Source organism: Pongo pygmaeus, chromosome 16 (assembly GCF_028885625.2).
Source record: "Pongo pygmaeus isolate AG05252 chromosome 16, NHGRI_mPonPyg2-v2.0_pri, whole genome shotgun sequence".
Lineage (NCBI taxonomy): Eukaryota > Metazoa > Chordata > Mammalia > Primates > Hominidae > Pongo > Pongo pygmaeus.
In genome coordinates this window covers 25,944,559-26,060,998 of record NC_072389.2, presented here as the reverse complement: position 1 = coordinate 26,060,998, position 116,440 = coordinate 25,944,559, and the positions used below count along the sequence as shown (strand labels likewise).

General features: G+C 40.6%; 3 protein-coding genes, 4 non-coding genes and 3 pseudogenes across 18 annotated transcripts; 8 read left to right on the top strand and 2 right to left on the bottom strand.

Moving 5' to 3' along the window:
* Window positions 1-16,023: 16,023 nt before the first annotated feature.
* Window positions 16,024-17,366, top strand: LOC129026597 (serine/threonine-protein kinase 25-like; annotated as a pseudogene).
* A 9,970-nt stretch (window positions 17,367-27,336) lies between these two features.
* On the top strand, window positions 27,337-27,417 carry LOC129014854 (small nucleolar RNA SNORD115). The gene has a single exon (XR_008494384.2). It is a non-coding gene; the product is annotated as a small nucleolar RNA SNORD115 (small nucleolar RNA).
* Window positions 27,418-29,428: 2,011 nt separating this feature from the next.
* On the top strand, window positions 29,429-29,496 carry LOC129014860 (small nucleolar RNA SNORD115; annotated as a pseudogene).
* Window positions 29,497-31,261: 1,765 nt separating this feature from the next.
* LOC129014862 (small nucleolar RNA SNORD115) lies at window positions 31,262-31,339 on the top strand. The gene has a single exon (XR_008494388.1). It is a non-coding gene; the product is annotated as a small nucleolar RNA SNORD115 (small nucleolar RNA).
* Window positions 31,340-32,575: 1,236 nt separating this feature from the next.
* LOC134738405 (small nucleolar RNA SNORD115) lies at window positions 32,576-32,651 on the top strand (annotated as a pseudogene).
* Window positions 32,652-33,553: 902 nt separating this feature from the next.
* LOC129014528 (uncharacterized protein CSNK1G2-AS1-like) lies at window positions 33,554-35,390 on the bottom strand. The gene is made up of 4 exons (XM_063652333.1): window positions 35,153-35,390; window positions 34,760-34,954; window positions 34,304-34,424; window positions 33,554-33,924 (listed from the first exon to the last, which is right to left on the bottom strand). Exons 1-4 carry the CDS (start codon window positions 35,388-35,390, stop codon window positions 33,792-33,794), a joined length of 687 nt encoding a protein of 228 aa, XP_063508403.1. The 3' UTR covers window positions 33,554-33,791.
* Window positions 35,391-35,501: 111 nt separating this feature from the next.
* Window positions 35,502-100,906, top strand: LOC129014712 (zinc finger protein 705A). 12 transcript variants are annotated; one of them, XM_063653234.1, is made up of 10 exons: window positions 35,537-35,632; window positions 44,381-44,497; window positions 50,082-50,124; window positions 51,569-51,603; window positions 89,383-89,427; window positions 93,414-93,496; window positions 95,191-95,317; window positions 96,094-96,189; window positions 96,721-96,803; window positions 97,862-100,904. In XM_063653234.1, exons 6-10 carry the CDS (start codon window positions 93,485-93,487, stop codon window positions 98,444-98,446), a joined length of 903 nt encoding a protein of 300 aa, XP_063509304.1. In that variant the 5' UTR covers window positions 35,537-35,632; window positions 44,381-44,497; window positions 50,082-50,124; window positions 51,569-51,603; window positions 89,383-89,427; window positions 93,414-93,484; the 3' UTR covers window positions 98,447-100,904. The 12 variants fall into 12 exon arrangements, with proteins under 12 accessions (XP_054308351.1, XP_054308348.1, XP_063509308.1 ...); XM_063653235.1 differs by lacking the exon at window positions 89,383-89,427 and adding an exon at window positions 82,891-83,158; XM_063653239.1 differs by lacking the exon at window positions 89,383-89,427 and adding an exon at window positions 57,075-57,258.
* LOC129014937 (small nucleolar RNA SNORD109A) lies at window positions 51,061-51,127 on the top strand. The gene has a single exon (XR_008494454.2). It is a non-coding gene; the product is annotated as a small nucleolar RNA SNORD109A (small nucleolar RNA).
* LOC129026637 (small nucleolar RNA SNORD109A) lies at window positions 55,556-55,618 on the top strand. The gene has a single exon (XR_010124113.1). It is a non-coding gene; the product is annotated as a small nucleolar RNA SNORD109A (small nucleolar RNA).
* Window positions 78,580-82,941, bottom strand: LOC129014557 (putative beta-defensin 108A). Its single transcript, XM_054452049.2, has 2 exons — window positions 82,884-82,941; window positions 78,580-78,743 (listed from the first exon to the last, which is right to left on the bottom strand). Exons 1-2 carry the CDS (start codon window positions 82,939-82,941, stop codon window positions 78,580-78,582), a joined length of 222 nt encoding a protein of 73 aa, XP_054308024.2.
* Window positions 100,907-116,440: the final 15,534 nt, after the last annotated feature.

The window sequence follows — 116,440 nt, the reverse complement described above, 5'->3', positions numbered from 1 at the left end:
CTTGAGGGCAAATTGACTAATTTTATCATATAATTGCTTTCTATTTTTTAATTAAAGATTTAAAATCTATCTTAAAAATACAAATCTGAAAAAACTGGTAAAAAGCTAATTTTATAATGATGAAACATTTAATATCAAAGTAGCTTATAACATATATTAGGGTGTCCATTTATTTTAGAATTAGCATAGGATAGCTTGCTATTTGTTTGAATATAAGACATTTATTATAAATACTACTTCATTGAAAGTATATTTGATAATATTTATTTATTTATTTATTTATTTTGAGATGGAGTCTTCCCTGTCATCCAGGCTGGAGTGCACTAGTGTGACCTTGGCTCACTGCAAGCTCCACCTCTTGGGTTCAAGCGATTCTTCTGCCTCAGCCTCCCGAGTAGCTGGGATTACAGGCTCATGTCACCATGCCCAGCTAATTTTTTTTTTTTATTTTGTATTTTTAGTAGGGACGGGGTTTCACCATATTGGCCAGGCTGGTCTTGAACTCCTGACCTCTTGATCCACCTGCCTCGGCCTCCCAAAGCACTGGGATTATAGGTGTGAGCCATCATGCCCAGTCGATAATTTCCATTTAGACATACAAATGATTAATAAAATGATAAAACAATACTCTTTGTGAGATAAATTCAAAATTTTTTTTTGGAAAGTAGTAATAATTTACTTAATATCTGCTTAGGACTCTAAATATGAATCAGGGGAAAACTAAACACTATTTGTTAGTGAGTCCTTAAATATAAAATATATATTAGTAGGTAAGTTTAAATTAAGACCCATTTTGAAAAATAAAATAAAGGATAGAACCAAAGAAACTTTCAAACAACAGTAATTTTCAGAAGTCATGATATTTGAATAACAATAATTTATTTATATACCAAGAAATCACATAATCAAAAGGAAAATGTAAATATACAATTTTCAATACAAAAGAAGTAATGATAGGACAGAATTGTAAAACTAATATGAGAACTGTAGGAAAAACATTAATTTTGAAATTGTTTGCAGAGGAATAAGAATTTGTTCTATGGCAAGGGACTAAGAGTTAACCAGGCAGAAGGGAGTGTGATGGGGATATTCATTTTAAATATTTATACATTGTGAGCAAAAATGCAGAGGAAGAAGTAAACATGTTCCATTGATTAAGGAAATATTTATACTATCAAAGTGTTCATTGTCTAGTGGGTTAGAATATATAACAATTATAAGTCTGAATAATTCATATATTGCATGTGTATAATAAGAAAACAAATCCAACAGAAGCAGATTCACCTATTAACTGCACATTTATTTATGCACTAGTTACTATATTAGACCCTGTGGACACATCTGTCAGCCAAAAAGGCAGGGCTGCAATCCTTGAAGAACGTATATCTATTCTTCAGCGTTTGCTTTTACCAGTTTTATGACCAAAAATTTGGAATCTCTGACACATCAAGCTGCTCTGTTGGAATCAGGCAATAGCAGTTAAGAGCAGTAATTAAGATTTGGTGAACATCAGAAAAATGCAAAGCAACATCGCAATGAGATATTACTTCACACCTGTTAGGATGGCTATTGTGAAAAACAAAACGTGTTGGCAAGGTTGGAGAAAAATTGTAACCCTTTACACTTTTGGTAGAAATAATTGTAAAATGGCACATGTAATACGGAAAACATGGAGAGTCTTCCAAAAATGGAAAATAGAACCACCATGTGATTCAGCAACCCTACTCCTGGTCATATATTAAAAAGATCTGATGTCAGGATCTCAGAGAGATATCTACACTCCCATGTTTATTGCAGCATTATTAACAATAGCCAAGATATGGAAATAACCCAAATGTCCATTGACAGATGAATGGGTAAAGAAAAGTGAAAATGTGAAATACGTGTGCAATGGAATAAAATTCAGCCTGAAAAAAAGAAATCCTAACATTTGCGACAACATACGTGAGTCTGGATGACATTTGTTAAGTGAAATGTCAGTGACAGAAAGACAATACTGAATGACTTCCCTTGTATGGGATATCTAAAATGGCCAAGGTATAGAAAGGAAAAATAGAATGGTGACTACCAGGAGGTAGGAGGAGGACGCAATGGTTATTGTTGTTCAGTGGGTATAAAGTTACAGTTATACAAAATAAGTAAGTTCTTGATATGTGGTATACAGCATAATGTCTATAATTCAAAGTAAAGTTTGTGCACTTAAAAATTTGTTAAGAGGATAGAGCTCATGTTAAGTGTTCTTACAAAAAAAAAAAAAAGGACACGGGAAAACCTTTGGAAGTGATGGATATGTTTACTGCCTTAACTGAGGTGATGGTATCATGGATGTACACTTATATCCAAACTCATCAAATTTTATACATTAAATATGTGTGGTTTTTAAGGAATATCAATTTTACATTCATAAATCTGTAAAAAAAGGTGTAATTTTTTTCTCTGCTCTTTAATTCTGAAGAATATATTACTATATGTAAAAGAATTCACAGAGAAGAATGAAAGGTTGTATTTCTCATATGATGATTCCAGCTTAAATAAATAAGAAGCCAATAGTGACTCTCCCATTCAGCAGTTCTAAAACTTTTTATAAATTATTTGGCCGCTTTGTGTTTCTTCATATGAAAACAAAAATAATACAGTTGTAAAGATTATAAAGTAAACATGTAAACTTTTACAGCTATGCTTGGCACATAGATGTGTTGGTTATTATAGTATAAATAATTTGATAATAATTTCATTGTGCCTTACTTTGCATTTTCCTGATAAACAATGAGATTGAGCCTCTCTTCATATGTTTATTAGTCATTTGTTTATCTTATTTGAAATGCCCATTTATTTCTAGTTCATTTTGTTATTACATTTATCGCTTTTATATACTGAAATTTTTAATATATTTGATGTGTGAATCCATTGATCAGTATAAGTATTTCAACTATATTCTTTATGTCTGTGGTTTGCCTTTTCAATTTTTTAGTTTTTGATTAATAGAAGTTCACAATTATACTGTTTTCCAACTTTCAAATTTTATGGTTAGTTGTTTTTGCTTTTGTTTTCTTGTATTCATTTTAGAAAATCTTCGCATGCCTTCAGTTCATGATTACATGAATTGGCTTGTCTGTCTTTGAGCCAGTACCATACTGTCTTAATTCCTGTGGGCCTAAAAGTCTTGGTATCAAGTAGGGCACTTCTCAGTTTCATTCTTCAGATGTTTTAGTTCCTGTTGGCCTCTTATTTACTTGTCCATATAAAATTAGAATTATTTTGTCAGTACACACACACATACACACACACATTCTCTCTCTCTCTCTTCTAATATTTTGTTTGGGATTTCCTTGAATGTGTAAACTAATTTGCAGAAAACTGACATTCTTACACTATTGAGTCTTCCAAACCACAAACATCAAATGCAATTTATATTTCTCTTTATTTAGGCCTGTTATGATTTTGCTCAGTTAAATTTAGTATTGTTTTATTCTTGCATAACTCTTCCTAGATTTATTCTAGATGCTTGACTGTTTATAATAATAATCTTTTAAATGATATATTCTGTTCGTTGGATGCTTTTATATGAAAATTGATATTTGACATTTGTGTGTCTGATAACCTTGCTAAAAGTTCTTATAGATTTCTATAATTTATAGTTTTTCTTGGGTTATTCATATAGACCATACTGTTGTATATGGATCAAGACGGACTTATTTCTTTCTCTCCAACGTCCTTTAATTTTTCTTTCTTACTTTATTACTAAGAGCTCCAGGCCAGTTATAAACAGAAATTATAATTCGTGGTCTCAGGGAAAGCATGCAGTAAGATCTTTTTTTTTTTTTTCTTGAGACGGAATCTCGCTCTGTCGCCCAGGCTGGAGTGCAGTGGGAGGATCTCGGCTCACTGCAAGCTCCGCCTCCTGGGTTCACGGCATTCTCCCGCCTCAGCCTCCCGAGTAGCTGGGACTACAGGCGCCCGCAACCACGCCTGGCTGTTTTTTTTTTTGTTTGTTTGTTTGTTTGTTTGTTTGTTTGTATTTTTTAGTAGAGACGGGGTTTCACCGTGTTAGCCAGGATGGTCTCGATCTCCTGACGTCGTGATCTGCCCCCCCTCGGCCTCCCAAAGTGCTGCTATTACAGGCGTGAGTAAGATCTATTGTTAATGACTACAGCACATATAGTGATGTCCCTTTTTCACCTCTGATATCGGTGTATCTTTCCGTTTAATTTTGGTGGAAATTTTTTACAATTATACATTTTCAAATAACAAACATAAGAGTTTAGAAGATTTTGTACAATTTTAAATTTGATTTCAATATTTCAGTATGTTCTCAGTCTCATTTATGCTCTTGTTTTTTATGCCTTTCTATTTTTAACACTTTGAGCTGGATAATTAGACTGTGTCAACCGTTCAGTCTTTCAATTACAAGAACTACAATTACATATTTTCCTCTACATAAGCTTTAGCTGCATAGCATAATTTACAAGATGTTGTATTTTTATCATCTTTAAGTAAGAACACTGACTAAATTTCAAACAGTTTGAGAATTTTCTAAGTTAATTATTGGTATTTAGCTGAATCTCCCTGTGACATGGTAACACCTTCTGAAGGTTTATTCTTGAGGTTTCTTGAGACTTGTTTCTCATATTTTAAAATAAATTTTATGGCATGTTTTAAGACTCTATTTAACAAGCTCATAAGCCTATAGAGCATCTTTTTGAGTCTCATATTGCCTGGCAATCGTTGATTCATTTTATATAATTTTGCTAGTCTCAAACCAGCCGTGGTTTAGTGTAGAATTTCTTTCTTTCATCTTGTACATTCTGTCTTCCAGTGTAAACTTTCTTCAACATCTGCCACTGACTGTATAATAAGAAATAACAATTTCTGGTAAGATAATTTTAAGATTAGTAGGTTACAAATAAAAGAGTTTATCTTATTCTTGACCATTTCCTTTTCACAACATATCCCTTTACTTAGAAATGCAGCATTTTAGATCTAGACAAAGTATTTGACAAACTATAATTTATCTGTTTAAATATGAAAGCATTTAAAAGTTTTAAATAAAAGTTACATAGAATCTTAGTACTTGATATGGAAAAATGTAAGTGCAGCCACTGTATGTGAAGTGAAGAGAGAGGGTCCAATATTCTGGATGCTGAACCTTCATATTGACCATCCTGAGGTGCCTTTAGAAGCACCTTCCAATAATCTCATTGGAAATCTAAGAAGCAGAGCTGAAAGCGCCCTCATACAGTTCATCTTCCTTTAGCAGAGGATGCAGCCCAGAGAAACTGTTTCCATTGTCTTCTACAGAGTTGGTTTGTGGACCACTTTCATCTAAACTTTATTCTCCTAAATAAGTTTATCAAATGTTCCACCATTGTCTAACTGTTTGCAAAGAAATAAGAACATATCATTGAAAAAGGAAAATAAGTAAATAAATATTGTAATCTGTTTTGTTAGAATGGCTTGCTGATCTGGATATAAAATTATCTCTCTTCTACCCCAAATTTCCTTTCCTGAAAAAGGTGACATTAGAGAATAACGTACCTTTTGGAATAAGAAGGTTAAGCTATCTCTAATAACACTTATGCGTTATGGCAAGGTAAACTGAAATTTTGTTAATTACACCATGTTTTTCCACTCTCTCTTTCTTTACCCAAATCTATTTCGTATTTCAAAGCAGTCAAGTGATGAGAGTGATGAGTAAAGACAAAGTCAGGCCAACTTCTAAGGCTGTACTACAATTAATCTAATATTAACTGAATACACAATGCAAATCTTACGCTTCCTGAAAATAAGTAATATAATTTCATATATAGAAAATTACAGTCAATATAGTGACGCTAAATTATTAGCCAAAGCTTAATTAATTGAGTTCATTTGTAAACTCTTGTCATTCATAATGGATTTTTCAAGTTTTGAAAGTAGTTGAAATGAAACACTGTGCATAGTTGTCACTTTGAATGTAATCTATTTATGCTTCTTCCATTTATTTACCATTATTGAATGTCAAAAAGAAAAGTGATAGCACTTTGCTCAGCCAATTTTCATGACAAATATAAGTGATTTGTCAGTGAGTTGTACTAAATTGTCTAATTATGCTTGCATTGACTCTGTTTTCCTGGGAGGGGAACAGAAGTGAAAAAAGGTTTAAAGTGTTCAATAGCCAAATCTGTTGGTATTTGGAAAATATTGAAGCTTTTTTTCATATAAAGAGGCGGAAAAGGTAAGATAAAGTAAAAGTAAAGAAAAAAAGAAAAAGAATGAAGAGGATGACAATAAAAAAGAAAGGAACAGATATTTTACTTAAAAATTAAATGATATCTAAGGGTATTTTTATTTGTAGTAAAGCACAGAAGATAAATTAAATGTATGAATTATGCTACATTTATATACTAATTTATCTGTGATTTATTGAATAATTACTATGTTCCCGGCACTCTGCAGGTTGATAAGAATGAAAATAGTGCCAACGAGGAGTGCACCGTCTTTTGAGACACTGGCAAGTCGATTGGCAAACATGATATTGTGTAGTGAGGGTTTTAATAAAGGTAAAACAGAGTACATAAGAGAGATATTCTTAGAGTTCTATAGGTTAGAAGTACTGTGTGGGTCGTAAAGGGATCTGCAGGGCTCTGTTTCTTTCTGGAAGCTCCTAGAAGAAAATCCATGTCTTTCCTCACCTGTATTATTGCCAGAATTCAATTCCTTGCAGCTATTGAACTAAGGTCTCTATGTTTCTCTGGTTGTAAATTGTGGACTATTCCCAACTTTTAGAGGCTGCCACATTCCTTGGCTCCTAGCCTACTTCCTTTCCCCCAAAACCAGCAAAGGTGGGTGCAACCCTTCTCACACCAAATCTCTCTGACTCACTTTTCCAGCTTCCTCTTTAGCTTTTAAAGGCTCACATGATGCGATTGGCCCCACACAGGTAATACAAAATAATATTCCTAAATCGATGTCCTTTGCCTTAATTATATTTTCAATTCTTTTTGCAATTTTACATTACATATTTTCAGAGCTAGAGATTGGGAAATCAGCATCTTTGAGTATGAGGGTGTTATTCTGCCTATCACAGATACTTAACAAAAAGTAGTGAGAGATGGGCACACAAGGAAGCAGTGGATAGGTATCTATACATTAAAGAATAAATTGGTCCCAAGGAAAGAAAAAAAATGAGTTTAGCAAGAACATTTTTAAAAAGTGGTTTGTAATTCAGAGAAAAGGAAATGACAACTTTGGAAAAGTGTCTTTCCAAGTGATATCGATGTCATGAAAAGCTGAAGAGATTATTATCAGCTGGAATGAAGTGTCTCCTACGCCATGGTTGGGTATTTCAGTTTTATTTTAAATGTAGCAGAAAACCAGGGAAACATTTTAAGAGATAAAATGCCATTCTATACTCATTGTCTAAAAATCACTGACAGCAGCGTGGGAAGGAATGGCAGGGGAGGGTCAAAGCTGGAGAAATAAAGAAAAGAGGATAATACTATAAATGACAGGAGAAACAGCCCATCATGGGCAGTGACAGTAATGGCCTTGCAGAGGGGAAGGATTCTAACAATATTCAGGAAATATAAGTGAGAGAACCTGGCAGAAAATTGGATGTGGAGGAGAAAGTTAACAGGGAAGAACAATAATTTCAAGAATTCTAGCTTTGAAAGCTGCAGATGAGAAATCAGAGTGTCAACTCATGTGCTTTTTAATGTGTGCCTGAAGAATTGTCATAATTAACCCTGAAAAGACTGATGTATTCTGTGATGAACTGGGATTGGTTGTTCCTCAAGGAAACTTCCATTGAAACTGTGAGTTCACATGCAGTAAAAAGATGTGGCTCAGTCCTTATAAAATCTAAACCATTGTTGTTCCCAATTAATATCATAACATCTATAAATCTAACTGACATAGACCTTCACTGTGCTGAGTCGAAAATCTGGAAGTTTAAAAGGTACAGAGGAGGTACTATCAATAAATGAGAACATCTTTGGCATCCATAACCCCTCACATTGAAAGAAAGCTATAACTAGGGTAATAATGAAAAAATTAATTGGAAATCATGACTTACACAATACATATTTTTCTAACTCTATTATTCCTAATCATAACTTTATACTATACCTGTGCTTTTTTCCATGAAAAATTCTCGTGAAGGCCCGTACAAAACAATCTAGATATTATTTTGTTTGTATTACTAATGTCTACTAAAAGTAACTAGGGCTACTTGAAGCACATTTGATTATGTGTCATGGGACAGGAAAAATAAAGGCTTGGGTCTGGAAACTCTTAAAACAGTTCAAATTTTAGGATAGTTTTGAGGTTTTCATAGGTATTAAAGCCATCTTAAAGGGACTATTACTGGGCAAGTGGTAATAATTAACTAGATAATGCAGTATTAAAATTATCAATATTTGGCCAAATATTAATGGCCATTTGAATCAGCTTACAATGATAAAAATCTACCTGTGCAAGAGCATAAAGTGCAAGACAATCTATGTACTTATAAAAGGAGAAAAAAAGATGACAATGTTAGAATAATTATATTTTTGAATTTCTTCATACAAAGTGACATTCTATACATATGCACTTGATTATGGAACATGTAATATATGTATATATATGTGTATACATATGCACACATATACAAAGGAAAAACATATAAGTACAACATATAAAGTAAAAACATATAAGTACAAACACTAAAATTGACAGAAAAAACATCATCAAAAGCTGAAGAAATCCTGCAAGAAAAAGGTTTACAGTGAGTGCAACTGTTGACTTTTACTGGTGGTCACACCAAAAGATCAGTTAATAAAATGGTCAAAAAGTCACTATTCCAAAAACATAAATGTCAAATGTGTCAAAGAATAGACTTGTGACTTGTGTCACACATCCCCTTACTCTAGAATTGAGAAAACTTCAAAATCACTTTATAAGTTTTTTTAAAAAACTGATGTTCCATAATAAATTTCCAATAATACTGAGAAACCATGTTAATATATCATTAAAACATGGCCTTATGCTAGCTCCTGGCCACGGAAAATGTAATTAATACATCATTTTAAGAAAAGATACCAAATTTCAAAATCTACCATTTATATCAAAGACAGAGACATAAAACCCATGATATAAAAACTAAAGCTTCATTGCATTAAGGAAAAAAGCTCAGGCTCTATTGAATGCTGTAACTTGCAACAATCTCATTGGACTAAACATCTGTATCTTGGCTTCTATTTAAGGATCTTCCCTCTAGAAATCAAAATTTTATTATTTTGATATGGTATTATTTTATTGTGTCTTGAAAGACAACTAACGATAAATGTAAACATAACATACAGTAGAATAACTGAAACCCTAGGAATATGTAGAAATGGCAAATAAAAGAAGCTGTAAATATACGATACAATCAGGTTTATGTCGTAAGCACTTCATAACTTTGAGCTCCATCTCTGCCTCCTCAGTTCAGTAAGGCCATGATCTGCTCAGAATCCGCTTCTCTGCACTGCCATTTGGAAAGGGCCTTCAGGCACTGCCTGCATTTCAACATCCAAACTGTAGCGGTTGGCTAAGTCTAGTCTTAGTTATTTTATCACGTCCAATAGCAGGTGTTTTCTCCAAAACAATTTTGCCAAATTATCTAACAGTTCTAGTGCATAAGCTATACTCTTTAAAAGTGGGCCTTTTACTTGTCTGTCTGGATGACACTCTATTCTAGTTTTGTTACAAAGTTTGTAGCAAATAGGTCTTAAGGAGAATTTCATCCATGTGTGAGGCAAGGGCACAGATAATATTATTCATTAAAAAAATACATTGGAAAGCTCCTTTTTTGTTTATCTACACTTTGAGGGTGCAGGTTTTCTTTTTCTCTGCATTTACATACTGGGAGAGAATTCTCCATGTGTACCCTCCCTTTCTTTTTTTTTTTCTTTTTCTTTTCTTTTCTTTTTTTTTTTTTTTGAGATGGAGTATCACTGTGTCACCTAGGCGGGAGTGCAGTGGTGCAATCTCGGCTCACTGCAAGCTACGCCTCCCGGGTTCATGCCATTCTCCTACCTCAGCCTCCCCAGTAGCTGGAACTACGGGCGCCCACCACCACGCCTGGCTAATATTTTTGTATTTTTAGTAGAGACGGGGTTTCACTGTGTTAGCCAGGATGGTCTCAATCTCCTGACCTCGTGATCTGCCCACCTTGGCCTCCTAAAGTGCTGGGATGTGTACCCTCCCTTTCTACACATCTGCTAACCGGAGACACTGATTGCTTTTGTTTCAGACTACTTTGCTGTCTGCATAGCAAACAATCTTGGAAGATAGAGATAGTGTTTCCCTCCAGAGCAAGCAACAGGCATGATTCCCTGATTCCCATCCTGTAGAAGATGTGCATTTCCTAAGAAGAGAGTTTCTCCTTTGTAATTCAACCCATTGTGTGTAATTCTCTCTCTGCATCACACTGTAGAAATTTGAGCTTATGGAACAGAAGGCAAGAAGAACCTGCTCTTCTGACTACTGCTATCAGAGTGACCAACTAATTTACTTGCTTTCATCCAAGAGGGTCATGTCTTCTGACAGCATTCATGAAATTGTGAGGCTAATATTTCAGTTTGAAAATAGGGTAACATCTCAAACCATTCACATTTCTTGACAGTTTTGTCTATGAGATGGGGACACTGGCAGAAATATAGCTTTTGAGGAAAGGAAGAATGAGACCTTGTAGGCCAATTAAGAGAGTCTGAGAAAAGTCCCTGTGAATCTGTATTGTGAAGATAGAATAAATCTTGTGGTTATCCACATAATAAATGGTCCTTCACTTTCATGCCTGTTAATGAGGGGGAATTAAAAAGAGTAACGACGGGCTGAGTACTGGAAAGCAGATTCAAAGGCAGCTCCTTGAATGGTACCCTGGTTGTTGCTAACCTTCCTCTAAGTAACAGGGCTTTGTCGCAAATGTAGCAGTCAGCCCTATGGCTGCCTGGGTGGGCAGAAGTTTCTGATCCATTTTAGATAACAATTACAGAGAATACATCTACACTAACAATCAAAAGAGGAAATTTGCAACCATTATGTGTAAACCCAAGTCACTCAACAACTCCAAGGTCCAATAGGCATGGAGAAAGGAATGATACTTACAGATATTGAAATAGAGAGATACATAGATATCATATTTATGCTATTAAAATATATTTTCAGGTCTTCCCTTAAAGTCTTTCTCACAAAGAAAAAAACTATAGTGTGGCTCCTCAAACTGTTGCAAGCTCCCAAGTTTTAACTGACCACTCTTTTATTAACTGCCATTCTCTTTTATATGGATTTAGCCATAATTAAATCACCATTTTCCTTAATGTGAAACCGAAGTCTACCAGAAATCTCAGCAAATGTTCCCAGGTTCTGCTCCTCTCAGACAAATCAACTGTCTACACCTCAATATGTATGTCTATTTCTCTTTCATTTTCCATGGCTCATGGCTCCTGAATGGCATAGATCTTACTTGGGGTGCCCCATCAATTGTGAAGAAAATGTTTTATTCAGGGAGGTCATATTGGCTATACTCTTCTTGTATCCCTGACTGATGTAGGTTTCCTTTGAGACCCTGACAGTTGTAATATTTCAGTTGGAAAATCCAAAAATGTAGGAGTCATCAATGTCTCCTCTTTTACCTCACCAAAATAATCCAAGTTCTAGTAATTTAACCTTATTTACGACCTTAGCCCCTCATTTTATCAAAGCTGATGTAGTGTAGCGTCCACCATAGAATTGCCCTTCATGCTTCCAGACTTGTTGCCTAAAGTCTATCCTCCATCATATTAGTCTTTTCTCACAATGTTATAAAGAACCGCCCGAGAACGGGCAATCTATAAAGAAAGGAGGTCGAATTGACTTATAGTTCCACGTGGCTGGGGAGGCCTCAGGAAACTTACAATCACAGTGGAAGGGCAAGCAGCCACGTCTTAGATTGGGGCAGGCCAGAGAGAGAGTTTGTAAAGGAGAAACTGTGAAACGCTTATAATACTATCGGATTTCATGAGAACTCACTCACTATCACAAGAATAGCATGAGAGAAACTTCCCCCATGTTCCAATCACCTCCCACCAGGTCCCTCTTTTGACACGTGGGGTTATTGGGATTATAATTTGGGATGAGATTTGAATGGGGACAGAGAGCCAAACCATATCATCCATTCTCTACAAACAAAGCAAAATAAAACAAAAAATCCAAAATATAATGAAGCAAAAAACAGATTTTCCTAACATAAAAATTATTTCTCAGCCTGATGTTTATTAAGAGCCCCAAACATCATAGGGTATAAAGATCAAAATCTCTAGTGTGGTCAACAGCATCTCCCATGACCTGGTATTGATCTTCTTATCCAAGATTCCACTTGTTACTCCCAACACCTTCTTTATAAATTCAAGCGCAGGCATATCATGCACTTTGCACTCACTCTTGTGGTTCCCTTGCTTTCTGTCTAGTTGTTCTTTCTGCCTAAAATTTTGTTTATTGAATAATCCATAATCTATCTTGCTTTATGGTGTTTATATTCTCTGTGTCTCATTTGGGGTATGATTTCTGCTTGAACTCCTTCCTAGGAATTTGGTTGGTTGCTCACTGATGTGTTTCCATGATACACTATAAGTGCTTTTAACATGGTTGCTATCACTCTATATGGCATTATTCTATTTATTTGTTATACCTCTTAATGTGTGACAAGATCCATGCAGTCTGAATTTACCTTTGGAAAGCACCAACCAACAAATTTCAAACTCAGTGTAAATACTCAAAAAATGCTTAATGACTTAATTAACAAACTATTGTATCTCACATTACTATTTCAATTATGTAGAATTATATGTTTATATGGTCAATTAAAAATAAATATAGTAAATAAATTGTCAGTTTTTGGTGAAGATCATTGAGTTTTGTATTTTATTTTATACTGCTCTTGCTTCAACATTACTTATGCAAAAATTACCTGTAAAAGCTTGACACTAACCTTTTATGAGCATACGAATAATGAATACTTCTTTTACACACAGTTAGCAATTACATTTTTAGATTAGTTGGCTGCCAGGTTGAAAAGAGCACAGATCTCAGATGATGGGATGCTAAGCAGATAAGAAGAAAGGTTGGGCAGATCTTCACAAAACATTACAGATCCAGTGGGTTGTACTGGAAACCTAACAGGAAGCAAAGAGTGAAAGAGAAAGGAAAAAAATAGGAGATTAAAAAATGGGTGACGGGAAACATTGTTTACTCTTCTATATCATCTAATTTTGCTCTGTGCTGTGGTGCTTTGGAGAAGACAATTGAAAAGTAATGGGGTGTGGAAGAGCTGCAGTACCCACTAACTGAAGGAGAAAGTCATAGCCTAAGGAAGTAGATGGGTTGGCAAAGAGCTTGTTAGAAGAGGGTGAAAATGGAACAATTTTAAAAGCATTTTTAATTAGAAACTAAAGTTACGACATGTATGGATAAAGAGAAAATTCTGAAAATAAATTTAAAAATGTAACTCCATGCAACATTTGCTTTTAATGACTTAATTTTAAGTAATGAATTCACATGCCATTAAAATAGAACAGAGTAGTAATTTTAATGGATGATCCTAGGAAAAAAATAAAAGTGAGTATATCTCTCTGCAAGCAAATGTTAAAATTTCCCCTGAAAATGACAAAGAGAATAGAAAATATTCCCATTTGACCATTTTACATGTTTCTGATTCATTCCTTTGTTATGCTCTATTTTTACATTTACCCAATATGTTTTCTTTCTTTTACACTCTAACAATAAGATTAATGTTAAGGCTTTAGTTTATGCTGCAGTAGATTTTATACAAGTAACAATGAACACAACATATTTGAAGGATTTTCCAAACATTGTTTTCCATAATAATTTTCATCTAAGAACTATAATGTTAAAATTATGCTAAGAAATGTAATCACTTTTAAAAACATTGTAAACTCACTCTTATTCTTTATTCACTGCTTTAGGCTGTTACTATGAATGTCTATAAATTATAAAATTTACCTTTTTAATTTGAAATTATAAGATTATTACATTAATAATCTCCCTTTTTCACATGTATCCTGATCATTATCTACTAGAACTGCAAGAGAAATTTTGTCTATTTTTACTGTACTGCTTTTATTTTTAGTCATTGTATAATGTCAAACATTCTGAAATAGCTAATCTCCCTTCTAAATTTAAATATATTTTTTCTCTTTTATTTACTGATGACAGAATATGCATCTATGTCCTTCTCTCAATATTATCTAGATTTTTCAGTCTATCTCCCTCCAAATCTTCCACTTGGGCATTTTGTTATGAGCAACAGATTTAACTCGAGGACATTGACTAATACATGAGAGATGTGGATTTATTTAGTTGATATCCACTGACACCCCACACCCAAACTAAAACAACAACAAAAACAAAAATCAATAGACTGGGAGCACACAACAATGTGAGTTTATTGTATGATATAGATAAATTAATAATTGTCATTTATTGATGTCATTTATTGATTCATTCAACAAATATTTATCCAAAGTTTAGAATGGCTTTAAGGAGAATGGCATTACATAGAATAAATAAAATGGCATTATTCAGTTTATTAGTTATACCTCCAAATACACGATAAGTTCCATGCAGTCTGAAGTTACCTTTGCAAAGCATCAGCCAATACATTTCAAACTCAATGTAAATACTCAGAAAAATGCTTAATGAATTAACTAACAAATTGTTGGATCTCACATTACTATTCAAATTATATATATTTGTATCTTTATATGGTCAATTATAAATAAATTAAAAATAGAAATAGTAAAAAAAAAAGTTGATTGTACTTTTGTGTGGCATCCTTATGGGGCCAGCACTGTTGCTAGGTGCAGAGCTAGCAACTGTGTTGTGCCTATGAGGATGTCAGTCAAAAGTAAAATGAACATTAGGATAGAGGAGGTGGGTAATACAAGGACCGTCCATAGAAGGGCCAGTATGCCTAGTTGTTGGATCGGAAAAAATTGAAAAGTCCTAGATTATGAGCAGTTGATGGATAGGTCAAATAGGGCGAGAAGAAAGAGAAATATTTTAACCAGAAAGAACACGATTGAAAGTGTAAAAATCAGAAAAAAGAAGTCACCCGACCATATTTGTATGGTTGGCTTAGAAACAGTATAAGAGTAGTGAGTCTAGGTAGGCTAGTATTACATAATAACAATTTATAGGACTCATTAAACATTAAAGCTTCATCCTAAATTTCACAAGAGGCCAGTGAAGGAGGGCTGACAATTTATGTTTTGAAAAAATTCACCCAGGGTGCTCTCAGGTAAATGATTGCAGACTGTCACTCATGGAAATGAGACATAACAGTTGGCTGCACTATACCTGTGGGAACAAGGATGGTAGGAAGTGGAGGATCTGAGAATCTTTAAATGGTGGAGTGAAACTGACTCTAGTGATATTCTATTGTTTCAGAATGAGAGATGAATAGCTATGCCTTGATTTTGACATTAGCAGTTAGATTTACGGTGTTGCCAATTACTGTGAAAGGAAACTTAAGTGAGGAGTGAAATTTGCTAAGTAAGGCACTGCATTGAATTTATACAAGAAAGTAGTTTATTGGTATTTAAACTTTTCAAATTGCATTAACATTTTTGCTAATAAATGCCTGTCTAAAACATGCGATGTAACTTTCTCTGATGTCTTCATGACACTTCAGCATTAGAAGACAAAAGCTCTAAAACCCACCATGTAAGTGTAAGAGCGTCTGGTTGGGGGGCGGGGACGGGAGGGGCGGCGAGACCCCTGGCGCCTGGGCTTTAGGCCCGGGCATGGCGGGGCCCCGGCGGCCTGGGGGTCTCCTGGGGCCCCCCCTCCATGGAGCCCGCCACCCCGGAGCTCCGTCCCAGATGACTGAACTGGGCACCAAGCGCTCCTGCTGTCCCTGGCAGTGGACTGACGCGGCAGGGGCGAGCCAGCCGGCTCCGCGCCTCTCCGCGGGATCCAGACGCCTCCAGGGGCTGCCGGCGGAGGGTCTGACGCGGCGTGGGCATGGCTCACCTCCGGGGACTTGCCAACGAGCACTCTCGCGTGGACCCTGAAGAGCTCTTCACCAAGCTCGACCGCACGGGCAAGGGCTCGTTTGGGGAAGTCTACAAGGGCATCGATAACCACACGAAGGAGTTGGTGGCCCTCAAGATCATCGACCTGGAGGAGGCCGAGGAGGAGACCCAGGACATCCAGCAGGAGATCACCGTCCTCAGCCAGTGCGACAGCCCCTACGTCACCCGCTACTTTGGCTCCTACCTAAAGAGCACCAAGCTATGGATCATCATGGAGCACCTGGGCGGCGGCTCAGCACTGGACTTGCTTAAACCAGGTCCCCTGGAGGAGACGTACATTGCCACGATCCTGCGGGAGATTCTGAAGGGCCTGGATTATCTGCACTCCCAACGCAAGATCCACCGATACATCAAAGCTGCCAACGTGCCACTCTCGGAGCAGGGGGACGTGAAGCTGGCGGACTTTGGGGTAGCAGGGCAGCTCACAGACACGCAGATTAAGAGGAATACATTCGTGGGCACCCCCTTCTGGATGGCGCCTGAGGTCATCAAGCAGTCGGCCTACGACTTTAAGGCTGACATCTGGTCCCTGGGGATCACGGCCATCCAGCTGGCCAAGGGGGAGCCTCCATCTCTGACCTCCACCCCATGTGCGTCCTGTTCCTGATTCCCAAGAACAGCCCACCCACGCTGGAGGGCCAGCACAGCAAGCCCTTCAAGGAGTTCATGGGGGCCTCCCTCAACAAGGACGCCCGATTCCGGCCCACCGCCAAGGAGCTCCTGAAGCAAATTCATCACACGCTACATCACGAAGACCTCCTTCCTCACCGAGCTCATTGACCGCTATAAGCGCTGGAAGTCAGAGGGGCATGGTGAGGAGTCCAGCTCTGAGGACTCTGACATTGATGGCGAGGGGGAGGACCGGGAGCAGGGCCCCATCTGGACGTTCCCCCCCACCATCCGGCAGAGTCCACACAGCAAGCTTCACAAGTGGACAGCCCTGCATGGCTCACAGAAGCCTGTGGAGCCCGTCAAGAGGCAGCCAAGGTCCCAGTGCCTGTCCACGCTGGTCCGGCCCGTCTTCGGAGAGCTCAAAGAGAAGCACAAGCAGAGCGGCGGGAGCGTGGGTGCGCTGGAGGAGCTGGAGAACGCCTTCAGACAGGCGGAGGAGTCCTGCCCCGGCATCTCAGACAAGCTCATGGTGCACCTGGTGGAGCGAGTGCAGAGGTTTTCACACAACAGAAACCACCTGACATCCACCCGCTGAAGCGCGCTGCTGTTCAGATAGGAGACAGAAGGTCCTTTGTTTTTGCTCTGAGCTCCATAAGAACTGTGCTGACTTGGAAGGTGCCCTGAGCTGTGTCGTGACTGCAGGGACACGTCAGATCCTGTGGGCCTCACATGCCAGGTCACCGTCTCCTTCCACCCCTGCAGTGTGCTGTTCTGCAGGTCAGGGACATTCCCTATGCCCACTGCCCTCCTCCCTCTCCTGGCCCAGCAGTAGAGATCACGGAGGCTCCAGGAGCCGGCGTGGCCCTCATGAGCTACGCCTGGGTCTTCTGCAGACTCACGCAGCCCAATGGCCGCTCAGACCAAGGCGCAGAGCAACTACCAGGGCAGCTCTGTCTCATCCTCCGTGAGGTGGGGAGAGGCAACAGGGCAGCCCCCAGAGGAGTGCCCTGGCCGCTCTCCTCCCGAGGCCCATGACGGCCATAGATTTGCCTTGTGGTGTTGGATCAAGTACTGTGTCTGCTCATAAGTACTTGTGTATTCCAGAATGTTTTGTTTTTTAAGAAAATTGAATTTACTTGTTTCCTTAAATATTCTGAGGTTAATATGTTAGTTTTCATAGGACATTGAGAGGCCCCTGCCACTTTCAATAAAGACCTGACTTGGAAAAAAATAAAAAAAAGAGTGTCTGGTTAATAAGACTTAAGGGGGATAGATTGGCCTACTTGGCAAATGACACAAAAATAATTTTATTCATCACATGGTGTGGCCTATAAAAAAAGTCAAACAATAAGTCCAAAATCTCCAAGAGTAAATATTTAAGTCAGATATAATTTCCAGAATCAAGAACTAAAAGGCCTATCTCTGTTAACCCTAAATACATATATAGTAGTACATGGACACAACTTTAATCTTTAGATCTTTGGACAAAATATAGAGAAAATTAAAATCAGTAAATGAATTGCCTTTGCCCCATCCCAAAAATGGAATAACATTCTTGATGCAGGATTTTTCTCAGCCACTTTGCCAGCCAGGGACCTCCCCAGCTGTTGACAACCCTGCCCAGGCCTTGCTTGGCCCTGGGTTCACCACAGGAAGTGCACCTCCCACTCAGCCCACCAGGCCGTGCTTGGCTTGTGCTCTGCATGGGTACCATGACCACTGTGATGGTGCACTCAGCCCCTGGTGGAGGGTGTGTCTGGATGAGTGAGTGCCAGGTCCGGCTGACCACTCCAAGTGCTGGCACAGGTGAACACTCCATGCAGGGCTTGTGACTGAACCAGATGTGCCACAAGTGACTCCTCCAGGGGACTGTGACATCCATACGAGGGTAAGATGATGGCACCCAAATGGGGAAGCTTGTGACCTCGAAGCCCCAGAGGAGGTGTTACAGCATACTAACAGCTCTTTTAGTGCCACCACAGCCTGCAGAATGGGGACGTGTTAACAGCCCTTTCAGTCCTGTTGCCACACTGTGCCCCACAGCTCCAGAGCTGGCCCAACCTCATCACTGCTTCCTATTGCATGGGGTGGCCACCAGGTGCCAACATGGGTCAGAGGGCTAAATAAAGTGTTACTGCCTTTTTTGTACCTGCATTTGGCAGCATCCCAAGTTCTTGTCCCACATCCAAGAAGAATGAGCTTATGCTGACAATTGAAGGTTGAAAGGCACAGAAGAGTTTTATTAAGCAATGGAACAGCTCTCAGGAGAGAGATGTGAGGGTGGTCTCTCTCTCAGCATGGCTGGGTCTGGGAGTTTTATGGCCTCAGAATGGGGGAGTGCATGCTGATTACTTTGTGAGTATGCAAAAAAAAAAAAAGGCTAAATCAAAGTCACCACTCAAAGGTGTGCGTGGCAGTTTAAAAAAAAAACAACAATTAGGGAAGGGTAGGTATATATAAAATAGGTGAAGTGTGGGGACCAATCAGAGGAAAGCATGTCAAACAGGAAGAGAGGTTCTCAATCCTGTTTATAGATTTTTTTGAGACTTGTAGCTTGGGTTTTAAACTGTCTTTGACTTGAAAGTGGGGTTTTACTGGGGACCCTCCCCTATTTGCCTAGGAATGTTTTTGCCTCCTGCGGCTATCATTCTAACAGTGTTATACATTCTGTTGAAAGAATGTTAACAGGTTATATAATAGAATTGTTTTCATTGGGAACAATACACTCATATTATTAATGTTTGTTCTGTATATACTAAACATGCTTCTGAACCACAAACATGTTTGATTACTCAGTAAGATTTTAAGAAGAAGTAACTACAGTGTCCTTTATTATCAGCAGAAAGCATTGGAAAATCTATATACTTCAATATAGACAAATGCCATTATCTCAAGAGTACAAAATTAGAAATTAACTTGTGACAAGTATAAACATATTTCCAAAGAGTTCCAGTGCAAAATACATTGGCACTATTTAAGTTTACCTTGGAGCTACTTCAAGGAGATTAAATATTTTATATTTAGATTCTAACTATTTAGTGAAAAGCTCCTAAATATTGTATATAAATCAGCATATACACAAATGTTAGTGTTTACTGAAGCATACCTGTTGCTTAATCTTCATAACAGTTAAAAATATCTTATGAATTTATGCCAAGACTTCCTTTAAAATACCTATTGCTTATTAAACTCTGGGGTCATTTATTTCAAGAACCAAAGTATGACACACATTTTAAATTTAGACAGACAAACTTCTAACAGACTGTATTTCATAAGAACAACTTCTGTCTCTCTCTGGATCTCTAGTCTACCCATCAGTGGTAAACTGAATAAAGAAAATGTGGTACATATATACCTGGAATACTATGCAGCTATGTAAAAAAATGAGATCATGTCCTTTGCAGGGTTATGGATGGAGCTGGAGGCCATTATTCTCAGCAAATTTTGTTTATAAGTGAGAACAAAATGCAGTATTTTGGGAGCTAAATGATGAGAACGCATGGTCACAGCAAGGGGAACAGCACACACTGGGGCCTATTGGAGGATGAAGGGTTGGGGGAGAGAGAGCATCAGAGAAAAGAGTTAATGAGTACTAGGCTTAATACCTGGGTGATGAAATAATCCGTACAACAAACTGCCATGACATACATTTACCTAGGTAACAAACCTGCACATGTACCCCTAAACCTAAAATAAAAGAATTAAAAAACTATTAAAAAAGTCTTAATGTTTTTCTACAGATGGATTAAAAAATAAATGCTGTTATAGATAGTGAGTCCTGTTTTTGGCTCTTTGATTAGAATACTTAACTAAAAATTTTCAAAAAACCTACATTTATTACAGTAGTATTTCCATGTAAATTTAAGTGTCAAGGAAACTTTCTCAGTTTCGAAAAGATACATTTTTTAAAAAGTAAGTCTTATTTAAAAAGACAAATAAGTCAGAAATGAAAGTGGAAACATAAAAGAGATACCTCAAAATAAAAAAGGATTATAGGGAATAATAATGAGCAAATATCTGCCAATAAATTAGATAACTTAGAAAAAATAAATTCCTAGAAAACCTTAAACCCACTAAGATTGAATCAGGAGGAAAGATGAAGCCTGAAAAGACCAATAACAAATAAAGAGATTGAAGTAGTAATTAAAAGCCTCTAAGCAAAGAAAACATCTGATAACTTCATTGCTGAAGTCTACCAAATGTTCAAGGAAGAATTAACATCAATCCTTCTTTTTTTTTCTTTTTTTTTTTTCTGAGGCCGAGTTTTGCTCTTGTCACCCAGGCTGCAGTGCAATGGAGTGAACTCACCTCACTGCAACCTCCGCCTCCTGGGTTTAAGCTATTCTCCTGCCTCAGCCTCCCAAGTAGCCTGGATTACAGGTGCCCATCACCATGCCCAGCTAATTTTTGTAGTTTTAGTAGAGATGAGGTTTCACCATGTTGGCTGGGCTGGTCTTGAACTCCTGACCTCAGATGATCCACCCACCTCAGCCTCTCAAAGTAGCAGGACAACACACGTAAGCCACTGAGCCAGGCCAACACCAATCCTTCTTAAGCTCTTTCAAAAATAGAGGTAGAGGGAATACTTCCAAACCCATTTTATGAGGCCAATGTCACCCTGATAGCAAAGCCAGACAAAGACACCACAAGAAAGGAAAATTACAGGCTGATATCTCTGATGAACATAGATGCAGAAATGTTTAATAAATTATTAACAATACAAATTGAACAGCACATAAATAAGATTACATATCATGACCCAGTGGGATTTATCCCTGACATGCAAGGCTGAACTAACATACAAAAATAAATCAAAGCAATCCATCCTATTAACAGAATGAAGAATAAACCACAAATGATTTATGGCAGCTGATGCAGAAAAGCCATTTGACAAAATTTAACATTCTTTCATGATAATACTCAACAAATTAGATAAAGAAGGACATTTTCTCAGTGTAATAAAGGTCATTTATGAAAATCCCACAGCTAACACCATAATCAATGGAGAAGAACTAAAAACATTTCCTCTAAATTCCAATACTAGGCAAGGATATTCACCCTGCCTACATTTAGTCAGTATAGTATTGGAAGTACTAGCAACAGCAATCAGACAAGAAAAAGAAATAAAAGGCACACAAAAGGAAAAAGAACAAGTAAAATTATCCTTCTTTGCAGACAATTACACAATCCTATATGTAGAAAAAACTAAAGAATAGACAAAATAATCTGTTAGTATTAATAAATGAATTCAACAAAGTTGCAGATATAAAATCAATATACAAAAATTAATTTTATTTCTGTACAACAATAACTGTCTATATGACACAGCAGTCCCTTTTCTGAGTATATACCTAAAGGAAATGAAATTACCACATTGTAGAGATATCTGCACTTTCCTTTTCTTTTCTTTTTTTTTAATTATACTTTAAGTTCTAGGGTACATGTGCACTTTTTATGGCTGTATAATATCCATTATTTTTTCATCCATTCATCCACTGATAGTCATTTAGGTTGTTTCCATATCTTGGCTATTGTGAATAACTTATTTGTGGTATCTATAAAGTTTACACTCTAGAAGCAGAGAGTGGAAAGGTGGTTGCCAGGGGCTGGAAAGGGATAAGGAAAATGGAAAGACTGGTCAAAGGATACACATTTTCTGTTATAAAATTAATAAGTTCTGGAGATCTAATATAAATTGTGAATACAGTTAATAATACTGTATTGTGTACTTGAAGTTTGCTCTTTGATGATTTTATATACATACGTAATGTAATGTTACCAAAATCAAATTAATAGACCCTTCACTACACAGTTACTCTGTGTGTGTGTGTGTGTGTGTGTGTGTGTGTGTGTGGTGAGGACATTTAAGAGTTGCCCATTGTACTCCTTATATATGTACACTTTTGTATAAAAGACAGGGTCTCACTCTGTTGCCCAGGTTGGAGTGCAGTGACATGAGCATAGCTCACTTCAGCCTTGAACTCCTGGGCTCAAGTGATCCCTGCACCTCAGGGTCCAGAGTAGCTGGGATTACAGAAATGAGCTACTATGCTCAGCTAATTTTAAAAAAATAGAGATGGGGATCTCACTATGCTCCTGGCCTCATGTGATCCTCTCGCTTCAACCTCTCAAGTGGTTATGATTACAGGTGTGAACTACCAATTACAACTCTATACAATTTTTATTTGTCAATTATACTTCAATAAAGCTGGGAAAAAATAAAGGTAAAAATAGTAAATGGGAATGTATAATATGTACATAATATGTAAACCACAGCTAGAGAAACAGACCACAAAATGCAGTAGTAGAAATGGCAACTATTCTTTCTTTGGCACACTAAAAGTTTCCACACTCAGTCTTGGCAGTTTCAGAGATGGGGTAGCAAATGAGAGATACCAAGTTGATTATTTAAAGGAATTTTTATAGCTTTTGAAATTAGTGCCCTACTTTTATGTGACAAGTAAAATTTTAGCCCAATGAAAGCAAAGATGAAATTCAAGTGTCCCCAAGAGGGGCATGAGAAACTATTTAAAAGAAAACCAGGTTGACATCAGACTGCTCATTACTACCACTTGATTTTAGGACAAAAAAAATTGATAAAAACTTCCAACTGTTGTGGGAAAATATCATTAATCTAGAATTATTATTTCCAATAAAACTCTGTTAGGAGTGAGAGGAAGACTACAGATTTTTTTTTAATTCAGATTCCAAAATTCTTTGAATTCTTTGATTGAATATATTATCCTCCACTCCCTATAAAAACAGAAAATGTGTATATGTATATACATACACACACATACACATGGGTCTATTAATTTGATTTTGGTAACGTTACATTACATATGTATACACATACATGTGTGTATGTATATATATGGTTTAGGAAAAAAATGAAGTTACAATGCACTGAGAGAAACATATTTAATAAGGTAATTAATTCCCTAAAATAAACTGTGTGATTATGAAATTGGTTTATTAATGCAAATGATAATATTTATTATATTTTATTTTTTCCTGGCCTAAACAGTATTATTCACTAAAATAAATTTTAGAACATGGTAATTCTAATGACAGGGCCCAGTAACAGCTGTCTTATGGCCTTTATTTGCTATCAAATATAATACCCAAACAATGTTTAAACACCATCTTCACTGTCTTAGATTTTCTGCTTGAGTCTAGACCCATTAGTAATGTGAATTGTTTGAGTCCTGATGAACATGATCTGTTCTTGACAGCTAAGCCAGGCTCTGCTGACTCAACCAAATATTACCTATTCACAAAGAAAGATACATCTTGACTCTTAAAATTTGTTTAAGGAGTCTGAAAATGTGTCAAATGGGATATCCACTTAAACAACTTGTCCACCTATAATTCAAAGGGATCTGTTTATCTTCCATTCATTCATGGAGACCTAGACGTGGAGACATATAAAGAACACAAGATTCCCAAAAAATGCAAGTGTCATTTCAAATTAAGAGATGTTTGCCAATTTCCCTCGGTTTATTTATTTTTTTACGTTTAAAATAATTTTTGATACCTTATATTTGCACATATTTATGGGGTAAGTGTGAAATTTTGTTACATGCATAGAATGTGCAATGATCCAGTCAGGATATTTAGGATTTCCATCATCTGAGTATGTATCACTTGTATGTGTTGGGTACATTTCAAGTCCTTTTTTCTGACTATTTTAAAAAATCCATATGTTTATTGCAGCACTATTCACAATAGCAAAGACTTGGAACCAACCCAAATGTCCATCAATGATAGACTGGATTAAGAAAATGTGGCACATATACACCATGGAATACTATGCAGCCATAAAAAAGGAAAAGTTCATGTCCTTTGTAGGGACATGGATCAAGCTGGAAACCATCACTCTAAGCAAACTATCGCAAGGACAAAAAACCAAACACTGCATGTTCTCACTCATAGGTGGGAATTGAACAATGAGAACACTTGGACACAGGGTGGGGAACATCACACACCAGGGGCTGCCGTGGGGTAGGGGGAGGGCGGAGGGATAGCATTAGGAGATATACCTAATGTAAATGACAAGTTAATGGGTGCAGCACACCAACATGGCACATGTATACATATGTAACAAACCTGCACGTTGTGCACATGTACCCTAGAACTTAAAGTATTAAATATGTGTGCATATATATATATATACATATATATGTGTATATATATATATACATATATATGTATATATATATATACACATATATATGTATATATATATACATATATATATGTATATATATGTATATATATATAAAATAAGTCATGAGGGAGAGAAAATACTCTTAAGTTACTTGGACTAACCCATGAAGTAGGATAGTATAATTTGAAAAAGGACTTGGATTAGTTGTAAATGTATAATGTAATATCCAGCACAGCCACTAAAAATGATTTTGAAAAAAGCAGTATAATCAATATGCTAACAGAAGAAAAAGCAGAATCAGGCCAGACATGGTGACTCATGTCTGTAATCCCAGCACTTTGGGAGGCTGAGACAGGAAGATCACTTGAGCCCTGGAGTTCAAGTCTAGCCTGGCAACGAATAAGAGCCCATCTCTACCCCCAAAAAAAAGAAAAAGAAAAAGAAAGAAGAAAAAGCAGAATCTTTTTTTTTTTAGACGGAGTTTTCATCTTGTTGCCTGGGCTGGAGTGCAATGGCACGATTTCAGCTCACCACAACCTCCACCTCCCAGGTTCAAGCAATTCTCCTGCCTCAGCCTCCCGAGTAGCTGGGATTACAGGTGTGCGCCACCACGCCCGGCTAATTTTTTGTATGAAAAAGCAGAATCTTATACAATGCTCAATTAAAATCAGGGAGAGGAGAAAAAGAGTAGAAGACCAAAAAACTAACAAATTACAAGGTTGACAATTACTGAATATATTAATCTAAGTATATTAATAATCACTTTAGACATCGCTTAAAAGACAGAGATTGTCAATGGATTAAGAACAAGACCCAAATATACGTTGTCTATGAGAAATGTACTTTAAATAGCTGGGCATGGTGGTGTGCACCTGTAGTCCTTAGGAGGCCAAGGCGGAGTGTCACCTGAGCAGAGGATTTTGGGACTACAGTGAGCTATGATCATGCCACTGCACTCTAGCCTGGTTGACAGAATGAGACCTCATCTCTATAGAAAAAAGTAAGTAAATCTACTTTATAAAGGCACAAATATATTCACAGTAAAGGAATGGAGAAAGATATCACATGCTAACATTAATCAAAATAAAGTGAAATAGCCGTATTAATTTCAGACACAACCGACTTTAGAACAAGAAATATTATCAGAGATCAAAAGGGGCATTCCTTAATGATAAAGGGATCAGTTTTCTAAGAAGACATAACAATCCTTAATGTGTACGCACTGAACAACAGAGCATCAAAGTACATGAAGCTAAATCTGGTAGAAGTGCAAAGAGAAATAGATAAATTCACTCCTACAGTCGGAGGCATTGGCATCCCTCTATCAGAAATGCACAGGTTCAACAAGCAGAAAATCAGTAAGGGCATAACATGATCAATCATGATCAAAAACTTGATTCAACCAACTATATGTAACTGACATCTATGGACCACTTTACCCAACAACAGCAGATGACACATTTTCTCACACACACATGAAACATTCAGCAGAATAGACCACATTCTGGGCTAGAAAATGCACCTCAACAAATTTAAAAGAATAGAAATCATACGAAGTATGTTCTCAGACTACAATGGAATGAAAGTAAAAAAAATCACTAAAAAAAAAGATAGCTGAAAAACATGAAAATACTTGGAGGTTAAACAACAGACTCCGAAGTAACTGAAGGTGACAGAAATCTCAAGATAAATTTTTAAAATATTTCAAACTAAATGGAATTGAAAGCACAACTTATCAAAAATTTAGGAACACAACAAAGGCAGTGCCTACTGGGAAATTTATACCACTGAATGTACATTAAAAAGAACAAAGATCTAAATAAATAATTCTTCCCATTCGGAAGCTGGGGGAAAATTCAAATTAAATTCAAAGTAAGCAAGTAAAAGAAATAATAAAATACGAATACAATTCTGAGTGGCCTGATATCTGATTTCCGGAAGCTGAGTTTTATGCGGCTTTAGAAGTTTCATGTTATGAGTGTGAATTGGCAAGTGACCATGGCGATTGTTTCTGATATGGCCACCTCAATTACATAGAGAACGGATGATCAGTGGCATCATCCCAGTTCTGCATGACACCACGCCAGTGATTCTCTAAAGTCAAGAGACCTGTATATGTTGTCCTTCTTGTGTTTGGTGAATCTGTGGTCTATAGACTACATAATGGGCTATTTCTGGGGTACTGACCATTTTGCTCCATTATGCATGAGCCATATAACTATGGGAAATAATGTTTTCCTTTTTGACACCTGGCCTAGTCCTCTCTTCTTAGATAAGAGCAAAGGAAGAGCACCATTTGGCCTGCTGCACCCAGGGCAATTTATACCATCCAGGTATCCAGCACTGAATATGTAGCAACTGCGATCCACCATAGAACATTCGTCTATCTCTGATAAGCATGCTAATATCTACGATACTGCCTTTGTGGGGAGATGACTCCACAGATTAACCCCCTGGCTTGGGTCAATATTGAGATGTTATATTGTCTTCAACAGGGAAGATGACATAAAAATTATGTCGAATAGGATTATGTGGAGACTTAACATAAGTGACTAACCTGAGACAAGAAGTTAGAAATCCTTGTTTCTTTTAGATGAATAATTTTGGAGCTTGAGGAAACGACACCGTTGTGGCGAACTTGCTTTGCCAAACCCTGTGTATGCATTTCTGGGTAAACAACACATTTTCATCCTTTAAGCATTGTTTCCATTATTTATAATTCCTAATAGTATGAGACGTTTGGGACTCATTCCTTGGTTCTTCTTCTCTCATTGTATCTTTCATTGTATCTTTTGGTGCTGCAATTTCAGAATTGCAAATTCATCAATGAATTAATGAACAGAGTGACTGCCTTCGTCACACATACATTCGAAATAGACCACTGGGCTAGTGATGATTCACTCTTAAGGCTATTATGTTTACTCATTTAAAAAATCTGAATCTCAGTATGAATTTTCTTCTCAGTGAGTGACTGACCTATCTGATATGATGCTATGACAAAATCTTTACTTTTTACCTGAATTTGATGGGATTGAAAGTTGAGAACATTTTAATTTATTTTCTGTTTCACTTGATTAATAGTGCCCAATCTAACATGCAATGTTCACTTGGGTACATATATACGACTACATCAAATTTTTTCTTATATTACCTTAAAAATTTTAAGATATTGTAATGGTATGGCCAGTTTACTCACTGGTAAACTTTTCATAACAGAAATATCATGCCAGTGGATACAAATACGTAACATCAGTAATTTGCTTTGCCCATGAAACAGAGAACTGAATAAGTTGATGGGTAAACTAGTATCTGAATTATAAACTCCAAATATCAAGTGACTTCATCATTTTCAGTATAATGAAAATACAGGCTGTGAATGCTTCCAATTGGTCCTGAAGGGCCTTTGAGGTGAGTAGGTTCACCAAAGCGGCGACATATGTGTCCCAGTGTGCATTCTACTCCTCAGTAAGTGACTTGACATTCTTTATGGCTTCCTCATGATTAAAACAAGTCTTTTTATTGAAATTTTACTGAAATAATGATGAGACAATGTAATATTCTTTTCATTTACATATAAGAGTAGACACAGATTCACCTCCACATTTTTTTTTTTTTTTGAGACGTAGTCTCGCTCGGTTGCCCAGGCTGGAGTGCAGTGGCACGATCTCAGCTCGTTGCAGCCTCTGCCTCCCAGGTTCAAGAGATTCTCCTGCCTCAGCCTCCTGAGTAGCTGGGATTACAGGCACGTGCTACCATGCCTGGCTAATTTTTTGTATTTTTAGTAGAGACGTGGTTTCACCATGTTGGTCAGGCTGTTCTTGAACTCCTGACCTTGTGATCTGCCCACCTCCGCCTCCCAAAGTGCTGGGATTACAGGCTTGAGCCCTCGCGCCTGGCCTTCACCTCTACCTATTATAATATTTTCATGTTATTCCATTTTGTGATGTTTGTGGGTTATTTGTTGAGGGTTCACAATATGAAAACTGGGCATTTTGGCCAAGATGCGTGTAAATGAATACAACTCCATGTGCCCTGATAACTGATTTCTAGATCCTGAGATTCAAGTGGCTTCCAGCGTGTCTGTATTTTATGGAAGCTCATATACAGTAAACCATGCCAATTGTTACTGATACAGCTTCCTTGAATACATAAAGCGATGATCAATGGGATGCTTTGTTTCTGCATAAAACCACTGAAGTGCTTCTCCAAAGCCAAGTGACCTGTATGATTTGTCCTTATTATATTTTGTGAACCAGTGGACTAAAACCTTTATAATGGGTCTTTTTTCAGTATTGTCAATATTGCTCAATTAACAAAAACCGTGCATGACTCATATACACAGGTGAGGTGTAGTTCTCCCTTTGACATTTGCTCTACATCTGCCCCTTAGATGATGATATGGAAGAAGAGCACTCTTTGGCCTGCTGCGACTGGGACAGTTGACAGCACCCAGGTGTCCTGTAATGAAAATGCTCTTGACACCAATGCATCCTAGCGTCAGAGCTTCAGGAAGCCTTCTCAAGTGTGCATAGGGAGTACCATGTCTTTCATCAATAATGAAACCTTCTAATGTCTTGGTGAGAAATAATGCCTTAAAATTACACTCAATAGGATTATGCTAGGCTCAGCCTGCCTAGATGAAAATGCTGGAACAGATAACAGTGACTTCTTATTTGCCTTCAAGGGGAATTTTATTTTGAACTTGAAATAACAAAATCTTTATGGGTAACTTGTTTGCCCAACTGTATCAGTGCGCCTATAAATGAACAGAAAATTCTCAGCCTATAAGCTTGCAATTTCTAATAGTATCGTATATTCAGGTCTCATTCTTTGGCTTTTTCTCTTATTGTGTGTTTCAGTAAGACGTGCTGCCAAGAGATGTGCCATTCTATTATAAAAGATTAGTAGCTTCCTTTACCGACGTGTATATTCTATCTAGAATATTGAGCTACAGAAGACTCCCACCTAAGGGAATTAGCTTTACACCTTCAGGTAATCTGAATTTCAATATGAGTTTTCCTTTATGATATAATCCTCATGACAAAATCTTTACTTTTTATCTGAACTTCATACAATTCAATATTGAAGATTTTTTAAATTCACTGTTACCTAGTCCAATATTTAATATACATTTGGCTGTAGATACATGTTGACTAGACAAAATTTTTTTATATTATTATTGTGGGGCTCTAACAGTGTTTCACTGTAACTGTGAGACCATGGTAATGGAAGAGACCCTGGTAACGGAGAGGAGAATGTGAGAATCAGTATGTACTTTGCCTATGAAACTTAAATATTTAGTAATTTGATCACCAAATTGATACCCAAATTTCAGTTCCTATCATGTGTAAATCAAAAAGTATCTGAGATTTAGAAGTTTATTTAGAAGTTGATTTTGCCAAGGTTAAGGACATGCTCAGAAGAAATAAACCCAAAATCACAGAAACTGTCTGGGATCTATGTCTTTCTCCAAAGACGATTTTGAGGGCTTCATTGTTGAAAGGGGAAAAGTGGGCTGGAGGGGAAAAAGGGAGGGTATGATAATCCATATGTTCCAAGACAAAAGGAGCAGGTAGGGGAATGGTCAATAATGCATTCGTCTCACGCTCAGTAAATCAGCACTTTACATAAGATAAGGTGAACACAGAGTAGCTACCTGTGGAGATCTTTAACCTTTAATCTGTAGCTATCTGCTTAAGAACAAAAGGAAATTCTTGCATGACTCAGCTTTCAGCTTATTTTTTTTTCTTTTGGCATAGTAAATTGGGGTCCCCAGTTTTTATTTTCCTTTCACACATGTGACCCCACTATTTTCAGAATAATGAAAGCACATGTTAGAAATGGTGACACTTATTCCTAATATGGACTTTGAAATGACTGGGTTCACAAATTTAGAATCATGGCTCTCACTGTGGGTTTTTATTTTCAATGAGTGACTGGCTTACTTGATGGAATTCTTTCAAAAAATGTTCACTTTTTACTGAAATTGTATTAAAATAATGTTGGAATATGTTCAGTCATGTTTACCATCTCTATAGTATGATATATGATAATATGGCAGATTACTCAGTGTCAAAAGCCTGGCATACCTTGTCCTTATGATGTTGATGAGTCAGTGGTCTAGAGCCTTAGTAATATGTCTTTTTGTGGTAGTATGGACCAAATCTCTCCACCAAGAAATAGCCTGTGTAAGCCATATACACAGGAACAATTTATGTCTGATTTTGAACTATGGTCCCGTTCCTATGCCTGTAGATAAAGACTGCTGAGAAGAGCACCCTCTGGTGTTGCCACAGAGGCAAGTGCTACCACACAGGCATGGTGCAGTGAATTTAACTGATCCGTTGTTTAAGGATGCTATTCTGGTAAGGGTTTATAAGACAACGTAACTATATGTATAAAGAGTATCTTCAGGAGATGTAATAATGTAAAAATCATGTTCAATAGGATTAAGCTGAGGCTCAAAATAGTGCCAATCCTTGCAAGAAGGTGTGAGAAGTCATTAGATTTGGGGGATATGGGGTATTCCATTTTCAGCTTGGTAGGAAGAAACCCTTTGGGGAATCCCGCATCATTTGCCTCTATCTACTTCTAAAGGAACTTTTAAAATTCTTTTATCTTGTCTTTATTCTTAATACTCATACATTATTAGAGAGAATATCTTGATTTATTTTTTCCTCATGGTGTGCTTCAGAATGTTCATCCAGCAAGAGGTGTGTCATTACATGGATTATATATATGAGTTCTGTCTTTTGTAATTAAAAAATTCCAAGTGGACCATTTGAATATTAAACATTGGCCTTCAAAATGATTACATTTACCTGTTCATACAAAATTAGTGAGCAATGGTCCATTCTTTCCAATGAGTGACTGGTCTAATGGGGTCCTCATTAAAACTCCTTTTTTTTTTTTTTTTTTTTTTTTTTACCTGAGCGTACTTTGATTTAAAGATGAGACATTTGGTAATTCATTGCAATCAACTCTTTAGTGATTGCACAAACAGACAATCCATTTCTATTATTTTATTTTTTGAGTTGCTGTATATGGTGTTATGATGTTTGTGGATCATTGAGGCACTACTCACAACTAAAAGACTTTGGCAATTTTAGGGAATGGCTTGAGATTCAGCTATAGGTTAACCTTGATTGAAATTGAATACAATACAGGTAGTCTGAAATCTCATTTCCTTATCCTGAGTCTCACTCAGGTGTCATTAGATTTGTTATAAAGAAATGCATACACTATGTACGATGCCAGTTGTTACTGATATGAAGAGGATAAGAAGCTTTTATTTCTGCAGGGAAATCATCCCTTACCAGGTCGTCAAAAGACATGATACCTATGTGCTCGGCCCTTACTATACACGGGGAATCAGTGGTCTACCACAGCTTAAGTAATGGGTCGTATTTGGAGTATCACACATCTCAGTCTTGTAGAAATTAGGAACAGCAATTAGGAGTCATGCACATATAAGAGATGTAATCCTACCCTTTGACTATAGCCTACTCTTGTCTTTTACAGAGAAGACTGTGGAGGAAGAAAACCTTTTACCCTATTGTTCAGGGAGAAACTGACACCACTCAACTGCCTGGCACTGAAAATGTGGCATCCAGTCCACTTTACCACCAGTGTTTAAGGAAACCATCTCTCGTAAGCATATTTGATCTAAGTGTGCATAGGCATATGAGTGCCACGGGCTGGGTCAATGATGAGATGTTACCTTGAAGAGAAGTGATGACATAAAAATTAAGCTCAGTTGGATTACGCTGAGGCCCAGCCTAGGTAACAATTGTGAGACAAGAAGTTTGGATTTCTTAGTTTCCTTCCATTGGGGATTTTATTTTGGGATTCTGGCAATGGAATCTTTCTGTGAAACTTGTTTTGCACACTTCTATCTGTGTGCTTCTAAGTAAACTATAAATTCTGATTCTTTAAGTGCTATTTAAGTTTCCTACAATTCCTAATTTTCTTGAATATTTGGCACTAAGACCCTTGCTCTTTTTCTCTCACTGGATGATTTAGTAAGTCCTACTGGCACTATTCTATTGAGTGGAGGTGAGAGGCTGCCTTTGCTGACTGAAAAATTCCAAATAGATAATTGAACTAGTGAAGACTGAGCTCTATAATAATTAGATTATTCATTCAGACAACATGAATATCATGATAGGGTTTTCTTCTCAATGATTGACTGACACATGTGATGCAATCCTCATGAGAAAATCCTTACTTTTTTCCTATGATTGATTGTTTTCAGGGTTGAGAAATATGATACATTGGAATTTTGCTCAATGCGCTACAGTTATCATGGTCTAAATATACAGACAAAATTTCCTGTAATGTTAGTATAATATTTTAACAGTGCTAGGATATGTTTTGATCATTGATGAATCTTTATGACTGAAGGGTCCTTGCAATTGGGGTAAAAATGTGAGTTTCAATAATATGTGTTTGCCCATGAAACTTGAAATTAGATAAACTGATGAGCAATCTGGTGCCTGACTTTTCTTTCCCAAGTACATTTGGCTTCGTTTTCATTATGATGAAAGTGTGTGCTGTGAATAATGCCAATGGTAAATAAGAACTTTATGGACACTTATGTGAATGACAGTCAGGGCCATTCCTTCAGGCAACATGATTATTATTATGCATTTTTCTTCTCAATGAGTGACTAGCATACTTGACAGGATCTACAATAGGGAAACTTTATTTTTTACTAAAATTGCATTGATATAATGTTGACAAGTTTTGTGATTATTGGTATCATCTGTAAGATGTGATACTCATTTGGTCTAAATATAGAAGTTAACATATTAACCTGGGCAGCTCCCCAGGACCAAACCCTCTCGCCTGGGGCTCCCCAGGGAATTAGGCCAAACCCCGCTGTGCCCTTCACTCTGCACCCCTCGTGGGGATCATCACAGAGGCAGGAGCTGGCAACCGAGGTGACTGCCTTCGGGTGGAGGGAAACCGGGGCGGGACGTCGCCCGGCGGCTCCCACACGATGAGCGGAAAAGGCACTCCAGTCTGGGTGGCAGAGCGAGACTCCGTCTGAAAAAAAAAACCAAAAAAAGGCAATGTAGAAACGCAGCCCACCCAGGTTTTCCACGGCTGTTCATGGTTATGCTTCTGGAAGGACCCGTGTCCTCTCAGACGTAGCAGGATTCCGATGGGAGCCACCCCGGGTCCCACTCGCCCCCAGGACCTGCCGTGGGAGCTTTCTTTCCTGGTGGGGTGCCTGACTCTGCCTGCATGCTCCCCCCGCTGTCTGTGGCACCACTTGAGGCCGGGGACCCCTGCCCCCCTGGCAAGACCAGGTCACCTCTGCCCCCGGGCCAGGGTGCAGGAACCAGAGCTGAGGCTGCTGAGGTGGAGCAGGGTTGCTGTGGGGGCCTGTGCGCCGTGGGGGCCTGGGTGGGGGTGTTCTCACTTCCCCCAGAGTCTCGAAGGCCGTCTTTGTGATGGATTTGATGCACATGTGTCCACTTTGCTTTTGTTGATGGCATCTGAGGCTCTGGAGTCCATGGCAGCCTTGCTTCCGTTTGCATAATCTGAATTTTGGGAAAATTGCCCTTATGTGAACTAGTTGCAGGGACAGTGCCCTCCGCCAAGGCTGCCGGTGGCGTTTGCCATGTGTGTCCGGTGCTGGGTGAGTGCCAGCTTTTCCCTGGTCAGTTCTGCCCGTGGCCCTCACCTGTGGTCTGTGCCATCACCAGGGCGAGGCTGACCTGTAGGACGGGGTCCCTGAGCAGCCTCGCCATCCCCCCATCCCCCCAACAGGGTCTGGTCCCAGCTACCATTGTGCAGCCTTGCCGCCTTCCCCCCAGTCAGGGTCCGGTCCTGGCCGCTGTGCTGCGTTCACTCGTGGCCCTCCTGTGTTCTTTACCTGGATCCTTGCCTTTGCTGATGGCGACCTGTGACGGCTCAGCTGCGTTCTCGGAGGCCGGCTCTCCTTGTGGGCGTCTCTGGTGCAGTCGGCGTGGTGAGGTTGGCTTCTGCCGTGGACGGGGCCTTCTCGTGGTGATGACAGTCGCCCTTGGTCTGATGTCTGCAGTGCTCTGAGGACCGGCCCCGCCCGTCCCTGGCGTTCACTCCTCAGCTTCCTCCCATGGGGTGGGCGGCTTCCCTCCTCTCCCTGATTTGTGGGGTGTTTCTCTTTTGCACCTGATGCGTTAAACCCATTACCGGCCTATGTCAGCCTGAGGTTGGTTTGTCCTGGCCGCGGCAGCTCCTGCGCCCCTCCATTGTGGAGGGCGCCCTTCCGTCTGCCCTGCGTCACTGGGCTGGGCCTGGCCCCGCTCTGCTGTGGCCCTGGGACTGGAAGTATGTGCTGCCCTGGTGTCCGGGGGCTCGTGGGTCCTGGGGCACTGCAACCCCTCATTCTCTTTCCTTGGGGTGCAGATGAATTGCGGTGGCAGGGAACCGAGCCCACAGTGGCCAGCCCCTGCAGCCCCAGGTCGGAGGGCAGGGCCGGCCTGGACAGAGCTGCCCAGAAGGGTCTGCGGCTGGGTCCACATGAGTCTAGGTGCCTCTGAGGGCACTGGGACGGGAGTGGCCTGCACCTGCCCAGCCTAGTGAGGTCCCTGGCCTCCCTTCAGCTTTGCCCTGGGCTCTGGGCTGAAGGCTGTGTGGTGATGTCAGCCCAGGGACTGTGACATCACTCAGTGGAGACAGTCAGAGAAGGGGGCTCGCGGGGCCCTCCCCAGGGAACTGGCCCTGGGCCCAGACCAGATGGAGCACCCCGAGAAGAACAGGGCAGGTAGCGACCTGAGGCCAGGGCTGGGGAAGGGGATGGGAGCTGACGGGGAGAGAGCAGCCCCTTGTGGGGATGGCTGCAATCCCCTCGTTGGCTCCCGGGAGCCTCCTTGGCATGTGACCCGGAGCCGGCACTCGCCCCTTGGGACGGAATCGTGGCTGCGTGGGTTGGGTGGAGGCTGGGTGGGGATCAGCATCCCTTCGTCCCTCCCTGGGATCGTTGCTTTTCGCTGTGGCCCTCAGGCGTGGTAGGGCAGGCCCCCAACCCCCAGGCCTGTGGGGGCATGGTGGGTGCCCAGCCTTCACGTCCCCTCTTCCTTCCAGGCCCCGGCCTTGTCTGGCTTCCGTTGGGCACCCCCTGGGGTTCGGAGAGCCCCAGAAGAGGCCGGGCTCTTCCTCCTTGGTGATGGATGGGTGCTGGGCCCTGACTGAGTGGTGACCGCCTCCAGGGAGTGGTCTGCGCCCTCAGAAGCTGCTGAGTCTTGGGGTGGCGGCCCTTGTTTGTGGGGGCAGGGGGAGCTGGGCACCCGCCCTGTGCCCACGGAACACAGCCCAGGGTGGTGGCCCTGCCTGTCCTCTGACTGCACTCCTGCTGCTGCTGCTGCTGTGAGGGCCTCAGGCGCAGGCGGTGACCGTCGGGGCCACTCCTGAGGTGGGGGACGTAGGCTGGCGGCCACCGTGGGCAGCAGGTGTGCAAGCAGCGCTCCCGTTTTCCACTGGGCTGCCCTCCACCGGCTGCGGGTCAGCGTCCCCCACTGAGGCTCAGGCTGAGGCGAGGCTCCGCAGGGCGGGGGCAGCGCCCAGGGCAGGGGCTTCTCCGTCCATGTCAGGCTTAGGGTGGGTGTGGCTGGGCCCTCCCTCTGCTGTCCGCCCACGACCCCCTCAGAGGGGCTGTCGTGAGATGCTTGGAGGCGCGATCCAGCCCTGAGTGTGCAGGGAGTGCTCAGTGGACCCCCGTGCCACTGCTGTCACCAGAGGAGGCTGCTGCCCAGTCCCGGGCTCCATCTGCAAAGCCGGGTGTGCATCTGTGTGGCTCAGCTCTGCAGGGCACAGTGGGGTTTGCTCCCGGCCCTGAGGCCGGGCACAGGGAGGCCAGTGCTCATCCAGGGGGCCAGAGAGAAAGTAGCAGCCCCAGCCTGCCTGGGCCACAACACCCAAGACCACTGTATCAGAACAGACGCCAGTGGGGCAGCCTGCTCGGTGGCCAGGTGGAGCGGAGTCGGCACACAGCCCGGGCCGGCCTTCACCCCAGCTCCCAACGGCGTTGGGTCCCTGAGTGCAGGGCCTACCCCGTTCTCATCCTCCTGCCTCCAGGTCATGGGGCAAGGGTGCCAAGAGCCCCTGTGGGAGCCAGGACCTGAGAGGTGATGGTCACCACCCAGACGAGGGGCTGGGGGTCGCACAGGGAGGCTTCCAGGGGGATGCCAGGAGCAGTGGGGCCCTAGACCCAGCAGTGGGTAGACCCAGCAGGGCAGCGCTCACATCACAGGTTCTAGGGGATGGGGCTTGTCATCTGTGCAGGTGCAGCCGGGATGGGGATTTGGTGCTTTTTGCTCTGCAAAAGCCGGAATGCACGTAGCTGAGCCAAGATCAGAAAGCATGGTGGCTCATGCCTGTGGTCCCAGCTACCTGGGAGGATGAGGCGGGAAAATTGCTTGAACTCGGGAGGCAGAGGTTGTAATGAGCCGAGATCGCGCCACTGCACTCCAGCCTGGGTGATGGAGCTAGATCCTGTTTCAAAAAACAGAAAGAAGACCACACGTCCTAGCCGGCGAGGCCACTCTGTACTCAGGCCCGGCAGCTGTGGCTGCGGCACAGGCGCTCACCCTGCGGCATTGGCCCCTTCAGTGGTTGGTGTTGACCCTCCACGGGGGGGCTGGGTTGGGTGTGTTCAGTCCCATCTGGGTGGACTGAGTATTGGGGATGGGAGAGTGTTTAAGGAGGTGGCTGTTACAGACTCCAGCATCGGGACACGGGGCCGTGGGTCATGCCCGCATCCGTGGGGGCTGTGAGACAGCCGTCCAGAAGCTTCTGCCTCCAGGCCAGGAGGACACCCCGGAGAGCCCCAGGAGGCTGGTTCTGGAATTTAGGGCTCAGCCTCGATGAACCTGACCAGGCGGCGGTTGATGGGTTAATTCATTTCATCAATCACACATCACTCATGGTTTCTTAGCAGAAGGAACTGACCAAGCCAATCAATGGCTCACCTGGAAGAGAGAAGGAGGGAGAAGGTGGGGATTCTGCAGAGGGAAGGCTGGTGGTGGCGCCCACCTTCGACGGTCGCGCCCTGATGCTGCATGGCTTAAACGGTGCCACCCGGAGATTGGTGGGTGGGATTGGGCCTCTGGGGGCCCCCGGCTGTGGAGAGGGCAAGGCAGGGATGCCTAGAAAGAAAAGCAACCTGGACGCAGGCCCCACCTCCCTCCAGGCAGCCCCACAGGCTAGAGGGCCACCGTGTCAGGAGGGATAGCCTAGATGGAGAGCAGGCGAGTGGCCCTGTGCCCAGGAGTGTGCCTTGCCCAGCCTGGAGGCCCGCAAGGATGAGAAGCAGTGTGTGCCCAGGATGTCACGTGGGCACCACAGACAAAAGTGGAGCCGGGGGAGAGAAGTCCCGGGATGCACCAGGCACTCGTGCAAACCAAGTGCTGAGCAGAGAGCAGCCTGGGAGAGAAGGGGGCTGCCCCGAGCGGCTTGGGTGGCCGGGCCTGTGGGAGACCTTGGGTTTGCTGTTAGGAGGAACAGTGAGCGCAGGCCTCTGTCTCCACTTCATGTTTGTCCTCACTGAGGGAGCCGAGCAGATGCCTTTGCCCCTGCAGGTCCCCCACGTCCCCTCGCCCAGGGCGCGCCCCACAGGCCAGGCCACTTTCACAGCTCACCACACAGGCAGAGACTGGAGGGTGCGCAGGACCCCGGGTGACTGCAGACGTGGGCACAGAGGGGGCTCTGAGGGTGTCTGGCCGCATCCGAGCAGCTGCCAGATCTCCCCTGGAAACACCGGGGTGTGTGCTCGGTGGGCGCTGTGTGTGTGGGGTGGGCGCTTGGCGGGCACTGTGTGTGTGGAATGTGTGCTCGGCAGGCGCCGTGTTTGTGGGGTGGGCGCTCGGCGGGCGCCGTGTGTGTGGGGTGGGCGCTTCGCGGGCGCTGTGTGTGGCACGACCACTGCTTAGGGCCCCCTGGAGCTGCGGGGCACACGGCAGAGCCAGCCTCATGTCACCACGTGCTTCCCCCATGTGCAGGGAGGGGTTGGAGGTGTGCGCTTGTCTTGTCCGGAAGCCAGGTGTTGGGACGCGTCCTGACGACGGCGCTGCCTACATCCTAATGGGACACCTGAGGGACATCGGTGGCTGAGCAAGGGGTTCCTCCCGAGCGAGTGTTGGACGGCCATGGCCACATCCTAATGGGGCACCTGAGGGACGTCGGTGGCTGAGTAAGGGGCTTCTCCCGAGCGAGTGTTGGACGGCCATGCCCACATCCTAATGGGGCACCTGAGGGACGTCGGTGGCTGAGTAAGGGGCTTCTCCCGAGCGGGTCTGGAGGCCGTGGAAGCGCAGTGCAGCCTCATAGGGCACCTGCCTACCCTGCCTGGAATTGAGGGGCAATTGGGACTCCCACTGCCCCCACCAAAGCCTGTGCCCCTGATGTCTGTTCAGAGCACGGCTTCCTCCTCGGTGGTCCGCAGAGGCCGCTGGGCCTCGCATGGTCCTTTTTGGGCACCGAGTGTGTATGTTGGGGGAACAGGAGCCCAGCAGGGCCGTCTTGCAGGGCTCAGCAGTGGGGGCCGTGGGGTTGGTGCACCAGGGCAGGAGAGCTGCCCGGCTCCTGCCAGGTGTCGAGAGGGCCTCAGCTCTCCCAGGCACTGTCCCCCATTCTCCTGTCCCCCCATCCAGGGCCGCAGCTGCTCAGCTCTCCCAGGCACCGTCCCCTGTCCCCCCGTCTCCCCCGTCCCCTCCGTCCCCCCATCTCCCCATCCCCCCATCCAGGGCCGCAGCAGCTCAGCTCTCCCAGGCACTGTCCGCCGTCCCCCCGTCCAGGGCCGCAGCAGCTCAGCTCTCCCAGGCACTGTCCCCCGTCCCCCGTCCCCCCATCCAGGGCCGCAGCAGCCCAGCTCTCCCAGGCACTGTCCTCCGTTCCCCCGTCCAGGCACTGTCCCCCCATCCCCCGTCCCCCGTCCAGGCACTGTCCCCCGTCCCCCCCGCCCCTGTCCAGGGCCACAGCAGCTGGTATTGAGTGTGAGTATGAGCTTTGGCTCTGGGTCCTGAGCGTCCCCTCCCCAAGTTCCCCACGTGGCTTCCCGGTCTGCATCTCCCAGGGTGCGAGTTGGTTTTTGTATTAATAACTGAGGTGTGACACTCGGGCTGTACCCGCTAGCTGTGTAACTCATGCAGCTCAGTGCCTTTAGCTCATCGTGAGGCCGTGTCTCTGTCCGTGCCGTCTAATAGAGGATATTTTCACCCTCACTGCGAGAGGGGATGGATTTGTTTTCCTCGTGAAGTCGGCGACATTTGCTTTTCAGGTTCTGCTTGGTGGCCTCCAGCCTCTTGTCCTCAACGAGGGTTTTGGCAGCTCCCTCTCCGTGGCCTGTGAGTGTCCCCACTCCCTTGTGTGGAAAAGGGCCGGAGCTCTGGGGCTCACAGAGAGGGTGGGCGTGATGTCTTTTTCCTGACGTGGCATCGGGGTGTCTTAACTGCCTGGACACCTGGCTGCGCGGGGTAGCACGGACCCTACAGGCTGCGGCTCAGCCCCCAGCACCCGCCCCACCTTTAATGCTCGGCCCCCAGCACCGGCCCCACCTTTAGTGCCACCCTGGGTCCCCCAGCACCCGCCCCACCTTTAGCGCCACCCTGGGTCCCCACATCCCTGGCTACACACTGTGGCTCCCACAACCCCCTGTTTGGGTTCACGGTCCTCCCGCAGGACTCTCGGAACTGGGGAGTGAGAGTTTGTTCCCTGCTGTCGTAAAGGGCATAACCTGGGGGAAGCCAGGCGGGCAGAAGCCCCCACCCATGTCCAGGGCCCCATGTAGGGTCCGGAGCTTCCCTGCCCTCCCTGGTGCCAGTCCTGACCCTACCATAGCCGAGTGTCTGCGTCGGCACAGGGGCGTGTAGGAAGAAAAGGCGTCCTACTGCTTAGGAGATAGGTACGTCCGGGACCCGGGGCCTTCTCCCCCTCAGTCCACAGGGAAGGTCCCCCGGATGGCGCCTGCCCCTTCCCCCTCCCTACCCAGCTTCTGCGTGCACTCCCCGGAGATGGTCCACACGTCCTGCCGCTTTCTGGCAGGGGAGAGCTGAGGCCTGTGTCTCCAGGACGCTGCCTCTCGGGCAGTCTCCAGCCCTCGTGGAGAAAGGCAGGCAGTGTGGCGCGAGCAGGCTGGCCTCAGGCGGGGCCTCTGGGCAGTGTCCCCTCGGGATGTTTGCCGTGCTGGATCTCACACCTGGCTCTGACACGCTGCTGTGTCCCCCGTGTGCCTGCGCCTGGGGTCTCCGTGTGTGTGTCTGTGTACACGCATGTGGTTTTGCTTTCTTGTGGGATGGAAAATCTAACAGTAGTCAGGGCGTGGTCGCTCACACCTGTAATCCCAGCACTTTGGGAGGCTAAGGTAGGTGGATCACTTGAGGTCGGGAGTTTGAGACCAGCCTGGCCAACGTGGCGAAACCTTGTCCCTACCAGAAATATCAAAAATTAGCCGGGCATGGTGGCACATGCCTCTAATCACAGCTACCTGGGAGGCTGAGGTAGGAGAATCACTTGAACCCGGGAGGCGGAGGCTGCAGTAAGCCGAGATCGCGCCACTACACTCCAGCCTGGGTGACAGAGCGAGACTGTCTCAAAACAAAACAAAACAAAATGCAGGCACGGACATTTCAGCGCCCCCTTCCTGTGGATGCTGAGAGGGTTTCCAGAAGAAGGAGAATGTCCCCGTGCTGGTGGCTCATCCAGGTGTGCGGCGGGGCGTGGGCAGAGGAGAGGCGCCGGGCTCCAGTTTTCTCTCCTGTGGATGCGTCGCCCCCCCCCACGGTGGTCCTCTGCGGAAGTCCCCCTGTCCATCCCGTTGGCAGCCGCAGTGGAAGGACAGATGGATGGACGGGCTGTGACCGGGACAGCCCAGTGTGACTCCAGCCCCGGCCGTCGCGGTTGTGGCATTCTCGCTGTCGGGAGGCTGTTCCCGTGGCTCTCGTGGCTGTGGAGGGGTGTGCATGGGGCGGTCCCTGTGGCCAGAACCTGGCGGTGGCGGGTGGAGGACTTGAGCCCCGCTCAGCGGTCAGAGCTGCTGCTTGTTCCCCCACACAGAGGCGTTGGGTGGAGCTGCCTCAGGTATCCCTCCTGGCTGGGGTGCGTGCATCACCCCGAGTCCAGCCCATGCTGAGGAGCCTCGCAGGCAGGGCCCAGCAGCCTATGCTCCAGGCCATTGCTGTCCGTTTCTCCAGAAGGCCCTGCTGGTGGGTGGTCCCAGGAGCGGGGCCTCAGTGGGGGATCCCAGGACAGTGGAGCCTGGGAGGGGCCCCAGTGTTGAGGCGTGGAGGTGCTGTCTGGAACTAGGGGGTGCCCGCGAAGCGGCACGGCGCCCAGTCCCTGTGCTGGAAGAGAGATGAGCTGCGGTGGGGGGTGGGGGACTACGTCTCACAGATCCCTCACCCAGGGCACATGAGGAGATTCCTCCCCAAAACGCCCAGGAAGGAAGTTAAATTTTAATATGGGTCTGGTTTAGAGAAACTAGGTTAGCCATGCGTGGGTGTTTCTGGATGCTTGGGCAGTAAGGAGGGTCGGTAGCTCCAGAAATCCGCTGGCCGCTAAGCAGGGGTGAGGGGCACCGACTGCCGTCCCTTCTTCAGCCACGGCCACTCGGCCACATCAGTGTCTCCGGCCACCTCCCTCGTGTCCAGCATCAACACAGCACTGCACCCCTGACCCAGTCCAGTGGAGAAAACTCGCATCCAAAAATAAACCAGGAGTCAGCCAAAAAATGCGAATTAAAAGCACACCCTGGCCAGGCGCGGTGGCTCACGCCTGTAATCCCAACACTTTGGGAGGCCGAGGCAGGCGGATCACCTGGGGTCAGGAGTTCAAGACCATCCTGGCCAAGATGGTGAAACCCCGTGTCTGCTAAAAATACAAAAATTAGCCAGATGTGGTGGCGGGTGCCTGTAGTCCCAGCTACTCAGGAGGCTGAAGCAGAGAATTGCATGAACCTGGGAGGCAGAGGTTGCAGTGAGCCAAGATCATGCCACTGCACTCCAGCCTGGGCAAAAAAGTGAGACTCTGTCAACAACAACAACAACAAAAAAAGCACACCCCCAGCATGGCTGTGCCCAGAAACACAGAAGTGGGGTCACCACAGCTCACACCTATAATCCCAGCACTTTGGGAGGCCGAGGAGGGAGGACTGTTTGAGCCCAGGAGTTTGAGACCAGCCTAGGCAACATAGCAAGATCCCATCTCTACCAAAAAAAAAAAAATTAGCCAGACATGGGGGTCTCCTGTGGTCCCAGCTACTCAGGAGGCTGAGGCAAGAGGATTGCTTGAGCCTGGGAGATAAGTTACAGTGAGCTGAGATCGTACCACTGTGCTCCAGCCTGGGCGACAGAGCCAGACTCTGTCTCAAAACAAAAACAAAAGCTCACAGAAGCGCTGGGGTGGGTGTGTAGGACTCAGATCCCTGGGAGCGGCAGGTGGAGGATGACTCGGTGCAGCCACTGTGGAGACGGCCTGGAGGCTCCTCAAAGACACACACAGAGCTCCCATCCGACCCAGCAAGACCACTCCCAGCTACGTACCCAGGTGGAGTGGAAACCCACGGCCGCGCAGAAGCCCGTGTGCAAACACAGCCGCAGACTCCAGCAGCCAGACGGTGGCTACAGCCCAGATGGCCGTCAGCAGAGGAGACGTAGCGCGGCCCTCCTTGCACTGGAACACAACCCAGCCACGAAAAGGAAGAAGCTCTGACTCAGGCCACGGCGTGGACGCACCTTGAGGACGCCAGGCTCAATGAGACACGCCAGACACAGAGGACATGCCGTGTGTGATCCCATTTCTATGAAATGTCCAGGGCATGCCCGGCCACAGAGACAGGGAGTTACATGGTGGTTTATTATATATTTTTCATGAAAATAAAATATACAATACTCAAAAAAAAAAGTTAACATATTAACTTCTAATTTATGTATGTCAGGTTGCTATGTTTTTACAATGTTTGTGGTTTATTGATGATGACTCACAACATAAAGACTATGGCATTATGGCTACATGTTCTAATTCTGATATATACATATCCCATCATTCATTAAATTAAATACAAGTATGAGTAGTATGATGTCTGTTTTCTAAAATCTGAGTTTCACCTGGCTCCAGTATGATCATTATATGATGGAGTGCAAGCAACATGTTCATGCCAATTGTTATTGATATGGCTTCCTTGAATATGTAAACAAGACTGATCAATTGAAGGTCTTATTTCTGCATTAAACTACCTGAGATATTATCCAAATTCAAGATGGCTTCCTTGAATATGTAAACAAGAGTGAGCAATTGAAGGTCTTATTTCTGCATTAAACTACCTGAGATATTATCCAAATTCAAGAGAACTGTATAGTTAGTGTTTATTCTGTTTGATGAATAAATGGCCTATAGCCTATCTAATGGATCACTTTTTCCAGTACTAATCATATCTCTTCGTTAAGAAATAGCATGCATAAGCCATATATGCAGGAAGTAATATCTGTCATCTTGATCTACGGTCTTATCCTCCTCCGCTTAGATAGGGATGATTGAGGAAGAGTACTCTTTGGCTTGTTGGCACCAGCACAGCTGACACACCCAGATATCTGTTTGGTCTCCTGTGAACTTTCAACCAAGATTTAAGGATGCCACTCTGGTAGGTGTTTTCAGACAAAGTGAATATATGATTGTGGAGTTCCATGGCTTGTTTCAACAATGAGACCTTATGTTGTCTTGAGGACATGAGACGACATGAAAACTAGACTTGCTGGCCCATATCTTTTCTGGGGTATTCTAGTTTGAGCTTAAGATAAAGAAATATATTTGGGATATAGTGTCTCTCACCTGTTTCTATTAGCTTCTAGAAGACCACTTGTCAATTCTTTCCTCATGATTTAGTGGAAAATATTTTGGCAGTTCCTCAAAAAGTTAAAGATAAAATGACCATATAACCCAACAATTCTGCCCCAAAGTACACACTCGAAGGAATTGAATACAAATGTTCAAATGAATACATGTACGTGAATGTTCATAGCAGCACTATTCACTGGCTGGAGTTCCAGACCAGCCTGGCCAACGTGGCGAGACCCTGTCTCTACTAAAAATAGAAAAATTAGCTGGGCATGGTTTCTCACACTTGTAGTCCCAGCTACTCAGGAGGCTGAGGCACAAGAATCACTTGAACCCAGGAAGCAGAGGCTGCAGTGAGCTGAGGTCACACCACTGCACTCCAGCAAGGGTGACAAAGTGAGATTCTGTCTCAAAAAAAAAAAAAAAGTAAAGGAAGGTATGATGACAATGTCACACAAAACAGTGAATACCAATAAAAAGATAGAAATTATTAAAAAGAACCAAATGAAAATTCTGGAGTTCAAAAGTACAATAACTAAAATTTTAAAATTTATTAGAAGGGCTCAATAGTAGATTTGAACTGGCAGAAGAAACAAGAAGTAAACTTGAAGATAGAACAATAGAGATTATGTTCAAAAGAACAGAAAACATAAAGAATAAAGAAAAACAAAGAGAGTCTCAGAGAATGTGGAACATCATTAAGCATATAAGCATACACATATGGGAGTACCAGACAGGCAGGGGAGATACAAACGATCAGAAAAAATATTCAAAGAAATAATGGCTGAAAACTTCCCATATTTGTGGAAAAACAATAACCTACATATCCAGGAAGCTCAATGAATTCCAATGAGTAAATGCAGAGATTGACGAATGGAAACATCACAGTAAGATTTCTGAAAGTCAAAAACAAGAAGAAAGTCTTGAAAGCAGTGTGAGAAAAATGATTTGTTATTTACAAGGGAACCCCAGGAAGACTAACAGCTGACTTCAGCAGAAGCAATGGAGGCCAGAAGCAAAAGGATAACATATTAAAAATGCTCAAAGAAAAAAGAACCTGTCATCTAAGAATTCTGTACCTGGCAAAGCTGTGTTTCAAAAATGAAGGCAAAATAAAGACTTCCTCAATTAAAAAAAAAAAAGTTGGAGAATCTACTGCTCTCAAAACCCCCTGAAAAGAGTTCTCTAAATACTTAAAGAAGTTATTCAAGCTGAAAGCAAGTGAGCCTAGGCAGTTATTCAAATCAATATAAAGAAGTAAAATGCTTGTAAAGGTAATTATATAAATATAAAAGACAGTAGAAATGTAATTTTCTCTTAAGTGATTTTAAAATAAATTCTATAAAATAATATGTATATAATGTATTTTGGGGTCTATAACATATAAAAGTATAATATATTTGCCAAAGAAGATAGGTGGATGCAAAGCAATACAGGACTAAGGAAATGACTACAGATGGTAGATTAATATTTATTATAATGTCTTTCTTGGCTTATAGCATCAATAAAGGTAATATGTATAATAATACCACAATAGATGGCAAAAAGGGAATAGAGCTATATAGGTGTAACATTTCTGTATAAGACTGAAATTAAGCTAGTGTAAATTAGAAACTTATTTGGGTGAGTTAAGATATATGCAGTAAACCCTAGAGCAACCACTGAAAAAAATTCAAAAAACATAGTGAAAAAAATTATTAAGGAAGTTTAAATGCTACATTATAAAATAATTAGTTAATGAAAAAGAAAGAAGTAAAGAGGAATAGAGGAACAAAAACACATGAGACATACAGGAGAAGAAGAAGAATGACATAATAAACTCAACTATATCAATAATAAAATTACATGTGAATAGAGTAAATATGTAAATTAAAAGGCAGAGATTCCCAGGCTGGATAAAGTCTCCAGGTTTAATATCTCTTTCCCCAAATAAAATGCAGCTTTTTTTTTTCTATGATGTATTTGATCACTGTGCTGGTTTACAAAAGATTTCTAACCTTTCTGAAGTCTTTAAAATCAGTGGCGAAGTGTTCTATCTCATTTCACCCATATCAGAGACTCAAATCCTGAAAAATACCAAGTTGACCTGCCCATTCTTGAGTTCTACTGAATGGTGTATTCCCAGATCACTATGGATATTGCTGTTTACTTAACCAATTACTTTTAGTCAACAAGATTTGAACAATGCTTTTGATTCACACAGCGTGAGACCTAGACTTCCCTCATATTGAAATAGGGGCATTAGCATCCTGGATTCCTGCACCGGCTTTCAAACCTTATGATTCCTGCACTCCGAGAAGGCATGTTATCTGGGCATTGTCCTCTCTGTGATGGGAAAGAACAGTTTTTTCAACAAATGTTGCTAGGACAACTGGATATCTAGATACAAAAGATACTGCATTTATGTTACCAGTTTTCTGTGTCAGTCCATTTTGCTCTGATGTAACAGAATACTGCAGACTGGGTATTTGTAATGGTGGAAATTTATTGGCTCACATTTCTGGAGGCTGGAAAGATCAAGGGGCTGGCATATGATGAGGGCCTTCTCACTGTGTCATCCTATGGTAGAAGGGCAAAGAGAGGATATGGATGGGACAAATATCTTCTTTTATAGGAACCCACCCCTGAAATAACAGCATTAATCCATTGATGAGGGCAGAGCTCTCACAGCCTAATCACCTTTTAAATGTTGCTTTATTAAACACTGTTGCATTGAGGGTTACGTTTCCAACATAGGCTTTTGAAATGAAATGAAAAATTTGACCATTCCCAACTATAGCTTGAAATCTCAATGCTCCTTTCTTAGTATGTGATTGAACATGGATAAGATAATCAGTAACGGTGGATGTAAGAACACTATTAACCAACTTGACTCCACTGGCATATGTAGAACGCAACACCCAACAATAGCAGAATGCACATTATGTTCAAGTGCTTATGAAGCATTATTTTGTATATATGTGTTTTCTCCTTTTTTTGATAAAGTTCGCTAGTAGAGTGCCTGTGTAGTTAATATTTTTTAAAAACCACAGGCTTCTCAATTATTAATTACATCTATGGTTTTTAAAATATTATCTTCATTGATTTCTGCTTTGATCCTTATTCCTTTCTTTCTTTCTTTCTTTCTTTCTTGTACTTAAAACACTTGTATTCCTTTCTTTCTTGTACTTAAAACACTTTTTTAGTGTTTTAAGATGAAAATTGAATTCTTTCATTCATCTACTTTTTCATTTTTAAAAATAACAAAAACATTTAGTGCAATGAATTTTCCTCTAGAACTGCCTTTAAGTGCATATTACAGATTCTCATATGTTGTATATTTTAAAATATATGTAAATATATATTTGCATACAAAAACATTTACATACAAAATATGTATTTACGTATTTAAACATATGTATTTTCTGTTTATATTTTTCCTTTTACTCAGGAGTTAATAGGATATTTTTAAAATTTCTTGGTGAAAGAGCCTTTATGTTATTGTTAGTAAAGTCTATTTTTTTGCATTGTGATCAGATAGTGCAGTTTTTAATATTTCTTGAGTTACTAATTTTTCTTTCCAACCTAATATATAATCAGTTTTTCTGACTATGCCATGGGCACTTAAGAACAATACATATCTTCCATTATCTGTCAAGTTTAATATATAGCCATAAAATCTACACTATTTTTATGTTGCCATTTTTGCCCACTTGATCTGTCTTTTTCTGATAATGGCGTATTATAGTTTTCTATTATGGGATCATCTATGTCTGGTCTCCTTACATCTCATACATCTCATGTTGTTTTTTATTCATAAAGGTGGTTATTATGTTATTTGGTATATAAGTCTCCATAAGGGTCAAATCTTCATGTGTATTATATCTTTTAGCATAAAAAACGTGGCCTTCTTTGTCTTGGTTAACACTGTGGGACTTGAATACATTGTGTAATATAAGAATCACTACTCTTGCATGTGATTGGCATAAAAAAAAGATTACTCCTATCTCTTTTTGTTTTCATATGCCTGATATACTTTCGCCCATCCCTTTATTTTCAGTCTTTTAGAATCCATTTGTTTAGATGCATCTCTCATAGAAAACATATTATGTTTAATTTTGTGAGCCTGCTGAAAATATTTTTCTTCTAGTGGGTGTGTGGAGTCCACTCACGTGTGTGTGTGTGTGTGTGTGTGTGTGTGTGTGTGTAGCCATGACTGATATTTATTTTGTTTGTATTTTCTTTATATTTGATACACCGTTTTGTCACGTTGTAGTCTTTGCTTGCCTATTTATTTATTCATACTTAGGAGAGTTTTTATTTTTGTCGGAGTGTTTACTTTTGTACCTCTCTTAATTCTGTTAGTTCTGTGTTTTCCTAGTTAATCTTTAACTTATGATTTATCGGTTTAGGCGACGTTCTTCAACACTCCCCTATTGCTCATGCAACGTGCTTTCGGTTTTCCTGTTTTTCTTTCCTCCTCCTGTGTTTAGTTGTCTTATTTCTACTTTGTCACAATATAGTGACATTTGTATGCTAGTCTTCTACCCTGGATAAGGAATATACATCTGTCAGGTGGAAGGAATATCATGTTGTATGCTGCTGTCAAATAGATCCTAACATACTTTCATAATCTTTTAAATGATATAATCCAAGTTCACAGTTAACTCCTGACTTTTTATTTCTATCATATTCAGTAGATATATCAGCATTGGCAGCCATCCCACTGAAATATCACTTCACATTTTGCTTAGACCAAAGGGTTCTGAGAAGCTTCTGGAGCTGTTGTGAAAGCCAGTTTCACTAAAGTCAAGTCAGACATCTGCCTGTGCTGCTTTCTGCTATAAAGCTGAATGCAGGAGATACACTGTTAGGAGCATCAGTGTGGTGTGAGGAATGTTTACTCATTGGTAGTAGACTTGTCTGGATCAAGGATAAGCACAAGTATCTGAGATGCTGAGGTGTGGCTGAATGAATGGCCATCTGTTCTATTGCAACGGGATAAATAACACATTCAGAGCAGGCCCAACTGGTGGACTCCTCAATTATCTCACAGTACCACTATCATGTGTCTTTCATTTTTCACATCACAGTGTATTTTCATAAAATCTTTATTGATAGACCACAACTTTAGCATTTCCCATTCAAGATACAACTACTGTGTCACTTGGATGGCTTGGTAGAGAGGAAATTGGCTATTTTCAGAGTAAAGAATTCAAGGAGGAAACAAATTTATAAATGAAATGACGAAGGTGATGAGATCAAGCAATGCTGATGTTTGTAGCAAGGAGTAGAGGGCTGAGATGTCTGTATGATAAGAAATTATAGTGGAACCAATCCTGTGCTGTATTTTTTATTAATTTAGAGCATTCTCTGATCTGATTTATTTTCTATGTGATATTTTGCTGCAGGTTAAAAGCTGAAACAACTTCAAGGAAACTTCAGGGAAAAGAGGTGAGCAGCCGCTTCGGTACTTTTGAAATTCTTTGTGTGTTCTGTGGGCAGTGATGTCAGAACATCAGGGACTGTGAGTTCATTATTTCAGAGGTTTAAAGGAGAATATTCTTTCGGTAGATAAATTTCCCCATGGGTGTCCCTACCTTGTTCAAGGATTCCTTATTATTGTTTCTTCTCTTTGTTTAAATCTCTTTTTGAAATGACCTAAACAACTGTGGAGAATCATTGACATATTTCCTTTTTTCACTGTTCATGATGGGTGAAAATAATCTTGTAGTGAAATTCAGATGTTCTAATATTTTTTTTAAATCTTTATCTGGCACATTCATAACATAGATGTTTCTATACATATTAGTACTGTAATCATACCATATATTATTCTGTTACCTCACTCCTTAAACTTTTAGTTGATTAAAGAGTTTTTATGAAGTTCCCCAATAGATTTTTTTCTTTTTTGAGACATAGTCTCACTCTGTTGCCCAGGCTGGAGTGCAGTGGTGTGATTGTGGCTCACTGCAACCTCCCCCTCCTGGGTTCAAGCAATTTTCCTGCCTCAGCCTCGGATTACAGTAGCTCGGATTACAGGTGCGTGCCACCACGCCCAGCTAATTTTTGTATTTTCAGTAGTGACGGGGTTTCACCATCTTGGCCAGGCTGGTCTTGAACTCCTGACCTCGTGATCCACCCGTTTTGGCCTCTCAAAGTGCTGGGATTACAGGCTTGAGCCACCGTGCCTGGCCAGATTTTAATCTAATTTTATTAGAGCAATTCAGTCATATGTTTTTTCATGCTGTGTATATGAGAGTTCCATTATTCAGATACTAAACAAATGTCTACTGTACATTTACCGTGCTCACTGATGATGCATTAGATAACCATGCACAAAAGAAGCCTGGCTGGGGAAATGCTTATTTGTTGGGAGGGTGCATGTTTGGATCGATGACGAGAATAATTGTCTGAGGATGCTGAGGGACTCATTCCAGATGTCAATCTGAGGTCCAGATGTGCGGCCCTCCAGTAGGACAAATAAGACTCTCAGAGCCTGGCTCTATTTGGGAATCCCTCGGTGACAACATGGTACCCCTGTGAGCATGCCTTTTCCATCTCTCCGAAGAGGGCAGTAGCATCCTGTCTTATGAGTCAGTATGCCCTTTAGTATGCTTAGTGACCCAAGACTTGCTTTAATTGTAGATAGATACTTACATATAGGATATATTTCTTAAGTAACAAATGAAACACTTTAGAAGATTGAATTAAGGGTCAAGCAACTGTGATATGTCTGAAAATCTCGTTAATGTTGTGCTGAAAGAAGGAAATATGGCATGCCTCTATTAAATAATGACAGTGGAACCAAGTTTAGTGCTTTTGTTATTTTTACTGCGGAGTATTTTCTAAGATTATGTTTGCTTTTTTTTTCTTTCATGTTTTGCTGTGATACAAGGCCTGGAATCTGATCCTCTGCTTCAGAGAATAGGGGTGAGTAGCTAAACCATTATCTTTTGAAATTCATATGTCATGTGCTGTTTGCTAGGTCTTTAGGTCATTTTGTACATCTTTTCAGAAGCTTATTGGAGGACATTTTCATGATATGTCCTTTTCCTCATTGAGACCCTCACCATGTCACCTACACTATTGAATCCTTATCATTTCTCTTTTAATTTTAACTCTCTTTTGCTTTTATGGAAAAATGTAGAATTTAAGAGATTTCATACTGGAGCAATATGAAAGGCAATTTGAGAGGCAATATGAAAGGCAATTTCATATTGGAGCAGAATGTATTGTAGTGAAATCCAGGTGTGCCAAAATATTAACAGATTTTCCTCATCTGTTTCATTATTGGGGTTTCAGAATAGAGACTCCATGGTTCATAATATCTTTGTGGTCATACTACATTATATTTCTGCTTCTCATTTAATTATTAAATATTGACTTGAATTAGTCTTTTTCTCATTGTTGCAACAAGGTAAGTTATATAGGAAATTTTCTTCTCTTGATGGCATGTCTGAGATAATCATAGATATAAGACAACTGGCTGGTTTCTAGAATGCATATAATTTTTATTTCTTGATCTGTGTGTGAGTGCTTGCTGTGTTTGCATCATGCAAATACATGAGCTTTACAATTTTAGTGTATGCATTTTTCTACATGTATATTATTCTTCAATAGAAAGTAAAAAAACTTATCAAACTAGTCAAAATATTGGTTAATACATAAAAAAAGTCTCAAGTAGATTGTGTATTACATGGTGCTTATTGATTGACGCCCTCATAATAGATCAAGTGGGTTCTCTCTTTAGCACAGGGCTTTTTAGCAATTCATGTCATGAGTAGTTACTCAAGTATTTTTATTTTCACACATTTATATTTTTTCTATGCATATTCTTAAATTCTCTTATACTTTTTTCTCTGTTATTAAAACATGCTGAACAATCTCAAGTCTTAAAGACTGTAGTATTGTCTCTACATATTCATGTATTTTGGTACTCAATTCTTTATACTTTCTTTGATAGATCACTTGAACTGGCACATGTCTCTTGTTTTGCAGAGAGGGAATTAATGTGATACCTTCATGCTTTTCTATTCTATGTGCTACATAATTGAATATACAAGCAAATATAGTTGTTAAGATTTAGTGTGATTATTTCTACACCACATGCAAAGAAGTTTCTCATAGATCTTAATAGAGGCCCACATGCATTGTACAGTTTAGAATTTGGGGAAATATTGATGAAGTTGGGTAAAGTTTAAAGCCAAAAGTCAGAACAGTGAACTCCTTGCTTAAGGATTTCCTTGGAGATTACTTAGTCAATACACAACTGATAAATTTAAGTGCTTTTCACCTTTTGAGTTCTTGACTACTAAAGCTAAAATGTGTTTCAACTTTTAATCCTGCTTCCCTAATTTTCCCTTTTTTAGTTTAAGATCAAATAGCTCCAGCCATAAATTACTGCCAAGAGTAACCACTTCATTTTAAGAAAGCTTCACAATATAGAAGAAAATAAAATTATTTATGACAGATGTATTTTTAACCTTTTCCCCATGCTTTCCAGAGGAAATATGTTTAACCATCTGCCCTATATTAGAGAAAAACTTTCTATGCTAATACAAGTATCTATCAATCCATTTATCTTTCTATATAAGATGTATTGATCATAACCAATTAATTTTATTGTAAATGAGCTTTAGATTTGACATTTTGGTAGTAATATATGTTGTACAATCTCCTGAGGTCCTATAGGTCTTGAAGTCTCTATGTCAAAAACTATAGATGTGCCAGTGTCCTCAGTGAATGTGAAGGACACCACATTTTCCTTAGCCATTTCTTGTTTTCATAATGATGGTTATCAACATTTTGCTACTGCAAGATACCATACACTTATAATCAGAATATGCCAGTTTGTATGCACTCATGCCTCTGTTTCTGTAGAGCATTCCTAGAATGAGTAATGCTGGAAAATTAGGTCCATGTAATTTCTTTAACGAGTTATAGTCAAATCATGAAATATTCAGGTTACCATTATTTCAGTAATGTATTAGAATGTCAAGGTAAAGTTATCTATATTGTATATATACACACATCGTAGATATAATTTATACAACATCTATATTTATACAACAGATATATATTTATTTATATATTTATACAACATAAAATATATTTTATTAAACGAAATATATTTTATTGTTTAATATAGATTCTTAAGTGATAAATATGTTTAACATTATTAAAATAGGTTAAAATAAGTTATAGTTAATACAATGAAAATTGGCAGTCCTTTTACAAAACATATGCCATAACTATAACATTTATCACTGACAGTCATACCAGGATAGTCTTTTATTTCCAATCACTTAAATATTCCTAATTGCAAAAAAAATTTGAAGACTAAAATTCAGAAGTTTTGAAAGAGCCATTGCCTGGGTAAATTATACAGGTTTCAGTTTTATTTATAATAATTTTGTATATATTTATAAATTAATGCATGATAAATTAATAACTTGTGATACGCAATGCAAAGATGACAGTGAAAGGACAAAATTGATTAGATTGATAAAGTCCTGTTAACATGAAGAAATTGACCAGGATACCATCCACACTATAAAGTTAGAGAAATTTATCAGGAAAATTCTCTAAAATACTCTTCTGAATTTTAACATTGTAACAGGAATTTTTAAAATTTTGGTGTTATGTGTGTTTCCTTCCAGATAATTTGAACAGATTCATATTTGCTATTTTTAAAGCCATATCTTTGTCCTTAGTGCTGGCAATGTATTCTTCAGAATGAACAAATAAGAAATATGTAAAAGCCATAAGTGAAGGTGTCAGGTTGAAGTAGTCAATCAGTTATGCAGAACACAAAGAATTTTATCTCGTATAATGTTTACATAGCTTTATAGAAGGGTGCTGAAAGGGCTATAAAACATGGACATTATTGTCTCATTGAAAGGTCCAATAGGTACTGAAATTCATGCTGTTATTTTTAACCAACCACCCTATAAATGTTGTATGGCTTATTTAGATGAGAGCCCAGGTTGTGTGTGTGTGTGTATGTGTGTGTGTGTGTGTGTGTTTGAACTTGACAGGGAAGCAAGAACATCAAGTTGCCAATACACTCTGTCTATGGTTAGAATCATGCTGAAAACATGGCTCCCCCAGTTCTGGAGTGAGCCCATAGATCAAGCATTCCCAGAAGACATAGCAGGCTCAAATCCCTGTGTACACAATATTTCATGATTATCTTATGTCAGTACTTTCAAAGTATAGAGTTTGTGTGAAGACAAATCCAATATCATTTTTCTTGGCTAGCCTATATGTGTGGTAAATCCATTATTTATTTACTTGCTTCCTGAAAATTACAATCAGATTAAGAAACTGCAGCAAAGTGGGTATGATGAGATAGAGATTGAAGTGTAAGCTTATGTTAATGTTGCCCTTGGTTTGGATAAACACATCTAAGAGAAAAACGGAAAAACACACATGGCAGGGAAGCCTTGATGGAGCCAAAATATGGGATTGTATGTAGTAACGCAATCAATAGATGGGCATTTGGCAGTAATATTATTTTTCAAATATGGATAAAAATTGCTTAGGAGAGTAAAGAGAGACAAAGTTGAAAGCAGGTTTATAGTAGGTATTGTTTTAGTATTGATCCCTTTTTGCTCCAATAATCAAAGTGATAAATATTGAAAATTGATTCATGCAGCATTACTTACTCCATTCTAATTTTTATATATGTCAACAGTGCCATCTTCCAAACTGTGCTATCTCCTTCAGGAGAAGTGACTCTGCTGAAGTTTATAAGGTTGACATATTGCCAGCTTCAATAACGTAAAGCTGAAGTGTATACTGAATTCTTAATGCAAATAACAACTCTATTGGAAAGTAACCCAGTTATAGAAGTGCTAATTTGTCAGGAGCTGCCTTACCAAGATCATGATGAGTACAGTTATCTCAGGATTCTGAAAGATTATTTTCAGATTTCAACTAGTCTAGCTGAATGTTCCTTAATAGAAAGAGAGGACTTTTAGAATTGATTCAATATGATGACCTCCTGAATTATCTCACATAGCCCATATGTACATGCCTTTCTTTTCTCTCAGAAAATGGCACTGTCATAATAGCTTTCTTACGCAGACTTCACCTTAGAGTTTTACATTAAGGGAGGGGTCTGGTGTTTCATTTATTTTGAACTATTTGTTGATTGTGTATAGTGCTTGAGTAAAAAATTGAATATAGAAACATCTAGAATAATTTTTTTTAATGATCAGGTGTTTATAAAGTGAATTATTAGTGTCAATAATGTTGGAAAGTTTTAAGAGAATATAGGAAACTTGAACATTACACAATTACATTGGGACCAAATTGTGGGGTCTCATTACATTTAATATTTATGTATTTTTTCCAGTTGATTTGTGTGCTTTTTTTCTGCATGTTTTTGGCAGATAGAATGGCTATAACAAGTAACAGCATGTCAGGAAATAAAAATAAGCAGAGCCCTATTCCTTTAAAAATCTTCATTGGTAGGAGGGCCATAAAATAAGTCTTAATATGTTTAAAGAATTAAATTCATGTAAACCATGTTATTTTAATTCCACAATGATATTGAATTAGAAATAAGAGGAATATCTCTTGAAAATCTCCTAAATGTTTGGAAATTTAAATTAGCATTTCTGACCTATTTATTGGTTTAAAAAGATACAATGAAGGTAAAATTGAAAAGTCTTTTGAACTGAATAAAAATAAAAATATAGAATCTAAAACTTTATGGGATACTGATAAAACAGGATATAGGGAGTAATTTACAGCACTGAAATGCCTATATTAGAAAAGAAAAAAGGTTTTAAATCAGTAAATTTGTATTTTACCTTAAGAAACTTAGAAAAGAACAAATTAACCCAGAGTTAAGTAAAATAAAGGCACTAATAAAGATAAGAGCAGAAATCAATGAACTATAAAACAACAAAACACAGAGAAAAATTGAGATTATCCAGTCTGAGCAACAGAGGTGGGAAAAAATGAAAACTGAGCAACAAAGAACTGTAGGACAGCGTCTCTCATACAAATGGATGCATACACTGGAGCCCTAGAAGGATGAAAACAGAAGGAAAGAAAACTTCCCAAATTTTATGAAAAACATTAATTTATATAGCCGACATGACCAATAAAATCCAAGTAAGATAATCTCAAAGAGATCAACACCTATACACATCATGGTCAACGTGTCAAAAGACACTGAGGTGATCAGCAAGGTGGAGTGGTTGAGAGAGGGTAAAAGCAGGAAGGAGAGATGGGGACTCACAGCAACCCACAGTTGAAACTGCCATAGATCCTACCAGTTGCTTCATGGACTCCATCAGAAGCCCACCTATAAGCCACTTGGGATGCATCACTCCCATCTTGCCAACAAAACCCCAAGTGCTCCAAATGCCTCACTCACTCTTTGGCAGGCTTCCCAAGTGCACTCCTGTGAAAAGCAAGTGAGAATCTCTGCAAATGGCTTGCAAGCACATATTGACAGCCGGCTCCACTCTGTAGAACTGGAAGAAAGCTCACAAACATGAGAATTTGAGGACACTACCCTAAAAAAATGAGACTTCAGCACCTGGCCTGGCTTTATGCAACCTAGAGAAGGTAATATGGTTTGGCTCTGTGTCCCCACCCAAATCTCATGTCAAATTGTAATCCCCAAGTGTTGGAGGAGGGACCTGGTGGGAGGTGATTGAATCATGGGGGTGGACTTCCCTTTTGCTGTTCTTGTGATAGAGTTCTCATGAGATCCAGTTGTTTTAAAGTGAGTAGCATGTCCCCCTTCACTCTCTTTCACTCCTGCTCCACCTTGGTAAGACGTGCTTGCTACCCCTTTGCCTTCTTTCATGATTGTAAGTTTCCTGAGGCCTCCCACCCATACTTCCTGTACAGCCTGCAGAACTGAACTGTGAGCCAATTAAACCTATTTTCTTCATAAATTATCCAGTCTTAGGTAGTTCTTTATAGCAGTGTGAGAATGGACTAATACAGAAGGCATACAACCTTAAGAATTTGCCCCCTTGAGGGAACAAGATGTGTGGAGCAGGTTCATCCATAGAAAATGTCTGAGAGAACTTCAAAATCCCTAGCCTGACTAACTGATGAAAGTGTTTCTTTCCAAGGCCAGTCAATAAAGACCACAGTGGGTGACAGTTTCTTTAAATGCAAAGGCAGCAGCACAATAATTCAAGAAACATGAAAAATCCAGAAAACATGACACCACCAGAAGAACACAATCATTTTCCAATAACCAACTCCCCAAAAATGGAGATGTACAAATTGGTTTATAACGAATTCAAAACAAGTATGTTAAGGAAGCTCAGCAAACTAAAAGGAACACCAATAGACTACTCTGTGAAATCAGGAAAACAATTCATGAACAAAACTAGAAATTCAAAAAAGAGAAAAATTATCTTAAAAGAAAACCCAGACATTATGGAGCTAAAGAATACAATGCATGAAATGAAGGAGCGTATCAACAGCAAAGTTGATCAAGCAGAAGAAAAAAAATTTGTAAACCTGAAGACTGGCTATTTGAAATTATTCATCAGAGGATTAAAAAAAAAGAATGAAAAGAAATAAAGAAACCTACAGGATGTATAAAACACCATCAAGAGAACCAATATAAGGATTATTGGAGTCATAAAGGATTATTGGAGTCATAAAAGAAAGGGCAGAAAACTTGTTTAAGAAATAATGGCTGAAAACTCTCCAAATATAAGAAAAGATATGAGCATCCAGGTATATGAAGCTCAAAGATCCCCGTACAGGATACATTCCAAAAAGACTTCACCAAAACACATTATAATCAAACTGTCAAAAGCAAAATCAAGACAATGGATAAACCAGTGCAACCACCAATCACTAAGAGGGAGACAGGATTCTTATGTTATGATTATTATTTACATATAATTTCAGTAAATGTTATTGGAAAATTTATAATGTTTTAAAAAAAGAAATTTGAAAGCACTGAAAGAAAAGAGACTCATCACATACAGGGAACCCTTTTAAGGCTATTAACAGATTTCTCAGTAGAAACCTTACAAAATGGGAGAGAGTGGGATGAACTATACAAGTGCTGCAAGGAAAAAAATGCCAACCAATGCTTTACCTGGCAAATCTGTTCCTCAGAAATGAAGGAGAGATAAGAACTTTCCTAGACAAACAAAAGCTGAGGCAGTTCATCACCACTAGACCTGCCTTACAAGACATACTAAGGGGAGTTCTTCAAGCTGAAATGATATGGCACTAGTTAGTAATATGAAATGATAAACCTCCCTGGTAAAGGAAAGTATATAGTCAAATTTAGAACACTTTGATACTATAATGATGGTGTATAAATAATTTTACTGTACTATGAAGGTTAAAAGACAAACATATTAAAAATAAACCATAGCTGCAATAGCTTGTCAATGCATACTACGGTATAAAAAGATGTAGATTAGAGCATTAAAAACATAGCATGCAAGGGTAGGGAAGTAAAAGTGTAGTTTTCATGTGTAATCAAATTTGATTTGTTATCAGCTTAAAATAAATTGTCACACCTATAAGATGTTTTATGTAAGTGTCATGGTAACTATATAGTAGATACACAAAAGAAAAAGAGAAAGAAATCAAAACATAACACTACAGAAAATCATCAAATTACAAAGGAAGACAGCAAGGGAGGAACAAAGCAAGTAAAAAGAGCAAGAAAAAATTTAACATAATGAAAGTAGTAAGTCCTTACCTGTCCATAATTACTTTAAATGTAAACTGATTAAATTATCCAAACAAAAAAACAGAGTGGACAAATGGATTTTAGAGACAACAACAACAACAACAAACACCACACACACGCGCACACAAAAACACCCAGACCCAACTATGTGCTGCCTACAAGAGATTTACTTCCACTTTAAGGATGCATACAGGCTGAAATTAAAAGAATAGAAAAAGATATTGCATGCAGATAGAAACCAAAAGAGGGCAGAGGCATCTATACCTATAGCATACAGAAAAGATTTTAAGTTAAAAACTATATCAAGAGGCTAAGAAGGTCAAAATGGTGAAGTAGTTAATTGTTCAAGAAGACATAACAATTGTAAATATTTATACACCCAACATTGAAGCACCTAAATATATAAGGCAAATATTAATACGTATAAAAGAAATATACAGCAATACAGTAATAGTAGTGAACTTCAGTACCTCCCTTTCAGAAATGAACAGATAATCCAGACATAAAATCAACAAGGAAACATTTAACTGAAACTTCACTTTAGACCAAATGGATCTAACAGACATTATACTGAACGTTTCATCCAACAGTGGCAGAATTCACATTCTTCTCAAGCACACATGGAACATTCTCCAGGATAGATTATATATTAGATCACAAAATAATATTACAAAATTTAATAAAACTGAAATAATATCAATTATTTTTCACCACAATAGTATAACACTAGAAATCAATAACAAGATGAAAACTGCAAATTTACAAATATATAGAATTAACATACTCCTAAACAACCAATGGGTCAAAGAAAAAAATCAAAATAATTTTGTGACAGCAAAGTAGAAACACAACATACCAAATCAAACAGGACACCGCAAAAGCAGTTCTATGAGGTAAGCTTATATTGATAAACACATTTTAAAAAATATTTTAAATAAACAACATTACATCTCAAGGAACTACAAGGAAGAAAAAAAAAACAAGCCCCATGTTATCAAAGGGAAGGAACTAACAAAGATCAGACAGAAATAAATGAAACATAGACTAGAAAAACAATACAGAATATTAATAAAACTTAGTTTTTTTTTAAATAAAATCAACAAAATTTTAGCTAGACTAAAAAAAGAGAAGACTCAAATAAAATAAAAAATGAAAGAGGAGACATTACAACTGATACCACAGACATACAAATTAAGAGAAAACTATATGCCAACAAATTAGTTAACTTGCAATGGGTAAATCCCTAGAAACATACAACCTACAAAAACTGAATCATGAAGAAATGGAAGATCTGAACAGATCAATAATGAGTAAGGGAATTGAATCAACATTCAAAAATCTCACAAAAAGAAAAGCTCAGGATCAGATGGCTTCACTGGTGAAGACTACCAACCATTTAAAAAAGAATTAATACCACTCTTTCTTAAACTCTTCCAAAAAATTGAAGAGGAGAAAACACTTTCAAATTCATTATAAGAGGCCAGTTTTCCCTTGATATCAAAGATTTAAAAAGAACACTTTGAGAAAGGAAAATTACAGGCCAAAAACCCTGATAAATATAGATGCAAAAATACTCAGCAAAATACTAGCAAACCTAATTCAGCAACACATTATAATGGCATACATCATAATCAAGTGAGATTCATGCCTGGGATGCAGGATGGTTCAATATAATCAAATCAACAAATGTTACACTACTTTAATAGAATGAAGAATAAAAATCATATGATCACCTCGATGGTTGAACTAGTTTACAGTCCCACCAACAGTGTAAAAGTGTTCCTATTTCTCCACATCCTCTCCAGCACCTGTTGTTTCCTGACTTTTTAATGATCACCATTGTAACTGGTGTGAGTTGGTATCTCACTGTGGTTTTGATTTGCATTTTTCTGATGGCCAGTGATGATGAGCATTTTTTCATGTGTCTGTTGGCTGCATAAATGTCTTCTTTAGAGAAGTGTCTGTTCATATGCTTTGCCCACTTTTTGATGGGGTTGTTTGTTTTTTTCTTGTAAATTTGTTTGAGTTCTTTGTAGATTCTGGATATTAGCCCTTTGTCAGATAAGTAGATTGCAAAATTTTTCTCCCACTCTATAGGTTGCCTGTTCACTCTGATGGTAGTTTCTTTTGCTATGCAAAAGCTCTTTAGTTTAATTAGATACCATTTGTCAATTTTGGCTTTGGTGCCATTGCTTTTGGTGTTTTAGAGATGAAGACAGTGTGGCAATTCCTCAAGGATCTAGAACTAGAAATACCATTTGACCCAGCCATCCCATTACTGGGTATATAATTCATGCTGCTATAAAGACACACGCACACGTATGTTCATTGTGGCACTATTCACAACAGCAAAGACTTGGAACCAACCCAAGTGTCCAACAATGATAGACTGGATTAAGAAAATATGGCACATATATACCATGGAACACTATGCAGCCATAAAAAATGATGAGTTCATGTCCTTTGTAGGGACATGGATGAAGCTGGAAACCATCATTCTCAGCAAACTATCGCAAGGACAAAAAACCAAACAGCATATGTTCTCACTCATAGGTGGGAATTGAACAATGAGAACACTTGGACACAGGAAGGGAATCATCACACACTGGGACGTGTTGTGGGGTGGGGGTAGGGGGGAGGGATAGCATTAGGAGAGATACCTAATTTAGATGACAAGTTAATGGGTGCAGCACACCAACATGGCACATGTATACTTATATAACAAACCTGCACGTTGTGCACATGTACCCTAGAACTTAAAGTATAATAAAAAAAATCATATGATCATCTCAATAGATTTAGAAAAGCATTTGACAATATTCAACATCCTTTCAGGACTAAAAACTCTCATTAAATCTGGTATAGAAAGAATGTGCCTCAACACAATAAAAGCCACATATGACAAACCTGGAGGTAATATACTCAATGGTGAAAAGTAAAAAGCTTTGACTCTAAGATCAGAACCAAAACAAGGATGCCCATTCACACCACTTATATTTAGCATAGTAGTTGAAATTCTAGCTACAGCAGTTAGGCAAGAAAAAAGGCACCCAAGTTGGAAAGAATGAAGTTAAATTGTCTCTGTAGATGACATGATCTTATATATAGAAAACACTAAAGACTCCGCCAAAATGCTGTTTTAGTTAGAGCTTAAAAATAGGATTCACTAAAGTTGCAGGAAACAAAATCAACATACAAAAATCAGTTGCATTTCTAAACACCAAAAACAAGTTATCCAAAAAATTAAGAAAACAATCCTATTTGTGATATCATCAAAAAATAAAATACTAAAGAATACCACAGAAACTGAAAATAAATGGAAATAAATGGAAAGATAGCCTATGTTCATGGATTAGATGAATTAATACTGTTAAAATGTTCATACTATCCAAAGCAACCTACAAATTAAGTGCAATTCCTACTAAAATTCCAATGATATTTTTCACAGAAATAGAAAACACAGTCCTAAAGTTTGCATGGAACTGCAAAAGACTCAAATAGATGAAGCAATTTTGAGCAAGAACAGCAAAGCTGGAGACATCACACTACCTAACTTCAAATTTTATTAATCAAAACAACATGGCATAAAAACAGAAAGACCAATGGGACAGAATAGAGAGCCTAGAAATAAACTCACATTTATAGAGTCAACTAATATTCAACAAAGGAGCCAAGAGTACACAATGGGGAAAGTACACTCTCTACAATAAATGGCACTGGGAAGACTGAATATCCAAATGCAAAAGAATGAAATTACACCCTTATCTTACACCATACACCCAAATCAAATCAAAATTGATAAACAGTTAAACATAAGACCTGAAACCATAAAATCTTTAGGTGAAAACTCATTGACATTGGTCTTGGCAATGATTTTTTTGATATGACACCAGAAGGACAGGCAACAAAAGCAAACGTACACAACTGGGACCCTAACAAACTAAAAAGCTTCTGCACAGCAAAGGAAACAATCAATCATCAGAATTAAAAGGCAATTTGTGAAATGGGAGAAAATACAAACCACATAACTGATAAAGGGTTAATATCCAAAAATATATAAGGAATGTATAAAATTCAATAGAAATAAACAAACAAATAATCCAATTTTAAAATGGGTGAAGAACCTGAATAGACATTTTTTCAAAGAAGACTTACAAATAGGCAACAAATTTGAAAAAATGCTTGACATCACTACTTATCAGGGGAATGCAAATCAAAGCTCCAATAAATACCACCTCCAACTATTAGGATGGCTGTTATCAAAAAGTCAAAAGAAAACAAGCTGGGGGAATGTAGAGAAAAGGGAAAAGAAGATCCTTATACACTGTTGGTGTGAATTTAAACTGGAATAGCCATTATGGAAAACAGCATGGAGGTTCCTCAAAAAATTAAAAATAGAACTACTATATGATCCAGCAATTTCACTATTGAGTATATATCCAAATGAATTAAAATCACTGTCTTGAAGAGGTATTTGCACACTTATATTTATTTCAGCATTATTCACAATAGCCAAGACATGGGATCAACCTAAGGGTTCATCAGTAGATGATTAGATAAAGAGAACGTGGTATATAGACACAGTGGAATCTAGTGTTCAAAAAGAAGGAGCTCCAAATTTTAAAATCCTTTAAAAAGTTAAACTCATAAAAACAGAGAGGAGAATGGTGGTTTCCAGGAACTGGAGGGTGGGGGAATGGGGAGATGTTGGTCAAAAGGTACAAACTTTCAGTTATAAAATGAGTAGGTTCTAGAGATCTAGTGTACAACGGTGGTACTATAGTTAATAATAATATTTTGTATACTTGAAATTTACTAGGAGAGTAAATATCAATATTCTTAATACACACACACAAATAGAACTATCTGAAGGGACTGATATGTTAATTATCCTGATTACAGTAATCATTTCATGATGTATAATGAATATCAAAACAATAGTGTACATCTTAAATATATACAATTTTGATTTGTTAATCATACTTCAATGAAGCTAGAAAAAAGATGTAATTTTTAAAACAATAATAATATACATTGGGGTGAAGGAATTGACCTATGTTGGAGAAAAGTTTTTGTAAACTATTTAAATTAATTGTTATCCATTCAAGCTAGATTAAATTGTTAATTTAACTGTAATACTAAGGCAACCACTAAAAGCGGCTTTAAAAAATATAGCACTTGAGGCTGGGCACGGTGGCTCATGCCTGTAATCTCAGCACTTTGGGAGGCCTAGGTGGGTGTATCACAAGGTCAGGAGTTTGAGACAAGCCTGACCAACATGCTGAAACCCTGTCTGTACTAAGAATACAAAAATTAGCCGGGTGTGGTGGCACGCACCTGTGATCCCAGCTACTCAGGAGACTGAGGCAAGAGAATCACTTGAACCCGGGAGGTGGAGGTTGTAGTGATCACACCATTGCACTCCAGCCTGGGTGACAGAGGGAGACTCCATCTCAAAAAAAAAAAAATATATATATTTATATGTGTATATATATATATGTGTATATATATATATGTATATATACACAGCACTTGAGCCCAGAAGTTCAAGACCAGACTGAGCAACATAGCTACACCTAATTTCTCCAAAAATGTGTATATATATAAAAATATATATAACATATATAAAAAAGATATAATATATATATATAGTAGATGAACAACAATGGTATTTAAATGGTACACTAGAAAATATCTGTTTAACAAAAAGAAAGCAATAGTGGAGAAATATAAGAACAAAACCACGTAAGATTTATAGAAAATGAATAGCAAATTGGTTGGCCTAAATCCTACTTTATAATAATTATATTAAACATAAATGAAGTAAATACTACAATCAAATGGCAGAGATTATCAGAATAGAGAAGAAAAATCCAAACCGTAATTCAACCTTATGTTATCTGTATTTAGAATATTTAGAGTCAAGACACAAATAGATAGAGGTCCATGTGGGTGTGAAAATATTTACCATGCAAAATGTAATTAAAATAGAGCTGGAGCAGCTATACTAATATCTGACAAAATATACTTTAACAAAAATTGTTGCTAAAGACAAAAAAGAACATTTTATAATGATAAGACACAACAATTATGAACATATACACCAAACAATAGAGCCCAAAATATACAAAGCAAAAACTGCTAGAATTGAAGAAAGATAGAAAAATCAATGATTACAGTTGGAGGTGTCAATACCAAACTTTCAGTAATACATAGAACAACAAGTCAAGAGCAAAAACGCAATAAAAAACTACACATTATCATACAACACCTTAATATGACACCCAACACTAGCAGAATACACATTATTCTGAAGTGCACATGGAATATTCTCCAGGATGACATATATTAGGCTGCAAAACATATCTTAATAATTTAAAAGAACTGAAATAATACAGCACATGTTCTCTGACTGCAAAATATTATATTAAACCAATTACAGAAGAAAATGTGGGAAATTCACAATGATATGGAGATTTAAAAATATTTCAAAGTAACCAATGAATCAAAGAACAAATCACAAGATAAATTAGAAAATATTTTAGATGAATAAAACTGAAGAAACAACATAGCAAAATTCTGTGGTTGTAGCTAAAGGGGTGCTTCAAGGGAAATGTATAACACCATATCCCTAAATTTTTAAAAAATCTCAAACCAATAACCTAATTTTTCACCTTAAGAAATGAGAGTGAAAGAGCAGACTTAACCCAAAGTAAATAGAAGGAAGAAATAATGAAGATTAGCATGGAGATAAGTAGTGAAAATAAAAACAATAGAGAAAATTAATAAACTTGAACGTTGGTTCTTCTGATATATCAGTAAAATTGACGTATTATTAGTTAGACCGAGAAAGAACAAAAGAGAGAAGATTCAAGTTACTAAACGTAAATGAAAGTATAGATATCACCTTGCAGAAATTAAAAGAATTCTAACAGTATATTGTGAAAAAGTGAATGTCAAAAAATTAAATTATATGAGATACACAAATTCCTCTAAAGGCACAAACTACCAAAGCTGGTATAAAAACATGAATACACCATTTACAGTTAAAAAGACTGAATAAGTAAAATTTGTAAGAAGAAATTGAATAAGTAATTTAATTTTCAAACTCTAATCCCAAGACCAGATGTCTTCATTGGTGAATTTTACCAAACTTTAAAAGAATTAATATCTATTTTTCACACACTCTTTCCAGAAAATAGAAAAGGAGGGAACACTTTATAACTCACTGTATGAGGTCCGTATTACCCTTATACCAAGACCAAAGACATCATAAGAAAAGAAAGTAAAGACTTACGGTTTCTGCTCTGATATGTTTGGAAGTCATCACTACTATTGTCACAAAAAAAATCTGAACAAACTAAACTCAACGATTTCTTAAAATAACCATAGAATTGAGGTAACGGGCGAAAACTGGAGATGTAGGCAAACACACAAAAAATCAGTTTATCTGGGGCAGAAACTGCTGAAACCAGCAACTCCTATGAACACGTAAGTGGTAATTGACGAATTTCTGGAGACTGAATGTGGACTAGATTGAGAGTTAAAAACTCCTAAGGGCCCAGTTTTTGAAGACCCCGCACACTTTTGTAAACTAGACATCCAAGAGCCCCAGCAAGTTTCTCACAGTGAAGACTGCAGAAAAATCCCCTGATGCTTCAGATAGGAGGAAGGGAAAAGCAACCATTATGAAATAAGCCCAGGGGACAAGTAGTTATTTTTAAACACTCTCAGAGCATTTTCTTTCACATGGCAGGGGGCTCCCTGCAAGGGAAGCTACTTTGCCTGAGCCTTGTCTGATCTAGGAGAAAAGCAATTGCATGGCTCAAGCTCCATCTAGCCTTTCTGATTCATAAAAGGGAAGCAAAAAATAGGTTAAGAAACTCTTCTGAAAGTCACGACTCAGATTTATTTTATTTTATATTTATTTATTTATATTTTTTGAGACGGAGTCTTGCTCTGTTGCCCAGGCTGGAGTGCAGTGGCGCGATCTCGGCTCACTGTAAGCTCCACCTCCCGGGTTCACGCCATTCTTCTGCCTCAGCCTCCCGAGTAGCTGGGACTACAGGCGCCCGGCTAATTTTTTTGTATTTTTAGTAGAGACGGGATTTCACCGTGTTAGCCAGGATGGTCTCGATCTCCTGACCTCGTGATCCGCCCGCCTCGGCCTCCCAGAATGCTGGGATTACAGGCGTCTAAGAAGTCAAAATGAAATGCTAGGAATAAAAACCTGCAAGAAATGAAGAATGCCTGTGATGGGTTCCTCAGTAGACTGTACAAGGTCAAAGAATCAGTGGATTTGAAAATATGTCAACAAAAACTGTCCCACTGAAATACAAAAGAAAAATAGAATTTTAAAAACATAACAGAATCTCCAAAACAGTAGGACAATTACAAAAGATGTAATGTGCATAATGCAAATGACAGCAGGAGTATAAAGGGACAAGGGAATAGAAGATCTGAAGTAATAATGGCAGAGAGTTTTCCAAAATTAATGCTAAACCACAGATACAGCAAGCCCAGAGAACACCAAGGAGGAAATTTAGTAAAGCGACTGCATCCAAGCATGTCATATTCAGACTGACAAAACCAAAGGTGAAGAGAAAATATTGGAAGAAGACAAAGAGGAAAATAAATATCAAGAAAATACATACGAAATACATCATACATACATAAGAAATACATCAGACCATACAAGCAAGAAGAGAATGGAGTGAAATGTTTAAAGTGTTAAAAAAAAACTATCAATTTGCAATTCTGTATCCAGTGAGATTATCTTTCAAAAGTGAAGAGGGAAATGGCAGAGTAGTCATCTCCAAGACCTATGGTTTCCCTTCACAGAAACACTGAAAAATATGAACAAAAGTGGTCAGAATCAACTTTCTAAGAATTCTATAAAATGGTAAATGTTTACACCGGTAAAGCACATGCTGAATTGAGAAGGCAACTTAAAAAGGTGAAGAAAACTTCGTATTATTTTTATGTGTCCTTGCCCCACGTCCTTCCCTACCTTAGTCTTGAAGATGGCGGCCCACATTTCCAGTGTGGGACTCTGGTTCCTGTTTCCTGGTTCAAGAGGGAGAATAGTAGACCTTACTTTTACTCATTATTATTTCCTTCTTTCTGAATTCCTTGGGTTTATTTTGCTCTTCTTTCTACTTAATGAAATGAGAACTAAGATTATGATTTGAGACATATTTCTAATGTAAGCATTTAGTGCTATAAATTTCCATCTCAACACTGCTTTAGTCACATCCCACTAATTTTTATGTTGTAATTTCACTTTCATTTAGTTCTATTTTTAAATTTTTTCTTTTTATACTTCCTCTGACTCACAGATTACTTAGAATTGTGTTGTTCAGTTTTCAAGGATATTGTAGATTTTCCTGTTTCTCTGTTGTCTAATAGTTCTGTTCCATTTTGTACAGATAGCCCATGCTGTATGATTTCAATTTTTAAAAAAATTGTTGTGCTTTGTTTTATGGCCCAGATATGGTCTGTGCTGTGAATATTCCATGTTATTATAAAGTATGCCTGTTATATTATATATATATTTTATATATATAATTATAAAGTATGCCTGTTTTGTATTGTTAGCAGAGTATTCTAGAAATGTCAATGAGATCTTGTTGGTTGATGGTGCTCTTCAGTTCTATATCTTTGCTAATTTTTTTTTTGCTTAGTAGCTATATGAGATTCTGAGAGAGGAAACTGAACTCTCCAACCATAATTGTGGATTTGTCTATTTCGCCTATCAATTCTATCAGTTTGTGCATCACATATTTGAGGCTCTGTTTGGTGCATACGCAAGTGGAATCATTGTGCCTTTCTGGTGGCTTGATTATTTTATGATGATATAGTGCCTGTCTTTGTGGTATTTTTATTTACTCTTAAATCTACTTTGTGTTATATTCATATACCCCTTCTTTTCTTAAAAAAATTGTTTGCGTGATACATCTTTTCCATTCTTTTAATCTCAGCCTACCTGTGCCATTGAATTTGAAGTGAGTTTCCATATAGAGAACATACTATTGAATCATCATTTTAAAAATTCCTTTTGCCAATCTTTTTTATACTGAGGTAAAATTCACATAAAATTTATCATTTTAAGGTGTACAATACAGTGACATTTAGTAATACACATCTTATGCAACGTTAACTCTACCTGGCTCCTAGATGTTTTCATCATCCCCAAAAGGAAACTTCATACTAATTAAGCAGTTAATTCTCATTCCTTCTCTGGGCCACTGGCAACCACAAACCTACTTTTCTGTCTCTATGAATTTACCTATTATGGATATTTTGTATAAATTGAATTATACGATAAGTGACCTTTATGTTTGGCTTCGTTCACTTAGCGTACTATTTTTCGATATTCAACCATGTTGTAGTATGTATCAGTTTTATTTGAATAACTCGGTTCTTTTTGTTGTATAGTTAAAAGTTGATTCCTAGGTCATAATGATAATTCTATGTTTAGTTTATTGAATAGCTGCCAAAGTTTTTCCACAGTGGCTCTGTCATTTTAAAATCCCACTAGCAATGGATGAGAGTTCCAATATCTCCACATCCTTACCAATACTTATTATTTTATGTTTTTATGATTATGGTTTTCCTAGTGGATACGCAGTGGTATCTCATTGTGTTTTTGGTTTGCCTTTCCCTAATGACTAACGATGTTGAGCATCTTATAATGTACTTGTTAGCTATTTGTGTTCTTTAGAGAAATGTCTATTCAAGTGCCTTGCCCATTTTAAAAATTGAGTTGTCTTGTTGACTTACGAGTTCTTTAATACAGTAAACTCTTATCAGATATGATTTATAAGTATTTTATCCCATTCTGTAGGTTACCTTTTCACTTATACCTTTTCACATAGACCATTATGCACAAAGGTTTTCATTTTGATAAATCCAATTTATCTGCTTTCGTTGTTGTTTTTGTTGTTTGTGCTTTTGCAAAACCCAGTGTCATGAGGTTTTTCTCATTATCTTTGGAGAATTTTATAGTTTGGGTCTATACATGTAGATTATTGATCTAATTTCCATTAATTTGTGTGTATGCTATGAGGTAGGGGTCCAAATTCAATTTTTGCATCGAATTGAAAATTCATATTTTCAATTTCAAATTTCAACTGCATATTCAGTTGTTGCAGCACAATTTGTTGAAGAGATTATTCTTTTCCACAGGGAATGATCTGGGACCCTTGTCAGAAATCAATTAATCATAGATGTATAGGATTCTTTCAGACTTTAGATCTTGTTCCATGAATATACCTATTTTTATGCCAGCACTGCAATGTTTTTATTACTGTAGCTTTATCATAAATTTTGAAATCAGGAAGTATGTATCCTCCAAGTGTGACTTTCATTTGTTAGACTGTTTTGAGTATTTGGGGTCTTCGCAATTCCATATGAATTTCAGAATTGGCTTTTCATTTAAAAAAATGGTAGTTGAGATTTTCATAGGAATTATATTGAGTCTACAGATCACTTTGGGTAGTATTGCCATTTTAACAATATTGTATTCCAATCCATGAACATGGATGTTTTGCCATTCATATCTTTTTCTTTTCTTTCAGCAACATTTAGTATATGACACTTGTAACTCCTAGGTTGAATTTATTCCTAGGCATTTTATCCTTTCTGATGCTGTTTAAATGGAATTATTTTATTAATTTCTCTTTTAGATGGCTTGTTGTAGGTGTATAGAAATAGAACTGTTTTTTGTGCTTTTATTGAATTATCTGAAACTTTGCTGCATTTATTTATTAACTCTAGTAGGTTTTTTCTTTTTCTTTAGAGTTGTCTATATATCTTGCTCTGTGAATAGACAATTTTAATTCTTGATCTCCAATATGGATACCTTTATTTATTTTTCTTACCTAATTGCTGTAGCTAGAATTTTCAGTATAATGTATGATAGAAGTTGTTCACAACTATTCTTGTCTTCTTTCTGATCCTAGGGGTATAGCTTTCAGTCTTTCACCATTAAGCACAATGTTAGCTGTGGGGTTTTCTTAGATGCCATTTAATATATTAAGGAAGTGCTCTGCTATTTCTATTGGTTGAGTATTTTTATTATAAAATGGTGTTAGATTTTGACTTTATGTTCTGCATAATTGAGATTATCATGTGGTCTTTCCTTTTCATTTGATTAATGTGATATATTATATGATTTTCATATGTTGATCCACCTTTACATTCTTGGGGCAAATCCCACTGTGTACACAGGGTTTTTTAGGGTCTAATTTTCTTCACTCTTTTCCTTTTCTCTCCCTGAGACTGAATAACGTTAACTGACCTATCTTCAAGTTTACTATTTTTTCTTCTGCTGCTCAAATCTGCTTGAACCTCCTTGTAGGTTGCTCAATTTTTGTTTTATAAATTTGATGCTATGTTATTTAAGTGCACATATTTTGATGTATATATTTTCCTGGTACCACACTGTTTTCGTGACTATGATCTTACAGTATAGTTTGAAATCAGGTAGTGTGATGCCTCCAGATTTGTTTTTTTGCTTAGTCTTGCTTTGGATATGTGGGCTCTTTTTTGGTTCCATATGAATTTTAGAATTGTTTTTTCTAACTCTGAAGAATGATGGTGGTGTTTTGATGACTGCATGGGGGTCATCCAAGTTGTAGGATATATAGCTATTTCATTCCTTCTATCAATAAATAATACTGTGTTATATAAATATACCACATTGTGTTTATATATTTATCAGCTGATGGGCATCTGGATTATTTCAGCTTTTTTACTATTATGAATAATGCTGCTATAAGAATTCATTGAGAATGTTTCAACTCTTAGGTACAAACTATTTTCTTAAGTATATACCTAAGAGTGGAATTGCTGGGTTATATGGTAACTCTATTTTTTATTCTTTAAGAACTGCCAACCTGTTTTTCAAACTGCCTCCACCATTTTGGTGGTTTAAGGCTCTATTTTTTGTGCTGATGGGCCTCCTGCTGGGAGGTGGCGCTTTCCAGAAAGCATCCGCTGTAGTAGCGTTGAGAGATGACAACATGCTAGCAGCCCTCCCTTGCTCTCAGCGCCTCCTTGGCCTCCGCGTCCACTCTGGTTGCACTCAAGGAGCCCTTCAGCCTGCTGCTGCACTGTGGGGGACCCTCTCTGGGGCCGGTCAAGGCCAGATCAAGACCATCCTGGCTAACATGGTGAAACCCCATCTCTACTAAAATTACAAAAAATTAGCCAGGTGAGGTAGCGGGCGCCTGTAGTCCCAGCTACTCCGGAGGCTCAGGTGGGAGAATGGCATGAACCCCAGGGGGCGGAGCCTGCAGTGAGCCGAGATTGCGCCACTGCATCCAACCTGGGCGACAGTGAGACTCCGTCTCAAAAAAAAAAAAAGAGCTGTACCACTCACTGCGAAGGTCTGCAACTTCACTTCTGAGGCCAGCGAGACCTTGAACCCACTGGGAGGAATGAGCAACTCTGGACACACCATCTTTAAGAACTGTTAACACTCACCAGGAGGGTCTGCGGCTTCATTCTTAAACTCAGCGAGACCAAGAACCCACCAATTCCGGACACTGTGGAGAGGGACCAGTGGTGGGCAGAGCTCTAGAACTCCAAAGATCATATGTTCTTTGTCTTCTGCTACCAGGGTGGATATGAAAGGACCATCAGATGGGGGCAGAGCTAGGCGTGCCTGAGCTCAGACTCTCCTTGGGTGGGTCTTGCTTTGGCTGCTGTGGGGGATGGAGGTGAGATTCCCAGGTCACTGGAGTTGTGTACCTAGAAGGATTATTGCTGCCTCTGCTGAGTCATGCAGGTTGTCAGGGAAGTGGGGGAAAGCTAGTTTCCACGCACACTGAAAGGCTGGTCTCACTCCCACAATGCCCCTTGCAATAGCCCGGAGTCTGTTTCCAGGCCGAAGGCGAATCTGGCTTGAAAACTTACCTGAGGCTTTCTGCCTCCCAACTGACAAAGAAATGGGCTTCAGTTCTTACCCCACCTGTGAAGTCTGCAAGCCGGATTCATGCCCTCCCCTGAGTTCTGGCCAGGAGGCTTCTCACCCCATTCAATTTTTTACAAAGTTCAGGTAGAGAAGTCCTTCTCCCTGTGAAGTTTTACCCCCTGCTCCTCTGGCCACCCTCCTGATGGATGCCTGTGGTGCCAGGCAGGAATGGGCTACTTGGGGATCCAGTGGCCTTCCAGTGCCTTTCTGCTACTTCCTCTACTCCTGTATGTCGCTCAGCTCGGCTCTCTAACTTGACTCAGCTCCAGGTAAAGTCAGGAACTTCTCCCACAAACAGACTTTCAGCTTCTCCAGTGGGGGTGTGTGTTCAGGAGACGAGGGTCTCCCTTTCCCATTTGCGTGGTTAGGGGACTTAAAGTATTTGGGATGTCTCCCAGGTCCTGTAAGAGCAGTCTGCTTCCTTCGGAGGGTCTGTGGGTCCTGTCAGGATTGCTGGTCTGTTCTTGCAGTCCATCTGGAGCTAAAATTCACAATGCAAGCCTTAGCATGCTGCTCTGTCCAGAGCTGCAATCTAGTTCTGCCTCCTGTCTGTCATAATCCCTCATGACGCTTGAGCTTTTTTTTTTTTCATATGATTGTTGGCAGCATGTATGTCTTCTTTTGAGAAGTGTCTGTTCATGTCTTTGCCTACTTTTTAAACGTTTTTTTTTTTTGTAAATTTGTTTAAGTTCCTTGTAGATGCTGTATATTGGATCTTTGTCGAATGCATAGCTTGCAAAAATTTTCTCCCATTCTGCAGGTTGTCTTTTTACTCTATTAATAGTTTCTTTTGCTGCCCAGAAGCTCTTTAGTTTAATTACATCCAATTCATCGATTTTTGCTTTTGTCACAATTGCTTTTGGTGTCATTGTTATAAAATCTTCGCCCGTGCCTATGTCCTGAATGGTATTGCCTAGGTTGTCTTCCAGGGTTTTTATAGTTTTGTGTTTCACATTTAAGTCTTTAATCCATTTAATCCTGTATATGAAGACCGATCTTTATGTTTAGAAATTCTTTCATCTTCTTAATCTAGTCAGTGTTGAGGTTCTCAAATTGTATTATTTATTTTATTTATTGAATTATTCAATTTCAGCCGTTAAATTCCTTTTCACTCATTTTATGGATTTGTTTGATTGAAATCTGTTGCTGGAGAATTATTGTTTCCTTCAGAGATGCTATGTTTCCTTGCTCTTTAATGTTTCTTATGTCCTTACAAAATTGATATTTGAATATCTGGTAAAACAGTTGCTTCTTCTAATTTTACAGATTGGCTTTGGTAGTATAAGACTGACTTCTGTAGCTGTATCTATACTGTTGAATCAGTAAGACACTTTGCCTTTAGTTCTGGGTTGGTTCAGTAGTTTAGACTTCTATGATTTCTTCAGCTATAATCAGCATCACTGATGTCTGTGAGCTCCTCAGTGTCTTAGCCTTCATTGTTAATGGAGGCTGTGGTGAGATTTTGCTGGGGAAAGACAGGCCAGGCAGTTTGGTCCTTGGGCACCAGTTGCGTTGGTCTTTGAACTTGTGGGTGATTTATGTGGGCACTAGTGGTTGAAATTTCAGGCAGGCCATCCTTGGGCTTTGAGGTGGCTTTTTTTTTTTTTTTTTTTGAGATGGAGTTTTGCTCTTGTTGCCCAGGCTGGAGTGCAATGGCGTGATCTCAGCTCACTGCAACCTCTGCCTCCCGGGTTCAAGCAATTCTCCTGCCTCAGCCTCCCGAGTAGCTGGGATCACAGGCATGTGCCTCCATGCCCGGCTAATTTTGTATTTTTTTTTTTTTTTTTTAGTAGAGATGGAGTTTCTCCATGTTGGTCAGGCTGGTCTCGAACTCCTGACCTCGGGTGATCTGCCCCCCTCAGCTTTCCAAAGTGCTAGGATTACAGGCGTGAGTCTGGTGGCTTTCTCAAGTGCCAGTAGTGACAGTGGTGAGCTAGGTAGATAGGCATGCCCTAAAGCCCCTGGGAGGCATGTGTAGCATCAGCAATTGCAGTAGTCATAGCAGGTCAACTCTTGTGACCCCCGATGGCATGTGCAGATACCAACAGTCGTGGCAACATGATGGACAGAGTAGTCCTCAGGCTTTCACCTGGTGCAAATATGTGGGCAGTGGTGGCAGCGGTGATGGCAAGCTGGCAAGTCCTATCCTTAGGCTCTCAGGAGACACACAGGTACTTGATGGTGATAGGCATGGTGGATTAATCCGCAGGCTCCCAGACAATGTGCACAGGCACCGCCAGGCTGGGTGGGCTCATACTCAGGTCACAAGAAGGCATGTACAGGTGCCAATGACAGAGAGCAGTGTGGGTTGATCCCCAGCCTCCTGGACAACGAGCTTGGGTAGTGGTAGTGACAGCAATGGGTGGGATGGCCCTGTGCTCTGGCCCTGGAATAGTGCCCAGGCAGGCGAGTCCCCGGGTCCCCTGAGGATGCCTGCAGGTGTGCAGTGACCCTGCTCCTAGGGGTCAGGATTGCTATCAGTGTCAGTGGCCCTGGGAAGGTGAGTCTCCACTTGTGAAGAGTGCCTGCTTCAGCTCCCTTTGTTCTGGGGGCAGCCTCCCTAGTGAATGGCACTGCCAGTTCCCTGGAGTGTAGGACACTGTGTAGGCTAGAGTGATGGGGACCAGGCTACACTGGTGAGTTCAGCTGGTATTGTGACTCTGCAGCCCTCTGGATGGACATGAAGGAATGTCACTGGGGGTCCAGAGATGTGGAGATGCAGGGGCTGTTGGGCCCCAGGGCAGGATGTAGTCTGTTGGGGGCTGGGCTCTCAAAATGGCACTGTGCCACAGCTGCCTGTATCTGGGGATGGGTGCAAACGATCCAGTGCCAACTCCTTCTCTGGGACAATGACCATCCCATAGACTCCAGGCAGCTCCCTATAGTAGTCTCAGGGCCTGCGAGGGCCGAGAGACTGTCCCTTGGCTAGGATTGCAGTGTCCACGGTGGGAATACGGACCACTGGGGCTCTCTTTTTTACCTTTTCACCACACTGGAGAGCCTGTCCTGGGTTTAAGCTGATTCTGGCTGGGCTGCTGCTTCATTTTCCTTTCCTTCCATACCTCAGAGATTCCTTGTCACTTTGCTGCTGAATTCTAGTGCCCTCTTTCATGCCCTCTTCAAGGTATGATTATCTACTTGCTGTTTTGGTCTTTCTTTGGGAGGACACAGTGCCTGGTGCCTCTAGTGAGCCATCTTGAAGGCCACCTCCTAGCAATGAGAGGATAATATTCTATGTGAAGGCTTTAATATACGTGTCCAAACTGCTTCTTTTCTAGGGAAGCACTTACTCCAAGAAATAAATGTTATATAGTGCAAAAATATATTAAAGGGTCAGTTGGTGATGTAATTTCAAGAGTGGCACTGAGGAAAACTTGGCACTTCCACAGGGTTGAGTTGGTTGGAATATATCTCGGTCTCTGAGATTTTGAACCCAGTGTTTTGAACTTTTTGAGATTTCAAGTAGCCCATGTGACATAACTTAACATTCTTTCTTGGCCAAATCAGGCATGGTGAAAAATAAAATCCAGCTAATATACTTTTAAATATCTTCATTCTATACTCTTTCAATGACCACGGAGAGGCTCCCCACTACTTTACACAAAAAAGAAAACTCTATGAATGAGAATCTCTTCACACAAAGCAACTAAAGTTGTGTCTAAATGGAGCAAAATGGTGACAGGTGGTAAAAGCACTCAGTGGCTGTGGTAGGCAGATTAATGTCCCCTCTGTCTCCCACCAAAGCTATCCGCATCCTAACTCCTGGGTCCTGTGAATGTGCCACCTTGTAAGGCAAAGGGGAATTGAGGTTTCATGCGAAATTAAGGCTGTTAATCAGCTGACCTTAAAATAGGAAGATTATCTTAGATTATCCAGGTGGGCCCGATGTAATCATGAGTCCTAAAAAATGGAAGAGTGGGGAGAAGATGAATTCAGAATGATAGAATGTAAGGACTCGACACTCCGTTGCTGGCCTTGAAAATGGATGAAGGAAGCTATGGTGCATGGGAGTAACCTGCCATTGCTAAGATAAAGGTGCAGGAAGAAAACTACAGAGCTTCCAGAAGAAAGCTCAGCCCTGCTGACACCTTGATGTTGGCCCACTGAGATCCAACTGGAACCTGCAGCCTATAGAACTGTCAGATAATGCATTTGTGTTGCTTTAAGCCACAAGTTTGTTGTAATTTGTGATAGCAGCCATAGGAAGCCGATGCAGTGTTTTAAAAGATGGAAGAAAATGCTGAATGATTATGCCCAGTGAAAGTTGGGAACTAAAGGAATTCCCTGGATCTTGGCCAGGCATACATGTACAGACCCAGGGAATTGCCTTTGAAAAGGGTGCTGAAGAAATTGCCTTTAATCTGAGTGCACCTCTTCTTATAATTTAGATTTCTGGTGAAGTCTGGTTGATGTGATTGTGCAATTTTCCCATGTGTTGCACCTTTATCAGGGAGAGACAGACCCCTGCAAGGCTGCATGGAATAGGATGGTGCATTTTCCCAGTAAAAAAGGGGAGTGGTCTTCCCATATGCAGGGTGAAGGGTTACAGTGCTAGACAAAAGCAACAGGTATGGTGAAAGTTCCCCCACCCTGCTGTAGGTCATTTTCAACTAAGAGCTCATCTAGATGGGATAGAAGGATACTGGAAACCAAACAGTAATCAAGTCATAACATGTAATATAGACTCCCTTCCTTCCTTCCTTCTTTCCTTTCTTTCTTTCTTTCTTTCTCTTCCTTCCTTCCTTCCTTCCTTCCTTCCTTTCTTTCTCTTTTTTGAGACAGAGTCTTGCTCTGTCACCCAGGCTGGAGTGCAGTGTTGGGATCTCGGCTCACTGCAGCCTCCACCTCATGGGTTCAAGCAATTCTCCTGCTTCAGCCTCCTGAGTAGCTGGGATTACAGGTGCCCACCACCATGCCTGGCTAAATTTTTGTATTTTTAAAAGAGACAGGGTTTCACCATGTTGGCCAGAATGGTCTTGATCTCCTGACCTCATGATCCACCCACCTTGGCCTCCCAAAGTGCTAGGATTACAGGCATGAGTCACCGCACCCAGCCAGGAATATAAACTTTTAAAAGAGGTTTTGTGCTCGTTGGTTTTGCTTTATTCTTTTTTGCTGATTCAATAAAAATCCCTGTGAGAAAAATGGAGAGAGGGAAAGGGAGACAGGGAGACAGGGAGAGGGAGAGAGAAAAAGAGAACCTAAAACCTCCAGAAAACAACAGGCTTCAGTCCTTTTTGGGTGTAGTGCTCTCAATTCTTGGTTGATGCCCCAGAGGCAGGCAGCAGGGTCGGCTATTTAAACATCTCCCAACATGGATTTCTGTTTCGAGGCAAAAGTCCCGACAGGAGCCATTTGGACGTTCACAGATCTCCTTGAATTTGCCCCTGGCTACATGCAGAAGAGGGTTATTGTAACCATTCATCAGTCTTTCTTTACTTTGTATTGAATTACATGGACATAGGGGGCAGTGCCTGAAAATAATCTTGTGTGGATTTTTGTGTGTGCAGGTGTTATTTGATTTCTTTAACACTTAAAAATCTGCTGTCACACAAAAATTTGGATTTTTTGGTGTTCTTGAAAAATATGAGAATATTGGGTGCACCTACATGACAAAAGGCTGGAGGTGAGTAGCCCGCTCCCCTTTACAAGTTCTAGAGCATGCACGTTTCAGTTTATTTCTTCCTTATTATCTTCTAACACTGATGGGAGATTTCAGCCTTTTAAAAAAATATAATGTCTTGTACTATGGATTTTCCTGGAGTGAAAGAGAAGAAAATCTCTTTTGGCTCATCTCTTTTTATTTCTACACACACACAAACACACACACACACACACACACACACACTCTATATGATAGGTTATAATAGATGTATTTTTCAAAACTAGAACTGAAATATTGACCTAAAATATAATATACTTTAATTGTTAGGATATTTTTCCTGTGGAAGGGAACAATATTCCTTCCTATGTGTTTAATACACAAATATATCTGTGCCAGTACTTGTTACACCCTGAGACTTCACTCACTACTTATATCTCTGGCACTGGTCTTTGAGGTTGCAATTTTTCTCTAGAACCCATTGCATATTTTAAGAGTGAAACGTTCAAGGTCTTCTTAAAGTCTCAAAAACTATACTTGTTGAAAACATTGCATAGTATTTCATTTATGTCCTAAGATATCACTGCTCTGGGGATAGGCCACACGGGTGTTTAGTTTGAAAAGTGTTTTAATTCTGAGCAGTCTGTATGTAACACAGAGCACCTTTTGCATGACAACGTCTTGGCAATAAGAGATGTATAAAAACCAGCACGTTTTTTTTTTCTATTCTGGAACACAAAAGCCAATTCTAGAATAGCTTTCAATCAGTACAGCGATTTTAATAGGCATTCAATAAATGCCTATTTAATTGAACTGAAATCCAAATGCATTAAATTCAATTTAACTTTTCAATGGTCACAAAGCAATTGATGTGGATTGATGTGAAGACCAAATATATGCAACATCATATTTATATCTATAATGCAAATTGGGAAATAAAGGTCATGCTTTTTTGAAGACAATGATAATTCTAAATGTTGACCACTTGGTAGAAACAAGCTGAAATCTGAGATTTTGATCCCTGAGCTTTCCGTCTCTTCCTTTTATCTGTAAGTAGTCAGCTACTATGTATAGTAGTACCCGAGCCCACTGTCCTTGGGCTAAAATTGGCCCTTTGCAGCTGGAAGAGTCATAAGAGATTAGTATAGCGTAGAGGATGAACCACTGACCTGTCCTGTGATATGTGATAAATCACTCTTGAACATCCCTCTGTGGTAGTACTTCTTGCATTCTACTTCGGGTGGTGTTTTCCCATCTGACCTCAATTCTTGATAATGAATTTCTTGAGGGCAGGAATTGTATCTTATTCTCCTCTGTATGTATATTCCAGAATCTGATTAAAGTCTTGGCTTATAATAGCTGTTCAGTAAATGATTGTGGAATAATTGATTAAAATACAGCTATTTTCTAACTTGCAATATGTTTGTGTGGAAATTTGTTATTACTCTCGGTTCACAAGTCTTTGAATCATGTGTACTATTTTACTATACCTGATTCTATTGAGCATTTTATTTTCCAACCACTTTTCAAGAAATTTAATACAGAACTACCATTTGACCCAGTAATCTCGTTACTGGGTGTGTATCCATAGGAAAATAAATCAGTCTTGTAAAAAGACCTAAATTTGTATGTTCATCACAGTGGTACTCACAGTAGCAAAGGTATGGAATCAAACTAGGTGTTCACCAACAGTGGACTGAATAAAGAAAATGTAGTACATATATGTCATGGAATACTATGCAGCCATAAGAAGAACAAAATTGTGCCCTTTTCAGCAACATGGATGCAGCTGGAGGACTTTATTCTAAGCAAATTAGCTCAGGAACAGGAAGCCAAATACCACATATTCTCAGTTATAAGTGGGAGCCGAGCAATGAGTGCACATGGACATAAAAATGGGAACAAGAGAGATTGGGTCTTACCAGGAGGGGAGGGAGAGGGAGTAAAGTCTGAAAAGCTACACTTTGGGTACACCCTACCTGCGTGACAGAGTTATTCATACCCCAAACCTCAATATCACACAATATACCCATGTAACAAATCTGCACGTGCACTCCCTGAATCTAAAATAAAGGTTGAAATTATTTTAAAAAATTGAAATTACAAAGGGCTTTTTAAAATTATGATGTACCATTGTTCATTTGCAAGAATTCAAGTAACATTAGGGATTTTAAAAATCTTTTGTTTTCATTTGTTCTTTGCTTGTAAACCTTGTGTATTGCATATTGTGGACACTGTGTCTTTTCCAGCCATTTGCTTTAGGAACAAAAGCTAGAGTTATAATGAACATCATAGGCTGTCTTGTCTAGTCACTTACCTTAAAGATGAGGAAATAAGCTGACGGAAAGGAAGGAACTTGCCCAAGATTACCCAGTGATCGAGTGAGGCAGATGATAGGGACGGCACTAAGGCTTGATATTCTGAGCCTCATTCTATTTTCCACTCTTGCCGTCTCTCTGTGTCCTCCTCTCCTCTCTAGCCTTCTACAAAAAGTTTGCAGTTCTGCTTCAATGTCTACCTAAGGACATCCAGAGGAGATGCCACCTTTCATTAGGCTGCATTCTTTAGCGCCATCCTGTGTTTTCTTCTCCAGTCTCGTTGCGTCCCATTTTTCACTGTCAGTAATGCTTCTGCCTGTGCTGTTCTATCCAATTAGTTTCTTCTATTTTGATTGAGTGACAGTGAAAACAACAAAAAAAATTTATTTATCCAAATTTGGAATTTTTAAACCTTGATTAAAAGCATTGATTTTATGGGGTTATAGATGTAAGACACATATTTTAAAATATTTTTTAACTGATTAAAAAAATGAAACCCATGTATTTAGCCAGGGTGACTATTTAACAAGTACTAGTGAGACAGGACTTCAGTAATGCCACAAGGATAATAATCTTATGAGTCAGTCCCCGAAGTTGTGTGCTACCGAGTTAATATAATTGGATATGGTATCACCTTTTTTTTCAGGCCTTAGAAAGTCACACAAAGGAACAGCACAACAGAACTCTAGGGTGGGATATATAGGGAAAGCCAGGATATTAAAACAAAACATTGACTCTGACATTTACCCCACTGTTGGGAAAAGCAGTTCAGTTTCCAGGGCCTTAATTTTTTCCTCTATAAAACAGCAAAAATAGAGGCAATAAGTTGCTTATTCATCCTTGAATACACATGTTCAGGAGTCCCAGAAAATTTTCGGATCTACTTTGGGTGTCTGGTAACCACCTTGGGCAAATCCAAGAAGTCCTATACACACTTCTCCAAAGCATGTCTGTGCAAGGGGCCTTATACCTGTGATTAATGTTCACATGCTGAATGCAGTAGGCTATGCTCTGGTGTGGGGTCATCCCTGGTCCCTGTGTTTAAATTCTACATTACAAGACTAGATGCTGAGAAGGAAGAGGGAAAGCCAGGGATGGAGATGGAGCCTTAAGCGGAAAAGTCAAGCCCCAGGGACCAACAGTACTGGGGAGCAATAGGTTAAAGATTTCTTAGATTATAGTAATATTTTCAAAGAGACTTCTTCCACCAATCCCTTCTGTCTGAGCCTACCATGGCTTTGGCATAGCTCTTATGCCAGCGTCTTAGGATAACTAACTTTTGCTGAAAGAAACTAGAGGAGCTTTGGAGACCAAGATTTAGTAGAACAATGCCTGATTTTTAATTTTTGAGGTCTAGTAACTGCTAGTAAACTTGCTTAATTTAGAGATGGAATAAGAGGGTTTCAAAGACTTGAAACACCATTGACTTCATTTAAGTGAGTTGCTATGGAGAATTAACGAATTAGATGGCTGCAGGCCTCTCAGCCAATGTGTCTTCCAGATTTCCTATGAGACCCCCTTTTCTGGTCATAGGTGATGGTGATTTCTCTTTGAGTATTGAATCCCTGTAAGGTGTTAGGCACTCCACTCTTACCAAGTTTATTTTGTTACCTGGTAGAACTTGGCTCATAAAGAAGAAAATGGTGAAGAGGAGGACAGCAATCCTCATGGTTGAAGAAAGAAGAAAGTTTGGCTTCATTTCCAGGAGGCAGAGAAAACTTCCGTCTGTGGCTCTCTAGCACCAGTGGAATGTCTCTGGATAATAAGAGCCTTTCTGTACCTCATTAGGGATATTCCTAGATAGAGGTGTTCTATGCATGCAAAATTGCTTTTATGGGAAGACTGAGAGTCCTTTTTTTATTGGACAGCCAGTTCATTAGAATGAGGTGGGTGCACAGTTTTGGCCAGAAAACCTTGTTAAATGGGAACATAAGCTACAAACATTTTGGCAAAAGATGAAAGTTTATGAACAAACAACCATTTATATTGTTACAATAAATGAGACTGTGTTGAGAAACCAGTAGGTTTCGTTAATGACCAAACATTTTGTTAGTGAACACTTCCCAGACTTTACTAGCCCTGCTAAGAATTAATCACCCCACTTGCTCCTGGTCTGAAACTCCAAAGTGCTTTGTTTATGTTACAGTGCTTACTGCCTTGTATGTTAGATTAGTGAATGTATATTTGCCTCATCCACTACTGTATGAGCTTCTTTCTTGCTGGGACAAGGCTATATTCCTCAGAGCTGAGGAGGGAGTTGAATCACGTGGCTATTTATTCTCAAATCCTCTTCACCAAGTGGAACAAAACAACAGCGAAAGACCACCACGCATGGAAGCAGGAGGTCTGGATTTGGGTTCTAGATCTCTAGATCTATTACTAACTGGAGATATGGATATAGTCAGGAAAATTGTCTTCCTTAGGTGCTTCCTTGATAGCACCTATAGAGGTCGAGATCTGTTGGATCGAGATCAGGGGATTCTCAATCATGACTATGCAGGAAATCAACTGTGAGAGTTACTTTGCAATACAGATGCTTAGTTCCATCTCATGATATTTTTATTTTTTTAAAAAAATTGGTCAAGTATTTTTCATTAAATAATGTAAACTTTCTTAGTCTACGTCTAATAAAACTCCCACCGGCATACAAATACATTGAATGATATTAGCAGCAGAATCTTTAAATAAAGTAACCATACACGACTATGAGGCCACTTTTTTCATTGCTTATTATTTCATGCTGTTTCTCACCATTGTCGTCATAATCAGCCTCATCCTACATTGTTGAACACCCATCATGGACCATATGGCATAAACATTTTTCCTACTCATAAAGGAGCATATGTTCCCTATATGTATATAAAATTAACGTCTGAGCAAAGTGGCTTAAACAAGGCAGAAGTTTATTTCTCCCTCACTTAAATCTATAGTTATACCTACCATGGCTAGTACAGATACTTGCCAAATTCATTAGGGACGCAGGCCCCTTCCAGCTCTCTGTTCTGCTATACTTTAGAAGAGGCTCTAGTTTGGCTGCTAAATCCCCACCTATCATTTTTGAATTCCAGGCAGCAGGAAAAAAAAAAGCCAAGAGAGAAAAACAAGGGAACATCTACCCCTCCTTTTAAATTGTTTAACCAACCCCCTCTTGTTTTTTTTTAACCGACTTTGTTGAGCTATGATTACATTTAAAAAGCTGTACATATTTAAGGTGTACATCTCAGTGAGTTTGGGGATAAGTATACGCCATGAACACATCACTACCATCAAGATTATAAACATATCCCTCACCTCCCAAAGTCCCCCCCCTTTATTATTATTATTTTTTTTTGGTAAGAAATTTTGGTAAGAATACAAAATCTACCCTTTTAGCAAATTTTAAGTATGCAATACAGTATTCTTAGCTATAAGCACTGCGCTGTAAACGAGACCTCCAGAACTTACTTATGTGGTATATCTGAGACTTTGTGCTCTAACCACATCTACCCATTTCCCCAGCACCACGGCCCCTGGCAACCACCATTCTACTCTGCTTTTGTGAGTTTGTCTATTTTAGATTTCAAATACAAGTGAAATCATATAGTAATTGTCATTCTGTGTTTGGCCTATTTCATATAACTAATGCCCTCCAAGTCCATCCGTGTTGTCACAAATGACAGGGTTTCATTATTATGTAACACTGAATAATATTCCATTGCATATATGTATTAGCCATTTATCCTGATACTCTCCCTCCACCTGCCTCCCAACAGGCCCCAGTGTGTGTTGTTCCCCTCCTAGTATCCATGTGTCCTCACTGTTCTGCTCCCACTTGTAAGTGAGAACATGCAGTGTTTGGTTTTCTGTTCCTGGGTTAGTTTGCTGAGGATAATGGCTTCCAGCTCCATGCATGTTCCTGCAAAGAACATGATCTCATTCCTTTTTATGGCTGCATTGTATTCCATGGTGTATATGTACCACATTTTCTTTATCCAGTCTGTCACTGATGGACATTTGGGTTGATTCCATGTCTTTGCTATTGTGAATAGTGCCTCAGTGAACATATGTGTGCATGTATCTTTATAATAGAATGATTTATATTCCTTTGGGTATATACCCAGTTATGGGATTGCTGGGTCAAGTGGTATTTCTCATTGTAGGTCTTTGAGGAATCACCATACTGTCTTCCACAATGGTTGAACTAATTTACATTCCCACCAACAGTGTAAGAGTGTTCCTATATCTCAACAGCCTCATCAGCAGGTAGTTTTATTTTAAAAATGTTTGAGAAACCTTCATACTATTATCTGAAATGGACATAGTAACGTGTATTTCCACCACAAGTATACAAGGGTTATCTTTTCTCCACATCCTCACTAATACTTGTTATACATCTTTTTGATAATAGGTATTCTAAGAGGTATCAGGTGATATTTCATGGTGGTTTTTATTTGCATCCCCCTGATGATTAGAGATGGTAAGAATTTTTTCACATATTTGTTGGCCATTTGTATCTGTTCTTCTGGGAAATGTCTATTCAGATCTTTGCTCTTTTTTTTTTTTTTTTTTTTTTTGAGATGGAGTCTCGCTCTGTCACCCAGGCTGGAGTGCCGTGGTGTGATCTTGGCTCACTGCAAGCTCCACTTCCCAGGTTCATGCCATTCTCCTGCCTCAGCCTCCTGAGTAGCTGGGACTACAGGCATCTGCCACCACGCCCAGCTAACTTTTTGTAATTTTTTTTTTTTTTAGTGGAGACAGGGTTTCACCGTGTTAGCCAGATCTTTGCCCATTTAAAAAAAAATTCAACTTTTATTTTAGGTTCAGGGGATGCATGTGCAGGTTTTTACATTGACACATTGTGTGATGCTGAGGCTTGCAGTATGGATGATCTTGTAACCCAGATAGAAACCATAATACCCAATAGACAGTTTTTCAGGCCTTTGTCCCCACCTTCCCTTCCCCCCTAGTAGTCCCCAGTATCTGTTGTTCCGATCTTTACATCCACGTGTAACCAATGCTTTGTTCTCACTTATAACTAAGAACATATGGTATTTGGTTTTCTCTTCCTGCGTTATTTTAGAATAATGGCCTCCAGCTGCATCCATGTTGGTGCAAAGGACATAATTTTTTTATGGTTGTGTAGTATTCCATGGTGTACATATACTGTATTTTCTCTATCCAGTCTAATATTGATGGGCATCTAGGTTGATTCCGTGTCTTTGCTATTGCAAATAATGCTATAATAAATATATGAGTGCACAAGTCTTTATGGTAGAACAATTTATTTTCTTTTGGATACAAAGGTCAGTCCCCGTGGCTGCTGTCAAGGGCCAGTGTTGAGTGCCTGCAGCTCTTCCAGGCTCAGGGTGCAAGCTGTCAGTGGATCTACCATTCTAGGGTCTGGAGGATGGTGGCTGTCTTCTCAGACCTCCACTAGGCAGTGCCCCAGTGTGGACTGTGTGGGGGCTCCAACCCCACATTTTCCCTCTGCACTGCTGTAGTAGACATTCGCAATGAAGTCTCCACCCCAGCAGACTTCTACTGGACATATAGGCTTTTCCATACATCTTTAGAAATCCAGGCGAAGGCTTCTGATATGGTTTGGCTCTGTGTCCCCGCCCCAATCTCACCTCAAATTGTACTCCCATAATTCCCACATGTTGTGGGGGGACCCAGTGGTGATAACTGAATCATGGGGCCAATTTCTCCCATACTGTTCTCATGGTAGTGAATAAGTCTCACGAGTTCTGATGGTTTGATAAGGGGAAACCAGTTTTGCTTGGCTGTCATTCTCTCACTTGCCTGCTGTGATGTAAGACATGCCTTTTGCCTTCTGCCTCCCCCCAGCCATGTGGAACTGTAAGTCCAATTAAACCTCTTTCTTTTGTAAATTGCTCAGTCTCAGGTATATCTTTATCAGCAGTGTACTCCTGTACTTTGTGCATCTGCAGGTTTAATACCCCTCGGAAATTGCCAAGGCTTATGGCTTGCACCCTCTAAAGCAGTGGCCCAAACTGTGTCTGGGGCCCTTTTAGCCATGGCTGGAGCTGGAGTGGCTGAGACCTAGAATGCTGTGAGCACTGTCCTGCACTTGCGCTGGGTGGTGTAGCCCTAGGCCAAGCCCACAAAACCATTCTTCCCTCCTAGGCCTCAGGCCTTTGAGGGGAGGGGCTGTCACCAGCCAAGTTCTCTGAAATGTCTTTGAGGCCCTTTCTTCATTGTCTTCTATTAGCATCTGCTTTCCTTTTAGTTACCCAAATTTCTGCAGCCTGCTTGAATTTCAGACAAGTCTTACAAGTACTACGTGACCCCTAACACTTCCTGATTTCATTTCTGCAATATATTTTATTTTTTTACATCATCGCGAACATTGAAACTTTTTATATCTATTCACCTTCCATTTGTTTTCAAGTCCAGTTTACCTCCAAAGAATTTTGGAATATGGAGTCTCCATAAGACTCTAGTTTGTCTGGTTTCTTGCTGTATCCCTTGACTGCAAATGCTTTCTAGTACACATAATACACTCAAAAGCACTTATGAATAAAAAAAAAGGAATAAATCTTCATATTTTTCCTTCAAAATAGCCTTAACTCTTTGGTTTCCAACTTTATGTGAGGGTTTTTAGTAGTTTTCTCAAAAATCCAATCAAATTGAACAGGGTGTGTCTCCAGAATGAAGTTTTTGATTAGGTTCAGTGTCTGTGCAATCAGGGCATGTCTCTTGGAATGTAGTGGTGATTAGGTTTATGAATTATTTTTTTCACATATAAGGGGAAGCCAATCAGAGGATGCATTTTCCCAGAGAAGGAGCATCTGAAGAGTTTAAGACCTTGGGGAAAGAGAGTCTTGCTGCTTGCTTGTGGGACTTGCCTTGGAAGGTAGATAAGTTCACTGCATCCTCCAACTTTTTATTTCTGGTGAGCTCTCCAAGCACTGAGATGTGAACTGGCCTCATTCCCTTACAATGATACTGTTACCAGTAGAAGAGATTGCAGTTACTGGCAGCATATCTGCATGGGTCCATAAGCAACTTCAGTCCTTGCCTCCTCAGAAGAAAGAATTCGACTGAGGGGCATACAGTGGAAAAACAGACTGAGGTAAGTTTCAGAGCAGTTTATTTAAAAAGGAAGTTTATTTAAAAAGGCTTTAGAACAGGAAGGAAAGGAAAATTCTCTTGGAAGAGACCTGAGCAAACGCCTGAAGGTCCAAGAGAGAAAAGAGAAGGGCCTTTAACCTTGATCCTGCCATGGGTTTGCCTCTTTCCCGTGATTCTTCCTTTAGGGAGAGTTTCCAGCATGCACAGTGCTTTCCTTACCCTTTGAAATTGAGCATGCACGGTGTGTTTAGGGAGTTATATGCATGTCCATCTGAGGCTTTCTTTCCTTTTCCAGTGGAGTGTGCCCCCCGGAAGATTATACTTTGCCATTTTTGTCTCTTAACATGCATGCCCAAGAAGTTGCTTCTTCCTGGGGTCTGCATTTAATTAACATTTTTGATGTTAACAGGTGTAGACCATCAGGAAATGGCCTCTCTCTGGTGCTGCCTAATTATCATTTTCAGAGAGGCAATGTGATAATTGACAGGCCATCACCTGACATTTCTAGTGGGTAGGGGAAGAGCCCTCTCTTGCCCTGCTCATGCTCTTCTACCTGTAACAAGACAAGCCTTGTATATCATTAGACATTTGTCCCATTAAGGCAGCATCTCATTATTAAATTTTATTGTGCGAATTGTTACTTCACATTCTCATATTCTGTGTTCACTATTTGTGTGCTTTTTCCATTTTTGTTTTGACCATATCTCATTATTTTAACTGCCTCCTCTAAGATTCTAGATCTGCATTGGCCAATATAGTAACTACTAGTCACATGTGACTGTAAAGTGTAAATTAATTATAATTAAATAACTAAATGGCATATCCTTAGTAGTAATGGCCAAATTCGTGGCCAAACTAGAAATTCTCTAACTACATATGTGTGGTAGTTACTGCATTGGACAATGCAGATATAGAGAATTTCTTTCATCACAGAAAATCCTGTTGGGCATGTTGGCTACCACTTATTTTTAAACTCTATTTGTGTGGTTTATAGTTAAATTATATTCTGCTTCTCTATATTCATTTCCTTTCATAGATTTTCTCAAGCAATTTTTAAATTTCATTCATTTACTTTCTTGAGGTAAGTACTTAGATTATTTTTTTAAATAATGTACAGCAAATAATTTTTTCCATGGATATTGTTTTAGCTTTGTTGTATTGGTACTTTTACATACTATATTCAGGTATTATTATTTTTCATAACTTACTTTAAAAATTGTGCCAAGTTTATTTAAAATAGATTTCTCCCTTGATTTTCAGATGTTAGATTCTGTCTTCCATTGCTGTATTTTAATTTAATTTTATTTTATTGTATGTAAATATGTTGCATATTCCTTTTTTTAAAATGTGAGATTTTTCCTCTATCCTGTTACACAAACTTTGTATGCAGTGTTCATTATGCACTTTAAAAATAAATATTTTGTTTCAGGGCATGGTGCTTTCACACATAAAACCTTAGAATAATTTTAAGTTCCATTCCACTTTCACCATTCCTGAACTGCTTTGAATATATTGGATGTTGGAAGCCACAAGAGCCTTGCAATCCTGTCAAGATAATAGGATTTTCCATTTACACTGTAATCTGATATATATTCGTTTTGGTTTCATACTTTAAAAAAACCTATTCTCTTTTACTCTTTGGTGATCTTTGCTTTTCTATTTGTGCATTGCTAGAATGTCAGCTGCTGTTTCCCTAGCACCTGAGATGTCACTCGACATTGTATAGCACTGGTGTTGAGAATTGAGAGAATCTACTAAATAATAGCACTTTTTGAGACTGCAGTTCTGAATTAAAAGGAAGGGAAAGGACAGGCAAAAGAATATAGACATCAGCTATTTTTACGGAAGATCTGTTGGAGAACATGGTTTTGTTGTCCAGGAACTTGAGACCTAATACTGCATTCCTAATACTTCACTAAGGTGTGTCTAAATAGCCGTGAAAGGGCTAGGAAGTCACAAGTCAGCCTCTTAATTGTTACGGGTGCCCTTAAAATATTAGGGTAATATTGAGGATGCAGAATGGCTCCTTCCTCATGACTTTTTAAGAGATATGGGCCGGGCACGGTGGCTCATGCCTGTAATCCCAACACTTTGAGAGGCGGAGGCTGGCGGATCACCTGAGGTCAGGAGTTCCAGACCAGCCCGACCAAAATGGAGAAACCCCGTCTCGACTAAAAATACAAAATTAGCCAAGCACGATGGCGCATGCCTGTCATCCCAGCTACTCAGGAGGCTGAGGCCAGAGAATTGCTTGAACCCGGGAGGTGGAGGTCGCGGTGAGCCGAGATCATGCCACTGCACTCCAGCCTGGGCAACAAGAGCGAAACTCCGCTAAAAAAAAAATAATAATAATAATAAAAAGAGAGAGAGAGAGAGACATCTGGAGGGAGATACTAAGCTGTGCAGGCTCTCATCTTGAAGTCACCAAATACATAAGTTGTTATTCCTGCTCTGGTGAAAAGTTTGTCAATACATTTTTTTCCATGAATTAATGAAAATTTGAGACCCATAACATAAGTTTTTAAAAGTTTCTCCTAAAGATTGCTTGTGTATGTATGTGTTTTAAAATATATTTAATCTCTACATCTTGAAATAGTTTTTATAGATTCCACACAAGAGTCCTTTATGAAATAAGTATGCTTTAACTTTCTTATAATATTTGTCCTTTTTTGTCCCTGGCACAGTCTGTATATGACCAGTTAAATTACTTTTAGTTCATGTTTGGGTTATAATTACACACAAATATTCTCTAAAGGCCAAATCTTATTTTGATATTTGAGGAAGGGTTTACATGGTAATAATATTAAGGGTTACAGCTGGTTTCACTGAAGCTTTGTAGGCATTCTCTAATATCTTATTTTTTGAAGGAATTATAGACTTCAAAATTCTGCTTGAATTATAGTTCTGCTTTAATTTTAGACTACATAATACATGTACTGTCAGGTACATTCATGGAAGGGACAGGCAGATGGAGTCATATGTTACTGGAGTCTTGACGAACAGATGTAGAAAATAGTCCAAGGAATAAGAAAAAAGTTGATATTGAAAAGTGCTTGTTGAAGTCTGTAAATGTGCATTAAATGTGGCAGTAAAAATAGACACAATGATGTTTGGGAACTGGGGTCTAAATGCTGGAGTCCCCAGAATCATAGAGAACCTTGGTTAGGCGAGTAATTTTGTCAAAAAGCAAGAAGAGGCAGCGACAGGCAGAATATAATTAAAAGTACTGCTGGGTCATTTTCTAATTTTGTAATTTTGTCATATTTTTCAAACTCTGTTGATCATTTATTAAATTGGTAAATAAACTATAATCAGCAGGGTTACGATGAGGGTTAAATAAGGAAATATATGTACATCTGTAAGCACAACGTCACAATTAATACAAAGTTACCCTTTTTATTTTTCCTGGACTTCATGTACAAATGGGTCAGTAAATTTTTTGTTTATGACACATAATTATCATTTGTACATAAAATATATTTAATTATTTTTATATTTTTAGCAGGGAAATAATACACGCATGTTTCCCCCTGTCTCAAACACATACATTCATATAAACATATGCACCTATATACCTACATATCTATGTATGAATATATACATGGACATCGGTATTTCTCAGCAAATATGTATCATGATAATCAGAGATATTGCAGCTAACAAAGACTAATATAAACCATGATTGCAAGAATTTTAGATACCACGTTAGTAAAATATCAGATTGAGCTGCTAAATTTCTCCCACCCCTAAGTTATTTTGTATTTTCTGAGCATCCTAGAGGATTGTGACTGTATACACAGGACAGAAACACCATGACTCGGTACTCCTGCTAATTTCTGATGCAGGAGATTTTAAGGGCTAGATTAGCAGGATGGGAGTGTTGACCCTCTAAGTGAAATAAATCCCTGAATTGATTATCCCCATCCTAAAACAGATTTTTTTTTTTTTTTTGAGACAGAGTCTCGCTCTGTCGCCCTCGCTGGAGTGCAGTGGTGGGATCTCGGCTCACTGTAATCTCTGTCTCCCGGGTTCAAGTGATTCTCCTGCTTCAGCCTCCTGAGTAGCTGGGATTACAGGCAAGCACCACCGTACCCAGCTAATTTTTGTATTTTTAGTAGAGACGGGGTTTCACCATGTTGGCCAGGCTACTCTCGAACCCTTGACCTCAGGTGATCCACCTGCCTTGGCCTCCCAAAGTGCTGGGATTACAGGCATGAGCCACCGCACTCGACCCTCAAACAGATTCTTACTTGATTATTTCCAAGTTCCAAGGGGAAATACAAAAGTCAGAGTTGAGTGAAAGTAAAAGTGGAGTAAGGCTTCAGAAGGCTGTGGTGGGTGTTGGAGAAACATTGCTAGGGCATAAAGCTAGGATAATAAAATCTGAGAAATCCCAGTGTTTATCTGTAGGTGGAAATCATATTCCACATGTGGATGGAGTCAGGGATCCCTGTGTTTTAAAATCAGTGAGGGAATTGAATATCTGGACTTGCGCCAATTAACATACAAAACTCAGTGCTTTTGACGTTCTCATTCACAAGATATCTGTGTTCCTTCTTTATTAGCAACCATAGTCATAGGCTTCCTAATTTTTTTTTTTTTTTTTTTTTCGAGACGGAGTCTCGCTCTGTCGCCCAGGCTGGAGTGCAGTGGCGCGATCTCGGCTCACTGCAAGCCCCGCCTCCCGGGTTCAGGCCATTCTCCTGCCTCAGCCTCCCGAGTAGCTGGGACTACAGGCGCCCGCCACCACGCCCGGCTAATTTTTTGTATTTTTAGTAGAGACGGGGTTTCACCGTGTTAGCCAGGATGGTCTCGATCTCCTGACCTCGTGATCCACCCGCCTCTGCCTCCCAAAGTGCTGGGATTCCAGGCGTGAGCCACCGCGCCCGGCCGGCTTCCTAATTGTGACCGCGGGAAAAGAGGAGAGGCCTCTGCGTGTTTGTGTCTGTTGGTTAGGCTGTGGTGCAGGTGATGTCACACTTCAGTGAAAGTCTGGCTTTTCATCACAGGTTGATCTGAAAATTGTGCACAAGACTGGTGTCTCACATGTTCTTTCTCCAACCTCAGCTTTTCTTAGTGCCTAAAGTGCCTGCAAGTGGAAATCCAGAGGAAGACAGAGAGAAACTGAGTTCCTGACAATGCATTCACTAGTGAGTAGGGGATGCCTCTTTCTACTGAAATTATACCCATATTGCTGGCAAATGGGCAGTTTTCTCCAATTTGCATGGGTGTTTCATTTTTATTCTTCTTTTTGTTTGTTTTTACGATGTAAAATCCACCCAGCCTGGGTGTTCCAAATGCAATCAGGAGGCTTTCAGGTATCTGGCCTCCAATTAGGTTTTCTCAGGAGTCTAGGTTGGGTATCGTGTGTCAAAGACTCCTAAATTATCAATATAATTTCTAATATTATATTACTTTATTCCCGCCCCTATTAAGGCTATTTACAAAAAAAGATATGAGAGGTTTCATTTATATATTTCTTTTTCTTCTATCCATCCTATAATCTCATGGGAAATAATTGACCCATTAACTGTACTGTTGGCTGAAATAGACTTAGGATTGTGATGAATGCAGGCAATAGAGATGAGTGAACAGCAGAACATCACAGCCCAACGGTGAGTCTGATGTTCTAGCAGCTGAGTTCAATAAATCCAGTGTGATAGGACTTGGGCAAGAGCTGTGCAGTGTTGAGGGAAAAGAAAAGTTTGATAAAATATAATTGAGGTTTTAAAAACTTTGCGAAAGGATAACTAAAGAAGTCATTATTATTCTTATCCCCATTCATTTTACCTTTTGGTAATTAACCTTTTTGCCTTCTGGTAACTGAAAGTAACGTATAAGAAATATAATTATTTAATTATGGTTGCACACTCAGAAGAAGGAATATAGTAGCTAGAGCACAATTTAGGGTTCTGTGGAAATGCTTTATAAGGGCTGGTTAGAAAAAAATCAATAAAGAGGCTTTTTTAATCCTTGAACAAGTGAAGTGACAAGGTACATTTAAAAGAGAAACAATGATAACTGATGTTTGGATTGCCGAGAGAAAGTTGAGAACAGGAGGCTTCATATCACAGGAATCATCAGACTAAGATTTCCTCAGTATAGCAGCCTCAGGGGTCTTGTCTTGTGCTGCTAGACTGTCTTTAAGCCTTGTCATGAACACCTGAATTATATAACATTAGAGAGACTATATGTATGAATTGAATCCTATATTCTGCATAAAGCTTGTTCAGTTCTGAAGAATGCTGGAGTCTGGTTCATTACTTTCTAACTTTTTAATGAATAAGGGACCAATGACTTATATTTAATAAATATTTGCTAGATAGGAAACACGTTTTCTATTAGTTCATTAGATTATTCAAAACACATAATAGGTCTTTTAACCATTTGATTGGTGAGAAACCTGTGGTTCATCTAGAGAAATAAATTATTTCATCACAATCGTGTTTAAAAAGTAGTAAATCATGGTTATTTGCCTTGTGACAAATCTGTAATTTACTTGAAATTCATGGTAAATTTCATTTTATTTATGAATGTTGAAGTGAAAAGTTTATAATCAGTTACGTAGAGGTGATTAATACATTACTGAAAAATATCTGGGTTATATTATGCCACACCTCATGCGATATTTCTTTATAGTAAAGTTTAATGGATTCAGAGTGGGTATATCTCTGTGAGTGAATCTGAAAGGCAGATACCAGCTTAGTACTGAGAATGAACTGGCTGGAACCCAAAACACTGAGTATTCTGCATACCCAGCTCCTAGCTATGTCATCGCAGCCTTCCTCTTCTGGACATTGAAAGGGATTTCTCTGTCTAAACTAAAATGTCTGTGATGTTTTAGAAGAAAGTGACTTTTGAAGATGTAGCTATTGACTTCACCCAGGAAGAGTGGGCCATGATGGACACATCCAAGAGAAAGCTGTACAGAGATGTGATGCTGGAAAATATCAGTCACCTGGTGTCCCTCGGTGAGTCCCTCAACATTCACATACATATGTAGACACACATTCGCTCATTCATTCAGTAAGTGTTAGAACAGCTTCCCCATATCTCACTCTAATCTCTTCTCTGATTCTCTCACAGATCTCATCTGAAAAAAGTTTGAACTCTCTAAATCTATCTGAAATAAGTATCTTTCTTTTTATTTTATTTTATTTAGTTTGTCACTCAATTAGAATGTAATCTTGACAAGGATTTCATGGTTTCTTTGGTACTCAGTCTCTAATACTCATAACAGACCTGGGAACTTAATGAATATTTTCAATGTATTAAATTAAATATTTTCTAAATAACTCTTCCGCTTTAGTGTATGCTTAGGCTGAGACCAATTAGTGAAAACAATAGCAATATCTTTTCCATATAGAACACCAATTATTTTTGTAAATCGAATGTTTTTTTTGTTCTGCGTGAGAATAATAATAAACACACTGTGCAGAGATTTAATTACTCTCTTTCTGAAAAGATTGTGTATTATGCATTGTGTCTTGGAACTTAGGCATGGACTCAGCATTCGTAGGTCCTGACTGTTTTGAATTTCCTTTTCCTGATGGACCTTTGGTTTGGATTTGTTTTCTAGTCTCAGGTTGGGTCAGAAAAATCCTGGGGAGTTTTCTGTGCTCTAGGTCTTGTGGCCTGAGCTGACTTTCACTGTTTTTATTCTTCCTTGATAGCCTGCCTTACACTCGGTGATAATGCACATTTATTGACAGCGAACTCAAAACACATGTATTCTTTCCACTAACAGGGTACCAGATAAGCAAATCCTGTATAACTTTGCAGCTGGAGCAAGGAAAAGAGCTGTGGCAGGAAGGAAGAGAATTTCTTCCAGACCAGAATCCAGGTAAGCAACAGTGTCCTGTGCTCTAATAGGAGGAGGTGCTTTGTCAATGAATAATATCACTTGAATATTAATGAGTGGTTTTATTAAATGAGTGATAATTTCTAAAATGTAGGTTAGGCTACTGGAGCAGAATTCCTTAGATGTGATTATCATTTTGTTCATGTGTCAGATGCTACTCTTGTGTCCTCTTGCCTTTTCTTTTACTTTTGGGAAAAGGATAATTCATGTACTTGTTGGGGTTAAACTTTCACATGCTGACTCTTTTCCTGATACCCCTGTGAAGATTATCCCTCTATTTACCTGCCTCATATCTCATCTCCATTTTAACTCTTTTCACATTTTAATTTTAAAAATCTTTTCTAATTGCTGACACTGTACAATCTATTTCTCCTATTCAAGTAGTTTCTTCATTTGACACACTTGCCACATCTAAGTGTCAATTTTTGAAAAAAAGTAAATGGGCCTTGGGGCTTTTCAAACAATTTTATTACCATAATACCAATGTAACAATTTCTTTTTCAATTATTTCAGACAGGGAAAGTGCCCTTAAGAAAAAACACATGATATCCATGCATCCTATCATCAGAAAAGACGCATCCACCAGTATGACAATGGTAAGTTTTATAGCTGTGTACACCAGTCATCTAAGTTAAAGACATGGTAATGGGTTAAGTTAGTAATGAAGCACAATCACCTGAGTGTAATTAGGCTGGCATTAAATGCTTTCTAAGCAAAAAAAAATTGGATACTTTGAATTTAGTGAATAAATTGAGCTGTGTTCCAAACCATAACATGAGATCTCTAAAACAGAACAAGTGCGTATACATTGCTCATGCCCAGACATTGAAAGATATTGATATCATCACAATTAATGCAATAAGTCTGCAGTTGGGATCTTACAGAACAGAACATATCTGTGTCTGTAGGAGATAATGTGTATGCAAATGTCAATCGAGAAAAATGACAAGACAAGTCTCAATCATTTTAGGAGATTTATTTGCCAAAGTTAAGGACATGCACCCAGGAGACAGGTGTATGCCTTTCTCCAAAGATGATTTTGAAGGCTCCAAATTTAAAGGGGAAAGGGTGGGATATTGAGAAGTACACAATTTTCATGTAGAAGGTGGGTAGAAAAAATAGTCATTCATGCATTCTTCTGGCTCAGTGAATCTGGATTTTTGAACATAAGATGACATAAACAAATGGGGCAGAGGAATAATGCAGGAAAGCTGCATTTTACATAAGACAACATAGTCAAAATTGGGCAGGGAAACAATCAGATATGTACTCATGTCTGGTGAACTGGGGATGACTGCACCTGTAAAGACAAGCTATCAGTTTGCATTGCCATGGTGTAATTTTAACAGCTCATGAGGAATTTCCTTGTGGGCAAAATATGGGGGAGGCGTGTAGCTTTTCATCTTGTAGCCATGTTATTTAGGAACCAGAAGAGGGAGGCAGGTTTGTGTGACCCAGTTCCCAGCTTGATTTTTCCCTTTGGTTAAATGAGTTTGGGGTCCCAAAATTTCATTTCCTTTTACACAAGTAACATTGGAAAGATTTCAACTGGGGTCTACCACTGAATGGTTGGTCTAGGATTCAAAGGTAGTGAAATGAATGTATAGATATATGTGGGTAAACCATTAAGAGCTTTTAATCTTTGTCCCCAAAGGAGAACTCTCTCATTCTGGAGGATCCTTTTGAATGTAATGATTCGGGAGAAGATTGCACTCACAGTTCCACAATAACTCAGTGTTTGTTAACTCATAGTGGAAAGAAACCCTATGTCAGCAAACAGTATGGAAAATCCCTTAGTAATCAGTTGTCCCCTAAACCACATAAACAAATTCATACTAAAGGTAAATCATATCAATGTAATCTATGTGAAAAGGCCTATACTAATAGCTTTCACCTTAGACGGCACAAGATGACTCACACTGGAGAGAGGCCATATGCATGTGATCTATGTGGAAAAGCCTTCACTCAGTGTTCTCACCTTAGAAGACATGAGAAAACTCACACGGGAGAGAGACCGTATAAGTGTCATCACTGTGGGAAAGCCTTTATTCAATCCTTTAACCTTCGAAGACATGAGAGAACTCACCTTGGAAAAAAGTGTTATGAATGTGATAAAAGTGGGAAAGCCTTTAGTCAAAGCTCTGGCTTTAGAGGAAACAAAATAATTCACACTGGAGAGAAACCACATGCTTGTCTTCTATGCGGGAAGGCCTTCAGTCTGTCTTCCAACCTTAGATGACATGAGAGAACATGCACTGGAGAAAAGCCATATGAATGCCATTTATGTGGGAAAGCCTTCAGTCAATGTACTAATCTTAAATAGCATCAGGAAATTCACCCTGGAGAGAAAATTATAAACTTCTTCAGAACATATTCTGACTTTAGATGACATGGTGTTAGGAATGACAAATGTAAGGAATGTGCAAGAGACTTCAGCTGTAGTTGTAGCATCTAAACATACCAAAGACTCACATTTTGAAGAAATGCTGTAATCAACATGGAAGATACTTCAGTTACCTTTATTCTTCAGTCCACATGAATAAATTCATATGGAAGAGAAATTGTATGACATGTGTGTACAAAAGACTTGTTAATGATCTGATCATAAATGACATGAGAGAGCTGAAACTGTCAACATAATAAACTAAAAGTCTTCAGCAACAGCTTTAACTTAAAACGTGGGACTTTCAGGTGGAGAATCTCTAACTCTGCATTCAGTGTGAAAATGTTTTTATTTGCAATGTATTGTCAAATAAAATAAGAAAACTTTACTTGGATGAACGCTTTATTTGTATTTTCTGTGAATAAACATTCAGCCAAGCACCAGGCTTGAGGTTCACAAGAAAACACAGTGATAAAATGCTGCTAAAATGGAAAACAAGAGAGGAAAGCCTTTATAAGCTAAATAAGAAGGGAAAGTCTTTCCAAGGGCAATGAATTCTCTTGGAATACCAAATACGTCTTACTGGAGAAGTTATGCAATGAAAAATCATGAGAAATCCTTTCTTCATAGAGCAACACTTGTGGCACATGTGAGATTTCACACTGGACAAAACATGGTTGGCATCTTGAAAGGAGAAAATTCTTTAGTGGTAATTCATTTCTTAGTTGACATTAAGTTTCTCACATTGAGGAGCTATCAAACTTGAAAATCACTGTGGAGAAACCTGATAGATTTCTCATCAGAAAAGTGAGTCAAGAAGGTGGACCTCTAGAAAAAACTCTTAACACATACTTTAGCAAAATAATTCAGAAATTTGAGAAAATGTCTATTCATAAAAATGTGGCATGTAAATGTATAATAGCAAAGTGATCAGGGAATAAATTGAATGCAGAATTATATAAGAAATTTCATTAAACTTTTCCAAAAGATCAATACTTACAAATATTGAAAGAATACAGTCGGTTGTTGAAAAAACTTAGTATGTTGGCGAAGTCCTTGTTTCATTTATGCAGCCCTAACAAATTGATTTGCATCTGCATTCCTTGGCTGAGATTTTTGGTCGAGATTCTACCCCAACTTGTGAGTCTCCCCAGTCTTCAACAGCTCTTTCTTCACAGCTCACCTCCCTTTACTTCAACGTCCACTAAAACCACTTGTTTCCATCCAACCCTCGAGTTGACACACCAGGGATCTTCAGCCCCACTTGCCAGATTTCTCAGTGGGTCATTGCATAGATTTAGCAGGGAAATGGAGGCTGTATCAAAGACACCTAGTATATGCATTTGGGTGTCCCCAGCCCTTGCCTCTGTCTCTGAGCAGTTACCTGGGATCAGAGAATAAGGCAGCTCTTCCCTTCTATCCCTCAGAAGGCTCTTGAAATTTTGTCCCTGGAGCCTCTCTAACTGGAGGTAGCAGTTCATCTCATGACACCCCACGTTTTATTCAGGTAAGTCCTAAGTTATTACGCAGAGACAGACACAGCTGTGCTCCTTTTACTGCAGTCCAGAAGATAAAACACCAGCATGATAAAACAGCCGAACCTGTCAGCCACATTGCAAAAGCCTTTCCTATATTTGATTCAATGTACTTTTCCTGAAGCAAAATGAAAGTTCTCACAGAGGGGCCTCCTCTGCCTTGTCCTCAGAATTGGAAAATGTATTGTCCATCGAGGAGCCTCAGTACTGAACCTAAAACTCAAGAGAAAGTGTTTCCTGAATATGAAGTGGGATGACTTGAAATTTGGCAAACAGGCACAATCTTAATACGATAGGCCTTACTAAGGCTAAATGGCCTTATCCATGGTTGAAATTGACACATCATTATATTAAAAAATCTCCACAAGTGATAGATTTTACTCCGCAGCCAGAGTTTATGTCAAGTGTGAGGATAATGAGCAAGAAATTCAAGCCCTTGGCAAACTGGTTGGAGAGGCAAGGAATATGTCCAGGCAGAGCTCATATCATTATTTATTGTTTAATCTATTTAATTAAATATGTAATTTACCCACAAACTGTGGCTGACATTATATGTACTCCTGAGCCACATTAAGATATACTATTTGTGCTGTGAAATTCTACAGGATTTGACAAATGCATGGTGGCAGATCTCCAGCCATTATTAAAACATAACACAGAATGCTTCTCTTATTCAAGCTCTTCTTCCCTCCACATAGAGGGAATCAATCGACTTTTGTATGCTGATTTTTGAATTTGCTTCTTTATTTCCATCTTCTTTAATTAAAGCACAGGATATCATACTCAATTTCCATTTGATCTTCCAAAAGAAAAGTACTGAATAATCTACACCTGAATTTCAGTGAGTCAGGCTCAGGTCCACCACTAAGGCCAAACGTCCTGTGCTGCCAACTCATGGCAGGCAGAGGGCAATGAAACCCATCTTTCCGGCCATGCGGGGCGCATGCGCGAGCTGCCTCCCGCGGCGGGCCGAGTCTCCAGGAAGGACCTGAGTTTTCTTTACCCATGGTCAGGGAGGCGCCATCGCCCTGGCTTTGGGGCTGGGGCCTCTGGGCAGGTTCCAGTAGGGGCGTTGGAGAGGCCGCTCTTTTTGCAAGGCCCGAGATGGCGGGCCCTGCGCAGGCCACCCTATTCCGCGCCCTCAGGGCGTCAGTATCCGCCTGAGGCCGGATGCCCCTGCTGGGCCCGGATGCCCCCGCTGGGCCCGGAGCATCCTTGGCACTGCCCTCCCAGAGCCCCGCAGAGGCTGAGGTGGCGCGGGGTGGGGCCCCGGCTCCGCGAGAAGCGGCAGCAGCGAGGGCTGGAGGACCCGGGCTCTGGGGCTCCGGCCTGGGTGGGACTGAGTCCATCCAGGAACTTGGACTCCGGGGTTCTGGTGTGGGTGGATCCGGGGCAGGCTCAGGACCAAGTCCCTCTCCTTCCACCAAGAAGCGCCCAGAGGCCGGCGGGAGCTCCAGGTTCACCTCCTCCTCCTCCAGGTGTTTACTTTTCCTTTATTTCTGTGAGACCAGAAATTGGCGCCATCGTTCACATCAGTGAGTCGGGACCCTAACACTCATTACCTCAGGTTTATTGCTATTGCCATTAACAGTGTTGGTGGCATTATCACTAAGATCATCATTGTTGTTATTATTGTCATTCATGATTATTAGCAGGTGTGTTCATCATTTTGTCTCACTATGCATTTTGTGTGTGTGTGTGTGTGTGTGTGTGGTTGGTTTTGTATGACGTTGAATTGAGCTTCTTTAATCTTGACCAGTGTTGTCAGATTTCTGAAGAGCATTCCGGAGGACGACTCCTGCCTTTCAGCGCAACCACAGAATTTCGTGGGCACAGGAGAGCGCCTAGAATATTCCCCTTTCATTGCACAGCAGCTTTGGGAAATAGTGGCTGCCTGGCTCTGAGATGAGGTAGAAAAGACTGGATACTGGGGCAAGTGATAGCCCCTCCACTGGTGTTTTTATGAAGCTAAGTGCACTGTCTCCCACGTAGACTTAGAATAAAATCTAAAGGGCCATGGCTGCCCTTCCTGGGACTTCCTGGGAATGTTTAAACCTTCTGTGGTTCCTGGAGTAAGTAGGTTGCCAAGTCTGTGCCTCATATGGTAGCACCAGTCTTTTCTGGGCCAACAAGGGCACTTAGAATGTTTCCAGAAGCTCAGGCATACTGTCTCTGTTCCTCCCTTCTGTTCAATGGCAATTCACAGGGTCCCTGGCTGACATAGAACATCCTGCAGAAGGTTGGGCTTGGGTGACTTTCTGGCCAGCCTTCCCAGGCAGTCATCTTTGAAAAATTTCCAGAGACTCACAGAGGCGGTTCACTGGTATTTCATGACTGCAAGTGGGGTTTCTGGATCCTTGAGTTTACTTAGAATATTTGAATGGCTCTGAATGGCCAAGAAACTCTCTCTGGTCTTAGAAGCTGCCAAAAGCTGTCACTGGGCCTCTGAAGAGACTTTTAAATTTTTCCAAGTAAATTTGGGCATAGGAAACTTTTCCAGGTCTAGCTGAGCCAGCTCAGGTGGAGTCCCAAAAAACTGGTGGGTATTGGGGGATCTCATCTTACGAAAGAGCAATTGGTGGCAAAGCTGGGTCTCCAGGACAGCTGTGTGTGTATATGTCTGTAGAACATGACTTGTAGTCATCTTTGGTAAGGGCGCTTTCTGAAAGGAGAATAGTCAATGAAGTATAGTAATTAGCAGAGCGTATTTGTTTCCTTAATAAAAAAGGAGAGATCTGTGGAATCAAACAGACCTTCCAGCGATAACCCTTCCATGCTCAGCCTACTGATTGTGTATGCGAGTGAAATTACCTGCCAGTGGGGAACAAGACAAGTCTTTGCATGAAATGCTCTTGTGGAAGGTAGATTCCCAAATAATAAAGCATCAAGTGGTAGAAACATGCCCTGAAGTTTGAAGAGATACTCAGTGCACAAAGTAGACTGTGAAAGACTTTCGAGAAATCATGCAATCACCGAGAGACTAACTGATGACATTCCCCAAATTTATGTTTAGCAGAAAAGAGAAATAGTCATGACATAGTATAGTCAATGGTTTCTGACGTACGACGGCAGTTTAAGAAAACATGAAACAAAAAACTTGAGAAAACAGAAGGTATCCCAAGTAAAACCTTTGGTTTATTAAAGAAATGATGAAAATAAAAGCAACGTATCTCACAGCATGGGTGATAATATTTTCATACGTATGTGATAATGGATCAACATTTGATAGAGATGAAATAAAAAGTTCTAAATGTGACAAAAGCAAACAAGGAAAATTGTACCATAGAAAAGCCCGGGTGACGGGAGTGAGGCCCTGTCTCAAGAAGAAACCATCGGAGAGATTTAAAAGCAGACAGTGAATCAGAGGATTGTATAACTTTGTTAATACTGGCCCTTGTTTCAGTGGCAAAAGGCCAAAATAAGCCATGTATCTCATGGATTCTCGCATCATTTGTTCAGGATCTGAGATGTTGCCTCCATTTCCAGTTAGGCATTGTGTGGTGGAATTGCAGTTAGCACATCTGGTGCAAAAATTTTAATGCTGCCGAAGGTGGACATGTTCCCTGAACTAAGAGGGTCCCAATTTCGGTGTGTCTTCAGGCTCTCTGGCTCACCAGGAATGAAGATCCTGGCTCTAGGGATTTTCCCAAAATGTCTTAGACAGTAAGCAACAGGGCAGAATTGAGGTGCGTCACCAAGGCCTCGAGGTGTAAAGAAACAGCCCTGGCCTCAGGGCCCATGAAATTAGGATGATTTTAAGGAGGATGGTGGAATGAGAGGACTGTGACCTTTGGCCCCATTTCTTTTCTTTGTCTTTTCATGGGCCAGGTGTGCTCAATCAGAAGGCTTCCTGTGCCTGATGTCAAGTGTCCTGGGGGAAGAAAGGAGCACTGTTTAGAAAGATGCTCCACAGGGAGAAAGGAGCCACCATTTTCAGGAGAATGATCCCCAGAAGCATGAGCAATCCAGATGCCGTGGCTTCACACAAGACGCTGGAGGGTCTTATTCCTGGAGCCGGGACCTGGGCATCGGTGTCCTTTCATGCTCATAACTGATTTTGAGGGGAGCCCAATGGATAACCTGTCTGCGAGTCATGCTCATCACACTGTAGTTTTCACACACGTCACACAGAGACCCTGTTCGTATGCACACTTGGGTGCTTGAGCAGGGTTGCACCCAAGATTCTGCGGTTCTACGGAGCCCTGAGTTGTGCCCTGGACAACTTTCCTCAGAGGTTGGTCAACTTTGATCACTGCACCTAACGAGAAAGGGACCATGAATTCTAATCAGCAAATACAGAAAAGGAAGGGGCCATTTCCCACAATCATTTCCACTGAAACACCACATCGGATAAAGAAGAAGTCTGATTGCAGGACAGGGACTGTGCTTCAGAGATGCACTTTTCGCAGCTGGATGAATGACCCGGAATCTCCCCAAATGCCATTTGTAAACATACCAGATGAGATTTATTTCAGGGCTTTCTGAATTTATTTTCATTGAACACACACACTCCTGTTAAAGCTCCGTCTCTGGCAGATGGACTGGGTTTGATTTTCAGTTCTGCCACTTAATAGCTGTGGGACATTGGGTTGTTTCTAAACTGCTCTGAGGGCTGGGTGTGGTGGCTCACGCCTGTAAACCGAGCACTTTGGGAGGCTGAGGTGGGCAGATCACAAGGTCAGGAGTTTCAGACCAGCCTGGCTAACATTGTGAAACCCTGTCTCTACTAAAAATACAAAATTTAGCCAGGGGTGGTGGTGGGCACCTGTAATCCCAGCTACTTGGGAGGCTGAGGCAGGAGAATTGCTTGAACCCAGGAGGCAGAGATTGCAGTGAGCCAAGATCGCACCACTGCACTCCAGCCTGCACAACAGAGCAAGACTCCGTCTTGGAAAAAAAATTAAAAAGATAAATAAACTGCTCTAAGCCTTCATTTCCCCTCCCGAGGGAACAGGGATAATAACGTGCCTAGACCATCATAGGCCTTGGTATGAAGAACAACGGTTTGTGAGAGCTAGACTCCTTAACATGAGGGACAGAGGGACATTTTCCGTGTGGTCAAATCATCCGAACTAAAGACACTATTGAGTTAAGAGGCACCAATTCATCATGTGAACGAGAGATGGAAGTGATATTTCCCTTGGACTTGCTCCCAGCTGGCACACATTTGGTTATAAACAAGTGTGGTACATTTCCCCTTTCGGTTGACCTAGCTTTCTGCAGACCAGCAGCTCCCAAACTTGCGCAGGCACTAGAATCACCTGGAGGGCTTGTTTCCAGACAGCCGGGCCCGGGCCCTGGAGTTCCTGACTCAGTAGGACTGAAGTGAGGCCCAAGAATGCGCATTTCTAGCAAGGTCTCAGGTGAGGCTGATGTTGCTCCACTGGGGCCTCATGCTGAGAACAAGGAGTTTCAAAGCCCGGCCAGCAGCTTCCATGTCTGTTTCTTCCTGGGGGTGAAACCCCTTGTCGCTGTGGGCCCCCATATCCCCCTTGTAATTGAAATGTTTAAGGCCGGGCGTGGTGACTCACACCTGTCATCCCAGGTGTACAATAAACCCACCTATCTACCCACTACCTAGATTTGGTAATTATTATTTTCTGTATTTGTTTCATCTCACTCTGTGAGGTTAAAGATAAGTTGGACATTACACATGTCACTCCTAAGCACAATTAACAAATTTCAGTATCATCTAATAGCCTGTCCACATTCTAATATTCTCAGTTGTCCCAATATATAAAAACATATTTCACCATGCACAGTGGCTCACACCTGTAATCTCAACACTTTGGGAGGCCAAGGTGGGAGGATCACTTGGGGCCAGGAGTTCAAGACCAGCCTGGACAATATGGCGTGACCCTGTCCCTATGAAAATTTAAAACATTAGGCCGGGCGCAGTGGCTCATACCTGTAATCCCAGCACTTTGGGAGGCCGAGGAGGGTGGATCACAAGGTCAGGAGTTCAAGACTAGCCTGGCCAAGATGGTGCAACCTCGTCTCTACTAAAAATAACAAAAAATTAGCAGGCGTGGTGGTGGGCACCTGTAGTCCTAGCCACTCGGGAGGCTGAGGCAGGAGAATGGCTTGAATCTGGGAGGCGGAGCTTGCAATGAGCCAAGATCGCGCCACTGCACTCCAGCCTGGGGGACAGAGTGAGACACTGTCTCAAAAAATAAATAAATAAATAAATAAAAATGAAAATGAAAAATAAAAAATTAGCTGGGTGTGGTGGCATGCATCTGTGGTCCCAGATACTTGGGAGGTTGAGAAGGGAGGATTGCTGGAGCCTGGGAGTTCGTGGTTGCAGTGAGCTATGATTGTGCCACTGCACTCCAGCCTGGGTAACAGAGCGAGATCTCATCTCAAAAAAAAAAAAAAAAAAAAGGCCAGGCACAGTGGCTCACGCTTGTGATCCCAGTACTTCAGGAGGCTGAGGTGGGTGGATCACCTGAGGTCACAAGTTTGAGACTAGCCTGGCCAACATCCTGTCTCTACTAAAAATACAAAAATTAACTGGGTATGGTGGCATGCGACTGTAATCCCAGCTACTAGGGAGGCTGAGGCAGGAGAATCGCTTGAGCCTGGGAGGTGGAGGTTGCAGTGAGCCAAGATCGCGCCATTGCACTCCAGCCTGGGTGACAAGAGCAAGAATCCATCAAAAAAAAAAAAAAAGAAAGAAAAAGAAATGATTGCCTGGCTTGGGAGGTGGGTGTTTTAAATGCTACATTGCAGGATCTGTAGTCCTCTGGCTGATGAGTAAATTGGAAAACAGTTTGGCCACATGTATCAAGAGCCTTTGAAATGTTTCTGCTTCCTGGTGCTGTAATCTCCCTTCCTGGAAGCTATGTTTTAAGAATAATCTAAGAGATGGACAAAGTGTGATGGCTGCCTGTGGCATGCAGAAAAGGGAAGTTGCAGGTATGTGTGTAACTCTATTTCTAGAGCTACAGATGGACAGAGTGGGAAGAGGGGGGATTCTGGCCCCATCCAGGTGCACTGACTCCAGAAGGATCCATGCTCTGCATAGATGAGCCGGGTTTATGAAGGGATCCCAGCCACCCTCACTTGCTGGGCACCCCCACCTCCTTCTAACTTTATCTCCCTACCCCATGATGTCCTTCATCTGCATGATGGTATCAAATCGTGGTTAGGTGCATGGGCGTTGCAGTCAGACATCCTGGGGCTTGAATTCCAGCTCTGCCACTGACGCTGACCTCCAGTGCAGGTTACTGAAGCCGCCTGAGCCTCAGTTTATCTTCAAATGGGGATAATTGTGCCTAAACATCAAGAGTACAAAACGCTTCCCATAGAGTGAGCTCCAATACACAGTTCCCTACTGCTATCAGAAAAAAACACACAGTGGCATGGAGAAGAAAACTCACTTTCAGAAAGCAAGGATGACACACCAGAGGGCAAGTCTGTTATAAAAATGGAAAGTTCTTGAGAGCAGGGGGTGTGTGTTTTCCAGGAGGAGGCTGTGGGTGCTTCCCAGTGTCAGTAAACAATGGCAGGAATCTGGGAAAATGCCTCGGTGAGCACTTACTACCCGTGGGTGCTTTCTGTTCTCCCCCTGGTTTAGTCCTGTCTAGTCCCACAGGTGAGGAAACTGAGGCTGGGAGCCGGAACAGCATCCTCGGGCTCACACAGCTGGTGAGCAGCACAGCAAGCTCCGAGCTCAGATCTGAGCAATCACCCAGCCCAGATGCTGATCAGTGTGGCCCCGCTGCCTCTAATGTGTGGTTTCCTCAACACTGTTACTGATGAAAACTCTTTCATGGTGCCACTGGCCAAAGTAGGAATGAGCAAATGGAAAAGGGAGACAATGAGGGTTCTGAGGCTCTGCGAGGTGGGTGCTCCCATCACACCACCCAATCAGGATGCGAAGCACTTGCTGATTCACACACATGCAGACAATGGGGAATTCTGAAGCCTTGTAAAAACAGCAGAAACACCCAACAGGCCCTCCATTTTTTTCCTAGTTAGCCCCAGCCTCCAAAACTAGGGCAAAAGCCTAAGCTTTGCTGAGTCACAATCATTTATCAAGGTAATTTGTAGGCGCAGCACTCGAGATGCTATGCAATTTTTACCCCATTCAATAAATGCAGGACAACCTGCCGGGGAAGATTAGTCCTTCCTAAGTAACAAGAAGGACTCTAAATTCTCAGATTCTGGGTTATTAGGAATAAGATGAGCCTGCGCAAACTAGACCACAGCACGCAGAGAGGAGATGTGTAAGGAGACTTAACTTTCCTCCCTACCCACAGCTGCAACTAGGGAACCACATTCAATCTAACTGGTGTTTTTGGCAGTCTGGCTGTTGCCTGCCCACCAAGGCCTGTGAGGAACCAAGAATCCACCGCCCAGGCTTAGACACCTGCAAGGGCACTTGGGTGGAAGAATCCTGTCCCCCCACCCTTCCTCCTGCAGGAAGAGGACAGCATCAAAAGGCGGGTAACTGGTTCTCTGGTTGTTATTGGAAATATGGGAAGACTTGTCCACGGAAAAGTTGCATGGGCCTGAAACGGGTGCCTAAGGCTTCCCTTTGCTCAAGTCCACACTTGCACACACAGGCAAGGCTCCCTGGCTTCAAGTTTCTGATTTAGCATTTTCCTATGTTTTTGAGCTTAAAAAATATCACCATGAGGATTCACTCTTTTCTTATGAAACATACTTAAGTTCCCCACCTCATCTCCTAAAACAGAAAAAAAAGGTGCTTATTTGTTGTCCTTTTTTTGACAAGAATCATCTGTCTAAACCTTTTTTTTTTTGAAAACTTTTTTTTTTTTTTTTTGGTCACCCAGGCTGGAATGCAGTGGTACAATCTTGGCTCACTGCAACCTCCGCCTACCGGGTTCAAGTGATTCTCCTGCCTCAGCCTCCCAAGTAGCTGGGATTACAGGCATGCACCACCACGCCTGGCTAATTTTTGTGTTTTTAGTAGAGATGGGGATTTGCTGTGTTGGCCAGGATGGTCTCGAACTCCTGACCTTAAGTGATCTGCCTGCCTTGGCCTCCCAAAGTGCTGAGATTACAGGCGTGAGCCAGTCTAAAAGATTTCCATTTAAAAAGACCCTCAACTTGAACGTGTAGCATTTTCACCAGGCCCAGTCAGCATCAAGCTTTCTCAAGTTCAGGTTCACAGCACGACTAGAAAAAGCAGGCAGCTGAAGACAAACAGAACTGCTGTTTGCAGGGATCAGGCAACTTGGAGGACATGATGGCTCACAACCAGGGGAAACATGAACTGGCCTTCAGGTGTCCCATTTCCCCTCCTCAGCAAAAATCAGATGCATTGATTTACTCCATGAATCATTTGGGGGAAAAAGATTTCAGCTGAACTCATGAGATTTTTTAAAAAGTAGCAAAAAAGATTGAACTATTTTTAATACTCACTGGTTTCCCAGGTCTGGAGAGGGTGGCTTGGCCTCACCTCAGCAGTAACCAAGTGTCATAGCATTTTCTTTTCAACGTCGAGAGGAGTGTTGCAAAATAGTCCAAGTGGGAACACACAGGAACTGTGAGACTCTCTCGGTGCTGCTGTTCAGTAATAATGATGCACACTTTAAAAACACACGCACTCGGCCAGGTGTGGTGGCTCATGCCTGTAATCCCAGCACTTTGGGAGGCCAAGGCTGGTGGATCATGAGGTCAGGAGTTTGAGACCAGCCTGGCCAATATATTGAAACCCTGTCTCTACTGAAAATACAAAAATTAGCTGGGTGTGGTGGCGCATGCCTGTAATCCCAGCTACTCGGGAGGCTAACTTGAACCTGGGAGGTGGAGGTTGCAGTGAGCTGAGATTGTGCCACTGCACTCCAGCCTGGGTGACTGAGCGAGACTCAGTCTCAAAAACAAACAAACAAAAAACAACAAAACAAAACCACACACACACACTCAGGGACTGGGCGCGGTGGTTCACGCCTGTAATCCCAGCACTTTGGGAGGCCAAGGCAGGTGGATCACTTGAGGTCGGGAGTTTGAGACCAGCCTGGCCAACACAGCAAAACCCCGTCTTTACTAAAAAGTACAAAAATTAGCTGGGCATGGTGGCGGACACCTGTAATCCCAGCTACTTGGGAGATTGAGGCAGGAGAATTGCTTGAACTTGGGAAGTGGAGGTTGCAGTGAGCTGAGATCATGCCACTGCACTCCAGCCTAGGCAACAGAGTGAGACTGCATCTCAAAAAACAGAACAAAACAAAACAAAAATTAGCTGGGTGTAGAGGCATGTGACTATAACTCCAGCTATTTGGGAGGGTGAAGTGGGAGGATCACTTGAGCCCGGGAGGCGGAGGCTGCAGTGAGCTGAGATTGTGCCACTACACTCCAGCCTGGGTGAACCATGGATGTAATGTTTCCATACATATAATGGATAATGATTACATAAGTGTAATTAGCATATCCATCACCTCATTATATTACATATGTAATTACAATATGACACTGTCTCAAAATAAATAAATAAATAAATAACTCACACTCACGAATGTAAACTAGTATAGCCACTATGGAGAACGGCATGGAGGCTCCTCAAAACACTACAAATCACATCATGTGATACAGGCCAGGCGTGGTGGCTCACTCCTGTAATCCCAGCACTTCTGGAGGGAGGCTGAACTTGAGCCCAGGAGTTCAAGACCAGCCTGGGCAACATGGTGAAACCCCACCTCTACAAAAACAAAACACAAGAAACTAGCCAGGTGTGGTGGCATATGCCTGTGGTCCCAGCTACTCAGGAAGCTGAGGTTGGAAGGTTGCTTTAGCCTTGGAGGTCAAGGCTACAGTGAACTTAGATCACGCCACTGCACTCCAGCCTGGGCAACAAAGCGAGACCCTGTCTCAAAAAACAAACAAACAAAAAAACTGCTATTACTATTGGCTAGGGTCAGTGGGTCACTCCTGCAATCCCAGCATTTTGGGAGGCTGAGGCAGGCAGATCACTTGAGCCCAGGAGTTCGAGACCAGCCTGGCCAACATGGCAAAACCCCGTCTCTACTAAAAATACAAAAAACTAGCTGGGCATGGTTATGCATGCCTGTAATCCCAGCTACTCAGGAGGCTGAGGCAGGAGAATTGCTTGAACCCAGGAGCTAGAGGTTGCAGTGAGCTAAGATTGGGGCACTGCATGCCAGCCTGGGTGACAGAGCGAAACTCTGTCCAAAAAAAAAAAAAAAGAAAGAAAAGGAACATTACTATGTACTCCATGAGCATGCACAATTATTATTTGTCAATGAAAATAAATAAAATGAAACACACACACCCCCTCAAGATCCATGCTTATAATTAGGTAAACAGAATTTTGACCAAAGCACCACAACAATTAAACAAAAAGGTCTTCTCCACAGATGGTTCTGGAATAACTAGACATCCATATGGAATGAAGTAATCTCAACTCTAGTGTTGTACCATCCATAAAAAGTTAATTCAAGATAGATCATAGATTTAAACATAAATGCTAAAACTAGAAAGCTCGAAGGAAACATGGATGAATATAACTTGGGGGTTTCTTAGGCAGGACATAGAAAAAGTCTATAAAACAGACTTCATCCTAATTAAAAACTTCTGCCCAGTAAAAGATACTGTTAAGAAAATAAGCAAGCCAGCTGGGCACGGTGGCTCAAGCCTGTAATCCCAGCACTTTGGGAGACTGAGGCTGGCAGATCACGAGGTCAGGAGATCAAGACCATCCTGGCTAACACAGTGAAACCCTGTCTCTACTAAAGATACAAAAAATTAGCCAAGCATGATGGCGGGTGCCTGTAGTCCCAGCTGCTCATGAGGCTGAGGCAGAAGAATGGCGTGAACCCAGGAGGGAGAGCTTGCAGTGAGCCGAGATCATGTCACTGCACTCCACCTTGGGGTGACAGTGTGAGACTGTCTCAAAAAAAAAAAAGAAAATAAGCAAGCCATACATTGGGACTAAATATTTGCAAAACAACTATCTGACAAAGACTGATGTCCAAAATATGTAATCAACTTACTGCTACAACTTTTTTTTTTGTTTGATTTTGAGACAGAGTCTTGCTCTGGCTGGAGTGCAGTGGTGTGATCACAACTCACTGCAACCTCCGCCTCCCAGGTTCAAGTGATTTTCCTGCCTCAGCCTCCCAATAGCTGGGATTACAGGTGCAGGTGCCTGCCACCATGCCCAGCTAATTTTTGTATTTTTAGTAGAAATGGGGTTTCATCGTGTTGCCCAGGCTAGTCTCAAACTCCTGACCTCAAGTGATCCTCCCACCTCAGCCTCCCAAAGTGCTGGGATTACAGGCATGACCCCATGCCTGGCCAACTTCTACAACTTAATGAAGCGACCAACAATCTGATGAAATGTGGGCAAGATAATTGAACAGCTAACTCACAAAGGAAGATATACCTGTGGCCAGTAAGTACATCATTAGGAGTCATCAGATAAATGGCAATGAAACCTGCAAAGAGATATACTATACGCCCATCAAAATGGCTCAATTAAAGTCTGACACCACCAAATGTTGCTAAGGAAGGGAGATACTAGAACTCTCATACATTGTTGGTGACAGTATAAATTACATGATCACTTTGGAAAAAGATCTGGCAGTTTCTAAATAGACCACCTATCCCATGACCCAACAGTTCCACTCCTTGGCATTTACTCCCCCAAATTGAAGATTTTGTTCTCAAAGACTTGTACAAGACTGTTCACAGCAGCTTTATTCATAATGGCCCCAAACTGGAAATAGCCTAGGTGTTCATCAATTGAATAACTAAGCAGTGGTAGAGCCATACTCAGAAATAGAGAGGAGGGAATTACGGATGCCTACAAAACATTGATGAATCTCAAAAACGTTATGTAGTCTGGGCACCGTGACTCACACCTGTCATCCCAGCACTTTGGGAGGCTGAGGTGGGAGGACTGCTCAAGGCCAGGAGTTCGAGGCTGCAGTGAGCTATGATCGCGCCACTGCACTCCAGCCTGGGCAACAGAGTGAGACTGTCTATAAACAAAAAAAAAAGAAAGAAAGAAAAGATAAATTGATGAATGGAAGAATATGTAATAAAGCAAATACAGTCACATGTCACTTAATGATGGGGATACTTTCTGAGAAATGTGTCATTAGGTGATTTAAAAAGATTTAATATTCCCAAACGTGGATAGAAGGATTTTTATTTTATTATTTTTAGAGACAGGATCTCGCTCTGTCCCCAGGCTGGAGTGCAGTGGTGTGATCGTAGCTCACTGCAGACTTGAACTCAGTCCTCCTGCATTGGCCTCCCAAAACACTGGGATCACAGGTGTTAGCCACCATGCCCAGCCTGCAATGTTATCATTGTATGAACATGATAGTGTTCTTACCCAAACCTAGATAGTATAGCCTATTGCTCCTGGGCTACAAACCTTTACAACATGTTACTGTATGGAATACTGTAGGCAACTGTAACCCAATGGTATTTGTGTTTCTAAACATAGAAAAACTATAATAAAAATACAGTATAAAAAATAAAAATTATACACTTGTGTAGAGCACTTACCATGAATGGAGCTTGCAGGGCTGGAAGGCGTTCTGGTGAGTGATAGAGAGTGAATGTGAAGGCCTGGGACTCACAGTTACCCTGAATTTAGAAAAAATTTTCCTTTCAAGAATCAAATGACCTTACCTTACTGTAACTTCTTTACTTAATAAACTTCTAAATTTTTTTCAACTATTTGACCCCTTTGTAACAACAATTAACTTAAAACACAGATACACTGGAGCTGATAGGAATTTCCCAGCTGTAAGATCATCTAATGGGACCTCCATTGTTGACGGCAAGGCATGACTGTATAACAAAATGGTAATGATGACCTAGGTGGTGTATGCTTGAAAATCTTCATAATAAAATCTCAAGGGGAAAACTGGACAAATACAAAGTTATGAAAATGGACAGAGCCACAGCGCTTGGTCTCCAGCCCAGCTCCAAAATCAAAGGACTACAGAACTATTTACAGGGAAACACGGAAGTTCCCACTCTGATGCCTGCCTCCAGATCTGGCTACCATATTCAAGAAGCCCCCAGACCATAGTCTTGTTGTCATAATATGCCCCTGGGCCTCGGTATCAAAAGGCCAGAAGTAACATCCTAGGATTTTATGCCCAAAAGATATGTCAAGAAAGCCCGGTGTGTGTGTGTGGAGGAAGTGGGTTAGCTCAGCTCACCTGTTTTTTTTGACAGGGTCTTGCTCTGACACCCAGGCTGGAAGCACAGTGGTGCAACCACAGCTCACTGCAGCTTCAACCTCCTAGGCTCAAGCAATCCTCCTGCTTCAGCCTCCCTAGTAGCTGGGACAACAGACGAACATCACCACACCCGGCCAATTTTTAAATCTTCTGTAGAGACAGGGTTTCATCATGTTGCCCAGGCTGGTCTTGAACTCCTGGCTCAGGGGATCCATCTGCCTCCACCTCCCAAAGTGGCAGGATTGCAGGCGTGAGCCACAGCTCACCTGTTTTAAGTCATTTGTTGCAGCCGAGAAAATAAAGGTCTGGGCATGTACGAAAGCTCCTCTGGGTGTTTAATTCTAAGTCAAATTCCAGTGACTATGTCTGCTCCCACTGATAGAAGCAAATGCAGTAAGGGTTTCAGATCAAAACCATGATCTTTAAATAAAACTACAATTTACTGTATACGTGCGCATGCTGGGCATTGTATGTAATTTCATTTAATCCTCACAACTACCCTGTGAAGTTGTTTATTTTCCTTTTATTTTTGAGACAGATTCTTGCTCTGTCGCCCAGGCTGGAGTGCAGCAGCACAATCTCAGCTCACTGCAACCTCCACCTCCCGGGTTCAAGCGATTCTCCTGTGGTCCCGAGTAGCTGGGATCACAGGCATGCGCCACCATGCCTGGCTAATTTTTGTATTTTTTGTAGAGATGGGGGTCTCCCTATGTTGCCCAGGCTGGTCTCGAACTCCTGGGTTCATGTGATCCTTCTGTCTTGGCCTCCCGATGTGTTGGGATTATAGACGTGAGACACTGCACTGGGCCCCCTCTTTGTCTTTCAAAAAGAAGGGTCAGACTCTCCTCATTTCTCCCTGTGAGTGCTGCTGACTCGGCAGCCCGGCAGCCTTCTCTACACACTCCTGCGTACACCTTCCTTTACTGTCTGTCTCCATCCCACCTTCACACTTTCCACTGAGCCATGGGTGCTGACTACTCTAGGAGGGGTGGGCAGTCCTTCCTGCCAAGCCTGGGTTTCTAACTTTGTGGCTACAAAACTCCAGGGGAAGGGAGAGGAACAGGAAGGGGGAAGAGAAGTTAACATGCTTAAAAAAAAAAAGAAATTTTTTGTTTTTTTTAAAGAGACAGGGTCTCACTGTGTTGTCCATGCTGGTCTGGAACTCCTGGGCTCAAGTGACCCTCCCATCTCAGCTTACAGGTGTCACAGAGGCTCTGGATTGGGGAAATTGTCTTACAGATCGGAATCTGCACAACGCCCCAGGATTCCAGCATGAGTGCTAAGGGTGCTCATTCCTCTCACCCTCCTACAAGGCCACTCACCACCAGGGCTCAGCTCGGCACTGAGGAGCTGACCCATCGTGGCAGGTACAGCAGTTAGGGGTAAAAAGAAAAAGAAAAAAATCCATGAACATCAGCCTTAGTGGCTTAGCAGACTTTTTAGGAGTGTGAAATTTATCTGTGTATTACTAGAGAGCGAAAACATCATTCACTTATTAAAAAAAAAAGAGAGGAGAAAACCAGAGTCCTATGAGAATGTCTTAATTTTCATCTTTTGGAAATATATTTTTCATTTTTATTTCCACCATACAAAAATGTGAAATATCTAACAATGATCTATCTGAAGTGGGTGGAGCGAAGCAGCGCCATGAGCATTTGTCGTTGCTGTGATCTGTTTCAACAGAGAATGGGCTGGGACATGTTGTAGATTTGCACAATTTCACACACACACACACACATACACACACACGCTGCCGTACCCCGAGAACGCCATCCAAACAAACGAACAGAGACTCTGGAAAGTGAACACAGCGCCACGCATAAGAACAGAAGTTAACCTTTTTACTCGTACATCCCCCATCAGAAACTCACGTCTTAGGAGACAGGAACTCTACATAAATATGCCCAAAGGCCAGGGCACACGGCAAGCCCCCTCATGGGTGGGCGTGAGTGGACATCTTCCTGATGGAAGGACAAGCGTGAGAGCGTCATGTTTCCAGGCAGCTATGGTGGGAAGAAGGGAGGTACAACCGATTTCTCCACTGGGAGACTAACCGAGGGCTGCAACCACCTCAAAATCTCAGTGCGAGAAGATGCACAGGCAGGAGAGTACACCCCCAAATT

Excerpts from the sequence above, each read along its gene's own strand:
- LOC129014557 (XM_054452049.2), bottom strand. The coding sequence starts at position 82,941 with ATGAGGATTGCTGTCCTCCTCTTCACCATTTTCTTCTTTATGAGCCAA. Across the intron at positions 78,744-82,883 it reads TATGAGCCAAGTTCTACCAG|CCAGGGGCAAATTCAAGGAG; the intron begins GTAACAAAATAA and ends TTCTGCATGTAG.
- LOC129014528 (XM_063652333.1), bottom strand. The coding sequence starts at position 35,390 with ATGTGGACCCAGCCGCAGACCCTTCTGGGCAGCTCTGTCCAGGCCGGC. Across the intron at positions 34,955-35,152 it reads GCGGGGCCAGGCCCAGCCCA|GGACGGGCGGGGCCGGTCCT; the intron begins GTGACGCAGGGC and ends AGTGAACGCCAG. Across the intron at positions 33,925-34,303 it reads CCTTCGAGACTCTGGGGGAA|ACGGAGTCTCGCTCTGCCAC; the intron begins GTGAGAACACCC and ends TTTTTTTTTCAG.
- LOC129014712 (XM_054452376.2), top strand. Across the intron at positions 95,318-96,093 it reads CAGTCACCTGGTGTCCCTCG|GGTACCAGATAAGCAAATCC; the intron begins GTGAGTCCCTCA and ends TTCCACTAACAG. Across the intron at positions 96,190-96,720 it reads TCTTCCAGACCAGAATCCAG|ACAGGGAAAGTGCCCTTAAG; the intron begins GTAAGCAACAGT and ends CAATTATTTCAG.